Below are 139,111 nucleotides of genomic sequence, written 5' to 3'. Positions count from 1 at the left end.
CCCACTGGGAACACTGGGAGAGGGCTGCCATCAGAGCAGGATAGGACCCTGATGTGGAACGGGGATGGAGAACGGAGGTGGTGGTGGCAGAGCTCGTTGGGGACCTCAGTGCCACCATCCCAGCGGCTGGCACTTGGTGGCGATGTGCGGTGGGATCAGCGTTGTGCTGGGTGCCACAGCTGCTAACGCCCTGTCAGGATCCTGCCGTAGCACAGACGGTCCCATCCCACACGTGGGGTTTGTGCCTGAAGGGAGATTTCCTGAAGATTCTGAAGAAAAGCTGGTGAACGGGGATGAGGATGATGGCAGAGACAGCAGGGATGATGAAGTCAGCAGGGACAGTGGGGCCACCGAACATCCCGAGGCTCCCCGGTGTCAGGCCCAGCCTGTCTCACGCTCCCTGGGATGCTGCAGCAGCCACCAGCCCCTGGGCTGGTACCGGGAGGGGTTCCAGGGGGAACTGGGCACCTCGTGCATCCAGGACCGCCCTGCTCCGTGTGCTCCGGCCCCTTAGTGGCGGCCGAGCCCGCTGGCTCTGGTGGCAGCGCTGAGCTCGGGAGCAGCTCCCGGCCCACCTGCGCTGGATCCGGCCGCGCCCTCCCAGCCCGGCCAGCGCGGCCGTGGGCAGCCCGGGCAGGGCCGTCCCCGCAGCCTTTCCGGAGCAGATGGCAGCGGCGTGGGGAGGATGGAGGCGGCTCAGCGCGTCCTTCCTTTCATGCACACACAGCGTGATTCCCGGCGGCTCCGGCTCCGGCGGGAGGTGCCGCTGGGGCCAGCCCTGGCCGAACATTTTACGCGGGTTCAGCGAGCTTAGTCCTCGGGGACAGGCGACTCAGGAAGATTAGAGCTCGCTAAAATAGGCAGGTATTAGTGATCTCAGCAGCCCCCGGCCTTCCGGAGCGGCCGCATTTAAGCCAGCGCTGCTGCCGAGCGCCCAGGACAGAGTCCCCGGCGGGGCAAGAGGCAGCCGGGCAGCCTGGCCCAGCCAAAGGGATGTCCCTGCTGCCCGCACTGAAGATGCTCGAGCACGGGAGTAAATGCTCCACACCCGCCCTGGCGCTGTCCCCAAGGGGTAGCCAGGGGGATCACTGGGTCCCGGTGAGGGCTGCTGCAGAAGGGGGGCACGGACCCAGTGGCCGAGCATCCCCGGGCTGGTTGGTGGCTCAGGGGACACAGGGCAGCCCGGCTCCAGAGATGTCAGCGGGTCCCCTCACCCACCAGGACAGGGTGCGGGTGCGGCATGTGGCAGGACGACCAGAATGGTGCCGGCAAATGCTGTATTTATTGAGCCAAAAGGTGCACGGTGCCAGGGCTGGTGAGAGCGGTAACGGTGTCAGGGACCTGTCCAGTGTAGGGGCTCACACCAGGAGCACCACGAGAGGGACCTGACCATACCGGCTGGAGGGAATCCAGGCATTCTACACCCCTGCACACCCCGGGAAAGCAACTGCGAATGGTTTTGGGGAAGAAAACCCACACCTAACATGTACTGTGACACTCACGCCAAGTCAAGGCACCCAGAGCCTCGGCATCCCGTGGCTCCCGGGGACAGGGCCTGCCGATGGCACCTGCAGCACTGCTACATCAGGGCGCACTTCTCCCTGACCTGATCCACACCGCCCAGGGCGCGGTCCCGCAGCGCCGGCAGCTCCACCTGCCGCAGCTTCGCCAGGAAGGCGAAGGCCCCGGCGCTGCCATCTTCCTCCTCCTCCTCCTCGCTGTGCACCATGGCTGCCAGGTCCTGCGGCAGCTCCACCGCCCCTCCGGCCACGTGCACCTGGGCGTCGTCCCGCTCGTCCTAAACGCGGGGGGGAGAGAGGGTGTCGGGTGGGGACAGACGCGGTGCCTACCGCGGTGGAGAGGGGACGGGGGATAGAGAACGGCCAGTCCTGGGGTCCTGGCGACACGGCGGGATTCCAGGACTGTCCAGTGCCAGACTCGGACGCTGGATGGACAGTGGGCGGCAGATAGTAAGACGGAGACAGTGGCCGTCTGCTGCCCTCTTCAGGAATCCCTCCAGCCCAGGGGAGCACGGCAGCCGCGGGCTTGGGGCTGTTCCGGGCAATGTAGGGTCAAGGGGAAGCCCCCGGGTCTGCAGACAGGCTGGTGCTTACCTGGGCCAGGTGGTACTTGTCCCGCAGGTGCATCCGCACCGTGGCCCGTTCTGCCTTCCTCTGTGCAAACGCCTTGTCCCGCTCGATCCTGCAGGAGGTGCCACACCATCACCCCCTCCTCACCGAGCCCCCCAGGACCACCCGATCCCGATCACCTTGCTCCTCCTGCAGAGCAGCTCTAGGGCAGGAGGGAGAACATCTGAGACCCACAAGAGGGTTAAAGTGGGGATCTGGGAGCAGGATCCACATCCTGTCCACGCAGCTCAGCACCCAGATTCAGAGGCGGTTGGTGAAGGCGCCCATTGCAGGGACTCGCTCCTCCTGCAGCCTCTCATCTCCCTGGTGCTGAGCTGCTGGGTTCCCACAGCACACAGTCCTAGGGAGGCGGCACCTGAATCCAATCCTGTGCTGACCCCCATCCCTTGGCTCCCAGGGTGCTGGGCTGGAACCATCCTGGGGCTCTGACACCTGGGGGTTCCCCTTGTCACCTGTGGTGCACGAAGGTGCTGTCACAGCCCTGTGCCAGCACCTCCATGGACCTCCCATGCTGTGGGGGAGACACGCTGAAGGGCACCTGCTCTGCACTGTCTCTTGCCCCAGCTGCCTTCCTGTCCCTGTCCTGTGCCACCCTGGGGAAAGCCCACAGCAGGTGGGATCCTGATTCTGGAGTGTTGGGGACCCTCGTGACCTGCTCAGCCCCGGCAAAGCCTTACTTCTCCTCCAGCAGCTGCCTCTGGTACTCCTCAAATTCCTCGCGGGCCATGCTGCTGGGCAGTGCAGCTGCCTTGTCATCCTTGGGGGCCCCCTTGGGGGACTCGTCCTTGCCCCCCTGGAAGCTCTTCAGGGCGGCCGTGAAGAAGGAGGCCATGGTGGGTGGTGGTGGCAGCTCCTGCCCCAAGGTGCCCACCGGGTCCCAGTGCCCGCAAGGTCAGTGGGCCCAGCCCCAGGGGCACCGCGGATCAGGGGCGGATTAAGGCATTAGGAGGGGAAGGCACAGTCAGGGTGGAAGGACCTTCCCTTTGCTGCACCCAAGGGTGCTTGCAGGGGACAGTGGCAGTGTGGGGGCACAGCAGGTGCTGCCTCATCAGAGTGATAGGGAGGTGGAAGGAGCCATTGAACTGCAGCACACTCTGGGTCAGGCTGAAATACCCCCCATTACATGGGTCCAAAATTGGGTCAGCACCCATGGGGCTGGGGCAAGCCTTGGGGAGAGCCCCATGCTCTGGGCACCCAGAACCATGCACTCAGGGGGATTGGGGGTGTAGGAAGTCAGCACAGAGGAGACACAAGAGGATTAGCTGAAAAAACCCAGTCGAGGGTCAGAGGACTGGCAGCAGATGAGGCGGTGGCGGGGCACACCCACCCGCGGCAGCCCCGTGCCCCCGCTAATCCCTGCTCCACCGAGTCTGAGATTGCTCGGCAGCCTGCGAGGCTGGGGGCTCCCCACGGCTGGGGATGTGCCCCGTGCCTGTAATCTATGTGAAAGCAATTCCCATACAGGCTCTGATTAAAGCATAATCCCCTGCTGCACAGAGCCCCGATGGAAAAGGGCTGGAGAGCATCGGGGGTTCCAAGGGCCAGAGCTCCTGGCCCCCCCAAAGCCTTTCACTGGGCTTTGTCAGGCCCTAAGTGAGAGATAGGCCTAATTTCACTCCAGAGGCTTAAAGATGCTGTTGAACTAGATTCTTTGGTTTAATCAAAAAGCCCAACTCCATGTGGTTTAGCTGGCTGTGCCAGCATCCCCGTGTGGGGCTGGGCGCTGGGGCAGGGCTGAGCCAGGGTGGGGGTCTCATCCTCCAGTGAGTGGAGATGTCCAGTCCTGCCTCCCATCACTGGGAGTCGCAGCTTGAAGGGACCCCACACGCAGCATCTCCTCCTGGGGGTGAGCACAGGGGTGTGGGCTTGGCTGCCTTGGGGTCTGTGCTCCCCACTGTGATGGGCCAGAGGAGATCAACCCCATGGCAACCTTCTCTGGGCTGTGTGGTGGGTAGAAGGACCATGCCGGGATGGAGGGAGGCTGCTACCCCATCTCCACAGGGAGAGAGCAGCACCACAAGCCTCCCTGTCCCTGGCCCCTATTGCCCTGCCACTTCCAACCCTGGAGGGTCTAGGGGCTTCAGGTTCTGTGTCCTGGTAGCAGGATTAATGGGGGTTAAATGTCTCTCAGGTGCTTCAGCTCCTTCTGCAGCTTCTCTGTGAGTTTCTTGAAGGACGGGCGCTTGCCTGGCTCCAGCTCCCAGCAGCTCTTCATCAGGGCATAGATGGTGGGCGGGCAGCCCTCGGGGGGGTCCATGCGGTACCCCTGCTCCAGCAGCTCCGTCACCTCCTTCAGGGCCTGCCAGGATGGAGAAGCCAGCTGCCAACCCCCTTCCCTGCTCTGCTCAGGGCAGTGGGATGTCCCTGTCCCATCAGTGCCAGTGGGGTGTAACCTGTGGTGTTCCCTGGCACAGTGCTCACCAGCTTGGGGTACGGTGCCCGTCCAAAGGAAAAGGTTTCCCACAGGAGGATCCCATAGCTCCACACGTCTGACTTGGAGGAGAATTTCTGTGGCGGCAGGAGAGGGGAGGCTGAAGCCAGCTGAGGGCTGCGCTGGGTCCCCGCTGCTTCCCGAGAGCAAGACAGAGGACACTGACTGCCCCCTGCCCCCCCTCAGCTCCCCAGGGCGTGAACACCCCCCGGTCCCATCATCCTGCCCCAATTCCCACTGCACACCTGCTCGGGACAGGGGCAGAATTTTGGGAGATGCAGGGCTGACTGTGCCAGAGGCCACCATGGGGCAGGGATGGGTCAGTGGGAATGGGAACAAGCAGGGGCAGCCCAGGGGCATGAGATGCTTTGGAAGGACCCCCTGGCCAGCCCTGTCCCTCTCACTGTCCCTCACATTGTGTTTCAAGGCCTCTGGTGCCGTCCACTTCACAGGGAGCAACGTGGCGTCTGCACCCTTGGGGTTGACCCGGGCCAAGCCGAAGTCGCTCACTTTGGCCACGTTCTCCTCGGAGATGAGGATGTTGCGGGCAGCCAGGTCCCGGTGCACCAACTTCTTGGACTCAAGGTAGTCCATGCCTTGAGCCACATCCCTGCCACAACCAAGTGAGACAGTCCCTTGTCACCGGGCGTTCCCTGGGGCTGCACAGGGGCATGCAGGGCCCTGGATCCCAGCCCGGAGCAGGAGAGGAACTTACAGAGCGAACAGGAGGAGCTGCTGGGTCGGGACGAGCGCCCGGCCCCGCGTGCGCAGGAAGTTCACCAGGTTGCCCTGACAGAGGAGGATAAAATGAGTCAGGACCAACAGGATGGGGCTGCCAGGAGACCTAGCCTTCTGCAGGTGCTGCAGTGCCTGGCATCTGTGATGACTCAGCCAGCCCCTAGACAGAGATATTGCTCCCAAATCTAAGTGGTGATGGGTCCCACTGGCTGAGGAGCAGCCAGGTGCTCTCACCTTGCTCATGAACTCCATGACGATGTAGAGGCCATTGTGCAGGATCACTCCCAGCAAACACACCAGGTTTTTGTGCCGGACCTTCCTGGAATGGAGGGGATCTGAGTCAAGGAGGTGCCTGCTCATCCCGGGCCACAGGCAGGGTCGGGCCGTGCCTGCGTGAAGCACTCACGTCATGGCAGCTGTTTCAGCGAGGAAGGCCTGGGCAGTCACATCACACTTGATGTTCTTCACAGCCACCCTCTGCCCCAAGTACTCGCCCTGCAGGACATCTGGGAGAGCACAGGAGAGTCAGGCTGAGCCCCACACCTGGCCTCCTGCACTCCAGGCTGAGCCCCCCGTGCCATGAGATGGGGAGGGGATCAGGCAGTGCCATCTGGGGGTGCTGCACCTGGGGAACCTCCAGCCCCATCCTCTCACCTACCTCCAAACTCGCCTTGCCCAATGCGGTCTCCCAGTGTGAGGTGCTTCAGGTTCAGCAACCAGCCAGCTGGGCATGGGCACAAGGGCAGGTTAGCAGGGGACACCAGTGGGGCCTTGTCCCTAAAATGAAGACCACTGCCCCCTCCCACCATCCCCTACCTTTGGCCAACTCCTCCTCAGCTGACTTCATCCCAGATTTTGTTTTGGGCTTCACCAGCTTGGTGCAGATGGCTCCCTGCTCCTTCATGTAATGCTGCCAAGGGATGAACAGGTGGAGGTGATGCCAGCTCTTACCCTCACGGTTGGGGTGTCCAGGGAACAGCTTTGGGATGTCCCACGAGACCACACCATTGCCACCCTCGAGGGCAGCCCATGTCTCAGCCTGGCTCCCCTCCAGGCGCACCCAGAGGAACACCACAATGGACTACAGGGGCTGTGGGGTGCTACTGGTGTGGTTGAACCCCTGGCAGGTGCTGCAGCAGCTGAGGGCAGTTTGCAGAGGTGATGGGAGAGGAAGCAGCCAGAGAGGATGGGAGATGATGGGAAGGGATGGGAAGGGATGGGAAGGGATGGGGCAGGATGGGACAGGATGGGATGGGATAGGACAACCTTTGGAGTTTGAAAGTGGGGCCAGGGCAGCTGAGAAGGGAAAGGAGACACCCAAAACTTGTGTCTAAAAAGAAACCACAAGAGTGCAACTCCCTGGAGAGAAGACAGGGTGAGGGAAGGACCACCAGGAAAAACTCACTGGAGGGGTGAGAGCTCACACAACAGCCTGTGAGCCCTGTGGGGTCAGCAGGTGAGAGGGGGCTTTGAGTGGAAGGAGATGCAGCAAAATGCCTCAAAGTCCAGGGGAGGCAGAGGCCACCAGGGCCTTCCTGCTACGTGAAGCACTGAATAAGCAGGGATAGGGGTAAAATGTGGCCTTTGGCTGGGGACCGTGACTGCAGCTGGCACAGCTGGTTTGGAGAGACATCCTTGGGATATCCCAGCTCTGCCCACTGCCCCCCAAACTGAGTGGGAACCACGAGCCTTTGAATTACATCAGGTAAAACACCAGTGAAAACCACACAGAACAGGACAAGGACCTGCCTCTGTGTGAGCCCATGAGGTCCTTGCCCTGCTCCTGCACAGGTGGGACCCTCTGCCCAGGGGTCTCACCTCAATCATGTCAATGAGGTTGGAGAAGTACTGCTGGCTGTCGATGCTGAGCGTGTTCTCCTCATGCACCACGCGGTAGTGGATCACCTCCTTGCCAAAGCTCACGCACAGCACGTAGTCCCCGGGGTGCCGCACAGACTCACGCACCAGGAACAGCCCGTCCTCGGGGGGCTGCAGCTCCTGCACTGCCTCCAGCCCTGAGATCTTCCCGTGGAACCAGCTGAGGAGAGGGGCATTGGAGAGGGGGCTGAGCCAGGGGCAGCAGCGAGGTGGAGAAAGCAGAGCTCCTGCCAAAGCTAGACAGACTCCACTGCATGAAACCCCTCTCCACGGGGTCCAGCCAAGCTGGCTTGGCACAATCAGGGATCCTTAAAGCCAGGTACTGGCCCCAACAAATGGCCAGGGCATGGCTACAGGATGCTCTGTCCCCAGCTGTGCCCCCAAAACATGGATGGGGGAACACGCTGGACTCATCTGCTGTTGGAGCTCGCAGGGGCTCAGCAGGGTCCCCCGGGCCCCCCAGTCACCCCAGCTGTACTCACGGCATCAGGCTGAGTTTGGGGTCGGCGCGGATGGCCCCGCGCTCCCGCAGGGCGCTGGCTGCCAGCAGCCCCTCCTGTCCCGTCTCGTTGTGTCTGGCGCGGTACCAGCCTTTGCCCTGGGGATGAGAGGGTCTCAGAGCAGGGGAAGGAAGGGTGGATCCCTCTGGGAAGGGAGAGACTGGCTCTGACTGCTGAGCAGAGTGTCCCTGAGCACCCCCAGGTCTCACCTCCACGGCCTCGATGATGGTGACCATGTCCCCCTTGCGGAAGGCCAGCTCCCGGGGCTTGGGCTTGCTGTGGTCATGCTTGGTGACACACTGCGTCCCGGGGGGCCAGTGCTTCTGCAAGGAGAAATGGTGTCAGTAGGGACAGCGAGAGCTGGACCCCTCTGCTTCCCCCCAGCACCAGGGCCAGCCCCAAGGACCATCTGAAACCCTGGCTGGGGACCAGGGGCACTGGGCATGAGCCCTCCTCCACCCCAGTTCGGTCCTGGGGGCACAGCTGGCATTGCTGGTGTCCCTGTGCTGCCCCGCTCACCCCAGACATGGCCAACCGTCAGCGCATCAGGGACTCCCTGTCCTCTCCTGCTGCCACCTGCAGAAGAAACCAAAGGGGCTGTGGAGGGACAGGGCTGAGCTAGCTTGTCCCAGGTCACGGCTGCTGTCCCACAGACTTCCCTGGACAGTGCAGCTCCTGTCCCTCACACAGCCTCGCACCACAGGATGGAGGAAAAGGCTGCAAACTCTGCCTGTGCCAGCTGCGTCCTGGGGACACTCCTATCCCACACACAGATGGGAGCAGGACCAGCACTCTTGCTCTCTGCCACCAAGGAGGGGCCCCAGCTCTCAGCAGCTCTGCTGGCAGAGCAGGAGCCCAGCACCACAGCTGTGTGGGAGTAATGTGGTTTTACCAGGAACTTGCTTTTTCACCTCCTCTTTCAGGAGCTCTGAGTCACCAGAGGGAGCAGCCATGGCCCTGCTGATATGGAAAGCAGCAGGGCTGGTGCGGGGACTGCCTGGCACTGGGGACACAGGCCAGGCTGGGCTGAGGTGGGACTGTCACATGCAATGGGACCATTGCACAATGTCCCTGTGCTGCCCCTGACAACAGCTGGTCATGCTGGGATGCACATGACAGCTTAATTTAAAATTGTGGGTCTTTTCCTCCTTCATCCCCACTGTCACCTCCTTGGGAGGATCATAGAATCAGGGAATGGTATGGTTAGGGAGGGACCTTAAAATCCATCTAATTCAACTCCCTGCCATGGCAGGGACACCTTCCACTGTCCCAGGCTGCTCCCAGCCCTGCCCAGCCTGGCCTTGGGCACTGCCAGGGATCCAGGGGCAGCCACAGCTGCTCTGGGCACCCTGTGCCAGGGCCTGCCCACCCTGCCAGGGAACAATTCCTGCCCAAGATCCCATCCAGCCCTGCCCTCTGGCACTGGCAGCCATTCCCTGTGTCCCGTCCCTCCAGGCTTGTCCCTAGTCCCTCTCCAGCTCTCCTGGAGCCCCTCCAGGCCCTGCCAGGGGCTCTGAGGTGTCCCTGTGTCCTTCTCTTGTCCAGGTGAGCAGCCCCAGCTCTGCCAGCCTGGCTCCAGAGCAGAGGGGCTCCAGCCCTTGCAGCATCTCCGTGGCTCCTCTGGCCTGGCTCCAGCAGCTCCACGTCCTGATGCTGGGGGTCTCAGAGCTGGAGGCAGCTCTGCAGCTGGGGTCTAATGAGAGCAGAGCAGAGGGACAGAATCCCACTCTCCCCTGCTGCCCACACTGTGGGATGAGCTCCTCGGAGCAGAGATGACTTTGCTCTTTGGAAGGTGAGTCACAGTCACTGCTCTGCATCACTGCTGTAAACTCCTCTCTGTGGCACTGGGGATCTAAGGACTGTCTGTTCCTGCCAGCCCATATCCACGACAACAAAACAGGGACAATAGTAGCTGCTACAAGGTTAGTATTGGAAGACAGCAGTTTTGTCTCTAGCAGAAGCCATCCCCTCGCCTTGCAGCCCATCCATGGCACACGTGTTGTCTTGGTGAAGCTGGGGCTGCACAGGCAGCCACTGTGAGCTGCTCTTCACAGAGCTGCCAGAGGCTGCTGTGACGGGGTGCAGCAGCTCAGATCCCTTCCAGGATGGTGAGGACCTCGTGAACACAGAGCTTCAGAACAGGGTCTGCTCCATATCCCTGCCAAGGTACATCCTGTCCAAGGAGGGATGTGCTGGCTGAGCCAGGAGGGCTGATGGCAGCTCTGACAACTCTCCTTCATTTTCTGCAGCTCAAGGACAGAAATTTTGGGTGAGAAGCAGCAACTGTTTGGTCAGTCCTGCCCCTATGTGCAGACAGGAGTTGGTGCTGGGAAGGGACAGATCCTCCACTCGAGTACCAAAGGGAAGAGCTTCTCCTCTGTGCAGCTGGCCCTGGGGCTCAGGGTGATGGACACTCACCCCCAATGGACACCTGCTGCCAGCAGAGCGTGGACACCAGCCAGTGCTTTACCCAGGCACCAGCAGGGACAGCAGTGAATCACCTCCCTCCTGGTGACACTCACATGCCTTGTCCTAAAGCAGCTCTTTGTTCCTGGAGGTATTTGATCCGTGAGATTCCCATCACTGGAATGAATGTTCCCACAAGCAGAGTGTGCAGGCAGAAAGCCTAAGAAGGAGATATTTGCCCCCTTTGTTTTGGGGCTGTTCTGTACTTTTATGAATTGGTAAACGTCAGTAATTGCAATGAGGTTGAGAAGCACAGAAACATAGTGGGGGTTGGGAGAGCAGTCCTAAGCCTGGACTGGAGAGCTCAAGCTTATTCCCAGTGCACAGTTACCCCAGGCGAGGAGGTGCCAGAGCTGACGGCGCTGTGACAGGAGGGGCCCCGGCTGCCATGGAGCCGCGCTGGGCTCTGCCCTCCAGAGCGCACACCCGGCGGCCCTGGATGTGACTCGGACAGAGGGCAGCTACAGCTCCCCTGCTGGAAAACGGGGGACACCCGGGAACTGTCCCCCTGCCCACCACGCTCAGCACCGTGCCCATCCCTCCCTGTGCCCGAGGGGACAGCAGGACGGACACCTGTCCGCCCTCAGCGCCCCTCGGAGCTGGCTCTTACCTCAGGGTGCCCATGCAGGGCCGGGGACAGCGATGCCAGGGAAGCTCACAGCTGAGCCTGGACTTGGATCCCTGAACTCCTGGGGAGTCTCTGTCCTACACAGAGCCGAGCACTACGTCCGAGAGCGGCTCCCAGGCAGAGCCGGGGCCCGATTTCCTGATTTCTCCGCTGCTGAGGCTGTGATGCAGTGCCCGGGCGGTCCCTGCGCTGGCGCCGCCTGCGCCCTCAAACCTCCATCAGAAATGACTCATTATTTGACAACACTGAGAGCAACTTCTGCCCTTTGAGGGCACAGTTACACACCCTCCCTAGCAGGGAACTGGAGCTCACCAGATCCTGCGGCTCTGTGGGGAATCAGTGTGCCCCTGCAAACAGGGACAGCTGCTGTCACCACTGCCGGCCTGGCCAGAGCAGTGACAATGGAGTGGGTGCCTCTGGTGGCAACAGCTCTCCAGGGGGACTGAGTTCCAGGGCAGGAGGAGCTGTGACCAGGGATCCCAGGTGTAATCTTGTCTCAACATCGACTCTGTGAGCCTCAGAGCAGTTTGATCCAGGCCACTCTTTGCTGTTCCTCTAGGGGTGACAATCCAGAGGCACCACGGGCTGGGACAGGCAATGGCACAGAAAGCTTTAAATGAGTACTGCTGTCAAAGAGAAGCAGCTTATCTGCATCCTGCAGCATCCACACGAGTGGGGAGGGAATAACCACCTCGGCAGTTCGTCATCCCAGCCACAAAACCAGACACCAGTTCTGCACTAATGTTCAGCATTTCCAATATTATGAGCAAAATGGTGAAAAAGAAGAAAATGCAGTTGTAGGCAAACACTAGATTCATTCCGGGGTCTTGGGATCTTTTTGGGTGTAGTTTAAAAAAAAAAAAAAAAATGGTGTTTCAGCCTAAGGAAACATTGGCAATTCATGGGCAAAGGCAGTGTAGAAGAAAACTAATCCAAACTAGCAGGTACTTTCAGGTCCTGGTTATATTTTTCCATAAACAAACAACTTCCCCAAGCCATTCAAGCCCGACTGTTCATAGGATTCTTGGGGTGGGCTTCCCTAGGAGCACTCCTTGCATTATTCCCTGTATTTGTAGGGATGGATCCTTAGAAACCTGGTCTGTTCAGGCTGGAGAATGAGTTCATCCTTACAGCTCTGTGCTGCACTCCCCGGATCTGCACCAGGGTCCCTGTGACAAACAGAAATGTTTTGTGGTTTTGGGTTTTGCCACATCCGGCTGTTGTTACAGACACGACCACGGCCAAAGGACTTGGTGTCTCGCACAGGGAGCCACTCCCTCAGATGTACTAAATGGGCTTTTCTCATCCTGCTGCACAGCCAGCAGAGATTCCCACGTGCTTCTGCCTGAGCTGGTGTCCCCTTTCCATGGTGGGGCGTGCCACCCAGCCAGAGCCTGGGCAAAGGAACCTCATGGAACCTCAGCACTGCCTCCTTCCTTCTCCGGTGCAGCAAAGACATCGCCCGGCTCAGTGGGTGCAGCTGAACCCGGCTGCCTCCCAAAGCTGCAGAGCCAAAACATCAGGTCTGTACAGCCCTTCCCAAGTCACTGAGTAAATGGGAATAGGATGGGAACATTTGTCTCACATTCTAGGCTGAGGCTTTGCCTACTCGTCAGTTTTCCTCCTGACATCCTGCAGTTGGGCCAGGGAGAGCAAGGCTCAACATCCTACAGAGCAAATTACTGAGCAGAGCCATTCCTGGCAAAATCCAAGTTATCCAAAGGAGCAGAGTTTGGAGGTGGAGAGATAGGCAACAATATTCATCAGGAACAGCACACATTTTGTACAAAAAACCCATCTCCTGTCATCTCAGCAGGATCTGGGCATTAGCAATCCCTAATCCACAGGCGCTTTTTGCCAACTCAACGCCTTTCAGTCCTCTTGGACAATACCATTGGATTCAACAGATACGTACCTTCCAGCCTGAGGAGTCTGCCCTGCATTTTTTTTTCTGGTTCCCTTCAAAAAGGGAACCTGAAAATGGAAATAAGTCATAGAAGCAGACCTGTCTTTGACGTGCAATCTCCAGCATTTAAAGGGAACATCACTGAGTTAAAACATGCTTTATCACAGCAAAGATTTCTATTTCCACCCAGAAATATAGACTCACAGAACTGCAGAATGATTGGTGTTGGAAGAGACCTTGAATAGCATCCCTTTCTAAACCCCCTGACATGGCAGGGACACCTTCCACCATCCAACGTGGCCTTGGGCACTGCCAAGGATCCAGGGGCAGCCACAGCTGCTCTGGGCACCCTGTGCCAGGGCCTGCCCACCCTGCCAGGGAACAATTCCTGCCCAAGATCCCATCCAGCCCTGCCCTCTGGCACTGGCAGCCATTCCCTGTGTCCCGTCCCTCCAGGCTTGTCCCCAGTCCCTCTCCAGCTCTCCTGGAGCCCCTTCAGGCCCTGCCAGGGGCTCTGAGGTGTCCCTGGAGCCTTCTCTTGTGCAGGTGAGCAGCCCCAGCTCTGCCAGCCTGGCTCCAGAGCAGAGGGGCTCCAGCCCTTGCAGCATCTCCGTGGCTCCTCTGGCCTGGCTCCAGCAGCTCCACGTCCTCCTGCTGTTGGGGGCACAGTGTTGGAGGCAGCTCTGCAGGTAATTGTTGGTTCATTTGCAGAGAGGATCATTTGAAAGGCTCTTTCGCCCTGAATAAGTTTCAGGTGGTGCCTTAAGCTCACCCTTCTGCAAGGAGCTGTGTCCAGCACTGGTTCAGGCACTCTTGTACACTTCCTCTTCCTCTCTGCATCACCAGGAGCCACACTGCTGCCTCCAGGAGCGACTCCCCTCTGTCCCCAGCAGCCCCATGGAAGAGTGCTGACAGAATATTTTCCCTAATTTTCCCTAATATTTTGCTGTGCAGAGCAAATAACAATGCCCAAATCTCTGCCCCAGCAAGAAAGCAGAGCCTGGGCACGCTCAAGGGACAAGTGGAAGATGCTCAGCTGCAGCTGAACACGCGAGTTGGTGACTGCCAGCCCCCATGTCAGGGCAGCTGTTTATGGGGCACACCAGGCCTTGGCTGCAGTGTCCATGCTGGTGGGTTGTGTGCAGCACACAGAGGCTTGTCCCACATCTGGTTGGCTTTTTCAGCCATCTGTGCCACTTGCTCTGAGTGGGGACTGCTCCATCAGTTAAAATCTTCAGTATCTGGCATCATAACTTGGCTCCCATTACTAGCAGCACTTGTGGCAGTATCCAATGGTTTTACTTCCTAATTTCTAATAAGGAAATATTTTTGCAGCAGATTAACCCTTTCATCCTCTTTTGATCTGACTTAGATCAGGAGAGAAAGCATTCAGGATATTTTACCACTTCCTAATCTTTCTAGTTTACCACTAACAGAGGATGATAAATGGATAGCAAAACAAAATCACAATCAAGGCATGAGGTTATGGCAGCACTGAGTGTACAGGGGAGCAGCCCCAGCTCCAGCAGAGCTCAGGACATGCTGCACTGAGAAGTTCATACAGGGGTCATGTAGTGATGGGACAAGGGGTTATGGCTTTAAACTGAACAAGGGTGGGTTTTGATGGGATATTAGGAAGAAATATTTGTATATTTTTGGTCATGAGGGTGTTGAGGCCCTGGCACAGGGTGCCCAGAGCAGCTGTGGCTGCCCCTGGATCCCAAGGCTAGGTTGGATGGGGCTTGGAGCAGCTTGGGACAGTGGAGGGTGTCCCTGTCCAGGGGGTGGAACTGGATGAGTTTTAAGGTCCCTGCCAGCCCAGTCATTCCAGGATTCTGATTCTACAAAACAATGCATCTATGTAAACATCTATGGCAGCTTGGAAATACATTGTACTTAAGGAAAAACCAGCCTCATTTCACAATAAACAATGCAGAAACAATGTTTTTCAGTAAGCCATGAAAAATACTCCAAAAATGAGGAATGTGAAGGGTGATTTGAAAGAGAACTTTAAATGAAGAATCACAGAATTCCACAATGGTTGGGGCTGGGAGGGACCCTTAAAGATGATTCAGTCCCACCCCCTGTCATGGGCAGGGTCACCTCCCACTGTCCCAGGCTGCTCCAGACCCCAATGTCCAGCCTGGCCTTGGGCACTGCCAGGGATCCAGGGGCAGCCACAGCTGCTCTGGGCACCCTGTGCCAGGGCCTGCCCACCCTGCCAGGGAACAATTCCTGCCCAAGATCCCATCCAGCCCTGCCCTCTGCCACTGGCAGCCATTCCCTGTGTCCTGTCCCTCCAGGCCTTGTCCCCAGTCCCTCTCCAGCTCTCCTGGAGCCCCTTCAGGCCCTGCCAGGGGCTCTGAGGTGTCCCTGGAGCCTCCTCTTGTCCAGGTGAGCACCCCCAGCTCTCCCAGCCTTCAATAAATACATGAAGCTGAAGTCTGTGGCAATTCTCTTGCTGTCTGCTGGGGTCACACCCAAGAACCCAAGTGTCCAGCTCTGGTTCTCTCCATTGCACTCCTTTTCCAGGTACCACTATGACAGCACCACAGCTGTGTTACAGCTCAGCCAGCTTCGTTCCAAACCACTGAGAAGGAAGTGTCTCCGTGTCTGCACCTCGCTGTGCAAACAGCTCCCAAACAGCCCCTACAGCCCAGGATCCCTGCTCCAAAGGGTGGGGGGAAACCCCAAACCCACACAGCAAAACCTGGCAGCTTCAGGCACTTCAGGCCAGAGTGACAAATCTAAAGTGACAAAATGTTTAAAGGATACACATGATACCAGAGTGTGTATGGGATTTATTTCTTTTTTCTTTTCTTTATTATATCTCTCTATATGTTTTGCTGTAGGAAGAGTTTCTTCTAGAGCAAGGAGTGGGAGGGAAGGAAACATAACAGAAGGAAAGGAACTGTTGCTACAGGCAACTCAACTCTTACACAACGCTGCAATTTCTGTAATGGTTATGGAATCACAGAATCATTAAGGTGGGAAAAGACCTCCAGGATCATCAGGTCCAGCCATCAGCCCAGCACCACTCCCATGTTCACCACTAACCCATGTCCCCAAGTGCCCCAACCACACTTCCAGGCATGGTGACTCCACCACTGCCCAGGGCAGCCTGTGCCAGTGCCTGACCACATTTCCCTGAAGCTTTCCCCTACATCCAACCCAGACCTCCTCTCCTGCAATTTGAGGCTGTTTCCTCTTGTCCTGTCAATGTTGTAGAATTTTGGAGTACAAAAAACCTACTTGCAATGGACTATTTAAAATGCAAGATATCAGACTAACCCAGGACTTATTACAGATAAAAATTGCAATCATATGAGCATTACTTCATACATGCAATATGATTACTATGCAGCGTTTCTTGTTTGTAATTTTTTTCACCACCTTCACCCTCTGCTCTTCTACCTGTCTCTCTTCTTTTTACTGTGTGCATCAAATGTATTCTTTTAAGATTTCAGGTGCCCTGATTATATTTTGGTTTTTTTTCCCTCAAAACCATCAGGTTTAAACCATGCCAGGAGAGGAAGGAGATAAAATGGTAACAACCCAACTGAAATGAAGGCAGCTATATGGAGGAAATACACAGAAATCTGCAGTTCTTTCCACACACTATGGAAGATGGACTTCTAAGTTATTTAGAAGTTCATCACCACCACTACACCATGCACAGAAATTAAGCTTATATTGCAAAAACTCACCTAAAGCTACAGTAGTCAGTGCCTTTGAAAATACCAAACCAAGAATCTGGGGTCCAAGCTGAAGCCTTCTTCATCAGCCTTCTGCCCTGAATCACAGAGGTTTCAGGCAAGACTAGCTACTGCAGTTTTAATTTAATCTCAAACTTCTTTCTCTTTCATCATATTTAACATGAGCAACTGTAGGATTTTAATGTTTGCTTATTTGATATTGATCAAGAAAGCCAATGCTCTCATTGCACAGTCAAAAAAATTGCAACTGTTAATGAAAAAAAATAATTACATGCAAATGACCTTTCCTGCTGCATATCAAACCAAGAACAACTGAGCAAACAGGATGGCAGAGGGCTTGAGTCATGCACTGTACAATTTTATGTGCTACAATAAATTCTTTGGTTTTCCACATAGGCAATAAAAAATTGGACAAAGGAGTCAATGGCACATAAAATCACTGAGCACATGTAGCACTTCACTTATAGACAGGGGAATTCTCCTTTGGTGGGAGATCCCAACCTCTCACTGTCAGTGTGGAGAACCAAATGAACCAGAACCCTCCTGTCAGGGCTTGGCATGGAGCTCAGGGAAAGGTTCTTCCCCCCGAGGCTGCTGGGCACTGCCCAGGCTCCCCAGGGAATGGTGCCAAGGCTGCCAGAGCTGCAGGAGCTCTCAGGGCTGCTCAGGGTGGGGGTGTTGGGGTGCCTGTGCAGGGACAGACACTGATGATCCCTGTGAGATTCAGCTTGGGATTTTCTATGGTTCTATGCTCCTCTCACTTTGATGAATCCCTTCACCTAAATCTGAGCAACATCAACACAATTTATGGAGTTATTAATAATGAAAGTATAATAATGTAGTCCACATCTCTCAGTAGTTTAAAGGTGTTAAATGCTGTGAGAATCTTCAGTATCCCACTGTCAGGGACATTCAGCAAGCTGGTATTAACTGCACTTCTCTACCTGTGCATTTCATTACAGAGTCACTGAATCCCAGAATGGTTTGGGTTAGGGGGGATCTTAAAACCCATCTAATTCAACTCCCTACCATGGGCAGGGACACCTTCCACTGTCCCAGGCTGCTCCCAGCCCTGCCCAGCCTGGCCTGGGACACTCACAGGGATCCAGGGGCAGCCAGAGCTGCTCTGGGCACCCTGTGCCAGGGCCTCACCACCCTCACAGAGAAGAATTTCTTCTTCTACAGTAAAAAGTTCCTGGCAGCTTACAGTCTCTAAAGCATCCAACTTACCTTCCTAACAGGGATCTTGCAGTCCAGATTCATCTGTCAATGCAAGAGATGAGAAAGGAAACCCATCACAAAAATGAATATATTGCAGTCAGGTTTTTAACAGCAAACATCAGCAGGCAAAGAACTAAAAACATTTAAAACTATTTAAAAACTATTTAAATAATTCTGAAATTTTGCTTTACCTGAAGTAAGAAAATGTGAGAGGCTGATCAACTGAGCTTTAGATTCTCTGGAATGAGCCCACAGTTACAGCATCTGAGACTTCCCTTAAAAGCTTTTCTATAAATAACAACTGTGAGTGTTCCGAAAGCAACATGAGCTTTGTAGAAGTCAAGTGGGAGTGCCTGGGGCTGGAAATACAGTTCTGAAAAATCCATAGAATCCCAGAATCCCAGAAAGGTTTGGGTTGGAAGGGATCTTAAAGCTCATCTTATTCCACACCCCTGGGCAGGAATACCTTCCACTGTGCCAGGCTGCTCCCAGCCCTGTCCAGCCTGGCCTTGGGCACTGCCAGGGATCCAGGGGCAGCCACAGCTGCTCTGGGCACCCTGTGCCAGGGCCTGCCCACCCTGCCAGGGAACAATTCCTGCCCAAGATCCCATCCAGCCCTGCCCTCTGGCACTGGCAGCCATTCCCTGTGTCCTGTCCCTCCAGGCCCTTGTCTAAACTTCCTCTCCAGCTCTCCTGGAGCCCCTTTTGGCCCTGGAAGGGGCTCTGAGCTCTCCCTGAATCCTTCTTTCAAATCCTTGTTTACAAAAAGTCCCATTGTCTCTGGAGAGGATTAAAGTGACAGGTTAGAAGTAAAAAAAGAGACAAACATGCTTTGCCCATTAACCAAACCTTGCTACTTCTCTGGACATTTGCCCATTCTTGGGACTCTGCTTTGGGGTTTGCAGCATTTTGAAATTAATTACTAGACTGCTTTGTCACAGGTCACCAAACTACCAGGAATGTATCCACTTTTGTGGGAATTTTGATTACATAAATAGCCAAGTAAGAAATTATATTTGCTCTTTTATCACCAAAATGCATGCACACACCCCCAACAAATCAACTCTTCTACCTGACCTTGGTGGCAGAGCTTCCTTGGGATGAACGTCAGGAGAATGAAGAGCTGATTTCAGAGCTCTTTTCTGAAAATGTTAATGTTCTCAGACAACCAAGCACATGCAGGATTTTACAGCTGCCTGGTAATCTTCTTAACTGCAGTAATCATACAAGATTCTACCTCAAATGCACACCAAGAGCTGAATCTATCACCTCTGTCACTGAGATGGAGTTTTTGGGGGTCTCCATGGATATTTCTGTTCTTTCCTGGAATTTTCCCATCACTCACCTGCTGCAGTTTGATGGCTCAGTGCAAGAGAAGAAGTTTTTTCTCCACCTCCTGTCACATCTTTTATCTGAGTGTAGGATTCTGGCATTGCTGTCTGAATACTAAACACAAACCCATTGCAGCTGCACTCAGAGCTTACAGGGAAGCTGGATATTTTAACCTTCACCATTTCCAATCTGAGACACAAAGCACATCCCTCAGGATAACTAACCATGACAGTGACAGCAGGAATTTCTCACCAGGATGTATTTTCTCAAGGTGTACATACTTATTCCTTAACAAAACATTGCCACCCTATTGAGTAACAGTGACTTTAAAAGCTCCCAGCCACCTTACACAGCAATTCAAGACAGGAAGGAAATGCAACATCCATGGAATCTGCCAAGGGCTCCAGAAAGAGCCAACTGAAAATCCCACAGAGAAATTTAACTGGAGCACAATTCAGTCACAGACATTGACGGGGTTTGTCACCACGGTGGAAATGTCTTAATTTTAAAGCTTATGGGAAGTAGCAATCATTTAAGAAAGCATTTCTTATAGCAGATTTTTTTTTGAGTCCATTGTGCATTCAGGTATGTTCTCTTGAAGATTATCACCCCTTCCTGGTGCCAATCACCTGCCTGTGTTATCATTCCAGGCATAAATAATACTTACATTTGCGGGTTTTTTTCTTTTATCTGCCCCTGCTTATAGTAAGAATGGGAAGAATAAAACCTGCTCTCACTGGAAAGGAAGATTTAATTTAGATTTTGAATCTTAATGTATGATTTCATAAGTAAAAGCAAAGTAACATTTTTAAGAATTCACCAAATGCAAATAATCTAAATGTGTCATCATCTGTCCCAGCATTGAAAACAGTATTTGCACACAGAAAAAAAAAAAGCCTGACTAATACAAAACCCTACATGAAAGCCCATAAATGTGTATTTGAAAAATCAGAGTAAGGTGATTATGCACAAAATAAACCATCATGGCATAAGTTCAACAGCTTGATCAAGCATTGTTGAAAAATAATGTTGCAAAAAAGTTAAAAATCATGATGAATATATGTGAAATCAAAAGCCTCACGCAGGAATTTGTCCTGCAAGTAAAGTGTCAACCTCTCCTACTCAGTCATGTCAAACAGGATGTACACCCAGCAGGCCTCAAGGTACACTTTCAGAGACAGTTGTAGTCTGCTTCAGTTTTGTCACCTTCTTTTCACAAGTTTGCTGCTTCTTTCCTCTATTTTTAGCAGTTTGTGGATGAAGAAAACTGGCTCAGTATCTCAATTCTAGCTATTCAGGAAGACATCCCTAATAGCATTTAAGTTAAAAATCCTTCATACTATTGGCAGCTGTTTGTTCCTATGAAATCTTCCCCAATTTGTTCTATTCCTTCTCATTGGAGCAATTATTAGAGCAGGTGGCAGTGGTGGATTAAATTTATTACCGACGTTTACACTTCCAACCCAACACTGAAGCAATGCCTTTGTTAAAAGCTTTGCTTCGTTAAGCAAAATCTGCTTGAGCACCTGGCTGGCACTCAGCCTCCCCAGTGTGCAACAGCAAATGCTCAGAAGGCACACCTGGCAAAGTCAGAACCTCTGCACAGATGGGCTGGAGAAGTGTATCCGAGCCAATCTCATGAAGTTCACCCAAAGCCCAGCACAACTCCTCCTCCTGGGTCAGGGCAACCCCAAGCACAAACCCAGTCTGGGCTGGGAACAGATCAGGAGCAGCCCTGGGGGAAGGACCTGGGGTGTTGGTGGGTGAGAGGCTCAGCCTGCCCCGGCCATGGGCACTGACCCAGAAACCCCCCCTGTGCTGGGCTGAGCCCCCAGCCTGGGCAGCAGGGGAGGGGGGGATTCTGCCCCTCTGCCCCTGTGCTCAGGTGAGACCCCACCTGCAGAGCTGCCCCAGCCCTGGGCAACAGCAGCAGGAGGACGTGGAGCTGCTGGAGCCAGGCCAGAGGAGCCACGGAGATGCTGCAAGGGCTGGAGCCCCTCTGCTCTGGAGCCAGGCTGGCAGAGCTGGGGGTGCTCACCTGGACAAGAGAAGGACACAGGGACACCTCAGAGCACCTGGCAGGGCCTGAAGGGGCTCCAGGAGAGCTGGAGAGGGACTGGGGACAAGGCCTGGAGGGACAGGACACAGGGAATGGCTGCCAGTGCCAGAGGGCAGGGCTGGATGGGATCTTGGGCAGGAATTGTTCCCTGGCAGGGTGGGCAGGCCCTGGCACAGGGTGCCCAGAGCAGCTGTGGCTGCCCCTGGATCCCTGGCAGTGCCCAAGGCCAGGCTGGACAGGGCTGGGAGCAGCCTGGGATGGTGGAAGGTGTTCCTGCCCAGTGGTGTGGAATAAGATGAGCTTTAAGATCCCTTCCAACCCAAATCATTCCATGATTCCAAATTTTTCCAGTGGTAAGAAATCTTTCAAAACAAAAAGCAATTCAAGACTCTCCTGCAATCTTTGTGCGCTGCAAATACAAATTTCATTGTAATTATTTCTTTGATGGTGGTTTTATCAACTACAAAGGTGTAGTTAGGCCTGAGAGATTTTAAGCTTTTTATCACAAGTGGACGTGAATGTCTCCATGATGCTATACATTAGATGCTTTCAATATTGCAGAATATTTCTGAACGGGTTATAGCTCACACCACTTTCTCCACCCTTAGCATCCCTTCCTCTGTGCAATTCTCACGATCAGCTGCTGCTAAACTTTTATTCATGCCACTTTTCCAGCCTCAGCAAAGAACAGTAACTGCTGAATAACTTCAGATGCTCAGCTGGTCCCACAGACCTGTCACAGCCTCTCTAAGAGTGAGGAGCAAGTACTGGCACCGTGCTCTAAGTGCTCTGGGATAGAAGCAGACATTGGGAAAAACTCCAGTGAGACAACTCTGAATGACCACACTGTGATCATGTGCAGGATCTTCTTCCCAGGCCACATGAAAAATTTGACAATTCTTGTGATCAAACATTTTCAAAGCCATAACTCAGAGAAGACATGAAATACAATGTCCAAAGATGAATGAACACTTGGAGCAAAAGGTTTTTAGAGTCATCAGTTTGAACAGTCAAAACCAGTTGTGAAATAATTTTCAAGAATATTTTAAGAAATAACACTTGTGGTTTGATTGTGCTCTGCTTGAGTTGTGGGGTTTTTCTGAAGTGTTAACTTTATTTCCCTGTTAACTGTAACATCAGTCTAACTTTTGAGGAAAATGTGATAGAAAACCTTTGTGAAATGGTTTTGTTTTGTAGCATAGATGACAACTTTAAGCTAGGAACTTTTGGTAAAGCTAAACACAGATCACGCCAGGTTGTCCCAAGAGCTCGTCTACTGCTGTGAACTGACTTAAAGGATATACTTCTTTCACAGTTTTTATTTCAGAAATGTTTCTGAAAGAGCTTTTCCTTGATGTACACCCTTCTGAAACATGAAGAGGCTCTGTGGTGTTCACAGCCCCACAAACGTGTCCCACCTCCCGAGGCTCCCCGGATCCGCTCGCACCTGCTCCTGCAACACCGAGCGACACCACAGAGCCCACATTGACGTGGTTTGCATCCTCCAGGGCTCGTGTTTCCTCGGCTTCCTGCCTGCTGAACAACGCCTTTCTTGTTGCACTTTTGTCATTCTAAATGCCCCTGGTATGACAGGGCAACAGATTCATTTCCCTTTCAATGAAAGTACTGTTTTTCTATTAAACATTGTGTCCTCTGAATATAAATGGAAAATTTTCTTAAATGCTCAGATTAAAAACAAAAAAACACCCTTTGGAGTCACATTAAAACCTGCAAAGTATAAAAAAGCTCACAAGCACTGGAGGTTTGATGAGTTTCTCCTTCACCTCCTCACACTGCTGGCATCCCTAAATCTGGGTTCTGTCATCCCGTGTGCAAGAACTAACCCACATACTGAGACAGGATGCTGGGTTTTATCACCATCCTGCAGAACAAGGTGCCAGAACCCTCACAATGCTGGCACACTTGGGAAACAAGCACAGGCTTGTATGCAAGAAGGTAACACAAAAAAATGACACAGAAACAGGTGATTGTTCACTCACACTTCCATCATGTAATTCTTAATGTGCATCTGATGTCTTAATCCAGCTCATTACACCCTCATTCATGCAGACAAATTTCCCTTAGAGGCTGTTTTTTAGCATTATAATAATCTAAGGTAACTTTGGGCTGTATTTTTATCCTATCAGCTACCACCAAGTTAATATTTTAATATTTAACCTTAGACTTGATTACAGTTTCTGCATTAATCTGTTTGAACAATTGTCAATGAAATAGGGATTTCTGGTGTTCTGTTCCATTGCCTGCACTCTGCTCTCACGGTGTCAAGTTGCTGTGAGCTTTCTGTGAATTTTGTAAACTTCATCTGACATCACTACTGCAAGAATTCTCACAGAACCCATTCATTTTACAGAACCAGTCCAGTCTTGGCTGCAAGACATGCATGTGGCATGGACTGAGCGGGTTCTGTCCCACTCAGGATATCCCAGGAATTTGTGATTCCCCGTGTGGAAACCTGCCTGTGTCATCAGCTCTTTGCTGCCCTGCAGAGCACACCTGGGGCAGCTGGTTTAGATCCAGGTGACAACATTGTTGGCACATGTGCTTGGTTGGATGCACTGGCCTTACTAAGTATGAAGACCTAAAGACCATTCTGCCCCAGCCTGTGTGTCATTTAAGTTTTCAGTAAGGGACAGAGTGAGCGCTAAACAAGCTGAGAGCAAAGTTCAAAGAGGCCAAGCAGTTACTGGTACATCAGGTACTTGCTCTGAAAAATGTGCAGTTTTTAGATATGGCAACTCCTGGGTTAAACCCTTGTGAGATGTTGTAGCTCTTTGCAAACTGCCCTTTTGTCCCAGCAGCTGTCACTGAGGTGGCAAACGGGGACAGCCACCCAGCTCAGGGGGAAATCCCCTCTCAGGTTGGTGTCTCTCAGCTGGCTGAGATCCAGACACCCCTCCAACGGGGAGGCTGGCCCTGCTTCCAGGCATCAGTGGACACATCAATAACCAACTGCCAGACCAAAGGCATCCCAAAAGATGTATTCCCATACTTTCATACAAATTAAGTTAGCAAAGAGATGTTTAGTACATCAATATACATTGCTTCTTAAGACATAAGGAGGTTATTTAAGAAAAATCATAAGAATTCAGGTGAAAAAGGAAAAATCATCTAATTTTAAGTTCTAAACCAGCACATAATTATTCCACAAAACTACACTTATCATAGAAATATTTGCATTTTATCTGGAGAAGAAAGTTTTTCTCATTACAAAAAATAAACCTCAAAGGAAAAGAGAAATATGAGCCAGTTTTTAGCACTTCTTGCTTTCTCAACAGGACAAATACAGCAATTTTAGTTACAAATATACTGCTCACTATCTCCTATTTTTTCAATATATACATGTTGAGGAAGGTATTTTTAGAATCCCTCAAAGACTACCTGTTGAAACCTTCCCCTTCCTGCTCACCCCACATAAAAAAAAAAAAAAATCAGTGATGGAGTCAGATAAAATTCATCACACCTTAAAAAGGAGAAATGCTAATTCTGTAACAGTTTAATTTCTCAAATTCAGTGCTACAGGAATATCACCTGTTCTAGCATAATTTCAAGAAATTAAGGAAGAATACTTACAGTTCACAGTTCATCTCACCATATTCTCTCAATAAATAGAAATGCAAAGATTTTGCTTATGCACTCAATGTACTTCAAATCCTGCTTGGAGATATGATTATCGTAGAATCATGGGATGGTTTGGGTTGGAAGGGACCATAAAATCCATCCAGCTCTCCATGGGCAGGGTCACCTTCCACTAGACCAGGTGGCTACAAATCCATCCAGCAGATTTATTGCAGAACATGCATTAAACACAACATATTAATGAGAACTGAATTTGTGACAAGAAGGAGATGTCTGAGCAAGAAGGTTGTAATCTCACATGATTTTTCTCTTTACATAGAGAGAGGCTTCTCCAGACAGAGCCTCTGGGCAGACAGCTCAGCCCTTTCTGTGACTGAAGGAAATTGTTTGAAGTGTCTAAATTGAGAACCAGCTACCTGTACTGCAAGAACTTTTGGATAAAACAGACATACAGAAGCCATGGATGCTGGATTCCAGCAGCAGTGGTCCTGCTTGCTCTTCACTGTTGCTCACAGATGTTTGTTCATAACTAATTATCTTGTACACAGAATTCCAACAGAAAAACTGAAAAAAGAGGAATTAAGCCAACTGCAGTAAAAAATAGTTGTTTTTATTTGATTGCCATGGCAGAGAGCAGACAATTCATAAATTCAATGTCTTACTCTGCCTCAAATAGAGCATAATTGTTTCTACAAAAACACCAAAGAACATCTTTGTGGTGTTAGAAGGGAATGGGTGGGGAGCAGGAACGGCATAATTGTGCTCACTCCAGGGGAGCAGGGAAACAGCAGGAATTACTGACAGCAACTCTGAGCAAGAAGGCAGTTTTAATTCATTCTTATAAAAGGTCCATTCAATTTCCAAATGGTTTCCAGCTTGAATCAACCCAAAATAAGATTGTGTTGCAAACTTCTAAAGCAATATACACCACCTCATTAAAACTTACACAACCCAATGTTCTTGCCAGCATGACAGGTACCTATTCAAAAAAGGTAATTTTGCAATTGGGGGGGTGTGTGGAAGTAAGATTTGTTAATTTTGACTCTCTAGAAATAATGAGGTCTGGAACACTGATAAAAAAGAAACACATCATTTCACCATTCAAAGGAAGCAGGTGAGGTGCTGAAGTCTAGAAGAACTTCTGACATTTATTAGAGAGTCAAAGCTGACTCATTAACTCTGGCAAAGCCTAGAGATATTTATCGACTGAAACCCACTGTATTACTGAAAAACAGCTCATCCCTGAAAAACAGAGGTCTGGGATCAATTCCACACACAGTAACTCCTCCAGTCACTTCAGTCAAGGATGGGGATTGTCCCACTCTGCTCTGCCCTGGGGCAGCCTCACCTCCAGTGCTGGGGGCACTTTGGGCACCACAGGATCAGAAGGATCCAGAGCTGGTGGAGAGTGCCCAAAGGAGGGACACGGAGCTGGGGAAGGGGCTGAGGAGCAGCTGAGGGCACTTGGCTGGTTCAGCTGGAGCGCAGGAGACTGAGGGGAGGCTCCTCGGGGGCTGCAGCTCCTGCCCAGGGGAGGCACAGGGGCAGGGGCTGAGCTCTGCTCCGGGACAGGGACAGGGGGCCAGGAAGGGCTGGAGCTGTGCCAGGGCTTGGCATGGAGCTCAGGGAAAGGTTCTTCCCCCCGAGGCTGCTGGGCACTGCCCAGGCTCCCCAGGGAATGGTGCCAAGGCTGCCAGAGCTGCAGGAGCTCTCAGGGCTGCTCAGGGTGGGGGTGTTGGGGTGCCTGTGCAGGGACAGGGGCTGGGATCAATGATCCCTGAGGGTCCCTTCCAATCCAGTTTATGCTGTGGTTCTGTGGCTCAGGTACCCTAATCGCTGTCATGGAGCGAGAGGCTTCACACAGGCGGCAGTGCCAAGGCAAAGCAAACCCTGGCACCCTGACTGTCTGTTGGCCGTCAGCCCGAAAACACCAGCGTCACCAGCGAGATCGGTGTGTCCGCACAGGGCCGGCAGCCGCAGGGCCCTGAGGGCCCTCGCCGGGCCCGCTGCGTTCTGAGGCCTCCAGAGGGCGTCGAGGCTGGCCCGGGAGTCAGGGAACCGCAGCGGCGCCCACACGGAGGAGAAAATCATGCAGTGCTGATAAAGCGACTGTGTGAAGTCTGTCTTAGAGGTATTGCCTGGCAATAAGCACATTGTTGGAGGTTAGGAATTTTCCTTTTATTTTTCTTTCTGTCAGGGGATTTTCTCCCATTTGTTGCCTGATGGTTAGCGGCGATACTTCAGGGACAAAAAATGTGCTGGGAGGAGGAGGAGGGACAAGCGTGCAGTTTGCTACCCCCCCTTAGCTGGGGGGGTTCCCTCAGGAAGGGCAGAGACCCTGCCAGATTTTGGCTGGGCCTGAGGGTTGGGCTCAGCTCCTCGCTCGCTCTCGGGCCGCGGGCGAGCCGGTCAGGCTGTGGCTGCGGGGAGAATTCGCTGCCGCCGCGGAGTTCTGTCCCGCACGGCTTTCTCCTTGTGGGTGAGCGGCTGCTCTCAAGAGCAGCTGTTGAGCTGGGACCTTTCCAACAGCCGACCTCACTGGGAAGGGGATCCCGACCCCACCCCTCAGGAGGGAGAGTCTCTGGCTGCTTGCGGCAGCTGCTGGTGTGTGTCCTTGGCAGGCACCTGTCTCTCAAACCGAGACACGTTCAGGTCTGTCCAGCAGGATATCCTGTCTCCAGTGGTGCCTGCAAGCAAATGCTGAGGAAAGAGGCAGCGCAGAATCCTCCCTCGCAAGTCCTCCTGCTTCAACTGCCAGCCCCCAGAATAACACAAGCCTGTCATAATTTGTCCTTTGGTAAAACTCAGAACATCTCTGAGCACTTGCTCAGCCTGCTTTTTTTCCCATTTTACTTTCTGTAGGCGCAACATCCTCCAGCATCCCACAGATACAGTGCCTATTCCCAGGATCCTCGCCCCCTCCATCTGCGTGGAAGCTATCTCCTCACAGCCTCAGTGGCAACCCAAGCTTGTGCAGTACAGCAAAAGACAGCAACAATCAGTTCCTATTCAGTGGCTTTGTTCCACTTCAGATCCAGTATTTGGTTTAAATCATCTCTCCAGGCTGAAGAGTTCCAGCCTGTTCAGCCATTCTTGCAATGGCAGCTCTGCTCTGCTTTTAATTATGAAAAATGTTTTTTGTTATTGTCACCAGCCCCAGGCCCTCCCCACTTCCTACATATCTTCTCTAAGAATCACAGAATTATTAAGGCTGGAAAAGACATCTAAGACCATTAAGTCCAACCATCTACCCAGCACCACCACCATGCTCACCACTAACCCATGTCCTCAGGTGCCACATCCAAAAAGTTTTTGACCACTTCCAGGGATGGAGACTCTGCCCTGGACAGCCTGTGCCAAGGCCTGACAACACCTTTGTGAAGCAATGTCTTAAAGACAAGAGGAACAGAAATGCGTGCCATCTTGTATCCTGAGCACAGGTGAATGGCTATAATTACACAAAATAGTAGCACAATGTTCTCTGTCCTCTATTTTTGTTTTCAATGTCTGACATTTTATAAGCTAATGCTCTGCAACATCATAAACTCCAATATTTTGAGTGGTGATGGCCAGCATAGTTTCTCATCTTGTGGAAAAGCCAGGAGAGGTTCCCCCAGGCTATATTTCTGTATGTTAACTATTCAGTCATGCATGATGGCTTCCTGTACCTCCTCACATCTGCAGAACCATGGATTATGTCACCTGCCTGCTCATCTATTTTTCAGATGATGAATATACTGACCCAGCCCTCACTGTGAAGTTTAAAATACACTGTGTGACTCATGTGCCACCATGTCACCAGCATTGCTTCCTATAATCTGGCCAAAATAGCTCCTCACATGAGAGGGAGAATTCAACATAAAACACACTGGAAACAACCCAAATATCTTCATCTCCAACCAATTCCTTCCAAATTTCACAGTGGTTCTAACAGACATTAATGCACAGACGCAAATGTGTGCTGGATCCTGGCACCTCTTACAGCCAAGAAATTAAGATTCAATTAATATCATACCATTACAGAGCTGTAAGTGATACATGTATTGCAACAACAAAATATGTACAATTTTGTTTTCCTAGCGGTCCATGAAAACTATGGGAATTGAAGTCTTCAGTCCTAGAAGGGATTTCTCCCTGCATGAACCACAGTTTATTCCAAGAGGTAATCTGGTGACCCCATTGTTCTCACCCTTCTCTACACTACAGGCACAGACAGCATTTCAAACAACATTTCCTAGCTTAAAACCCTTACTGACAATCTTGATTTGGAGCAAGAATAACAAAAGGTGGCACATGAGGTTTAGGGACTTGCTATCGCTGACATTAAACATGGACCAGGGAAGGATTGCTGCGGTAGGCAAGGAGGAAAATGTTTGTTATGGGGGCTGGATAATGGTCCTGTTCCTCCCCTGTCCTCTGCAGAACTACTACTGTGACCATGGAGCATCCAGCAAAGGTTATGAGCATTTTCTGTTACAGCTCAAGTATCTCTGCCTTTGACTGGAGCTCCTTGACAGCTCACAGGACTCCCTCCTCCAAACATCCCATCCTACACTTGGCAGTAAGTTGGTACTTGCCATTAGAAGTAAATTCTTTGGCTTAAGACAAATATCTAACCTGTATTTTCCTTTTATTTTACTTCTTGTTAGAACTCCACTTTGTGATCTTCATGGCAAAAGATGAAGTAGGTCATTAGTAGATATGTCAAATTAGCCTGGAGAAATTAGCCTGGGAAAAAAGAGGCTCAGGGAGGACCTTGTGCCTCACCACAACTCCCTGACAGGAGGGTGCAGCCAGGTGGGGGTCAGGCTGTGCTCCCAGGGAACAAGGGACCGAAGGAGAGAAACAGCTTCAACTTGTTCCAGGGGAGGTTCATGTTGGATATTAGGGGAAAATTCTGCCTGGAAAGGGTTGTCAAGCCCTGACACACGCTATCCAATGCATTGGTGGAGTCACTATCCCTGGAAATGTCTGAAAAATATGTGAATATGGTACTTAGGGACACAGCCTTGATGATCTTAAAAGTCTTTTTCAACCTAAATAATTCTGTGATTCTAGGAAATGCTAATGACAGAGTGGGTTGGAGATGCTACAGCACCCGGTGTACTGATGGTCAGTCTAGGCAGTATTCTACTCTCCCAAAGCTTCACAAACTGACTTTTTTTCTTTAAGATGTCAAATCTTGAAGAAAAAAAATCTGCTCCTTTATCAGAGCTCCTAACCTGTACCCAGTGCTGGCAAGCCTCATGCTTTCAGAAAGAGAACAAAACATTGTTGTACCCTTATAGACTAAAAGCTGCTGATGAATTTATTTATCCTTGATGCCAAAGCAGAGATATTCCTATGAAACTGATCAAAAAAATTCTATGAGCTCCATTGTCTGCTGAAGTGCTCTCAGTACATAGATTAAAAGAGCAAATCAAAGCAACTCCCTAGTTAAGCAAACTCCCAACCAGCCCAGTAGTTCAAAGCCACAAGTCTGAACAAAAGGTCTGTTTCTTTTCTTGGAAAGCATTAGCAATGTATGTCTGTAATAAATCACATGAGATGTAAAGACAATGACTCACTTCATTATCTTCAAAGTATGAGAACAAAATATTTTGCTGAGACAAAAGTCCCTCAGAAATGCTGATACCCACTGCACTTTGCTCTCTGGTGGCAGCAAGGAACAATAAAACAATAAACCTCCGCATAAATAGAACTGCAGAGGCTACAGGATTTTAGTCTGGATTTCTGTGTTATACAGGCTCATTTTACAGCTCCAAAAAGGCTCCCTTTGAGGAACAGGCCTGCAAATCAAACCTAACATCGCAAAACTAAATATGTGCGGAGCTGAGGAGCAAACATGGCAGCAGTAAAAGTTCTGGTGGCCAGAGGGAAGGAACCCTGTGGGACATGGCAATTGTTTCTGAGGATAATCACAAGGGTTAGTTCAATACATTCCAAAACTGACACCTCTACTACAAGCAGTAAAGCCCGGCAAAATCTCCATAACTTGACACTGTGCCATACCAGGAAATTTCTAATTTAATTCACCCAGAGACCTTACTGCCCAGAAGCAACATCCCTTCCTTCTTGAAGCTGCCTGAGTACTTACATTGGACAGGTCTGTTTTATCTGCTCCATCAGGCAGCCACAGGTGACAGGAACCAATTTCTCCTAAAATGATCAAAAATCTTAACTCTTATCCAGGAAATAATGTAGTTGATGAAGGCTCAGAAACACAACCATGATGTCCATGGGCAGGGCCACAAAGCCTCTGCCCAAGGATGCAGTGCTGCTGGTGAGTCATTCCTGTCAGGAGTCCCAGGGAAGTATTTGGAATGATGTAGACCAAAAGCTGAGATTTGTTAATCCTGATGCACTATTACTTCCAGAGTTACACAAGGAGAAATATGCAGCAGTAAAATTCAAGCTGCATTGAACTGTGGTGTAGCAAAGGAAGTTCCAAAATGGGGTTTAATTTTTACTATCCCATCATCCAAAATCCACATTGGAATGCCAGGATTACAGTAACTGTAAAGGCATGGAGAACACTGAAGTTAGAGACAACAAAGTCTTTTCAATGAAACATTTGCTACACAAATCATAGAGGATCTTAATCTTTACTGCCTTGACTGCGTGATTGGCATACAAGAAACACTGAGGGGCTGGAGCGTGTCCAAACATGAGAATGGAGAGCTGGAGAAGGGTCTGGAGCACCAGGAGCAGCTGAGGGAGCTGGGGAGGCTCAGCCTGGAGAAAAGGAGGCTCAGGGGCTCATGGGGGACCTTCTGGCTCTGCACAACTCCTGACAGGAGGGGACAGCTGGTGGGGGGTCAGGACCTGCTCCCAGGAACAAATGACAGGACAAGAGCAAACAGCCTCAAACTGTGCCAGGGAAGGTTTAGGCTGGACATAAGGAAGAATTTCTTCCCTGAAAGAGTGGCGAAGGGTTAGAACAGGCTACCCAGGGCAGTGGTGGAGACACCAGCCTTGGAAGTGTTCCAAAAATGATTTGACATGGCCCTTGGGGATATGGTTTAGTGAGCATGGGGGGATTAGCTTAAAGGTTACACTTGATAGTTCTGAAGGTATTTCACAGGGCTAATGATTCTGTGATAAGCAAATACCATCAATACTTGTTGCCAACTAAAACTGCCCGAGGTTTTAATCCATGTTCCCTTTCTGAATGTTTGCTGTTAGGACAGGCTGGGGAATAAGTTCCTCTGTTGCCAGGCAGAACCACAGCCTGGCCCAGTGACCTGGACTGGACAGGGCCAGAAGGGACAGCTCACCTGGGCCAGTAGCCACAGATGCTTACATGAGAGTTTGCTCTCTGGTAGAGCTCACTCCACAGATGAGTTAGACTTAAACTGTACATGGCTGAGTGCTTAAAAAAAAAAAAAAAAACCAAAAAAGCTAACAAGTCAAAAACGTTGTATTTAACAGACCCAGCTTCCAGGCAGGGAATGTAGCAATATACCAGTTTAGCATCACCCTGCAGCCAGGCAGTTTGTAAAGACAGACTGACTAATGCAGGTCAATCCATGATATAACACTGAGACCACAACTGATTAGACATGGAACTGAGATAAAGTCACATAAATTGTGGGAGCCCAGGAAATTCTTCCAGCTGCCCTGGAGGGCCCAAGACCCCTGCCAGGGGTGTCAGAGACCCTGGCACAGAGCCCAAAAATGCCTGTGGTTTTGATTATGACCGGTGGAGCAAGTTACCAACCTTAGATGAAGATCTGCAAGCCATGACAAATTAAGTAGAATGATAGTGAATTTATCACAAGGTGAAAAAGTAGATTTTAGGGGTTTTAGAATGGGGATTCAGGGGGGCAAGACGGAGGGATCTGGGCGTGTCCTGCCTTTCTTCTTCTTCTTCTTGGCCTCCATCTTCTGCTGTGATGTTGGCACTTTTAGATTGGTTTAGAGTAGAAGCTCACTGTCTAACATAGGTGATAGGTATTGAGAAGTAATTGTAAACATTGTATAGGTAGTTTTTAGTATAAAGACATAACAGTACCCCGGGGGCAGGCAGAGTGCCTCTGACTGTCCTGCTGAGCGGACCTCGGCAGGACAGGAGACAGAATTTTATAGATAAGATACAATAAACAACCTTGAGACCGAGAAATGAAGAGCCCTGACTCTTTCTTCTAGTGCCAGACTGGGAAAAGAGACTTTTGAATTTTTCTTGGGGTCACTCTGACCAGCTAGAGACCCCGACAATAAATCAGACAGTAAATTCCAAGCAAATAAACAAATGGCTCTTGAATTCCTAGCAATTGAGTTTAAATTGCAAAAATACTTCTTGCCCGGCATGACCAGCCCAACTCCATAATCTTAGTATGCTACAAAATAAAAAGTAAACGCTGGATTTTTGTAGGTATTGTTTCAGTTACTGTCTCAGTTTGGAGACAAATTAAGGAGAAAACACTCTGAAATGTTTCCTCTAAAGAGAAGGGCGCCAGTAATCCTTTTTGCTAATGAGATATGAAAACCAGTGGGTGAAAGTGAAAAACCCCCAAACTGTTTATTAACGAAGAAAAAACCCAAGAAGGTGCCCGCAAGGCACAGAAAAGGATTGTACAAATGCCAGATGTGGAAGTTTGAAACCTTAACCCCATCCCCCAGCAGGGCGCTGGCCGGGAGGCGGCGATGGCGGCTGCCCCCCTTTGTCTCGGGGAATGGGAGGAACAGGAGCGAACGCAGAGACTCGGGAGGAATAGACGGCAACCTTTCTGGCACTGGACTCTTCCTCACAGCAAGAATAACTCGTGGTTTTTAGGGCCCTCTCTTGTGTTGGTTCAGCTTCTCCGAGATCGGTTCGGGGCGGCCCAGCTCCCTGGACGGGCCGAAAAAACTCCAAACTCGAGACAGTTCAAGGAAAACAAACAAACAAACAAACAAACAAAAGCTGCCAAGAGGATTCCCGGTGCAGCCTCCAGGCCAGGGGAACAGGGAAAAACCCCTTCTTGTTTCGAGCTGGCAAGCAGCTAATGCCAGAAAAGGAGCAATGCGGTGTCCCGGTCACGGCGCAGCCCGAGCGCCCGGGCAGAGAGGGTTTGAATGGCCCCGCGCAGCTCCGCGCCCCTCCCGGGCCCGTCTCACAGCCACAGCAGCCGCTTTGGGGCACAAAGCAGACGATTCGGGAATAAAGTATCATCATTAAATCACCTCACCACAACGGCAACCACAGCTATACTGAAAGAAAATATAACCCTGCTGTTCCTACCTTGGAAATTTTATGGCAGAGCTGTTTTAGAAAACAAATAAATGATCTTTTCATGTATCCCTAAGTCATTAACTTAGAACCCTACTTCTGCATTCAGCAGCTCTAGTTTGCTGCTATGTGAAAAACGCCAATCACTTGTTTTTAAAATTTTAAAAGTTTAATAGTAATAAAATGGTTATAAAAAGAGTAATATAACTAGAGTAATAATAATTTGGACAGTTTGGATTAGGACAATATGAGACAACAGAAACAAAGAGTTATGGACGTCTGGGTATCTTTTTCTAGGCAACATAAACGTGAAAAAGGACACACGTTAACAGAGGAGTAACCCTCAAAAACAACAGCCTGTTGCGCATTCATACACCTCATACACGATGCATAAATTCCATTCAAACGCAGGATTGTGTCTGGGCAGTGTCAGCTTCTTCCTCTGAATCCTAACGGCGTCTTCAGGGCTGAGCAAGGCGGGAAGAAGTTTATTTCTTCTAATAATGTGCAATAAATTATTTTTCTCTGAAAGATTGAGGTGTCCTGTGGCTGCCATCTCGGTGCGAGTCCTTTTTTTAAAAAGAACATCTTACACAGCACAGTTTCTATTTTAACATTATGTTATAACCTAAAACTATGTTTAATACACTACTTAAGAAAATTAATACAGCATAACTTTCTAACATATCACATATAATATTCATTTTAATATTTGCAAAAAGCCAATCATAAAATATGCATTTTTTACAAGCTAGATTTAAATTAAAGCTATATCATCCATATTAGCTGGGACATGGCAGTGGGGTAGCTCATGAAGAAACCCAAAACTGAAGGAAGGAAAAGCATTAGGGTCCATTCCTTGTAACAGCCAACAGAGCAAGGTCCCTAAAATGATGCTGTTAAATTGCATGAGGAAAACTGATTTAAGAACGTGCTCTAAAAGCCTTTATCACATTATATGTTCTCTCCTGACCAAGGAAGACAGAAAACTATCACAGCATTCCTCCTCTTGCCGTACCTCCATCTCTCATGTATATTCTATTCTGAGGCCATGGTTCACATCAACATTCAAATAATAGAGCTTTTATTTTTTAAAAGTTAACACTTGCAAAGATTTTACAAATATTTTATAGTGCCATTTGTTTCCATGCTTAGTTATTTAATTGCAAAGGTGAAGTTACGTTAAAAGTTATTTCTTCCAGCTTCAGAAACTATTGAAATTCAGTCACTAGTAAAAAGTTACATTTAAAACAAAACATTTTAAAATTTGATACTAGCATTACTGTAATAATTGCAAACATTAGTTTCCATTAATGAGAAGAACCTTGAAGACAGAAACAAGAATCATCATGCCTTGTAAAGAGACTTCAAAACAGAAGAATTTGTACACCCAAAAATCCATAAACTCAAAAAGCACTGGGCTGTAAGCCTTTAAACCCTGACAGCTTTCCATTCTCCCAAGATACAGGATTCTGTCATTTGAAAAGAAATCTGGGTCTACATCAGGGCCCTGGCTTCAGTTTATTATAAAATTTAGCTCTTCAAATAAACCAAACCTTGAGGTGCAGGTAACCTCTAATGAGCAGGGTAATTCCTTAAAAAATAAAGCAATGCAGAGGTGAAGATCTTGTCACATTTATAAAGAGAAATTATTTAGTCACATTGGCTTCCCCCCCATCCCCTTCCTTTTTACACAGCACTGTTATTAAAAGCTGGTTTAGAGCTTTGTCTAATAGCTAGGTAAGTAGCAAAGATGCAAACATCAAATGCATGAGCTTAACCGATAAAATAGGGAAAAATTATTCTTTATTGCCCTCAGGCAGATCTTGAGGCATTGTGATGTCACAACGAGAGAGTCTGACTTTCTTCAGCAGCCCAATGCTCATCTGGTTCAAACTCTGTTCCAGATTGCAAGGCAAGATGTATTCTATTGCCATCTGTATGGCAGTTGTCTGGTGTCAAGTGGGCAATGCTCCTTATCTCTCTTCCTGAATGATCATAATCAACAGGGGACATCTGCTGATAAGGGCCTATTGAATGTCACCACATGACTGATAAGAACTATAGCATGCCATTGTGAGATGCTCCGCCCAGAGGGAGGAGCCAAGCAGTGCCATGCAGATATAACCTGCAAGGTTCTGACACCAAGACAGCCTTTGCTCCACTGGACTCCCCAGAGGAACAGCAGCTGCTTCTACTTCCACGGGTCTTTGGAGGAAGAATACACCCCTTTCCTACAGGACTCACCTGCTCCAACAGAACCACACCTGACACTCCAGGAGGACTGCAGCTCCTTTTCCAACCGGACTGCTACCAACACCCTGACCCACAGGGTGTCAGGTTGTGTTCTGACTCTGACAGTGTTGTTCTGGTGTATTGCATTGTTGTATTTTATAATTTTATATTTTTTCCCTTTCCCTATTAAAGAACTGTTATTTCCTGCTCCCATGTTTTTGCCTGAGAGCCCCTTATTCATGCCAATTCAGAGGGGTGGGGAGGGTTTGCATTCCCCATTTCAGGGGAGGCTCCTGTCTCCTTTAACAGGCACCTGTCTTTCCAAACCAAGACAACTCCATTGCACCTTTTCCCACACCAATCCTCCAGGCAGCAGCAGCAACGCACACATCTACTGCTGAACTCTGACTGGAACAAGAGCTCGTGTTGGGACACAGCAGACCAACAGTACAGGACAATTAATTATCATATAATTGTCATATAAGACAGGTGACAGTTACCCACATCACAGCCAGCTCAGCAAGCTGCAGAGGAAGGATGGGAAGGGCCTGTCAGCACCATACTGGGATGTGGCACCATCTGAAGGCCATGCTGGAGGAGCCTGGGGCCATTTGGAATCAGTCTGGGCCACAGCTGAGTGCTCACACATGATCATGGTGGCTGATATGCCTCAGCTTCAGCTGGGGATGAATTTTCCCCAGGAGCTCCAGCGCTTTGCAGCATCTCCAAGCTGTTCTTGTGGGGGATTTTTGAGAGATTGTGCTTGGCTTCTGTCATGGAATCTTATAAAATTTTGCCAGAGGAGGTTTAGACTGGATATTAGAAAAAGGTTCTTCCCCCAGTGGGTAGTGGGGGGGTTCAATGCCCCGGGGGAAAGTGTTGAGGTGTCCTGTGCAGGGCCAGGAGTTGGACTTGATGATCCATTTGCTCCCTATGCAGGAGGTTCTATGAATCTACGATGCTATGAAATAATATATTCAAATGATATTTATTTTGTAAGCCATTTAAAGCAGATAAATCAATTAAGGCTTAGCCAGCCTTTGAATACAAATTCATGATGTCAGACAGAGCTGGTGCTACCCAACTGGAACTTTGAAGATTTTAGAACACTTAGCTCAGATACAGAATCCCTCACATACTGAGGCAAGGGCTCTCAGCCTCCAGGAGCTCCCTTGGGCATCCTACCTAACAGGAAGAGTCCTCAGCTGCAGACCTACTGCTCCAAGGAGGGCTGACCCCACTGACAGCCTGGCAGGGCTCTACCACAGCCTGGTCAGATCTGACCAATGGTCAGGAACGGTTACGCTCACCCTCCCTGGTGGGCTCTGACCTGCTGCCCACCACAGCCACTCTGAAACGTGGTGGGGTTCAGCCTGCACAGAGAGGTCAGTGATTCATCCCTGAAGCCATGCCACAGCTCAGGCCAATCCACGTCCCTGCAGGGGGAACACCTGCACAAGTGCTGAGGACATGGTCTCCTGACTGCTCTGACACCTAGCAAGCTCCTGACTGGATGACTGGAGTTTCTGAAGTTAACCCCTTTGAGAGCCACAGCTAATGTGGGTCATGTGAGCAGACATCCTTAAGACACCCTAGCTATTCAGAAAAGAGTTCAGCATGTAAACACAAACCATCTTGTTGGAAACAGGAGCAAAATATCCCAGCCATCAGCAGTGCCACTGGAGAGCCACACACATGTGACACAGCAGCCAGCACAGCCACACACTGACCAGCTCCACGTCCTCCTGCTGTTGTTGCCCAGGGCTGGGGCAGCTCTGCAGGTGGGGTCTCACCTGAGCACAGGGGCAGAGGGGCAGAATCCCCCCCTCCCCTGCTGCCCAGGCTGGGGGCTCAGCCCAGCACAGGGGGGGTTTCTGGGTCAGTGCCCATGGCCAGGGCAGGCTGAGCCTCTCACCCACCAACACCCCAGGTCCTTCCCCCAGGGCTGCTCCCGATCCGTTCTCTGGATTTGTGGTTGGAACGCTTGATCTCAAGACTAATAAACCACTCTCCAATAACATTTTTAAAGCACCCATCAGGCTCTTCAAAACTCCCCACTGCTAGTTCATACTACCACACATAGTGCCAAAGTAAGTGGTAGGTTTTGTCAAACATTCAAAAGTATCAAAAAAACAGGTGCTTTCCCTAAGCTGTTGGGGAAACAAAAAAAGTAAATTAATCAGTATGTTTGCTGTACATTTTACTACTGCTTAATATCTTCCTGGAAAATGGGAACTGGAAAATTATAATAAATGTAATTAATATTGTCTGACAGTCTGACAAAGTATTTTTTTCACCAACAGCTCACCAGACAGATACAACAAATTCATTCACAACCAGAATAAAACCACACACAACCACAAGCTTCATAAATTATGAGCTTGAAATAAAGATGACTCCTGGCAACCAGGAAAGCTTCTGGCTTGCTTCCTCACATTTTGTTGTTTTTCTGTTAAATCTTTTACCTGCTGATAAATTTTAAAGGAGATTATTTCAGAATCTAGGCTAATAGATGGTGCCTGCTGCACAACAAACATCTGGGGGGAATATTTACAGAGGTAATTAATACATGAAGGAAAAGAGAAACCAAAGAAAGAGTGAGGGATAAATCAGCTTTAATAACAACTTATAATAACTGCACATTTAAATTGAATTAAAACTTTTCCACATCTATCTGCAAATGATTAAGTGTGGCTCATTTAATTAGAGCAGCTCAGTACAGAGAAGCCTGAACCAACACATTCCTCAGCCATTGTGCTGCTGGTGGCAGTGCTGCTTCAGGGCTCACACAGCCATGCCCAGCATTTTCTTCACTGACCTCAGGAAATCCAGAAAGAGTTCTCATACAAGTAACTGGGAATGTAAATGAGGGTGATCTTTCTGCAGCACAACTAGAGACAAACATGCTCCAGGTGACATAATTCACCTCACAAGTGAAATGACAGCAGAGGCAGAACAAGAACAGCAGTTACAGGTAACCTCAGGGAAGGTGACTCCCATGGGAGTGAAGCAGCAAGGGTGAGTCCATCCTTCTCCAAATGGCCAGAAGGGAATTCCAAAGAGGGCAAACTGCTCCAGACAGTGGATATTATTCCTCCTCAGAGGAGGAAATGACATTTGGAACAAAGACAAAAGCATGAAGGAACAGGGCACCAGGAAGACCGAGGCGAGCACAAGGAAACACCACAGAAAGAAAATTTATCTAGAAGGATGCTGTCAGTGAAGCAATACAGGAGCCCTCAAGTCTGGGTGATGGAGCCACAAACCCAAAGATGAGGGATCAGAAAAGGTTGATAAGCAAAGCCTTGGAACAGAGCTGGGGCACATGTTAAGAGAGGCAGGGGTGAACCACAGAATAATGGAGAACAGGGGCTGAAAGCCTGTGGAGAGGAAGACACAGGAGAGTGAAGGTGAACTCATAGAGGTGAGGAATCAGAGAACAACATATGAAACCCCGAAGAAGGGAGAGAAATCCAGACACAGAGGAGCCAAGGAGGGATGGCTGGTAGATGCCAGAGCACCTTTTTAGGGGGAATAACAGAATCAGGGAATGGTTTGGGCCTGAAAGGGACCTTAGAGCCCATCCTATTTCACCCCTGCCATGGCAGGAACACTTCCCACTGTCCCAGGCTGTTCCCGGCCTCAATGTCCAGCCTGGCCTTGGGCACTGCCAGGGATCCAGGGGCAGCCACAGCTGCTCTGGGCACCCTGTGCCAGGGCCTGCCCACCCTGCCAGGGAACAATTCCTGCCCAAGATCCCATCCAGCCCTGCCCTCTGGCAGTGCTAAGCCATTCTCTCTTGTCCTGGCATACCGGGCACTTGTCCAAAACACTTCTGCAGCTCTCCTGGAGCCCCCTTAGGCACTGGAAGGGACTCTGAGGTCTCTCCTCTTCTCCATGCTGAACATCCCCAGCTGTCTCATGTTGAATAAGGGCAGGAGATCAGGGCATTGGCAGCTGCCCAGGACGCTCCAGCACCCGCAGTACCCCTGTGTCCTGAGGTCAGCAGCCCATTAGGGGCCAAACAAAAAGCACCCAAAAAATTCCACGGCCGGGCCAGCCGGTGCCGCCATTTCACTCATGAGGGCTCGGGGGAAGCGGGACTGGCATGGGCGGGGCCATGACAGACCCCGCCCCCTCCGCCGGCCGCCATTTCAGAGGCGCGCCGGGGTGGCGGGCCGTGTTGTCCTGCAGCGGCCGAACGGCGCCGCCGGAGGGGGTAACGACCCCACCGCGGGGTACCGGCGCTGCTCTCCGGAGCTTCGCAGCTTTCACAGCCACCGGAGCCTGGGGCCTCAGCTGCTACGGAGCCGGCACTGCCCCCTACGAGCGTGTGCGGGGGCTGCCGCTCACGGCTGTAACCGGGAGAGTGCAGCCGAGATAGGGCGACTTCTGGAGCCTCCCTGCTGTTCTGCGTGGCGTCTGCGCTGTTAGGAATCCATCCGTCCGTCCGTCCGTCCGCCCGTCCATCCTCGCCTTCTGTAACCCGGAGTGCCCAGATGAGGGCACTTGGCTAGTTCAGCTGGAGCACAGGAGACTGAAGGGAGGCTCCTGCCCAGGGCAGGCACAGGGGCAGGGGCTGAGCTCTGCTCTGGGACAGGGACAGGGGGCCAGGAAGGGCTGGAGCTGTGCCAGGGCTTGGCATGGAGCTCAGGGAAAGGTTCTTCCCCCCGAGGCTGCTGGGCACTGCCCAGGCTCCCCAGGGAATGGTGCCAAGGCTGCCAGAGCTGCAGGAGCTCTCAGGGCTGCTCAGGGTGGGGGTGTTGGGGTGCCTGTGCAGGGACAGGGGCTGGGATCAATGATCCCTGAGGGTCCCTTCCAATCCAGGAAATTGGGATTTTATGATTCTATGTTTATTCACAGGCAGGTACAACCATTTGTCCTTATGCTGCTGCTTCCATCCGTCAATTCCCACTGCACATTTTCCTCCTGTGTCAGAACCACGTTCACCAAGGGCTTCCTGGGTCACCCTGTTTTCACTGAGCTTTTTTCATGTTTCAAGATATCCCAAGAAATGACATGACCAAAAATACCTGTGACATTCATGTTGCATTATCTTGAGATGATTTCAGACATGATACTTGGCTTTACCTTGCTAGAGTTCCACATAACCATGAAACCTTCAGGCTGATGTTTTCATATTGAACTGAAACACTATAACAGACCATTAATATATAGCAGAATATAACATAATAGCAGAAAGAGATAAGTCCTTTAAAAACTGACACACTGTTTCAAAGGACACCTTTTAATTGCCAGCACATCTTAAATAAGAGTTTATGGTGATAGATGAAATTATGAGATTACGCTGTCAAAAGATAAAGGCATCAACACTCTGTGCAGTGTTGTGCTCATGGCCTCAATTTTTGAAGATTTGAGACCAACCTCATGTCCAAGAATGGGATTGTTAATTAAAACCTGGATGATGCAAGGAAAACATCGAATTTACAGTAAAAGAAAGCTCCCACTGATGTGAATGACAATATTGTGATTTTGGGGCTGGCAGGATGAGCAACTAACAGATGCACAAACGTCTTTAATGTTTTATGAGGCCTTGAAGGATATTTCCAAACCTGTCAGGCTTGGAATTTTCATGTGAGGATTCCCCATCTGGCACTGAGAGCTATTGTAGAGAGGAAAAGAAAATGGCAGTGTTTTTAACATCGGACTTAATCTAACATCCTCAGTAGGCTCTTCATGGAGCTGAACATTAGTATCTCTGTCACACTGTGCCCGTTGCATATGGCAGAGGCTGGGCTGTCCCTGGCTGTGGAAGATCAGGACATGGCCCAATGTAACAGGGCCACTTGGCAGGGTTTCTGGGCACTTAAACCAAAAAACATCAGTGCAACCATGTTGGGAATTTACCAGACAAGGTCTTGCTAGAAGCCACATCAGGATAGGCAGAGAAAGATAATTGTATTTTCACTGAGTAATGTGCCTCATATTCCAGTAGACAGAAATACCAAAGAACACAAACTCCCATCTTGCTGCAATTCCCATCCTTCGGGTGAGATTCTCACTTTTCTAGACTCAAGAAAGGAGCTAGAGAAGGAGAAATTTGATTTTCAGGTATGTCACTCAACTAAGTAAAACTCAAATGATGAGTTGTCTGTGAATGAAAAGGAACATCATTCATTGTAATGCAGAAGTATTCTGATTTTTCTTCCCCGAAGATGAGCACCTTAACACAGGATTTACAGACCTGAAACTTACATGTCACACACATGCTGCTTTGTACCGGGGTATTTTTGCAGAGAACTGTTGGCAATGACAAAAAGACTTCTTTTTCTGTAGAATGTGGAATTTTACTCTCACAGATGTCTCCTGTGCAGGGAAAATAGGTGCAGATACAAAGGGATGCCCTTGGCTACGAAAAGTGGAAACGGAAGAGGGAAAACTCTTGGGCAGCTGGTCCCTTCGGGGCACTGCAAATTTCTCAGAGCACAGCGAAGCGCTGGCCACCAGTTTCTCTGACATCTCATCATTTGCATCTCATTTACACAGAAAGCATTTAATCTCCTAACCAGTCACCAGCATTCCCGTGGGGTGTGCCCGTGGAGATTCCCTGTGCCCGGGCTCCGGCTGACCCTGGTCCTCAGCCGAGGAGAGGCTCGGCTACCGGGAGCGCTGCCCGCAGCCGCCGGGCCCAGGGCTGCCGTGCTCCATCTCCCACCCGAGCCTGGCTCCCTGGCACAGGGCACCGCTCGCGTTCCTCCTGCTCCAAGAGCCCGGCCGACCGCAGGAGGCACTTTCTCCTCCGAGCTCCTTTCCACAGAGCAGCCGGACCCGCGGCCGGAGCGCACCGGCCGTTCCCGCAGCCCCGGGCCGCCCTGAGGAGATCGCTCGGTTACGTTGTCGGGCCCTTCGGCCCCGGCCCCCGGCCCCGGCCCCCTCCCCCCGGCGCGCGGTAGGCTCCGCCTCCGGCCGGCACTTGACGGACGGGCGGAGGAGCCAATGGCGCCCGGGGCACGTGCGCGCGGCAGCCAATGGGTGTCGGCGGGCGGCGCGGGGGCGGGGCCGTGGCGCTGGAGCGGCTCGTTGTGCGCTGCGGACCGATCGCCTCCCGCTGCCCGGGTCCGGCCGCCGCCGCCGCAGGTGAGGCCGCGCGCGGGGCCGCGGCGCCGCGCCTGAACAGCTCCGGCGGCACCCGCGGGGCCGGCGCGGGAAGGAGCGGCCGACGGGGAGCGGGCGGCCGGGCCGAGGCCTGGGCCTGGCAGGGTAGCCCGGCCTGTGGGGGGAGGGGCCGCAGGGCAGCGCGGGCCCGGGGCGGCGGGCGGGCGGCGGGGTCGCGGCCTGCGGGGCCCGCGGGGGCCGGATGGGGACGGGCGGGGAGCGGGTCCCGAGGCCGCCGTGCTTGCGGCGGGAAGGCCGCGGGTCGCGGTGCCGCGATGCGCGGCGGGTCCGCGCCGCGTCTCAGGGCCTTTCTCCGTGCGGTTAATGGCCTCATGTTTCATGTTTATTTTTGCCGTGTCTGTGCGGACAGAGCTTTTGAATTTCCCACGTTGGGGAGGACTGGCGCGGCGTTGTTGACTGGCGGTACCCGAGGGTCCATGCCAGCGCGGTCAGTGCCGGGTGGCATCAGTGCTGGCAGCGGGTCCGCTGCTGGTGTGGCGAGTGCTTGGGGCCGCAGGAATCAGGGCTAAAGCAGCAGCCACTGCTGTTTGTGCCCGTGGGAGCGATTCAGTGCAGAGCGTTTGCTCAGTTTCAGCGGCTGGAGGAGGCAGGACTGTCCTGGGCGCACTTTCACGGCAGTACGTATGAGGGCTGGCGTGGGACAGCCGTGGGGAGCCGTGCTCCTGCCGGGTTCTGCACTGCTGGGAGTGCAGGAGCGTTTGTTGGGCACAGAGTTGTATCCGAGACTTGCTGGGAAATGAAGCGCGGTTTGTTTCATGAGGACATGCGCTGGGATCCTATGATCTCTTAATGAGGCATCTGTGGAAAACAAAAAAGGAAAGAGTTGGGAAGGGTAGGGATTAATTCCTTTTGTTTCCACCTGTTGTTGTTATGTTTGATCACTTTTTGAGGTCTTTCTAGTTTTGTTCATTTTACTCCCTGGTGGTGGGTATTGACTACTCATGTTGCTCGGTTCTCACCTCTTTACAAGTTGTTGCTTCCCTGTACTCCTGTTTTAACCACTTTTTTTTCTGGGGCTGTGTGAACTGTTCTGTGATTGTTACATTACAACTAGGATGATGCACATGTTCCATAGTCTTTATCAAACCAGTAGAGTTGATGGGATTTCTTAGATTCCTGTTGAGTCCTGGGTTATGTCTATATGTGTGATGAATAATAAAATCAAGAGTTCTGAGCCTGTAAGTCTGTGCTGCATGAGATGTTACTGTGAGTGTCCTGTGTTTTGTTCTGGAGCAGAGTAACTGTGTATATAATGATCCCAGTGCTCCTGTGGTTTCCATGATTCAAGGTGTTCAGCGGTCCGCAGTTACAGCTGTGGTTGCAGTAGCTCTTTCCAGGCCTGACTGGAATATGAACAGGAACATCTTAAGCTGGTATGATTGTTAAAAGTGTTGTGCAGTGAGTTTATAGCCCTGCTGTGGGTGGTTCTGCAGGACCAGATGAACTCCTTAGGGAGTTGTCTTGTGTGGTACCAACTTTGTGAAAGCAGCAGCAGCAGTAAGCACAGTCTGAATGGAAACGTGAATATGGTGTGTAGCAGCTTACTTATCTGTGTTTGGTGCTGACATGAACTTAATGGGAAATGTGCTCTGTGCTCTGAATTCAAGCACTATTTTCTTTCTGTTTCTTGCATGTTATATCACTTGTTTTTTTTCTTTTGGAAAAAGCCATCCTTGTCTTGACCTGAGACATGCCATTTTACTTTCAGAATCCATCTCTTTCAGCTGTTGTACCAGCCTACTTTCTCTCTTGAAGCTTTGGTCTCTGTCTTGTTTCTTGCTTATTTGTTGTGAGCTCTCTGAATTGATTCCCTCAGTTACTGGCTGTCACTCTGACCACATGTAGATAAGCTGCCTGTGAAGTTGGTAGACTTTTAGTCACCAAGTTTAGAAAGCTCAAACTTGCTATGTTTTTAGACTTCAAGAAGAAGTTCAGAGAAGCTGTTCTTTCTGCACTTCCAGGTACTTTAGAAGGAGCCTGGAAGGCATTTAGGGAGAATGACAGGAGAGGTGATAAATTTTGACTTGTGCTGAAAATGATCAGGGCATTTCTGTCTCTTGTGCAGTTCTGTATTCAGGCACCTGCAAGCTTCAAACTGCTGGCCTAAATGATCCATTTGAGTATACAACCTCATTATATGTAGGTGATGTATGCAAAAATAGATTCTAATATTTTTTTTTTCTGAGGAGATAGGGTGGAAATAAGCTGTACTGAGAAGGCAGAGATGTTTTTCATATGTGGGGGTTTACTGCCTTTGGGTTTTTTTGTTTGTTTTTAAAATTAATAGCAGCAGTATAGTACTATAAAGTTATAATTTTCCTATCTTCTACTGCTTCCATGGCCTCCATGTAGGAACACAGCAGCAAACAGACCCTCAGAGATGGATTTCTAGCTAGCTGTTTTGTGCTGGTGAACAAATTGGATGCTGTCTTCCTGCTATTCACTTGCCTTCCTGCCCCATCAAGGTGAAAGTATCTGAAGATGGGTCAGTGTTATCCAAGGTTGGATCAATGTGTGGAGCAGCTGTTGTCAGAAAGTGTCTGGAATCTATAGTTCTTATGTCCGCTGCTTCTCATGTCCTGCCCTCTCCCTCAGAAAGGAATCATTCCCTCGCAGCACAGTTGTCTCCAGATGTCTTTTGTGTAGGTGAAAAATAGCCAAAGACAATTTATGGACAAACTTATACTGTCTAGAAAAAGGAAGATAATAAATTATTTCCTTTTTTTAAAGCTCTGTTTATCATAAATCTGTTTTTTTTTAAATCCCAGTGCAGAAGGTGAGACAGTCCAGGCTGTGCAATGTTCTTCGCTTCTTCGCTGTCTCTTCCCTGCTTAGGAACTTGCTGGTGTTAACTGGCAGCATCTTTGACCCAGGAGCAACAGCTGTGGAATCACAGAATGCCAGAATGGCTGGAGTTGGGAGGGACCTTAGAGACCATTTCATTCCACTCCCTGCCATGGGCAGGGACACCTTCCACCATCCCAGACTGCTCCCAGCCCTGTCCAGCCTGGCCTTGGGCACTGCCAGGGATCCAGGGGCAGCCACAGCTGCTCTGGGCACCCTGTGCCAGGGCCTGCCCACCCTGCCAGGGAACAATTCCTGCCCAAGATCCCATCCAGCCCTGCCCTCTGGCACTGGGAGCCATTCCCTGTGTCCTGTCCCTCCAGGCCTTGTCCCCAGTCCCTCTCCAGCTCTCCTGGAGCCCCTTCAGGCCCTGCCAGGTGCTCTGAGGTGTCCCTGTGTCCTTCTCTTGTCCAGGTGAGCACCCCCAGCTCTGCCAGCCTGGCTCCAGAGCAGAGGGGCTCCAGCCCTTGCAGCATCTCCGTGGCTCCTCTGGCCTGGCTCCAGCAGGTCCATGTCTTTCCTGTGCTGAGAAGTGCATTGTGATGTGAAACTCTGAGCAGAGCCTGGTATCCTCTATCTGTCAGGGCTGGCTGTTAACCTGGGAAGATGGGGAAATGTGGATCTGGCAGCAGATGTTCAGTGTCTCAGCCACAGCTTTCTGATTGTCCTTGCTCCTATGGCTCAGGCTGAGAGGAGCCCCAGTGCCTGCCTGGTGTTGGACCAGCAGTGGATGGTAATTATGGCCAGTCTGTATCTGATTTCTACAAGCATCCCAATGATGATTAATTTTGTTCCTAGGAATTGAGTGCAGTTCATTGGACTGGTAAAGTAAGGTCATTGCTCTGAAGAATGCAGCTTATTTTTTGGCCTCAAATGCTTTTGTCTCTGAATGGCAATATAAGCATTGACAAAAACTCCTTGATGATATTATTATATGAACATGAGTAAAAAGGAGTAAGGGAGGCATTTAAAACCCTTCCAGAGAAATCTGATTGCTAAAACTACTTTGCTGAAATATTAAAATTATGACAATTGAGATTTGTTAGACCAAAAATGTGCTCAAAACTAAGTTTATGCCCAGTGTTTTTAAAACAACATTAAAAAAAAAAAGCTTGAAATATGTTGTACTGAAATGAGTGATTCAGCATTTGGAAATAGAATTTGTGGAGATGCAGCAGCAGATTTTAGTAATGGCCGCTTCTGGTGCTGAGCTATTTTTATTGGCAAAAGTGTTGGAATCTTAGGTGCAGTCAAGCTGAGGAGAACAAGGGTAGTGTCCTCATTTCAGGTGTGCAAAGGGGAAAAGAATCAAAGAGATGAGATCTGTTACCTCTGGAAAACCCCAAGGGTAGGCAAGTAGAAAGGGTTTGCTTTTTTCCCCTCATACACTGTATATATGCTGTTCTTGAATTTAAAAGGCAATCTGGATTTTGTGATTTCTCCCTCCTCCCAAATGGCTTTTGATGTTTGGTCAAGATTTGAGGGGAATTTGAAGGAATAGTGCATGAGTATGTGGTGAATCAAATACCAGCAGGGCTTGCACTGAACTGTCCTTGTCCCATGATCTGTGTGTTCATGGAGAAGTCTGTGCTTTTGGGGTGCAATATGCAGAGCTGTTGGTGTCATGAAAAGAGTCTGTGTAAAGAATAAAAGGTGTTTTCTTGTAGATTATGGGGAAAGGCTCTGTGATGTAGAGGTCTGGATTAAGTAATGGAGAGAGATGTGTTCTGACTGTGGAGCACTAGGAAAATTTTTTTTTTCCTTGGCAGGCAGGTAGGCTTAGGGGAGGGTTTTCTGCTGGTGTGGCTATTCAGGTGAAACCTATTCTGTTCCTTTCAGCAATTTCAGAGAAGACAGTATGTTGCTTTTTCGTCCCCCAGTGTTTGTCCTACTCTGTTGTGATTAAACTCTTGCTTCTCAATCTTGGTATGACAGCTGCCTGCAGAGCAAGTTTTTGCATGACAATACTGTGTTGGATAGTTCTTGAAAATAGAGGCTCTTCAGGCCCTTCTGCCTGTGTGGCATTGGTTTTGAGATGTGTTCCAGCCTGGACATCTCAGCACTTCTGCACCTGCCTTCTGGATTGGTTTGGCACTTGCCTGAATGTAGTAGTGTTCTTTTTGTTCTGTTTCAGGTGTGGTCTCCAAGAAACAGCTCAGCAGCTTAAGACAAGATTGCTGCCTTGTAGTCAGCCATGACTCTTGGGGGGAGGCCTGTCAACAAATATCCGTGTGCTGGAGAAGCAGAAGTGCTCTAGTACCTTGAGGTTCTGCTTGAAGCACCCAATTTAGATTCCTAAGTCCACAGGCAGAGCTCAAGAATAAGAGAGCAGCTGTGGCTGCCCCTGGATCCCTGGCAGTGCCCAAGGCCAGGCTGGACAGGGCTTGGAGCAGCCTGGGATGGTGGAAGGTGTCCCTGCCCATGGCAGGGGATGGAATTAAATGGTCGCTAAAGTTGCTTCCAGTCCAGCTATCCTGGGATTCTGTGAGCATCTGTTTAGGTGTCGACATATGAATTTGTGACCTCAGTAGTGGTCTGGTGCCTTTTTAGTCCTGTGAACAAGGTGAAGGTAGACAAAGCCTCTTGCCTGATGTTGAAGGTGGGCAGTTCTTGCCAGTGTTCTCAGTTCACATGATCTCCACAGTTCCATACAGTCTCCCTGCTTAGCAATCATCTTGCAGTGAAATAATTAATAGCAGTGATTCCTAGAATTCTGGATGGAGGTACAGAGTGTCATTGGGAAAAAACGTTTATTGGTCTGTTGCCAGAACCATTAAACCTGTGGAATTTGGTGTGCTTTTGTGAGAAGGTGATTGTCATGGTCAGTGCAACATTTCTGCAAATAATGCTCATGAGAGCTTTTTAATCCAGTCCTGGGAATGCTGGCCTAGCTGGGGATGTCTGAGCAGTCGTTGGCCACAGGTGGTGAAGTGTTAGGCTTTATAGATTCAAGCACCTCCAGAATTAGTGGAAGATTCAGGCATAGCACTTATGATTCCCTTTGTTGCTCTGTGCACCCTTGGCATTTTAATTTTGGGGCATCTTACCCAAGGAAGAAGGTGGCTGCTGCCTTTTCAAACAAGCTTCTGCAGCATTTGGTTATTTTAAAAAAAAAAAAAAGTAATTTTAGGAAGTGCAGTGCAGTAGAACCTACTATTCAAGTTTTAGTTTTTTGAGACATAAAAATGAAGGCCTCTTTTGGAAGGGTTGCAAACTACCTGTCTCTTTTCAGTCAGCCTTCCCACGTGGAGCTGTTGGGCCTTCTTGCCATCATTGACCTGTCCACTGGGAATATAAATGCATTCAGTCTTTGATTTATGTCATTGTGGATCGACAGGCATCAGTTAACAAAGTTCTCACTTGCAAATAAGTGTATAGGCCTGGTTCTCAAATCTGGAATATTTACTGATAGAAATGGATTGTTATCTCTTTGGTAGAGAAAGATCAGGACATCGCCTCAGCATATTTCAGTGAGAGCAGAATAAAAGCTTGTTTTTTAGTGTAGCATTGCTTGTTTCATCCATCCTATCTTATAGCACCTTTTCTTTTTGGAAATCTTTTCAGTATGCAGAGGTTACAGTTCTTCAGGGGCTCTTTTAAACTTTGGTAGCATGAGAACTGTTCACCTGTTGAGGAATACACATGGTGCAGGTTGGTAGCAGCAGTGTGAGCTGCAGGTTGTTCTGGGAGGGGGTTCTTCAACTCTGACACACTTGGGGCCATGACGATTTCCCTGTGGAGCCTCTTCCAGAACCTTTTCCTAATATCCAACCTAAACCTCCCCTGACACATTGAGAAGTCCCTGGACTAAACATCAGCATCAGGATAGGCACAGCCCGGGGGGAGCTGTTCTGTGTCAGTGCACCACAAACTGGGACTGTGCTGAGGGAAACCTGGGGCTGAGCTGGTGAGAGGAGCTGGTCTGACTGGGGGACTGTGGGGTGTACAGGGACTCACACGGGGCCTGTGGGGTCACTGGAGCCTCTGCTGCAAAGGGGCTGTGATCCCAGCAGTGCCAGTCTCGGGGGGTGCCAGTGGGACCCCCAGAGTGGCATCAGACGGATGAACTGTGGGGGTTTCCTTAACACCTCACCAGCAGAGGAAGTGGTGCCCACTAACTTCCAGGCTGCCTGGACAGCGTTAGTCCTGCAGCAGATGGTCTAAGTGCTCAGCAAGAGATTAGGAAGAAAGAAGCATCTCTCTCAGCTCCCTGCTCCTCTAACTCTTCACTGTGCCTTTATTGCTCCTGCATGCTTGGTTCCTGGTATCCCGTGGAAACCTTTGCCAGGCCTGAATGCAAGGGCTTCCTATGTTTGCTTTCTAAAAGCCTGAAGAAAAGCAGGTGGAAGCTTCCTTCCCACCTTCTAATGGCTCTGAATCAGCACTGCCCCAGGCACTGCTTGAGTATCCTGAGAGGTGCAGACTGTAAGTATTGCAGACAGGTTAGAGGATGAGGGACAATGATGGAAAGTCAGCAGCCACTTGCCCAACTCTTGGCAATTCTGCTTTATGACAGATATAAGTGTGGTAACTTGCCCTCCTGGTGTGCTGGGAAGTTTTCTCTGCTTTGTATCTGACTGTGGTGCCTCTTTTTCAGGCATCAGATACACCCTGGAGAGTTAAAAAAAAACCAAAACCCCAATCTTTTAAGTATCTGTTCTTGAAATCAGTAGAATTTATAGCACTTTCTTAATCTCAGGAGCAGGAAGGATTTATATAATAAATAAATGGCAATAAAGGGCAAAGTTGATTAAAACAAAGGAAATTTTAACTTTTTCCACTTACAGGTGTAAAAATGTCAACATTTCTTCCTTTGCTTACTAAATACTGTAGATGTGCCATGCAACTTGCACTCATCAACACATTGGTGTGTTTTGCTTGTAGGGCTTGAATTTTGTGGAGTGCAAAGGCAAGCAAAGTTACCTTCTATTCAAATAATTCTGAAAGTGTGTGTTACGTGGTTTTATAACTTAGACATGGTGACCACAGACAGTTCAGCTGTTTGAGTGTTGTTTACCAGAACAGGAAACTTCTTTGAGATTGTACTCAGCAAATTCTGACAGAGCCAGGAGGGAACACATATTTAATGGCAGAATTTGTGGTACAGCTGAGATTACCTGGCAGCATAAAAATAGTCTGCTGTGGGGAGTCTCTTCCCCTGCTTCCAGCTTTGCAGTGCCTCCCCCTGCTTGGCTATCCTGTGGCATTAACTGGTACTTATCTTGCTGCAAGGAAAGCAGATTAAAACTGCTGACACAACAAAAAGGTCTTCCCTCCTGTGTGGTTTTCCATTGCTTTCACAGTACAGATTGGTTATCCCATGGGCAGAGGGTGCTGGAATAGGATCATATTGACACTCAAAACACAAAAATGAGGGTAGAACCTGATCCGTGGGTGAAGGGGAGCAAATGCTTCAACACATACTGAAAAGATAAAGATTCAGTTCAATTCCATGCTGTGTTAAATCTCAAATTAGCATAAATCTTCTCATGGTATTCTATGGTCATGTGCTCAGATATTTCTTTAAAAATTTGACCTTCACTGTCAGACACGAATTAACAGCAGCTGCTGGTGAGGGGCCTAGAAGTCCCTTCATGCAGGGAGCATTCCCTTTCTAGACTGTGGATTTCTGGTTGCTGTTTCTGACTTCTATTATTCAACTTCTGGCTGTCAGTCATAATGCAGTCTCTGGAAAGGCTTATCCTTTAGCAGATCCAGATCTGTAGATCCTGTTGCAGAAACAAGATTTAGTTATCTTGGTTTTGACTATTTCAAAGTAGTTGAAGTGCTTTAAAAACTAGGATTCTGGCAAGCCATGGGCAGCTTAAGTCTGGTGTGAGTTTTAGTTGTAGGTCAACTAAAACATCAGGATTCAGTCCCTGATGGTGGACTGAGGCAGAGAGTATCTTCCTGTGATAGGAATTCTGTATGTTTTCTCAAGGCTTTCTTCAAAAAGCTGCAAAAATAGAAACTGAGTCAAATACTCAATATGCCCCCAAGCCAGTGTGCAGCACAGACTCCCCGGTTTCATACATGCAGTAAAGCAGCACCAAAGGCAGCACTGAACAGGAACAGGCCTTGAGGTGCAGGATGGACCTTTGCAGGGGAAAACGTTCAGAAAATTAATAGTCTCCAGTTGAAACACTGAACTGGATCAGATCTTGCTGCTTCTTGTCTCTCTGTCTGAAAAAGTTCTGAGCATAAGGTTTAAGGTTGGAATTCAGGTTGAGGTGGCAGTTTGGTTGTGGCTGTTCAAATAACTGGACACAGGGGACCTGATTTTTACCTTGGCTGTTGGGAATACTTTGGTGTTTACAGGAATGTCTTCAAAATCTGTCTTGATGCTTTTTATTAATGTAAAAAAATAGAAATCCTGAAGAATTCTTTAATGGTACATAGTTCTGTAAAATGTCGTCTTTGTGCTTTTGAAAGAATGAATTGTCCTGGAATTTTCAACAAATAGTGTTTTGTTTTCTGAGTTGAAAAAAATGCATTGCTGAAGCAGTGGCTTGTTCTTAGTTTTTAAAATAAACATTCAAACTTATTTCAGGTGGAGGAAGTTTGGTTTATGGAAATATGAAGATCTAAGCCTCACTGAGGTTTTTTTCACTTTGCAGATATATTGTAAAATGTCCAATGGTTATGAAGATCACATGGCTGAAGATTGCAGGGATGATATTGGTAGGACAAATTTAATTGTGAACTACCTTCCTCAGAACATGACGCAGGATGAATTACGGAGTCTGTTCAGCAGCATCGGCGAAGTGGAATCTGCAAAACTTATTCGGGACAAAGTTGCAGGTATGATTTAGTGTTTTAAAACTGTCACCTTGTGCTAGACTGCGCAAGCAAATACTTGATTGAATACAATTTAATCTAGAAATACTAAATATTTGTGTGTGTAATCAAACTATTGACATATTTGCCTGGAGCTCCAGTAGTGCCAGGATTGGGTATTGGGAGGATGGAATGCTCAAGGCTAAGTTAATGACTGTTGTGTGTATGGCTGAGAATTCTGAGTACAGTTCCCAAATTTGAACATTAATAGACAGGTCTTAAACTGGTTTAAATTTAGTCCCTGGCTGATTTATTCTTCCTACAGTCTGAGTGTTTTTGACTCCACCAGAGCTCTGAATATACAAACAAACCTTTTGTTCTGATTTTGATTAGTAAAATAAAGGTGTGCTGGAGTTCTGAAGTGGCTGTATGTCTTATCACTGTTGCAGAATTTAACTTTTAAGTTCCTTAAATAGGATTGGTAGTAGTAGCTTTAAAATATGAGAGGAATGAATTGTTCTGACTTGTGAAACCTAAAGTTTCCTTGAAGCAAAACAAATGCTGACAGAGCAACTGCTTCCATTTCTATTTAGTTGCAGGAGGTTTGAGGTTTTAGCTGCTCTCTGAAGAGATTTTAATCCTTGCACTGTTAAAATACTCCATTTGCAAGTTTTGGTTATTCTTGTTCAGAATTTGCAGAATCTTGGATTCAGTGAGGGCATTTGGTTGTTTCTGGAGGGGAAAAAAAAAGCGTTGTTAACTAGCTGTGCACTGGTGTTTGCTGTTAACTAGCTGTGCACTGGTGTTTGCTGTTAACTAGCTGTGCACTGGTGTTTGTTGCCAGCCTGCAGCTCAGTGCTTATGGAATTCTCTGCTGCGCATGCTCAGTGTTGTATTTCAGAACCCAGTGATACTGATTGTTATCTAATCCCTAACGGAGACTGCTCCCCAGTCTGGAAAAGCTGCATGGGGCTAGTGGAATGCATGAGAGCGCTTTGTGCGTCATCTTTAGTGCTTTATTTGCTTGAGAATACCCATGAGAACTGAATAATTAAAAACTTCAGCATTTCCCTTCTGAGTAGCCTCTCTGATTTCCATGCCTCTGGCTTTCCTGATATCTTACAGATGAAGTAGCTTCTGATGTCTCTGTCTGTGTCTCTACTTAAGGGATATAGTATGTTCAGTCATGGTAAAATAGTTACATAAATACTGATTTCTTTGAATGTTTTGGTCGGTGAGTGTTTGTCCCAGATGTTGTCATGTGCTTTGTGGCACTCAGAAGTTGAGGGTTACTCTGAAGGCTGGTTTTGCAAGGAATAAGACCCCTTGCTTAATGATAGCAGGTCATGGCTGACCCACACCTTAGACTGTAAAATAAGCACAGGATGACCTACGTAGGAGGGAAGATATTTTCAGTGGGAAGCAAGAGACTTAATCAGTCTCTGAAGATGAGACCCTGTTTCACAGGTACCTGTAGTATCAAACACTTGTAAAGTCTGGTTAACTTTCACTTGGAACTTGACAGTGCTGGGTAGTTTAAAGTCCAAAACATACACTAGTGTGCTGAAGATTGTTCTTAACCTCAAGAATGAAAAGTAAAATTGCTGTTATTGTTGCAGAGTGCCTGTGGACAGAACACTGTCTTTTCTCTAAAGTGGTTGCAGGTGCTGGATTCTGTGTGGCTGCTGTGGTCATGCCACTGAATTTTGTTGCTACCTAATTTTTCACTTGCTTGCAACACTATTAGGAGCAGTTACCCGTCATCTCCATGCTTACTGATAGCTCTGGAATATCAGTGCCAAAGAACTGGCTCCTTCGGAGCATTTTTTCTTCCTCTTGCTTTTGTTTCTGCCCCTTAATGTTCACATTATATTCTTTATTCTCGAACTGTCTGTTAAACACATGGGTGTACAGCAGTTCCTGAACAGAAAAATCCTGTGGCAGAGTTCTGCTTTTCGTGTGCCTCCACTTGCATTACTCTGACCCTGTGGCAGACAGCAGGAAACTGGAGCTGCAGAAAAACCTGTTCAGCTCCCTGACCTTGGTTTCTGGTCAGATAAGTCATAATATTGGCATGTGAGATAGAGCGGGTTGAGTGGCCTGGGCAGGAGGGAGAGAAACCTTTTGCTTTTGTTTGAGTTAGACTTTTTGGATCAGTTCAGTTCTTTTCAATGAAGTCACAGCTTTTGTGCCGCGATAAAGTTTTAATAATCAGAGTATTTTGTCTTTGAAGCTTCCTTTATTGTTTTTGTTTGCAGAGTTAAAATCAACGTTTAGTTGATAATGCTTGCTTTTTGTAAAACACTGAATGATTTCTTCTCAGTTTATTGTCTGTTAATGGAACATGGGGCAAAAAATACTTCTAGTTGGAATGCAGTTTTTCATGACTTATTGAACTTGCATAAGCTGTCTGGAGACTGATTTACTGGGATTTAAGAACTGATTTGAAAGCCAAAGTTTTTGTTTGTTTGAGCAAAATATTTTCTATGCTCATTACATATGTTGTTGCATTTTGCTTCAAATGCAGCAGAGTATTGAACAGTCTGTGTTCCATGTGTTAGGTTGTGGTTATAAAATGTAGAGAAGCTCCTTGAAGCCTCCAGACTGCTTACCCTTTATGTCACTACTGGTGAGCATTACAGGAAGGGGAAAGTAGCAGCAAACCATAGTGTCAGTTCACATTCCTTACCAGGAGCTTTTGGGTTTGTGTACATATGAGCTATAACCATTGATAAAGGTGTGACTGTGTGTTTGGTTTGTTGTTTGAGATGTCATAGCTTCTTTTTCTGTTTGTTTTTTTTTTTCCTTTTTTTCAGTACCTGTACAGAGAAACTTGTGCACAGTAGATGAGCATTAGAAGGATGCAGGGCTCCTCCTGATCATACTGGAGGGAAAGCTGGGCGTTACATTCCCCAGTTGGTGTAGTGCACTCCTCAGCACTTCCAGACGTGGCTTTGCTTGACCTGTGATGAGTGAATCAGTACTGGGGGTCAGCAGGCAAACACTGGATTGTTGCAGTGCTGCTCGCTGTACTTGTGTTTATGGCGAGTATGTCTGGGACAGCCAGGATTTTCATAAGAGAATTATAGCATTCACTGGACACTGTTCTTTCTGTCAGATCTTAATTGAGCACCAGCCATGCCTCGGGGCTTTGAACCCTAGGGAAATGTTAGAAGGCTGATTCCCACTTCCCAATATAGTATGGCACAGTGTCCAGCCTGCAGTGTAATTTTTCACTAGTGCATCTCCTGGCCTGTCATGATGATTGCTGAGGTCTGTGAGTAGCCATTGACCTGATTCCATCAATTAAATCCTCTCTTCCTGAAGCTCTGGCTCATGAGGCTGAGAGCAAGAAGTCTGGGGTTGGTCCAGTAGCCCTGCAGCATTGACTGCAGACACAGCAGGGCCAGACTTGTACTCTGCACTGATTCCCTCTCCAGGGATGTGTATGATGTTAAATGTCCACTTCCTTGGAGCAACTGCCTCATGCTGGAGATGATCCAACAGAAGAAATCTGTCTGGTGCTGTATTTTGCATGGTCAGTGTTTGACTTTGCTGCAGCATCCAGGTTCTGGGGTCTGGGTTTCCAGCCATTGTGCTGGGCTGGACTCCTCTAACAGGTGAGTTTTTAAAAAACATTTCTCCTTTAGTACCTGTTAATGTAGAAATACAGGCCTCTGGGGATGATCAGTTTCTTGCAGCACAGATGCTGATGGCTTATTGTGTCAGGATGTCTGACATTGTACAGCACAGATGCTTTGCTCAATAGCTCTAAATTTTCCAAGAGATTCTGGTCATCTTTAGCCTGCTGTCCATGCAGCTGTACATAGACTGTTAGTCCTTCTGGACCAAATGCTGAAGCTGAAATTCATGTGTGTTTTAGTTTCTCTGTTTTCCCCTTACTCTGCTGAAGTATTGGTACTTTTAAACCTGACTGTCCTAAAGCTCTGAAAAGGTAAACTGCTTTTTTGTGGAATTTTTAAAACCAAAAAGCTGCCAAACTCATGTGCTATGGCAGCACATGATAATATTAAAAATTATATTCCTTATTGGATAATTATGTGGGCTGTGGGGTGCTCCCACCAGTGATACTGTATGTAACTGTCTTCAGAGTGCAAGGGGAAAGAATTCATCAAAACTACCACAAAGCTGTGTTGGGAGAGTTTAAAATGGATATTAGGAAGAGATTCTTCCCCCTGAGGGTGGTGGGCACTGCCCAGGCTCCCCAGAGACTCCAGGAGCGTTGGGACGGTGCTCTCAGGGCTGCTCAGGGTGGGGGTGTTGGGGTGGCTGTGCAGGGACAGGGGCTGGAAGGGCCCCACAAGGACCATCAATCCAACTGAGAATATTCTAGGGTTCTATTCTAGGATTCTGTGAACCTTTTTCCCCATGTGTTTATGGTCTCAGACTTCTTTGGGGTCTATTTATTGCTCCTGACACCATATCCCCGCTCAGGGTCCCTGGTGACAGGTTGCTGTGCACACCTCATTCTGTGAGGGTTCCTTCTGACAGTGATTGATTTTGGGAAGGAGGCATCCAACTTCCTGAGGTTTCCTGTTCCTTCCAGTACATCTTCTGTATTGCTTGAGCAGGGATTGTTTTCCCTCTGGTACTCCCGACAGTCTGCTCTAGAAGTGTAGGATATGATCCTTCACACTGCTCCAAAGGCTCTGTCTGTACCTGCCAGCTCCCCAGACCTGGCCCCCTCTGTGCAGAGGCTGGGAGGGAGACGTGGGCTTCCTCTGCGCTCTCTGCATTTGCTGTGTCAGTGTGAGCTCTGATGGAGGTCGCTAAGGTGATCAGCAGCTGTCGAGGCAAAGGGATCTCTCCACTGCTGCTGGCAAGTGTGGAGCAGAAAGGACATTGTGAGGTGACTTGTTTTATGCAGGAATTTGGGGTCCATCTCAAACATTGCTGTAGTGATGACTCACTCTCTGCAGGTGTGCCTGGGACATGTTGCTTACAGGACCAAAATAAGTCACTTTCATATAGTTGCAATTCCTCAGGAATGGACATAAAGCTTTACCCTTTCCCTGCCTTTTTCTTTTCATGTCTTCTCTGGAAGACTCATTCTCAGAAATTGCAGAAATGAGTGCCCTTGTCCATGTGAGCTTTTCACGCAGAAAAGGGAGGAGGATTTTACTGCCCAGCTGTCAGGTCCTGCAGGGTGGTGAGTGGCTCAAGTTCATGTGACAGGGCAGCTACTCATTTCACCAGTGCAGTGAACTCAGTTTAGAAATGGAATTCTGAAGTGTTCTTGTTTGTGGAAAATACTTAAATATTCTCTTTGACTGAAATAGTTTCCTTTTGCATGCAAAACACCCATGAAATTTTTCATGCAGGTTTGCTGTTAACTGTGGAATTGGAATGCATCATTACCTCTGGATTTTTTTTTTTCTAGCTCTTTAATCACATTTGGTGGTATGTGATTTCTTTAAATGTGCATTCAAGAATGCCTTGTGGCAATGGTTAACTTAATGAGAAGTGCAAATGGTTTGCCGACAAATTGCCCAAATACTGAAAATGTGAACACCAGCTTTGCCAGCTCCACTTAATTCCCTTTGTCATAAAGGTGGCCACATAAACTGCCTCAGAGTTAGTAACTGAGTTCTCTCAAGGGTATAGGAATATAGTTAACCTAAATTAGAGAATTCTGGAATATCCTGAGCTAGAAGGCACCCACCCTGAGAGCTCCTGCAGCTCTGGCAGCCTTGGCACCATTCCCTGGGGAGCCTGGGCAGTGCCCAGCAGCCTCGGGGGGAAGAACCTTTCCCTGAGCTCCATGCCAAGCCCTGGCACAGCTCCAGCCCTTCCTGGCCCCCTGTCCCTGTCCCAGAGCAGAGCTCAGCCCCTGCCCCTGTGCCTGCCCTGGGCAGGAGCTGCAGCCCCCGAGGAGCCTCCCCTCAGTCTCCTGTGCTCCAGCTGAACCAGCCAAGTGCCCTCAGCTGCTCCTCAGCCCCTTCCCCTCCAGTCCCTTCCCCATCTTTCTAGCCCTAAAGCTTGCCTGGGCTCCTTTAGGGGGATCAGAGCACAGCCAGTAGATGCAACAGCTCTAGCAGCAGTTCTTGGGCTCTGCTTCTCAATATTTGGGTCATATCTCGGGTTTTCAGTGGATTTCTGGTGCCCCTCTTATGACCCAGAGTGCTGGCTGCTGTCAGGATGGGACAGAGCACCTGGACTTGGAGCAGGTTGCTCTGAGCTTTGTCAGGTGTACTTGACCAAAAGGAGGTTGACATTTTTGTTCTGGTTGACCCTTGCTTGGGGACAGTCAAGCACTTGTTTAGCTGTTGCTGAAGTCAGGTCTGTGCACCAGTCTGGCCTAGGGCACTCCAGAGCACTGTGAGCAGGCAGAGCAGGGCAGGGACTGGGCACTCTGCTGTGTTTAGCCCTTGCGCACTCAGGGCTGGTGACTCAGGTGTGCTGGGGTCTCCAGCAGTTGTGGCAGCACCTATTCCTGGAACAGCCTTGGCAAGAGGCCTTGGCAAAAGAAAACCTTCATTTACTGAAAAGGATGGTGGAGCTGTCCAGGGAGTGCCTGGGGCCTCTCGCTCAGGCTGAGCAGATGAGTTCTTTGTGAGGAGGACCTTTGTCACCAGATGAAGGGCCTGTGAGCGTGTTGAAAACCAGTCCTTGAGTTTGGGGTTCATCAGCAGCTGGAGGGAACCCCCAGTGAAGTACCCAAAGGTTTGACATCAGGGCCAAATCTGTTAGAAATGTTGGTCAGTTGGCTGAGGGTTCTGACTGTGTGCACACTGGGTGTGCACAGCGATGCCAGACTGGGAATGGGGCTGGTCACCAGGTAGTGGTGGTGCTCCCACTCAGAGGGACCCTGAGAGTGTTCTCTGAAAGCTTTGAGGCAGGGCTGGCACAACAGGCACTGACTCCCTGCTGGTTTGGGGTCGTGGGTGTCCTTCCAGTCTGTCTGGATACACTGAGAGGGTTAAATACAACCCTCGTTACCGTACAAGTCAAAAAGACCAAGAGAACTGTACAGGCCATTCCATGGCTCTGCTTCCTTTGCTTTTTTTTTTTTCCTGTAGGAAGCCATACAAATGAACTATGTAGCAACATCTTTGGTTGTGTTCTAATATTTTTCAGCATGTTTTTAGTGGGAGTTATTTTTCTACATCTTAGAATACTTTCATTCTCTTCCAAAGGAGCAGCTGCGTTTCTGCAGTGCAAAAGTTGGGTTCAGGTCAGCCTGTGACTGAGCACTTGCTGAGGATTTTGTACTGTAATGTTTGCAGCTAAAGAAGTGTTGTTATTTGAAAGTTGCAGTTTCTTCCTCAAGAGAAGGAGGAAGTGAATTTTTTGAGCCCTCAGCATCTTGAACAGTCAGATTTTTTGTTCCAACAACAGGTGAACAAATTTGGTCCTGTTTAAAGAAATGAGATCTTGCAGTAAGTGGGCAGGTATTTTCCTCCCAGACTCCCTCCAAAAAACAAGCCTGTGGTATTTCTGTACAGTTTTGGGCCTGGTGTTGGCCTGGTGTGTTCTGTGTTCACTTTACAAATCTTTTTCACTTCACAGAATCTTGGATGCTGGTGGTTCATCTGGAAAAGGAGCCCTGGAGCAACTGAAATTAAATCTCAGTAGAGAAATGTTCTGGAACTGAGAGAAAGGAAAAAAACCAAAAAAGAACATATAGAAATGATAATTATGCAGAGAGGCTTTGTGAAATAAAATTAATTACGAAAACGCCCCCACCCTTTTGTTTTCAGGATTTAAAGCTGTTACTCTTATGGTTGAATTTTTGTAGTATTGTGGAGATGGCGAGATCCCTGTGAGCTCTCTGAACCAGGGTTGACAACAGACTTTTGTCAAGTTAGCTTTGTAGCTGTTGACTTTTTCCCAAAGGAGGCATCTGAGTTGTTTGTATTCATCTTTGTTTCAAGGCAAATATCACTGATTTTACATAAGAAGGAGAGGCAGCTTTATTTGTAATTTGTAATGTTTTTCTGAGTCGTTTGAAGGTCAGGCTTTCCAAACCAGCTCAATGTGCTTTTGCCCTTAAACTTCTATGAATGAGACTCTTCATTGTTGAGCTGTGACCTGAAACAGAGATTGTGTCCTAAAGCCAGGGGAAGCAGTGGGGACACATTCTGGATTGGAAAGTCATTATCAATATAACTAGATATTTTCTTTGTTTCCTTTATAGTTCCTTTCTGTTGCCATCAAGTGTGTGTTCAGTAAGATGTGCTGGATTGAAGTTTTGAGCAGAAGTGGGAATTGGCTTAGTGTGCAGTCTGGGTCTCAGTCACAGGAACTGCCACAAAGCTGGGTTCAGGTCTTGTAGAAGGAAGATCCTGAACTGCTGCACAGACTAACAGGAAAGGGTGAAAAATCATGGAAATGCTGAAATAAAAGCCTAAACTTTAAGCTCTGTGCTCTGTGTAGGTGGGGCAGGCGCAGTAATTGCCTGCAAGGTGTTGGTGTGACTGGCCCAGCCCTACAGGAGCACGGTGCTGGGTCCGGCACAGCCCTGGGCTTTGCCCCCAGCCTGACACAGACAGGACTCTGGGGGGTTTCTGGTGCTGTCTTGGTGTTTCAGGGAATTGTAGAAACAGAAACTTCCACAGACACTGAAAGATTTGATCTGCGGCCTTGGGAGAAACTTGGATTGATGTAAAAGTACAATGCACAGACATAAAGCAGAAAAACCATAAACTTATGTTTCTATAGTTGTAAGTAAGAATATGCCTTGAGTGAGAAACTGTACTGGGTAAGGTAGTGAAGGATTTATAATGTAGGGGTGTGGTTGTCTAGAGTAAGCTGAGTTTAGGAGGTATAATAGAAGCGTATGTGTATATGTGTGATAATAGCCCACTGGCTAAAAGTATCCACAGTGCAGCAGAAGTAAGTAAAGGTGATAGGTTAGAAAAGCAAAATAAACCCTGTGACACCTGTCTATTGGTTTAAAAAGTTGTATATTGTCTTGTAACAAAGAACTTGTGACTACTTTGAGTTATGGCCAACTGCCTGCTCCTCTAAAATCTCAGCCTTTGAGACTGATGTTCATCTGAGCAATAAATCGCTCTTAGCCTGACAATGGTCCCATCCCTTCATTAAAAGTAGCCAAAGTTATACTAAATTATAGTTTTGGGCAGCATTTATGACTTAACTGGAGATGAGGCAGATGAAAGTATTTCAGAATGATTAATTGTTGCTTCAACAAATTCTTTGGGTAAACAAAATTATTTGCTTCCATTTGGCAGAATATTTTTGGTAGGCAAAGTAAAAGTGAAATTTACTTTTAACTGCTTAGTGCCTTCACTGAAGCTTCTGTACTCAGTTCTGTCTCTAGTAGTGTGTTTTCTGGAGCTCACTGTGGTCACCACAGCACAAATGGTTGTCTCAGAAACAGCAGCTGCTTAGTGGTGGGGCAGATGAGAGGACATCCCTGAACTATGGGCTAGGGGACTGGATAAGAGAAAATTTTTGGTTCAAGCTATGGGTTCTAGCTACAGCTTCATGTGTTTCCAGAGTAGCTGAGATGCATAATCTATACCATTAATGAAGGATTGAGTCCAAGGCTGGAGCATCTCTGCTCTGGAGCCAGGCTGGCAGAGCTGGGGGTGCTCACCTGGACAAGAGAAGGCTCCAGGGAGAGCTCAGAGCCCCTGGCAGGGCCTGAAGGAGCTCCAGGAGAGCTGGAGAGGGACTGTGGAGGACAAGACACAGGGAATGGTTTCCCTGCCGGAGGGCAGGGTTAGATGGGAAAGTGGGGAAAAAAATTCTTGGCTGTGAGGTGGGCAGGCCCTGGCACAGGGTGCCTAGAGCAGCTGTGGCTGCCCCTGGATCCCTGGCAGTGCCCAAGGCCAGGCTGGATGTGGCTTGGAGCACCCTGTGATAGTGGAAGGTGTTACTGCTCATGGCAGGAGTTGGAATGGAATTGTCTCTAATTGTCCCTCCCAGCCCAAACCATTCCATAATTTCATAATTCCCTGTATTTTAAAAACCATACTATGAATTATATGCTAGAAGTTATTCTATTTATTACTGTCTATGTTGTGATGATGGAATTTGATCAACATAGACATGGAATGGAAAATCATGCCCTTAATTGTTAGTTTTGAAAATATGTCATTAAATACTTCAGATGTCTGTGTACAAATGCAGAAATATGTTTTGACAGAAATCCTTCATAAGGCTCCTTTCTTTTTGAGGTAAGGACACCTTGCAGTATGAAAACAAAACCTGCTAAGGATGTACAAAATAGCAGGTCCTTGTCTCCAGAGCCAAGTGTTCTGTCTTGTGCCTGTACAGGATGCTCTTACCCCTCTCCCTTGGGGCACTGCTAGCTCCTGCTCTGTACCCTGATCCCAGCTCGTTTTCCCTAGAACAGTCTCCAGCCAGTAAGTGTCCAGTCTGTTGTTGCCGGGGTGTCTTTCTCCCCATGATCAGGGCTCTGCATCTGTCCTTGCTGCATTCCACGAGGTGCTCATGGCCTGTCCTCTTGGCAGCCTGACCCTTTAGTCTGTGACAGGTTCCTCCCAACCTGGTGGGATCTCTGGTATTGGTGAGAGCATGTTCCCATCACCTCCTGCACATCGTGGATCACAAGGTAAGCTGCAGGTCCCAGGAGAGACCCTGCAAACTCCACTAGCTCAAGGCATACAGTTTGGGGCAGGGTTTTTTTTTGTTTTCTTTTGAAGATAGATGTGTTGCTTACCTTCCTTCTTCCAATTTCCTGATCATTGAAAGATGAAGCAGTTTTGGCAGGGACATGACCCTGGTGCCTCATCACCCTTACATAGAGCCCATTTCATCCCCCCATGGGTTTGACTGTGACCCGTTCACTCAACCAGTCAGTCCCTGGCTCAGTGTTCATCCACTGGCCTTTCTCTGGGAGCTCTTTCCAAAGTGAAGAACCTGTTAGACTCTGTTAGACTCTGCTGGTGAGGCTCAGAAAGCATCCCGTGCCCCTCTGTTCAGCTCACATATTAAATCTGCTGTCATACTTCCAGCCTTGTGCTGCTGGGACAGCAACAGAATATTTTCTTTTTACCCTTGATATTATTCTTTTGTTTCTTTCCATTCTTCTCAAGTCTGAACTGCATTTGAGCTCTGCCATTCCTCAGACACAGTGGACAGTGTTTCCAGATTCCTCCTGTTGTAGCTGTTACTACTCCTATGTCCTGTGCTCTCTGTTTCCCTTGGAGCTCTGCCACAGCTCCCTGCTCAGCCAGGCTGCTCTGCTCCCACATCTGTGTGTCTTCCTGGCTGTTAGGAAACAGAGGATGCTGTATGTGTGCTGGGACTTGCTCAGCAGTGGGGGTGCAGGCTCTTTGTCACCTGCTCTGCCACTCCTGCCTTGCTGCACTTCTCCCCTGTCATAGCACTTGTCAGGAAGTTTGATGCAGGATGGTTGTGGGCTGATGTGATTGTGGAGCCCTGGTTGTACAACAGTGTCACTGTGCTAAAGAAGCCCACATAAGGCACATCTGAGCACTTTAATCTGTTCTTATCCTCAGAAGCTACAGCCACTGCTTTGAATTCCGCTGATGCCTGGTATTTTTGTGGTATTTCTCGATGCATTCACACCTGTTTAGGCTCTCTGGTTATCACTCATGGCAGGGTTTTTGAAGTCAAACAAAAAATTCAAACCCAGCTCACGTCCTTCAAAAACTGATTCCCATTTCAGAAAACAAGTTCTGAACTAAGTTGCCATCATGCTGAGGTGCACTGACAAAACGAGCTAGGTTTGATTTTGGGGTTTCTTGTGGAGGACAGGAGGGGGAGGATCAGAGTTAGCTGCTCTCAGTGAAGTGCTCTGGTGTGTGTCAGACTCCTCAGTGAAGCTGGAGTTGTCAGCACTGGGCTGGGAATAAGGAAGAAGCTGGTGACTGAAGCTGTGTGTCTCAGGAGCTGGGAAAGGAAGCAGAGACACGGACAGAAACCCAAGTGATGCACGGAAAGAAAAGCAGTGCCCTCTCTCCTGAAAGGGCCTTTTATCATGGAAACAAAACTTGATTCTTTCTGCTGAAGGAGTGTAATATTTTGCTTAAAACTAGGATTTGTAGTTACTTTGTTAATTATTTGTACAGATAAGGACCTACTTGTTGCTCTTTTTTAGTTTTGTCTCTTGAGTAAATTTATATTTATGTTTATGCAAACTTTAAAAAATATATTTAAATTCCTATCCACTAAAATATTTTGAAAACTGTTACAGCACCAATTTCTTTTGTGCTGCAGGTTTCTATAGCAGGTGGGGAACATCAGGAGAAAGCAAACAAACTTCTCTCCTTGCCTGGGGTGTAAACACTTGACAGCAGTCATAATATTGTGTAAATGCTAATTCCTTAAATATTTCCTGTCATCCTTAGCAGATAGGTAGATTTTACTGTTTTGGAGTTAAATGGTGAAGCAAAGAGCATTCCTGCACAGGCATCTGTGAGGTGGAAATGTCTCCTGCAGTAACAGGACTGTTGTGTCTTGGCCCAGCCTGTTAGAGATGAACACTGGGCACTGAGTGGGAGGAGATGGCTGAGGCTGATGCTATTGGGTATTTTAAAGCAAGATAAGTTAACATATGTTGCCAGTTTTGCATGGATTGGGTTTTTCTGTCATTTAAGGACTATAAGCTCGTGTTATACTACTGTAGTTTAAAGATGGTAGTTAAGTACAGATTAAAAGGGATGGTCTGCATTTTAGATTATTGTAGAGAAATGCAGCTGATTGATAGTTTCTTACTTATTGTCAGGTAAAAGCTAATAGGGCTGTAATATTGGGATTCAGTACAAACTTACTGTCAGATTCCTAGAGGGAATATGAGAATGAACCTTTGAGATTCTGCCACTTTGAGAGACTTCTTTTTTTAGTCAGTGTTTGTTTGGGTAAGCAGTGCTATGTTCCTGCTCCTGACTTCCCAGGACAATTAAATTGTTGGATAAGGAATATTCACTGAGGAACCTATATAAAACTGGAAGTGAAAAAGATGCAGAATTTTGGTCTGACAGAAACAGTAAAGAAGGCCAGACAAAAACAATAAAAAATTGTACAGTCACTGTGTGATGGTACTTTGGGGACAGACACTTGGGAAGATGTGTGTGAAGTCCAGGATAGGACTTGTACAGGAACAAGTGGACACAGAATATGTACACCTGAGTTTGTAAAAGGAAGGCTTTGGCTGCAGGCTGTAGAATGTGCTTTCAGAGTGCCTGGCAGACTGCTTTTAATGTGGGCTTGTGTGTGTGTGTTAGGGCACAGTTTCTGATTTCAGGGACTGGGCCCAGGTCACCTGGTGCCTTTTACTCCTGGGTGTACATGGGTGTTGCAACTCAGGCCTGGTTTTATCCTGTATATAAGTAACTTAAAATTCCTTGTCACTGATCTCAAACAGTACATAAACAAATAACTTGTGTGATGCTTTGGAAGGAAACAAAGGAGTGTGGGCAGTAGGGGAGAGGGGGGATTCTGTTCCTCTGCTCCACTCTGGTGAGACCCCATCTGCAGAGCTGTCTGCAGCTCTGGAGACCCCAGCACAAGAAAGACATGGACCTGTGGAGTGAGATCAGAGGAGGCCATGGAGATGCTGCAAGGGCTGGAGCCCCTCTGCTCTGGAGCCAGGCTGGGAGAGCTGGGGCTGCTCACCTGGACAAGAGAAGGCTCCAGGGATACCTCAGAGCCCCTGGCAGGGCCTGAAGGGGCTCCAGGAGAGCTGGAGAGGGACTGGGGACAAGGATGGAGGGACAGGACACAGGGAATGGCTGCCAGTGCCAGAGGGCAGGGCTGGATGGGATCTTGGGCAGGAATTGTTCCCTGGCAGGGTGGGCAGGCCCTGGCACAGGGTGCCCAGAGCAGCTGGGGCTGCCCCTGGATCCCTGGCAGTGCCCAAGGCCAGGCTGGGCAGGGCTGGGAGCACCCTGGGATAGTGGAAGGTGACCCTGCCCGTGGCAGGAGATGGAATGAAATTGTGTTTAAGGTCCTTTCAAACCCAGACCATGCCATGATTTCCAATTCTATGCCTGCTCTGTTCTCTGGGAACTTGTTGCAAGGGAAGGATACTCTGTGTACTGAGGACAGCATAATAAATTTATGAGTGGAATTCTGCTCTTCTTCACCTCTCAGGAGAATAGTTCCCCAGTCCTCCCCAGTGCAGCATCCATCCATGCAGTGAGAGGCCTCCAGGGCTCACTGTGGGTCACTTGGAGGAATTAGTCTTGTTTGGGGTATGTTTCCCTGGTCTTTAAGAGCCCATTTCCATAATTTTTATTAGGACCTGGTTCTGTTCGGTAGTTTGCTGGAATATTCATGTTTATGTGACTTTTGGGACAGACTGAAAATATCCATAAAGCAGCTGATGCTCTGAGCCTTCAGAGCAGGGCTGGACCTGTGAGAGATGTTGGATCCTTCCCAACCTTACAAAAGTCATTGCCAACTGTCCACCTGGTATTTTTCCCTCTTAAGCTTACTTTTGTTTTCTTAGTCTGGAGAAATAAGGTAGGGTCCAGGTGCTCAACATTTTTCTAATTGTTCAGTTAGTCATTTTCTCAATCAGAGGTAAATTATCTCAGGAGGTAAGTGAGTGGGAACCAACTGTGTTTGATCTCAATGACTGACCATCTTTGACTAATAAAACAGAAGGAATGGTATAAAGGAATCAGAACAACCATGCTGTGGGGTACATGTTAGAAACATCGATCAGAATTTTGCAGGTGTTGTCTGTAGGTCTCCAGAGGATGGAGTTAAATCCTACTTGGCTGGCACAGAGTGCTTTGCTGTTAGTTGTGTTCTGTGCCTGGTGTCACGAGAGGCTGATTTGGAGCTGCTTTAACACCAGGTCTCTAAGGGAACAGAATGTTGTTTCCGTGTGAGGCCTGAACACAGGGGAGGGATCTGGCTTCTCTAAGAGTTTTAGCAGAAGGCAGAAATTACCTGTGAGTGTTTATACAAAGGGTGTATTAGACAGCAGGCTCTGACATTGTGTGGGTTCAGCTGAGTTACTGCTGGATTAGGTTTCACAAGGAAGCAGCCAAGGGCAGAGGCCATGCCAGGAGCTGGTGCAGCTCTGCAGTCAGTCTGTTGGCATGAAAACACTGAGGGTTATTTGGGCCTTCCTTCCATTCCCTTGTGGATTTTACACTTGCAATCTTGACGTCTCAGCAGACTGGGCATCCTTTTTTCTGTATCTGGAGTTAATCTAGAGTTCTCTTGCAGCCCTTTTCTTCATTTCCTCTGACATTTGTGCCACAATATCCTCACTGGACGACTGTGTCTGTATTTGGTGTTCTGAAATGTCAGGAAAGCATAAGGAAACTTCCTTGTCAGCTAAGACCATTGCAGAGCCAAGCAGTGTGATTAAAAAGGGCTATTTCACCACAGAATCCTTTACCATAACAATTAGCTTTGTCTTCTAGTGTCCTTAAGCTTCAATGTAGTTCATTGTTAGAGGAAAATAGCACATTTTCCTATGCATGCTTACAATTTTCTTTAGAAAATCCCACAGATCTGACAGAGACAAGGAGAAGTTGGCTGAAAGAGGTGTGTCTTGGGTTGAATTGCAGCTTTTTTATTGCTCTGAGACAGTCTTGAAAGTATTTTAGTTATTTTTAGGCCTACACTGTTAAGAACCTGTAATTGTTGGGAAATTGCAACCCAAAATGATCTTAGTATGTAATGTTATAATTGATAGTAGCAATTGTGGAGATTGGAGGTGGAAGCAGAGCATGTAAGTATCCAAATAAATATGCTTTTCCTTAAATATTTTAAGGATTTTCATTATTAATATCAAATTATTCCTTTAAGAGTAAACTTAAATAAGGTAACAGTGCATGAATTGTCTGCCTTAAAGAGAATTTTTCACTCTTCACTATGATGCTGTGTTTGGGAAACTGGCTGCTTATTAGCTGTATTAATGAAGGATTGGAAACTTCTTTCTCCTTCTTGTCTCCAGGGGTAGAGGTTGGAGTAGCCAAAGCGGTCTTCATTTCATACCTGACAGTTCATCTGTTGACATTTTCTCACTTTCTGCTCTCTATCCACAAGACTTCGTACTGATGAACTCGGTTAAGTCACTGCCTTTGTTCCACACCCATGAAGTTTGCAAGACTGGTCAGAGTTGGTGTTTTAGCCCTAAATTTCTTCCTGTTAAAGGGTGCTCAGTCCAGTGCCTGCTGTCTGTGAAGGCAGAGGGGTGTCCACAATGGAAGTAAAAGACCTCCGAATTACTCATGATGTGTGCTAGCCTTGGGAAACCTCCTTGGCTTACTGAAATATTTGCTGTGTGCATTGTGTATGTTAAGTTCACTTCTTGTTTGCATTTCCTTTCAAATTAGTAGTGATAACAATTTTGTTAGGATTAATTTTTAAAAAATGTTCTTCCCTTTAGGACACAGCTTAGGCTACGGCTTCGTGAACTACGTAACTGCAAAAGATGCTGAAAGAGCAATAAACACACTGAATGGCCTCAGACTGCAGTCAAAAACTATCAAGGTAGGAGCTCTTCGGTTGTCTGTGAAAACAGCATTGTAATAAACTTTATTCTGATGGTAAAGTTTGTGTGCTCCCAGCTGCAGCAAACATGAATCTGGGAGGAGAGTAGTGAAGTGTTTTGAAACAGCTTAGTATTTGAAGGTTCCCTTTTTTTACATTCCCACCATTTTTACAGCAGGAGAGGGACCATTAGAGATGGTTGCCAGGCGTTTAACTCATGCACATCTTGGATGCTTCATAATATTTATTGTAAATCTTGTTAGTACATGTGCACTCCTTTCCTTATCCAAAACAACAGCCTGTGCTCTATGTGTGGGACTCTCTCCTGCTTAGGTGATTTATGCAGCTTTCTCCAGTAGTAGAAATTAGGACAGAAAACTGCATGCTACTCATGCCATATGAAGCTTTAGAAAATATACTGACAAAACAAGTTCCTGATGTGAGCTGTGGCAGGTCCAGTGGCTGAGTCAGATCTCAGGATTCTTCACGTGGCAAAAGTGTTTTCTGGGAGCATTGGTATTGTTCTGTTGCTGTCTCCTTACAGCAGTGCTAATATAGTTGTTATCTCTTGGGTTAGCCCAAAATGAATGGCATTATGTAGGGACATGCCCTTTCTCCTGTTGTTTGGTTGATTTTCCCCTACTCTCTTGGTTCCATTTTTTAGAATTCCAGTAAAAATGTGTGTGTTGGTAATGGGGGAATTAATTAAATTAGCTTATGACAATAAATTGATCTTCCCTGTTAATGCCCTGAACATCTGTTTTTATTTCTTTTACAGGTTTCCTATGCCCGCCCAAGTTCTGAAGTGATCAAGGATGCTAATTTATACATCAGTGGCCTGCCCCGCTCAATGACACAGAAGGATGTAGAAGATATGTTTTCCCGTTTTGGGCGCATCATCAACTCACGTGTGCTTGTGGATCAAACCACAGGTGAGTTCTGGGACCTTGGCTGTGGAAAACTGGAGTGTGCAGCATGTGTTTGGGGTTTTCTGAGACTGGCAGTACCTAAATTTCAAACTAGGCTTCCACAAGCTGATCTTGACATCTGCTGTCAATCGGTGGTAGAATTTTGACAGGATATCCATGTTCAGTGATTTTTTTTTTTAAACACAGAATGACTCACACTGCCTTTTCCAGCTTACAGCCCAAACCTCAGACTGTATTAAAACAGGATTATTGTCATTTTTATCTGCTACTGATTTGCCAGTCAGTGCTTTCTTGCTCTAATGCTTGCTGGCACTGCAGTGCACTATGTTTCTGGGCCTTGTGTGTAACCTGGAGTGCTGACCTTACCTTTGCTTTACACATGTGCAGCTCTTATCCACTGGTCAATTCCAGGCCATAGTTAGAGATTTAAAGCAAAACAAAACTGTGTTTCGTCCTTTGTACTAGCCTGGAACGCACTCGCTCAATTTTCTTATATTTTAAACCATGTGAGATGACTTACAGGCCTCTGTGGTTACTGCTAAGCAAAGGAATTAATTTCATACGCTTAGCCCTGAAAGTTCTAAATGTATTTTGTGTAGTAAAAAAGATAAAAAAAGAAAAAAAAAGGGGTGAAAAGGGAGAAGTCACTTAGGCATTTGGCTCAGGGGAGACCAAAGTTAAGGTTTTCTTTGTGATGGCAATTCTGTGTTTTTAGAGTTTTCTTACCCTGTTATTTCAGACAGTGTAACTGTCTGGCTTATCCTGTCACCCAGCTGTTCTGTGGTTTTACTAGTAGCCCATATGTCCTGTATTTATCTGGAGAGAGCTTTTACAAATAGACTTTTTCATTGATTATGCATCTGGTGTATTGGAATAGAAGACAATCTAATTCTAGCAATTCCACATTTAACATTTATAATTGGGATGTGCATTTATGCACTTCAGTTCAGAAGCAGCTTTCTGCTCTGTGAGGAATCTGCTGTAGTTCAGAGTGGGCCATCAGCAGCTCCTTGTGGGCTCAGTGTGAGTGCAGGCTGAGGTCTGCAGGGCTGTGTCCCCATCAGAGCCAGCTCCTGCTCCAGACAGCACTTGCAGGTGTTTGGTCAGGTGGTGCTGCAAATGTGACTGTGCAACAGAGAAACCTGAGGTGGCTTGGTGAGATCTGGGGACTGACATGGAGCACACTCCATGGCTGAGTGAGGAACATCCCATCCTGCCTGGAGAATATTAGTTGTTTTGCCCAACTCTGATACCTGCATGGCCCTGTCCCTAGAGCTGGTTATCTAGGATTTAGCTGTAATGAGAAGCAAGAAAAAGACTTGTGGAGCACAGCAAACTTAGTAATGCAAGTCTCAAAACTGGTCATCCCTCCCTGGGAATCCGTGGGGTCTGGAGAGCATCTGGATTTGACAGAGCTGTAAAATGAGATGACAGAAGTCATACAAATAAAATCTCCCCAAAAATAATATCGTTTTCCTGGGTGTGCTGAGGCCTGATGCTGTGTAATTCAGCTCAGAACACACCACCTGCTTTCCCACAGCCTTAATAATGCATTGACTGAAGAGTGGGTTCTGTTACATCTCACAGTTAATGCCTGCAGAGCCTGGGCTTGCCATCCCACCAGGAATGTAGCTATGCCTTGGCTTTAAGCCTCCCTTTCATATCTTGATCTGCTCCCACTTAAGACACGTTTTAATTTGTACTTAGCTGTACCTTCTCACAGAGATGGTACTCCAGCTCTTGAAAATTATTCTGTTTAAAAATACACTTTCTAAAATATTTATGTTTTAAATGAATGCTTTGAGAAGCGTTAGGGTGAGCAGCATGAAAGGGGAGGAGTCACAGTAAGCTGAGCTCTGGGATTGGCCTTGCTGGGTTCTGAGTGATGCTGCTGCCCTGGGCCTTGCCAGAGTGGGCCATACCCTTCCCCCTGGCACGGAGGCTGATCTCAGTGGGACCTGAGCATACAGGGCTGTCAGCTCTACTCTGCTGAGACCAGGTGTTGTTATTTATCAAAAGGCAATCACACCTTGTTTGCTTCAGGCCCAGGTCTTGACACGTTGCATTTCCTTCTGTGAAATAAATAGAGAAAATGATCCTCAACTGTTACCAACAACAGTTTATGATTTTGTGGTTTATGATAAACTAAGTTCTGTATCTGGCTTTGAAGATGGTCCTGGGTGAATATGAAGAAAACAAAGTATCTGATCTGTCCCTTTCTGAAACAGAGCTAATGAGGTCTTACATTTGGTCTGGTCACTGTACCTCCTTTGGAATGGCATTTAAACAAACTCTGCCCCTTTAGCTTCACTGTGATAAACTGTGTTTTCAGCTCATGGTCAAGTCACATATGAGAAGCAAGGGGAGGAGAGGAGAGCTCACAAGGCATAACTTGCACCTCAGTCAGAAGGAAACAGCATCCAGGGGCTGGAACTAGGAAAAAAATAAACATATTTTTAACAGCTACGATATTGGCTCAGTACAGCTACCAAGAGATAATTCTTCATTGATTTTAATTAATAAAAATAATCTATGTGCCAGCTGGAAATATCATATGTTGGGAAGGTGAAATTCTGATCTCTCCATTAAAAAAGGTGGAAGTCCTTTATTATAGTCAGACGTTTGTTCCCTCATCTCTGGACCTGAGTGTGTTTCTAGCATGGAAAAATGAAAACATTTGCAAAAATGTATAAATTCTGTGTTTGCAGATGCTCTTTAGTGATAAAATAATTGAAACTGAGGGTCTGGTTTTGTTTTTAACCATCTGGAGTTAATTCTTTTATTTTTTTCTTAATTTAAAATGTTTAGGAGTTTTTTGTGAATGAAAATGTCAGTTGGGTGATGAATATCATGGAATTCTACCACATATTTTTTTAAGTGTTTAGTCACTGTGGTTGTTATAGCTGAAATGAGTATGCTAATTTGTCTTTGGTTTCTTAATTTTGTATTTTATCCTCCAGCTGCTGAAGAAATATAAATGTAGAGAACTTGAAAGCTGTGACCATAGAAATACTGACCTTTTTTGGGTTTTGTTTTCAAAGTTATTTTGAGTTTATCCTGAACTTCAATTTTTTTTGTTTGTTTGTTTGTTTGTTTGTTTTTTTATTGGTTTGGTTACAAGGTTTGTCCAGAGGGGTCGCATTTATCCGGTTTGACAAAAGGTCAGAAGCAGAAGAGGCAATTACAAATTTCAATGGTCACAAACCCCCAGGTTCCTCCGAGCCCATTACAGTGAAGTTTGCAGCCAACCCTAACCAGAACAAAAATGTGGCACTGTTGTCGCAGCTGTGTCATTCACCAGCTAGACGGTTTGGAGGGCCAGTGCATCACCAGGCACAGAGATTCAGGTAGGTTAGGAGGAATAAATGCATTTAAGGCTGTGCTCCTGTTCTGTGGTTGTGTGGGGAGCTGTGCCCCCACAGCTGGGCAGTGATACCTTCACTGCAGCATGTGTGAATGAATCCATAGTGCACTATGTGTCCTCAGTGTTATGTAAAGAAACTGTTGCATTAAAATATGATTAAAGAAAAATCTTACTTGTAAAATTTATATTGAAGTTAGTATGTAAAAAACCTGCACTCTGGTGTCTGTTTCCACTACTGGATTACAGTGAGGGGACAACAGCAGGTTCCAGGTGGGTGTTGGTAGGTGCCTGTCTCAACAGATCCCCGTTCTGTGGTTTATATATCTGAACACAAATAGAATTTGGCAACTTAATTAAAGCTCTGAATGGTTGGTTCCAGCAGGGAGGTGTTACAATAAGAGAGGAAAACCTTATTTCTGATGAGGAGGTTCTGTGGGATTCCTGCCTGCATTGCAACCTGTGCAGGGTTCTGCCTTCCCTCGAGGCCTCAAGAGTTTACTGATGAGAATATTGAGCAGTTGCAGCTTCCTGTCTGCTTCCAGGGCTATAGAAGACACTGTGCTTTGCCATAGAAAATTGCTTTGGTTGCTTTGAATATCAATTGCTTGAATTGGAAGTGCCTTGGGTATTTTTAAAGGAAGCTGATGGTTGGAGGGTGCTCTGGAAGATGCAATGTATTGACTGTCTTGTAGAGAAGCAATAGGCTTTGAGATGCTACATGTTTCTGAGAGTAGTGGTTCCCTGTTGAGAATTTACTCCTTTTTTTTGTTTTATGTTCTACTGTAAGGGATCCAGTGAGCTCAGTAAAATTGGACTAAAATCTCAGCCACCTTTTAGCTGTGCTGCTGTTCCATTGTTGCTGTTTCCTGTTCACAGTGCTGTAGCTCAGCATTTTGAGCACAGCTCTGTGTAATGGGTCTCCAGAGAAAATTTGTACTTTGTAGTCAGTTGTGGTTTTATATTGAGAGTGGTTGAACAGTTTGCCCAAGAAGACAGTGAAGTTTCTGTCCTTAGAGATGCTGAAACCTGGCTAGAATTGATACTAAGAGGGTTCATCTAATTTCTACTGTGCCTGTGTAGCAGGAAACAGAGTATGTGGGATCTGCTTTCTCAGCAAGGACGGTTGGAAGATAAGGGAAAGACATCTGGCTTAGGGATGCAGGCACAGCCAAAACAAGGACTGAACCTGGGAATGGTGACTGTATATAAGCAACACACTTGTAGAAGATCACGTGCACACAAGGTGGAGTTATCCCCTGTGCTACCAGGCCTGTAATGAATAATGAATGCCCTTCTGAACACTACATTGGCGTTAAGGAGTTTTATTTGACCAGTTTTTGGTGAATTTTGGTGAGAGGATGAGCCCAAGCAACCTGCTCCAGGTGCCTTGCTTTGAGCAGGAGGTTTATTAGAGGATTTCCAAAGGTTCCTGCCAGCCTCAGTTGTTCCCCAGCTCTCGTCAGCTGTAGCCCAGGGAAGTCAGCTCAGGCTGCTCCTCGTTTCCCTGAACAGTCACCCAGATCTGCACACCAGACTTTCTGAGCCACGCCAAGGAATGAAATTCTGCATTGTTTGCATTTAGGTGAATTATTAAAAAATCAACATATCTGCCCTTTGTCTCAGCCAGGGCTTCAGTGTGTCCGGATCCTGCTCAAATCTTTTTCATTCCTAACATTCTTAATTTACTTGGACATTTTCATCATTGTTCTTCCCCCTAAAATTTATGCCAGGATCAAAATGCATCAGAATAAGGAGTGCAAATAATATTCACATCCATAATTAAGAGACCAAATACTTTTAATTCAATCCTGTAATAATCACTCAGGAACAATAAAAATTATTAATGTATTTATATGAAGAGTTGCTGGTGAAACGAAATTTTAATAACCATTTTGTTCATTATTCTCTTAATGTACCATTTAGAGCAGCATTAATGTCAATTGTGTGCATTTCATTGAATCACAAACTGGTTTGGGTTGGAAGGGACCTTAAAGCTCATCTTGTCCTACCCCTACCATGGGCAGGGACATCTTCCACTATCCCAGGGTGTTCCAAGCCCTGTGCAACGTGGCCTGCAACACTTTCAGGGATGGGGCAGACACACAGAGTGTTTCTCTAGGCTTGGGCTGGCACAGTGGGGGTTAAGAGGAAGAAAATGTTGTGTCTCTGTTCCATTCCTGCTGCCCTGGGAGCTGTGTCCTGCTGGCTGTCTGTGCCCAGTGCGTGTCTGTCAGCGCATGTTGGCCAGCTGCTGCTCCCTGTGGCAGACCTGCTGGTGGGGAAAGAGCTGAAGATTCTGGGGTCCCACAGCCTGGCAGAGGTGGGAGTAGAGCAGTTGAGGTAAGGCTGTGCTTTCAGGAAGACACTGTGGACACAAGAGCCCCCAGTTGACTTGCAGACACAAGCTCTGCACCTCTGTCTTGTCACAGACTTAAGAGAGCTCCAACACTTACTACAAAGCTTCCTTCCCTCAGTCACTCGTGCAGGCACATCTATACATGTATGCACAACACTTACACCACGGGGTCATGGAATTAAGGCTGGAAAAGACCTCCAGCATCATCAAGTCTCTCCCACAACCCTTTGTATTTTTTTTTAGTGTTAGCTGCAAGTTCTTCTAGTGGGTCTGTCTTCCTTGAAGGGTGCTGAACTGAAGGAGTTGTGATTACTCATGCTGTGGTTAAGCTCAGGAACCTGAGTTTGGTCTGAGTCTTGTTTGTTTTGGTAGTGAACAAGACATGATGAATGGATAAGCAGCTTCCACAGAGCCTGAAGTCTGTATAAATTAAAGTTGTGATCTCGGCTCCACAGAGGTTGAATACGTAGCCTGATATTTTGATTACATTTCATCTTGTTTCATCCTAATCCCTGTAAATCCAGGATTAAGCCTTTAGTGTCTAATTTGTAATTATTAATTTCCTACAGATATTTCTCCAACCCTTTGTTTAATGTTCTTTTAATCTTTTTGAGTTCCTATGGTGTTTATGGCTCACATCAGGAACTGATCTTAGTTCTGTGTCCCACTGGGTTCTGGACTAATTCAAAGACCCAGGCTCTCTGCTTCCATCCAGAGGGAATGATGCCACAGAATGAGGTTGTATCTGGAGGACAGATAAACATCTGGGGTGGGGGTTTCTTTAGAGTGTAAGATTTGTTTACTTAAAGAAAATAGCAGATCTCCAGGTGCTGAACTGTGATGAAATGGAGGGGTTTAGCTCCTGTAGCATGAGGAAGCTTCTCAGGGCCCCTGGAAGTCCTATGCTTTTGCAGCTCACCAGAGCTTTATATAGGACAACATTCTTTCAAACCTCAATTATTGCCAGTTCAGCTGATATTGCTTTCAGACTTGTTCAGGGTTGGAGCCAGTTTCTAGTTCCTGTAATGGGCATGGCGTTACCAGTATCAGCCCATGAGTTCTGCCCTGAATGCCTGAAGGAGAGCCATTTCTGATTGTTCTTTGATCCAAGGGGAAATGCAAGAAGACTGTTTAACCCTGTCAGTGATACGGTTGCTCAGACAGCTCCTGTACACCTGCTTGGTAGCACTCCAGTGAAATTGTTTAAATTTTCCGTTTTTAGACCAATTTATAATTTGGATGCAAGCTGTGTGTATTGAGTAGAAACCATTTCATCCAGAGTAGTATTTCATCAAAGTTCTGGAAGAATATGGGAGTGAAACCCCAGTTGCTTCTGTCATTCCTTATGTGTTTGACCCAACACCCTGATTTTTTTCAGGCTTAGAGCTTGTGTCACTGAGTTCTCAACAAGAATTTTGTTGGCCACAGCAGATCTTTTCTGACAGATCTTTCTGTCAAAGACAGCAGAAAAAGTTGATTGTCAGAAGGACGTTGCCAGTGTAGCTGAGCTCCTTCTCTTTGTGGAACTATTGAAAAATAAAAAGCTGCCAAGCTCAAGTGCAAAGGCAACAGAAGCTGGGATTAAAACTAATGTTCCTGCTTATTGGCATCCCACCTGTGGTGCTGTATGGAACTGTCCTCAGAATGCAGGCAAAAGAGTTCAGCAAAACCAGCACAAAGCTATGTTAGGGGAAGTTTAGGTTGGATTTTAGGGAAAGGTTCTTCCCCCCGAGGCTGCTGGGCACTGCCCAGGTCCCCAGGGAATGGTGCCAAGGCTGCCAGAGCTGCAGGAGCTCTCAGGGCTGCTCAGGGTGGGGGTGTTGGGGTGGCTGTGCAGGGACGGGGACTGGGATCAATGATCCCTGAGGGTGCCTTCCAGCTCAGGAGATCCTGTGGTTCTATGAAAAGAATTTATAGGACTTGCAGAGACTAAAAAGAAACTGCTTTCATTTAGGAGTGTCATTTCTGAGATTACATCCTCCAGTGAGTTAATCTAATCTCAGGATCTGTTAAATGAAGCAGGCTGTCTGTTTAATGGCAGAGGGAGCAAAAGGTCATTAATAGAAAGGAGAAGCTTATAAAATGAAAAAGAGTTATGATGGAAAATACACTGTTGTTTATACCTAATGCCCCAAGATGTTGGCATATTAGGTTAGCGTGGCTGGAAAGAACCATCCACAAATAACACCAGCTACAGGCTCTTCAGGAGAGTTGAAAAAGCAGCGTGGAGGAGACAGTATAAAAATAATTTCAACAGGAATGAGGACACCAGCTGTAAGAGTGCTGACTGAGATCATTCAAATTACAATATTAAAGGAATTTTAAAACCACTTTGTCTGAAACGTCCTGGATCTCTGCTGGCCTTTGTGTTTGCCATAGTAGGGTGTTCTTTTAAACATCCTTAGTAAGTGTAACTTCCTAAAGGTCATCTTAAATTGGCGTGGCCACAAAAATCTGTCCTGGTAGGACAGAGATCTGTGTGTCAGCTGCTCTGGCCCTGCTCATTGCAGGCTGTTACCCTGAGGTGTGTGAGAGCTGGGGTCCCTCTTGTGCCAAGTGAGAAGATACATTCATCAGAACAGCTGAATAGTATTTCCTACAGATTGGGCTTGGTTGTTTTTTTTTTAATTACTTTTCTAATCTTTTGGGGGGCTTCTTTGGTTTTACCCTGTTTTGTTTGTTTTGAGTATTTGAATAAACCTGTAACATTTCTGTGAGACAAAGCAGGAAGAGAGGACAATCTGTTTGAAGATAAGTGTATCCAAAGAGCAGAGGTACTTGCTTCTTTTTTAAATTATTTTGTCTGTAACAAGCATTTAGATTTGTTTTCTTGCATTTAACACCAGTTGCTCTTCTACAACTGATTGCATGGGATATGCAATATCATGATACGGTGTTACCTGGGCTCCTGGGCAGAGCCTGAGCCTTTGGAGCAGGCAGGGACAGAGCTATACTGACTGCTGGAACCAACGTCAGGCAATTCTGAGCTCAGTGGTTTGAGAAGGGATTCAGGACTGGTGATCTGTTGAGATAGAAACTTGACAGATATTAAGATAAATTCATCCTACCAGATTATTACTCACTTGGAAAGAAGCTACAGACCTGCCCAGAACAAGTAAGTGTATCAAGCATGCAAGCACAGGATCGTTTTTATACAAAGCCAAAAGAAATACCAGATGTGTCACCTCTTCATCAGATCATACGGGTTGGTATGTCTCATTCACCTTGTGGTACTTCTAACTGCTTTTTCAGTTTGGCTGTAGTACAAGGCTTCCCAAATTTATTTTTTCTTGGGGCTGGCTGGCTGTGAGCTACTGCAGCTCAGCAGTGTCCCACTGTGCTCTGGGAGCTCCCGGGGCTGCAGAGCAGCAGCGAGGGAGGGATGGAGTGACACTTGCTCTGGGGACAGGAGAGTCCAGGAGCTCAGGTGTCTCCAAGGCAGGGAGCTCTGGGCACCAGAGAGCCTGGGGGAGATGGGCACTGAGTGGTTCTCGTGTGTGAGTGCACAGTGTGTGTGTGTGAGTGTGAGTGTGCACTGCCATCCCTCTGCTGCCCTCCCTCCCCATACTCCTTGAGCCCTCCCTTCTCAAGAAAGGCAGCAGCAGCTCCTTGATGCATGGCAAGATAGAGTCAGAGGGGAAGCATTTGGCACTTTGCAGCATTCACTGCCCAGACATCCCTTCCCTGTTTCCTCCAGGTCAGCAGAGAATCAGGATCTGCCACCGCCCTGCTCTTGGCAGAGAGCAGCTCGTGTACCGCTTTTAAGGGGTTTGCAAATCACCAGTGGTACACCTCAATTTGGGAACCCCTGGTATAGTATCATTATATTTCTATGATCACATGACCTCATATTTTTAAATAATAAATAAGCACAAGGGTTCAAAGTGAGTTTTTGACCTTAACTTTCACATTTCCTGGCCTTTGAGTGCTTAGCTGTGCAACCCTAATATTGCACTAAAATATTCAGAAGCTTTGATTTTCTGGAGTGTAGGCCAGAAATAGAATAAAGGGGAACTAGAAATGTGGGTTTTAGGGGAAAGAAAATAATACAAAACAAGACATAAAAAGGAGAAGATTTTTACTTTTTGTTATGCATGAATCCTGCTGAGGTATTGTGAAGGAGGCAGGATTCAGGAAGAATGGGTAGGTGACTTTAAAAATCCAGTTCAATAAAGTCAGATCTGAGTTTTCCTGGAAAAATTATTAAAACCATCCATACACACTGGAATAATAAAACTGCACTGAGCCTGCTCATGTTGTGAGTGTTTGCCTGCACCTGCTGCCTTTGGGTGGAAAGGGAGTAGGTTTTGTTCTGCTTCACAGAAGAAGAAATTAATACATACAATCTCTGCTCCTAAGAACCCAGAACACTCGTCCCCTGCCCCAGCAAACCCAAAGAAACTCTTTGACTTAAAAGAGTTTCCCAACATGTTCTTTTAGAGGCAAGCAAAGGAGCATGGGGTGAAAGAAAATCTCCTTCTGTGAAATAAGTGGGAGATGCCTGGGAGTGTCTGGGGCCTCTGGGGAGGTGCTGCCTGTGCCCCCGAACTCAAGCAGTTCTGCAGCAATGCCCTGGACACTCGGAGCAGCCTGGCTGAGTTCAGGCATCCATCCAGGTCCCCTGGGAAGGTGATCATGTAATCTTGCCTTGCTTGTCCCTTGCCTATTTCTAAGGATAGTTCCCTGTTGGTAAAGCAGTTGGAATACTTAACTTTTTTTTTTTTCTGGCAGCTGTCAATTTGATTGTCAATTTGAATGGGGAAACATTTATGTGGCGGTTTTGATGTGCCATGTATAAAATATTCATTCTCAGTTGCTTCCCATTCAAGTTAATTTGCTTAATTGAACATGAAATATTGTGCTTTTTATTTGCTAGGTTCTCTCCTATGGGTGTAGATCACATGAGTGGGCTTTCTGGTGTAAATGTTCCAGGAAACGCATCTTCTGGCTGGTGTATCTTCATCTACAACCTTGGTCAAGATGCTGATGAGGGAATCCTCTGGCAGATGTTTGGCCCCTTTGGTGCGGTTACCAATGTGAAAGTTATTCGAGATTTCAACACCAACAAGTGCAAAGGTTTTGGTTTTGTGACCATGACAAACTATGAAGAAGCTGCAATGGCCATAGCAAGTCTTAATGGCTACCGCCTGGGGGACAAAATCTTACAGGTTTCCTTCAAAACCAACAAGTCCCACAAATAACTTGCTCGTGCTTTTTGTATGGAATAGATAATGGAGTGACAGAAGTTGAAACATTTTTGTTAGTGTAAAACTCATTTTGCGCCAATTTTCACAAGTGTTTGTCTTAGTCTAAATGAGAAGTGAAAAGGTTTTATATTCTGGGATGCAACTGACATGTTCAAATGTTTGAAATCCCACAATGTTAGACCAATTTTAAGTTCCTTTAAGTTATTTCATTTAAAACATGTTAAAAGTCCCCTGAAATCTTAAGTAGATTGCATTAACTAGACCCTCTGGATGGTGGTAAAATTGAAGCATGCTTTCACTTATGAGACTAACATTTGTTTCATTGAATGTTGTCTGCAAAAACTGGAATTTTCTGAAAAATATCAGGCTGAATTCATTGATTTTCTTTGGTTTTATGTTGTTCTTCCTACCCATCCCCCTGTCCTTTTGTTCCCCCTCAGTTTCAGTAGTATGGAAGAAAAGTTGAGAAATACTAATGTTTTAGTTGACAGTAAATTGTTTGATAAATTAATATTCATTACTCTGTGTCTAGTTGAGGATCAGGCTTTTTAAAGTCAAGGTCTTGTAAGTAGTAGCATGCCAGCCTAACTTTAACACCATTGAGGAGGTAAGTTGCACACTGAACAGTGGCCAAGCTGTCCAATTCACAGGTTTTAGAAACGTGACTTTTAAAACCCACTTTGAGAGGAATGGACCAAAGAGTTTCAAAGAAACTCCGGGAAGATTTCAGAGTCAAAATGAAACTCCAAAAAAGCGAGTGTGAATATATGTTGCTACTTTATCAGACTGAATCTCTTCTGTCCAAATATTTAATGCATGGTGCACTACTTACTGGTACATTATAATGCAGCAAGATACTTACTCATTTTCCAAGATCATTGTAGTTGGAATTCCTTTGGCAGTTCTATTTTGTAAAGAAAAACCAGTTATAAACATTTGAGCATTGTATTTCTCGCATCCCTTCTAATGAGTGCTAGTTTTTCTATTTTAATAGGATTTTGTTTTGACAACTAGCTTTACTTACTGAACACTCAGCAGAAAAGTACTTACAACTTGCAAGTTAGATATTAACCAAAAAACCCCTTTGATTTGTAGATTTAAAGATTAATCCCCCAGGTTTTCTGCAGACTGCCTTGAAACTTTGAGTTGTTCTGTTTCTGTTAATTTTCTTTTGCTTTTTTGTGTTTTTTGTTTGTTTTTACTTTTGCATTTAAGAACATTAAATTTGATTTTGTTTTGCTCAAATTTTGTTTTGTTTTTTATTTTCTGTTCTTTTTTTTGCTAAGTATTGCACAAAATGTCCAGCTTTCAGAGTGCTGTTTAAGGAACTGTAGCTCTGCTTTAAGAGAATTTTAATTTACTGCTTTGACAGATGAGTAGAAGAAAAGAGTTTTGAAACAAGCACCACAATAAACTGTCACATAGAAATGAGTGTCACAGACTGATGGAACCCTCAGGTGTGCTTGGGTAGGAAAACTGGGAAGGCTGACCATGCCTGTACAGGTGTGTGAGCTGCTGTGCACAACTAGAGACTTGGCTCTGGTGTTTGTGTAGGTAGGGCAGGTGTGGAAATGAGGTCTGTGGCAGTTTAATGCAGTGTCTCCTTGTTTTGCCTGAATCTCTACCAGCCCCAGAGTTCATTTCCAAACTCGAGAGGCCAGTCCATGCTGCCTGCTCGTCTCACTCCATCCCCAGCTGACCTTGCCTTGTGCTTGCCGCCGTTTGTCCTCTCCTTGTCCTTTCCCTGCCATGGGATCTGCACAGCCTGAGGGCTCCCTCAGCCTCCACATGTGGCTGAGCTGGTGCCCAGCTCCAGGGAGGACCTGTGGGAGCTGCTGATGTTCCTGGACCTGCCCAGGACATATCGAAACCCTACAGATAGGCCTTGGCCCAGCGAGCAGCCTTCTGCTGACTTTGAGCTTGTGTACAGTGAATGCAGGTGGGATTTTTCCTGTTAAAGCGTCCAACCTTGCCTCTCCTGCCCGTCTGTTCCCTGCCCATCTCTTGAGATGCTCAGTGCTCGGTGGAACAGGGACTGTGACCCAGCAACCAGGCCACTGCCACCCCCCAAAGCTGCTCTTGGCTGTCAGAGGTTTCCTTCCACCAGTTCATCACCACCCATTTATCACATCTGTGATTATTTCCTTTCTGCGTACGCGGAGAGCTTCGGAAGCGTTCTGGGCGTCCTCCCAAGCTAAAGCTGTGTAGTACAGAGCAGTTCTCTTACATGTCCCGTCATTGTTGAGCCCTGCACTGTCCTGTTCCACAGGAGTGGGCTGTAGTCATTCCCAGTTCCTGTCATTCTCTCTTCCTTTATTCCATTTAAGATAAATTTGCTGCTAAACTAAAATGGGAGTTGCTGGTTTATCACGATATTTAGCGAGGGCTCAGACTTCCAGCGAGTGACCCCTAAACATGACTTTTTCAGTACTGGTTCCAAGCACGCTGGCCGTGGCAGTAGCCCATTGCTGTTCTGCCACTTTTGAAAAACCCCTTCTCTTGAATGCTTTCTGGCATCACTGTTCCTTTCTTTTTCCGCTGCTTCCCTGTTTTTCCATCTCTCATTCTTTGCTAAGTAAGAAGGAAATGCAGGACATGGTTTTGTACCGCTACTACAACAATTTCTTTTAGGAAAGGTCTGATTCCAGCTTTCGTTGATAGTTGCTTGGATAATAATTTTCAGGCAATTGGTATGAGCAAAGCACTGCTGCTCAAGTCAGGAAAAGAGGAAAAACTCCTGCTAATATCCAGAGCTGATACCAGAAGTAGTGTATGATCTGTGCTATTCTAACAGTCAATAAAATCTTGGCATAAATAGCTGAAGTCCAGAAAAAATTGTGTATGTATCCTTCATGCTTTTGGTCCTAAACCAAAACGCTTGCGCATCCTACTAGTAAAGACCAAAAGGAAGCTTCTGGGGGTGGAAACTAAATTCTACCAAGACATCTACCAGGAGTTTTTCTGCCCAAAAGATAGGAGCAACTGGTTTCCGCTTCACACTGCTTTGAAGCTCTCACTTGAACAGACCTGTTTCAAGAGAGTTTTTGGCCTCTTAATTCTCCAAGAGTGCTCTGCTTTTTCATCCATCCATTTGATGGAAGCCAGGTGTTTCTGTCAAGTGGTGCTTCTATCAGTAAGCACTTACAGGATCTTTGTAGAACCTAAGGCTGTCTCAAAGCAGAGGTCTCACATTGCTCATGAGATTCAGTGGTCTCATTGAGGTAGAGAGTTCTGGAAAGTCTTCATTGCTGGACGAGAATGTGATAATCAGATTCTGGAGACCTGAATTTTTTGGTCCGTACTTTTTGGTGAGATGTGCTACAGGAACAGCTGAGATGGGAGTGTTTTGGGGTCCTTTAGAGTAGGTTAAGAGTCTCCTGGGACAGCTCCTGGTGTAGGTTCTGAAGGACCAGGTGTAATTTCTGCTGAAAACAGAGTTGTTCGTGCTGCTGTCTCAGGGTCTCACGTATAGATGCTGAGGAGAGTCACTGCATTTGCTTCCCAGATGTCCACATGAATGGAATTCACCCCATGCAGAACGCTGGCCATGAGCCTCATCACCTGTGAACCTCCTGTTAACCATTAGCAGATAGGGAAATCCCACATAAATATGGAAGAGGAATCTCTGTATGTGCTTGGTGTGAGCTGGCAAAGGCACATGCGGATCCTTCAGGTGAGGGGATGGCAACACCAGAAATCCAGGCGTGAACAGAATCGGAGCAGCTCGGTGTGTTCGGTTCTCAGTGATTCCCTGTTAGGTGGTGTCTGTGCACTGAAGTGTTGGATTTATTTTATTTTATTTTTCAAGCTGCATTATCATAAAATTTGGTTTACCTGAGCTGCTCCGCTCTCCTGTCAGAGACTGGCCAGTGGAGTTACTGTTGCCTCCTGAGCCTTCCTCTGCCAGTCCCTGCATCTGCTCTGGCTCTGGGACTGGGAAAGGCTTCAGGATCCAGCTCTTAGGGTGAGGGGAGAAGTCACATCACCACCGTGGTGTGTGTGGCCACACAGCTTTTCCTTCCATTTGCTTGGATATGTTTTTTGTACATCTGTATCATGTGAGTATGAAAACCATGGAAAATCCAGAGACAAGTCACTGGAGCAGGATAAATTGTCACTGCAGTGAACACTGCTTGGTCAGTGTGTGGTCACTTGCCCTTGTCCAGATGACCAAAGGGTGTTTGCATGGAGAGGACACCTATTTTTATAGGGGAATTGAGCATTGCAGTAATGTTATTTATACAAAGCAGTTAAAAATCTTTTTTAAAAAAGTTTAAAAAAAAACTTGGTATCATTTATAGAAAGAATATCCAGCAGTCAAAACCAAAATGGTGAACTAACTGTAAAGGTGATCCATTATTTTAAGGCTGAGTTTGGAAAATGAATAGTCCTTAAAGTCCTTCAGCATTTGTTAGAATTCTATGCTGCTTTAATGTTCTGGGTAAGGTCAAGAAAGTAGAAATTCTTCCAATATTTCAGGAAAGATTTTTTTTTTTCAGTGCATTTTAAATGGCAATAACACAATTTTCTTTTTGGATAGTTTATCATTACATATATGCTTTAAAAAAACAGACTTGGAGAATGTCCCCACATTTACTTATCTAAATCAATATACAGGTCATATGATAAACTGTTTATTCAAAGTAGCTCCTCTGATAGCTCTGCCTGCAGAAGGTTAGAGTTTGTGGGAGGTTTCTAACACACAGCTCTTGTGAGCTGCTGGTAGCCTGGTTCAATCAAATAGACATGGAGCAGTTTGTCTGGAGGCTGCCTTTACCAGAAGGTCACCATATTTTTTATTTCCATAATGAAGAAGTGTGTCCTTTATAACTCTGTCGATGAAGCACCTTATTGTTACATATTTACATTTAGGCATCTACAAATAGCTTTAGAGGGAAGGGACCAAATTCACCTTTAGCATAAAGAAACACCAACCCCTTGAGCTCTCTGAGAGGAGCTGCACTTGTGTTTTGGCTTTTTCTCATTTTGTTTTTATTTTCCAAGAGATGAATTTGTCACCTGAGGTATTTTATTCTCTATTTGGAAGCAGGAGAGTCTTTTTGTGCCTTCGGCAAGTTCCTCTAATGTAGCTCTGCACTTCTCAAGATTGGCTGCTCAGCACAGTAGAATGGATAAAACCAGAGCTCAAGAGGCCAGTGGTTATTTTCTCTGATTATTGTATTTATTATTACTGGGTTTCTCCTTACTAATATAAAAAATGAAAAAATGTGGAGTTCATAAGAAGGGTCTCAGTTCCCTCCCTCTCGCTCGGAAGAGGCGGTGCCTCCATGCCAACCAGTGGATTGAAAGTCACCGCTCCTTTCTGAGCAGCCGCTCGTAGGTTGATCAGGTACGGCATCATTTCAGTGCTTGCTGTTTGTAGTAGTCTCATGTAGTCAGACAAAACCAAACTCACTGTTGCTTTCTCATCCTGCATGATTTAAAACCAGTCCAAGTCTTTATGATCTCTAAAGCATAACTCATCACCCCATGGGTGGGTTTGACATTTAAATCTGGAGATTCCTTCTAGATCACACTTGATCCAACAGCAACAAAGGTTTAGAAATATTTTTCTGTTGAGTGGAGTTTTCAGCACTAAAATTCTCTTTTGTTGCTAATGATGGGAAAACAGTAATGGTAGAACTGCCACCTGAAACCTTGGAAAATTGCTTCTGTGTTCACATTTTAGAATCTCAATATTCTCCTACTGTTGTTCCTTATTTCTAAACATTTTTGAGCAAGTTTTTAGTAGTATGGATGAACTTTTTCACTTGGTCATTGAGAAGAAAATTACTTGAGACATTTGAAACATAAGTTGGGATAAGCCTTTATTTGATGAGTAATTTGAATAATACTGTACTTCTAGTCTTTTTATTGATTTCCTTTCCTTTAACTTATGTAATCTTTTGTTTATAAATTAATCTGTTTGTGAGACAGAAGGTTTTATCAATTGCTTTCCATACTGTACAGTATATGGTTACACATTTTGTATATTTAGTGTGTTTTTAAGTTATTGATTTGTTTTATATCAAATAATTTATTTTTCAGGTACCATTTTCATTTAAACTTTGTTTTTACATGGGTTTACTTTAAATAAAGTATGACACTGCTTTCCAAATGTCTAAAATGAAGTTGAATCCCATTGTGTTATTTTGAGATGATTTATGTAAATTAACTTATTTTAGAAATAACTGCAAAAATGTACCGAGTTCATACTTTGGTTGTGCTTCAATTCAAGTGCTTGGAAATTCTCTGCAATGATTTTTGAGCAGTTTGAAAAAAATTGAGTTTTCATATTGAAACAGTTCAAAGATTTGTTGATGAAGCAGCAGTTTTGTAGAATCCTGTGGATGGAGTTATGAACATTGTTTTCTATATGGATTTTCAAAATTAAATGAAACAACTCTTAGATATTTTACACCGGTGTTAAGACTTAAATGACATCATCTGTGTTAATAGTGCAAAGGAGTTTTTGTACTTTTGCCACATGTTCATGGCTGGTTTTGTTGAGCACTTGTTTGGAACATACTTGGGATAATCTTACTTGAGCCCTGTTGAAGGGTGGTGTACTTCAAAATAGAATTAGGCTTTTACTTAATTGTTCATATTTTGTCTTTTTTTCCCTGCAGGAATTGGATTATTATTGTGCAGTTTGGAATTTGACATGTTTTCAGAAGAATCTGAACTGTGTTCAGGAATAGGCCAATCAAGGTTTCTCCACTAAAGATTTTGTAACTTGTGGCCTTGTTAGAAAGATGGAATTAAAAGAAGGGGCTTTGTTTCGTTTTTATTTTTCAGGGGAAAAAAATGTTGTCTTTATCTTACATTTTTCTTCCTGATTAAACCAAACCCAAAGCCCAGCTATACTGTTATTTAGAGATGTGTGTGAAACTTCTTCAGGAGCTCCTGGGGATACGCCTCACGTTGGCCCCTTGGAGGTTCAGACTGGATGAAGATTTTCTGCAGGTTGTGCCAGGTTGTCGAGCCCTGGCACAGGCTGCCCAGGGAAGTGTCCCCATCCCTGGAAGTGTTCCAGAACCGCTTGGCTGTGGCGTGGGGTCACGGGCCAGTGGTGAACACGGTGGTGCTGCCAGCTCGGTGGTTAGGCTTGATTGCCTTTGAGGGTTTTTCCAACTTAACAGCTGTGATTCCATGGGGAGGAACCATCAGTGCAGGTCAGGCTCCCTGGTTCCTTGGGTTAGGCTGGGGCAGGACAGACAACCCAGGTCAAACCCTGGGGGAGCTTCTGTAAGGGGAGTTTTCCAGAAATGCTTCTGGGAGCACGTCCTTTTGGCTGAACGATCACATGTAATCCTGCTGGCTCTGCACACACTGGCTTCCAGTCTTAGTCCTTTCTTCACCAAAACAAACTTTTAGTTTTGGTGAGCTGAAATCTGTCCTGCTGGGTTTCAGCAGGTGCCTCCTGTCCTTTAGTCACAGAAATAGCTCTGAGAGCTAGGCTAATTGTTGTATCTTTGACACATTGCCTCTGATTTTTCTCTTAAAGACTTACTGAGAAAAGTGATGTAAAGTAACAGATATAGATAGTGTTTTATGTATGATGTCATGGAACATGTGGCAGTGCTGCCTCAGCTCAGGATCTCTTCCAACTCAGGAGTTTTTAGATTTGCAGTTACTTTTTCTGTGATGGGAATTTCTCAGTTCAGCACTGTTCACCATATGGAATTATTTGTTAAGCTAAATTGGTAAAGAGCAGAATTGAGAATTTCTGTTCCTGCCATTATATCAGTGGATTGTTGAATGTGCAGCCTCTGGTGTATTCAGGAATGCTTCATCAGGATTTAGACCTTTCCTGGGTTTTCCTTTGCATGGAGCTGGAACACCTTCTCCATTTTTGCTCCCACCAGAGTTCATCCTATGTGGTTCACTTTGCTCATGTTTATTTTGACCACTATGGTATTTTCCATGTTTTTCTTCTATGAAAAATCATGAGGGAAAAAATATATTAAATTCCAAAAAGCTTAATAACAGACATGGCCATGTGAAGTTCTAGCCTGTCAGAAATGGCACATTTTTTAAAATCAAACCAAAAAAGTTTGTGTAGACTCATTAACACCCAGACAGGGACTCTGGTTTTTGCAAAATTCCCAGCAGACTCCCTGGCTTTTGACTGTTCCCCTTCCTTGCTGTGCTCTTGTGGTATCCTGCTTCCAAACTTCACCTCCTTCGTTTCCAGAACAATGAAAGAAGGAGGCGGGGAGAAAAAAAGGTGTTAAACTGATATGTCAGAGAAGGATGACTGAACCCTTTTCTCTGTATTTACTATCCTTAAAAATAAAGGGAAGACTATGAGTGTGAGAAGTGTCCTGGGTCATGCTGACATGACAGTACGCGTGCTCCGGATTCTGTCCCGGCAGTGGCAGTGAGCAAGGAAAGCTATGTAAGGAAAGCCTGGCTGCCTTCCCCCCCTCCTTCATTCTCCTTCCCTTGTGCTTCCTCAGCTCAGTGTTAGGGGGGCCCTAAATACCTCCTCTTCTTTAGAATCCTGGTTTTTGAAACTGCCTTTCTTTTCCCTAAACTGTCTTGTGCTTCATCCTGTACTGAGGGCAGAAAGAGGAAGTGGAGCATTTGGGAGTGGTTTAACACATGGGTGTTATCTGAGCAGCTGAATGAAGGTGAATAAATCACAGTGTTTCGCTCTTTGCACTGTGACACATTTCCTTTTTTTGTCTTTTTTTTTTTTTTTAATGTTTATATGTAGAAACAGTGATGAGCAAAATGGGACTCTGAACCTAGTTTGTCAGAACATAACTTGTGCTAACATCTCATTAGCAAATAATGCGTCATTGCATCAAAATTAATTTAAACCAAATTTGGCAGAGTTAAAATACAGACTGACTTTATTTGACTTTTAAGTGTGGTTTATAACATTCTGAAGGTTGACCTTTCCAGAATGAATTGACTTCTCCCTGCAGGGCTGGAGCTCCATGCTTACAAAGGAGCATGTGCTCAAACTAGAGCTTACAAAGAACTGAGTTTAATAAAAATAAGTTTGAGGCTTCCTGTGTTCTCAGCGTAGGGATCAGAGGAGCTGTTAGACCTACTTTAACAAACCTGTTAAACCTACTGTTTGAATGTGTTGGAACAGATTCTGCCCCAAGAGAAGGCTCGTAGAGGAGAGCAGAGCAGGAGTGCTTTGGCTTGGGAGCAGAGTTGGGGCAGTGTGAGCAGTGCTGAGCTGCTTCCTGCCATGGGCTCCAGCTCTGCTCTCATGGGAGGAGGCACTGGCAGGACTCCAAGGCTGTCTTGCAGCCTGTGAACAGCTGTGGTAAGTAGCTTGTGCTTCTCAGTCCTTGCACAGAGGGGTTTGGTCTTGGTCTAACCAGACTTGCAGAATTTGTGATTAAACACTTTTGTGACCATGTATCCTGCTTTACCTTTCTGTCCCAGCTTGTTCCTTCTTCTTTTCATCTTTCAAGAGACATAGAGTGCATCTACATTTGTATGTGTGTGTACACACACATGTAATGCCTGTGTGTAATAAAACATGTGTAGACTGGAATTATACATTTAGAGTAGGTACACATAGCTGTCAGCTGTGTGTTACTGTCTCTGCTGTATAGGTGCTATTTATAGCACATGTGGAATGGCACATCTGCGCTGTCCCACATCTTGCTCAGTGCAGAGATGTACGGCTTTGAAAATACAAGATTATGTGAAGCTTTCTAAGGCATTGGTCACAACTCTACAGTGATGTGAGGAGCAAGCTATGGACGTTTAAGAAAATTAATGCCCCTCTTAGAATTTAATATCCACATTTTTCTAACTCTGGAAAACTGCCCTATCCGTATGTTGTGTCTCAGTGTTTCTCAGCAGTGGTCCTGTATTGTACCATATCGCTGCTGCTCAGGGAGCACCTCATTCCCTTCTCCCTGTGAGATACAGTGCTGTCACTCTGTGGGAGGCAGTGACTTCAGAAATCAGTGATTTTGTTTTAAGCTACCTTTACTCTGTATTTTCCCCCTTTCTGTTTTTACTATATTCCATGGGTCTTAATGTTTTAATCTTTTCTTACTGCAGGAATGATGGAAGGAAGACAGTTCAGCTGCAAGGAGGACTGTGGTTCTAGAGAGATGGCAGTGGCTGAACTGCGCATGCCACGGCACAGCACGACAGCCTGGGCTGCATGGCCAGGCCCCCTGCCCCCATCACTGGATTCCTGGAGGGACATCGGGGCTGCTCATGCTTTTTTAGATAAAACATGGCAAAGCTTTGTTCCAGTGTGTTCAGAGCTGCTTTTCTGAACAACACAAAGTTCAGGTTTGAGGTTTGACTCACTGTGATGTCTGTGCCTTGTTTAGTCACTCAGGTAGCTCATAAAGACTTGCACCAGGTGTTTTATTCCAGGGTAGTGGTGCCTCTAACACTGTAATAGTTGCTGGAACATTCTGGCTGCCCTGATTTGCCTTTTATCTTACTTCAGCATAGTGATGCTCAAAGGCAGAACAAGAGCTGTATGATGGAAACTGGTTGAGAAGCTTTGTGCTTCTGTTCCGATCTTGGTGCTCTGTGCTTGGCTGGACATATGAGAGCCTCATGTCCTGTTGGACTGCGAAGAATGAATGTTTGCAATGGAATATTTGCCCTTATTTTAGTCTTTCCATGTTCATATGACAAATCTTCATATTACACAAGAACATCTCTAATGTCCACTCCGTGGAATTGGATGTCCAGCTTCTTTGTCATTATCCACTCTGGGATTGAGTGAGGGAATAATGAGAGCTGCTTGTATCCAAGGAGGAATAAAACAGAAAAAGGACAGACTTGTTGAATTGGTGAGATCAAGGCAGCCTGGTGCAATTTGTGAAACGTGACAGGAAGGATCCCTGTTGGGAGCACTGGGGTCAGCACAGGGTAGGGAATTGATTGATAGGAACTGTGTCAGCCCTTTGCTCAGTGAGGATGGTGAACAGCATCAAGTCCTAACAGAAGGTTTGCTTAACTTGCTGCGCAAACAAAAGGAGGGAAAGAGGTGTGATGTCTTAACATGGACAAGGATGAAGTGATTTTGCTCAGAAATACTTTGGCATTTGGTCCTACACCTGGGAGGCAGTGGGGCCTGTGGGGCAGTGCTGCTGACTGAGGTGTCAGCTGGGTGCTGTCCATCTGCTGTTCCTTGCTGGAGATGGAGGAGGAATTCCTTGCAATGGGTGCATTTCCCTCCTGTGTGAAAGCTTAATACGTTATTAAAATAATGTTACATGGTACAGCTTCATAAATGTTTTTGTATTAGAAGATTTCAGATATTGAGGTCCTAAAAAAACCCCATAATCAGAATAATAATTATCAAATGTCTTTGAAGGTGTAAATAGGGCTCCAGAGGTGAGCTCTGGATATGTTTTAGGTGCTGGTGTTGCTCCAGTGTCCAGCATCTTACACCAACCTTCCACCGTCATCTTACTCGTGCTGATAAAACTTGGTAGGCATTTCTTTAGTTAAAAGAAACATAAGTCTTGCCAGTGGTTCCTTTAAACCTGGATCAGTTCTTGGATCTGGTTCCCCTGTAGTCCCCGTTTCAGCCATGCTAAAGGGGCAATTAAAGGGTTGGGATCAGGCTGTGTAATGTGGCACTTTAATCAAAAAGTGCACTGGATTGTGCTTGGGGTCAGCTGGGGGCTCAAGAAAGCGGTAAGAATTAATTATTCTGAAAAGCCAGCTAGACTAGAGTGTGGACTGTGGATGTGAAGGACAGTCCTTGGAGTCACTTCTTAGTTAAAACTGCTGGTGCAATCATCAGTCTGACTACCTGGCAAAAGGCAAAAAACCTGCACTGGCAAAAATCCAATCCAAATCACAGTAAATGGAGTAGTGGAGGACTGGTGGGAAACCAAAGGTACTTGTCAAAGGTCAGGAAGGAGATGAGCTATTTGTAAGCTGTGAAGTGGGGAAGGAAGCAGCTCCATGTTCAGCCAAAGGGAGGTTGTGGTGTGTTGGTTGGTTACAGAAGGTTGGGCAGTGGAGGTACAAGGACCTGCAAGGTATTGGCCATGCTAAAGCCAGGAGAGATGTGATCTTGAGCAGGCAGCAAGTACATTAACTTGTCCCTCCTGACAGTGTCTCATGTGTAGAAAATCACACATCACAGACGAATGTGTACTAGGAGTGTATGGCATGGGCCGGTACACCCCTGTTAAACTGATCCCTGTGCTGCACCATGTGTTTCCATAGACAGGACACCCCTGCTAAGTGCTGAAGTAGGGAATGAAGGCTGTGGCAGCCTCTTCCAAGGGGCTCTGAACTGAGGAGGCTCCATCCCACCAAGGCATTGTCAAAAAACTCCTTTAAAGCCATATGCTTCAAATTCTGAATAACAGAATTTAAAGATACAGAGCTAAATTAAAATGTTCAAATACATTTTGTCACAGAAGAATTAATTTGCTAAGTTACTTTGAGAATAGTAAGTAAATAGATTTTTAAAATTCAGTAACTCCCATTTACGTGGACTTTTGTAAAGCATTTCACATGGTATTGCATACCACTAAATAAATTTTGGTAGTTACAAATACAGGAAATTTAGGGTGAGAGTTGGTTTAAAGAAGAAAGGCAGCAAGGAAGGGTTAGCAGGAGGTTTTCAGCTGGTGGGATAGTGCTAATTTCCCAGATCTTTGGGATGCATTTTCAGCATTTACCTGTGTTGAAGTATCATGTATGTGCTATGGCATCCTCTGCTAGAAATTGTGGAGGGATGCTGTAGCTCTTTCCTGACTTCCACATTCTCACGCTCCTGTATGAGGAGAGGTTTTGGAGAGGCAGAAGGAGTGTAAATGCTCTGGCCCAGAGCATGGGTTGGGTGTGATGCAGAGTGCACAGACAAGTTCAGGAGCCAGGAGCTACGACAGGGGTAACAGGGATGTGGGACACAGCTGTGGGAGGGAGCACTGGTTGTAAATTGTTCATGGCCTGTGGGAGTAGGAGAGTCCATGTGAGTGCTGTAGGCTCAGTCATGTGCTTTGTAGCAACTTGTGACACAGCACTGGAGCTCTCCAGAAGAGCTTCTTGCTGGGGTAGTTCATTTACATCTGTGTGTGCTACCAGTCTGTATCCTTTGGCTGGGAGATGCTAGGAGTGGGGAAATCCTTCCAGGACAGGATCTGGCAGTCTACTGGCAATATTGTCACTTGTTTGTTTATGAAAATGCAGTGGAAGGCTGTTGATGGGAAGTTCAAAATCTCGATGCATCTCTTGTTCAGGAGTTGGTGGCACAGGTGACGTAGGATGCTCAGAAAGAGCAGAGAGTGAATTCTTTCTCCCAAAGAAACTGAAGTAGAGAAGCTTTTTGGATGTTCCATTCCCAGGTACAGCATGTGGCGCTGCTGTTGTGCTCTTTTTGCTTATGAGGAAATAGATGGAGAGGCCCAAACCTTGTGATATGTGTTTGTGCTGAACTGAGCCATCTTGCCTTGCTTATTGTGACAGGGAACCAGCTGAGCAATTTGGTGGTTTTCCTCATGAGGGTGGGAGATGAGGGAAGTGAGTGTGTTATGTAGGGTGGCGATGCAGTGATGAGGATGAATTGTGCACACCAGAACCTGCTGTTGACAACTTTGACCAGCTCAACACGTTTCTCAGGTGAAGTCAGTGCTGGCTCTGCGGTGATGATGGACACGGCTGTTTGCTGTCCAGAGCCAGCCAAGGACTTTTGGAGCTTGTCACTGAATCAAATCCTCCTCAGAGCAATCTTTGCAATCCTGGGTTAAAGCAGTGTGTTCCTGATGGTCTCAGGGGAAATCGAGCTGAGGGGTGGTTTGGTGAGGAGGGCAGAGCTTACCTGCTGTGTGTGGCTGCCAGGAGCATCAGTACAGCCAGGGTGGCCCCATGAGCTGTGCACACAGGAGGGGATTGGCTCTACCCTGGCTCTCCTGGTACAGACACCCAGCCCTGGGTTCTTCCTTGTGAAACAGGGTGTTGTTACCTGGCCGTTCTTTGGGCACCAGGATGTGGTGGTCCCTGTCCCCAGCCCGACTCAGAGCAGGTGAAATCATGTGGCTGTTGGCGCTGGCAGCAGTGGATGTTCCTGGTGGGTGCTTTTTCTTTTCAGCTGTGTTTGAGTGCTTGAGGGTGTGATGGAAAACAGAAGAGGAGTCCTGATTGTTCATATCTGCCCATTTGCAGGGTTCTTGTGTCTCTGGTTGTTCTATATCTGCCAATATTGGGGGGTTTAATGCCCCAGTAGAGCTGTTGGGGGGACGCGTGGTGTTCACCCTGAGCAGTGGGACTCACCAGGTGGTTCCTGTTCTCTGCTGCTTGGCTGTGTCACTGCTGAGACCTGCCTTGGCTCCTGCCTTTGCTGGATCACGAGGGGAAAGGCAGGTTTTATGATTGTGTCTTCAAAAGGTGAAATAATTCAGGTCCATAGGTGAACCCAGAGCCTGAGCACTTCCCTGTGTGTTTGGTTTGCACCTGGTTGGAAAGGTGAGAGGGTGAATTAGAACAGAGTTCTGCTTTGATAACTAGTTGTGAGCAAGTGGGTAATTGCTGCTCTGGAAGGATAGATATGAATGTTTTATTTCCTACTTAAGGCTTCGTGTCTAGGAAATGCAGGTTGGTGCTCAGGTTAGAGGGAAGCATGGTTGGGAAAAGCAGCTCATAACTCTGAATAGCAACTGGGTGGATGCTGCATCCTGTGGGGAAGAATCACTTGATACATGAGCAGTAAAACCCAGCAATTAAAGGTCAGGATTCGCATTTTGTTGGCATTAGGAGGAGAATTGTGAGGAAATTAGCCTGGCTTGAGCTGAGACACCACCTGCAGATCTCTGCCAGGCTGTAAGTGCAAAGAGCATGTGCTTTGTCTGTCTCTAGTGACGCAGCCTGTCAAAGTAACTGCTGGGGGTACAGAAAGCAAGGCAGAGAAATGGAGTGAGATGGGTAGAAGACAACGCAGTGTTCTGAAGTTGGAGTTATGATGCTGCTCTTCTCAATGTTTTAGCACCAGAATCTGGTTGAAAATCCTGCTTTGCAGGTGGTTGAAGACTCCAGGAATATTGAAAGGGAAAGAAGGAGGAGAATGGCCAAATACCCATTTTGTCGTGTTTCCAGGAAGGACAGTGCGTAGAAGATCTCTGAGGTGAAATGGCCAAGTAAGTGGAGCAGCAAGTTTTGGGTTGGGTGCAATGTTTCAGCCTTACTGTTCTTTCCTGTCTGTGTTGAGCTGTGATTTGCCTAAGTCCATGGCTCAGAGGGAAAACTACAGTATGGCCTTTTAGAGTTTGAAGGCTCAGGATTCTAAAAATAGGTCTCTTGCTCAGACATGTAATTTAGGGTGGGATTCACCTACTGACTCAAACTATTAAAGTCTTAGCGCCCAGTCCAAACCCGTCAGTAAGAGCCTTCTGAAGACATCTACTCCTAAAGCCTGAGATGTACTGCTCAGAAAGGTGCCTGGCTCTCACTGTTGGCTACAGGACACTTCCTCTGTGTAGTTTAAATGAGACACAAAGCTTCCAGAAAACAAAGGTAAGTGTACATTGCACACCTGGGTGCCAGGACCTCTGCACCTGCTACTCCTGACCTGGATTTTGGAGCATCTTACAGAAGGATGTTACAGCTTCCTCCCCACACTGAATCCTGTGAAGTTTGGATCTGGAGAACATCCAGCACGGTGAGGTGGGACGCGCTGCAGAATTGCCCAGGCTGGTGGAGGAGGCCCAAGGTAAAGAGTCCATGGGGCACCTCAGCACCCTGTGCTGTGCATGGCTGGGGGCTGATGGGGTCTGCAGGGCACTGGGGGGCTGGGGGGGGTGTCTAAACACAAGCCCTAAGGGCCCAGCAAAGGTGCAGATGCAACTTATGGAGAACCTGCAAGAGACCCAGAGAGGGACTGGAGACAAGGGCCTGGAGTGCCAGGAGAAGGGACAATGGCTTACCACTGCCAGAGGGCTGGGTTAGATGGGATTGTGGAAAGAAATTCTTGGCTGTTAGGTGGGCAGGCCCTGGCACAGGGTGCCCAGAGCAGCTGTGGCTACCCCTGGATCCCTGGAAGTGTCCGAGGCCAGGCTGGAGGGGGCTTGGAGCAGTCTGGGGTAGTGGAAGGTGTCCCTGCCATGGCAGGGGGTGGGATGAGATTTTTTGCATGTGAGCATTGAATGGCAGTTTATGAGCTAGATCTGAACTGTTAACTCTTGTACAGTTTGCAAATGGTCCCATGAACACAGGCCCTGATGTGCCTCACTGTGCTCTCAGAGCGCCGCGTTCTGCGCTGCCCTGGGCTGTGGTGTGTGGAACCCTGGGTGATGGACTGAGCTGCACCTGCCTGCAGAGGGACTGAGTTAATTCATTCAGATCCTCTAGAAAGTTTTATTATCACATCAGACAAAATTAGGAGTTCCTCAAGGAAATAAATGCATACAGTGAATTGGAAAAGGAGAGGCAGATAACACATCCCCAGGGAGGCACTCAATCCTTAGGGGAACATTTAATAGAGGTTATATGGTGTGATTGTCAAAAAAAAAAACCTACTTGAGCCATATCTGTCCTTCAGAGATGCTTTGGAAATCTTTGCTTTAGTTTACGGGGGAACATGGGGTTTTAATAGATTTAAATAATTGCCTTCAAAAAATTTTGTGGAAGAGACTTTTCAAAACTGTTCTAGAAAACTTGCAGACTAATTTTGAAGTGGGTAATATTTGAAATTAAAAGAGAGCTTTGGGCTGGTTTTCACATCTGTTGTTTGGATTCTGTTTTGCCACATGCTACAGCATTGAGTTATTTTGTTATTTTTTTTCACTTTTAGTAAAACACAAACCAAAGCACATTGAGATCCAAAGGAAGGATGTCAGCAGTGCTCTGCTGACAGGGCCCTTCCAACTCCATTTATACATCCTAAAAAGGTGTGAAAATAATATAAAAGCGAAAGTCTCTGATCAAAACTCATCATTTTATAAATTCAGATATGTAAAAATAATTTGTTCTCTGGAAAACAGCTGATGCACAGAAAAGAACCAGTGTGTAGGACTGAGGTAACTTATCCATGGGCTTGTAGGAGCCAATGTCTTTTGAATAAAGTGTACACTCGACTCATTCTGTTCCATGAAAATTCACTTAAGCTTAATGTTTATGGCCTGTCACATCCTCAAATTCCCAAATACCATTGCAGAAATGTCATTCCCTAGTCAAGGCTCATGTGGCCAACAGGTGGATTTTCTGTCCCTCTGTCTGGGATGTGCCCCAAAGCCAAGGGCTGCTTCAACTTTTCCTTTTGCTTAATAACCACAGACCCCATAAATATCATCCACATGGATTTTAGTTCACCAAAGTAGCTTTCCTTCAATGTTTTTTTTCTTCAGTTTTTTTTCCAGTAAAATAACACTTGTATAACAGCCAAATTCCTTCACCCAATTGCTCTCCAACTTTATTACAATATTATACACAGCAGCCATAACCCAGGGATCCCCTATATTACCATAGCAGCTGAGATTTTTGTTTGTAAGGAAAACAAGGATTTCCAAGGAAGAAATACAGGTTTGAGCTTGTGTGCTTTCTGTACGCTAGATTTCTGTGCTGTAGGGTGTTTGCCTCACACTGCCTGTACTTCTCTAATTGCATGGAAATAACACAGAGTTAGATTTTCAGTGCTAGAACAGAGAGAGGCACCTCTTCTTCTTACAGGTGCCAGGAAAATAGTTTACAAGACTTTGAAGGTGCAGTGGGGATGTGGGCGCTCTCTTGTGCCAGTGACTGACCAGACAGGTCTCATAAATCTTGCCTGTTCTAATTGCTGTGTTGGAGCACTGGAGGTGTCTGTCCAGCTGTGTCTGTGGGGTGTGGGTATCTTGCAGATGGACAGGACGCTCGGGAGCCTCCCCAGTGTTCACCAGTGTGTCAGTCAGTAGAATTTAATTATGGAGCCACAGAATATCCTGAGCTGGAAGGGACCCTCAGGGGTCACCAGTGCAGTCCCTGTCCCTGCACAGCCACCCCACCACCCCTACCCTGAGCAGCCCTGAGAGCTCCTGCAGCTCTGGCAGCCTTGGCACCATTCCCTGGGGAGCCTGGGCAGTTCCCCAACTCCCTTGTTTTTACTTTTTTTGAGGCTGTACAGATGGGTTTCAGTTTGCCAAGCAAGACACCTCAGGTTTCCTGATGTGGGACATGTGGAACTTCACCTCCCTCCCGTCCTGGTCTCCTGAATACGGTTGGTACAGAATAAAACTCCTCCAGGTGGTGCCCAGTGACTTTGTCCAGACTCTGCTACTTTCTCCTCTTCTAGAAATCTCTTGTTCCTTGCCCCTGATGAGTTTGTGTTGCTCTCTACAAAAGCCCTGCTGGCATTCTGGGGTTCCATGAGTGCCACCAGCTCTCAGGGCTGGCACAGGTAGGCTGCTGTTCCCCCCTGAGCACCAGATAAACACTGGTGTCAGTGTTTCCCCAGCACCAGATTATTGAAAGCACGGGTGGGGTTGGGATGGTGCCATGCCAAAGGCATAGTCTGGGACAGTGGGCCCCTCACTAGCTGGGCCATCCCATAAATCTGCATCATTTACTCTTCTGCAATTTCCACCCTCTTAAGGGTGTTCAGGTGCCTCTCCTGTGCCTGTGTGCAGTGCTGAAGTTGCTGCCTTTGGGTTTTCCCCATCCATAACGATGCCTTCCCTCTATACGAGACCACCAAGAGATTTTCAGAAGCACACAAATTATTTTTTCCCCTCATTTTATCTTGTTAGAGGGGCACAGTGATGACAGCCCAGTTTTGAGGCTGCTGGACCGAAAGGTCTCCCTTGCTGTATTTGTCACAAGGACAAGGCTATGTGGACTCCAGCATGACACTTTACCTTACTAGTACCAAAATACTTCCTGCTGATTTCCAAAATCAAAACATCTCTGCTAATGTCAGTCTCACCAGATAGTAAGAGATGTTACCAACACTTTCAGGGCCAGGTTGAACAGGGCTTGGAGCTGCTTGGAGCAGCCTGGTCTAGTGGATGGTGTCCCTGCCCGTGGGAGATGAGCTTTAAGTTCCTTTCCAATCCAGGCATTGTGGGATTGATAAAGCACAGGACTTGCAGCTCCTGGGGTGAGTTGTACAGGGTGGGATTGGCTTCACTTTGGATTCAGTTTTTTTCAGTAATAATTTTTTCTTTGTTGCAGTGAGCTCAAGGATGTGCTGTTTCAGTTGTTTTAGTATGTTTTAGTTTCTGGGGCAGGGGATAAGGTGGTCTGGTCTGCAGCAGCCAGAGCCCAGTGATGGGAGTGACTGCCAGAGACTCATCCTACAGCCCCAGCACTCGCTCAAGGACCTTTGCTGTGGATGTTGCATCTTGTCTTTTGTTGTAGGGTTAATTGTGTGCTGTAATATCCAGGGCTCAGTAATGAGAGGAGAATGGATGTGAAAGTGGGGCTCATCTCTGCTGCCAGTGCTGATGTCTGTGCTGGCTGGCCTGGACTCATCCCGTGAGGGATGTGGGCGCTCCCTTGTGCCAGTGACTGACCAGACAGGTCTCATAAATCTTGCCTGTTCTAATTGCTGTGTTGGAGCACTGGAGGTGTCTGTCCAGCTGTGTCTGTGGGGTGTGGGTATCTTGCAGATGGACAGGACGCTCGGGAGCCTCCCCAGTGTTCACCAGCATCTCCCAGGGGGGTTTGGGTGGGTGAGCTCACTCCTGCTATAGAGGAACAACCACAAAGCCCTTCAGAGCCAGTGATGCTGAGCCAGCGTGTGATGTATCGAGGTAATTATAAATGATATGGGAAGGAGGGAGGGATGTCTGGGGAAGCTGCAGATTCATTTGAAATGTGATTAGTTTGGGTTTGCAAATGATGTGACTGCTCCTTGAAGAGCAGTTGGGCTGTAATGTTTAAGAAGGTATTATTAACCTCACCAAGGAGAAAGTGTGAAAAAGGCCAAAGTTAGCAGCAGTGTCTCAAGATTGTGTTTCCCAGGATTCTAATTATGTGAAGGCTTTCATAAGTTAAAAGAAGACAATTTTTGTGCAAAAGCTGTTTTATGATATTTAATAGTTTCTCCTTTTCATTTGGCAAAACTGGAATGAATATTTCTTCTAAATTAGAAATTTTTTTACAACCTCTGAATTCAGCTGGAAAGAATTCTGCACAGAAAATGTTTTCTTTATGTACAGTTGGAGAAGAGTTCAATGATGTGAGTGGGGGTATCAGCTGTGTTAGGATTCCCAATTCTATGTCAGGAAAGATCAAGAAGGAGAAAAGGGATAGTTGACATTTTGAGAGACAAATTAATTCACTGACATGAATTGTTGGTATAAAAGGCTTTTGTGTAGAAGGCTGCCCTGGGAAGCCTGGAATTTAAGGCTGTAATTGGAATTTGAACTTGGGGACAGATCCTTAGCTGGGAAAATCAACACAGTTGCAATTGGGCCTGGTTAATTAGTTCTCTGTAATAAAACAGCTGTAGAAACAGGTGTACAGCTGGGCCTTCCTGCCTTCCTTCCTGCCTTCCTTCTTGCCTTCTTTCCTTCCTTCCTTCCTGCCTGCCTGCCTGCCAGTGGATCCCACTGTCCCTGAGTGCAACAGCTCAGCCATCCTGTCTGTAACCTGACAGCTGGGAAATCCAGTTATGTCTAACGTGGATTTTGAGCTCTAGAGAAAAATTCACTTAATCTTAGTTTTTATGTCAGAACCCAGGAGTAAAATCAAAAGCATTGATTAAAAAAAATAATCTCTATAATAAGGAAAACAAAAGCTTCAGGAGCACAGCCTGGCCTCCAGGGAAGAGCTGCTGGCCAGAGGGTTCAGTGTTATGTCCCATCCCTATTTCGCTATTGCATTCTCACCAAATCCAGTCTACTGATACCTGCTCACCTCCCTAGCTTTCAAAAATAGGTGAGCTTGAAAAATGTGAGTTACAAATCCTTCAAACCCAGCCATTTAAGACAGGGCAGCAAGCTCCCAGCTGTGTCCTCAGTAGCAGGGAGGAGCTGGCTCCCTGCCCCAGTGGCAGAGCCATGCTCTTTTGGGTGCCTGCTGGGGATTCCACGGCCTTCAAAGGGTAAGAGAGGATTTTCCCACTTTTTGTGCCAAGTAAGGCCTTTATCTTGCAGAGCATCCACAATGTCAGTGTTTAGCACCAAGATGCCATTTCTGGGTGCAGGAATGCTGTTATCTACACCTGGCAGATGTTATAGTGAACTCCTGTCTGATCCAACAGGGTTTCTTCTGTCATTCCAATCCCCTTGTCTTTGGGATGCAGCTGTGAGGTCTCTGCAGAAGGAAACTTGTCTGTGTTGCTCACTGGGTTTTGCTGCAAAAAGCAAAGAGCAGAGTTTTAATTTCTGGAGTGAGCAGGTGCCTTGTGCCTGTCCTGCCATGTGCCATGAGCCCCTGCCCTCCCACCGTGCTGCACGTACCGGGGGGGGCTTTGGGGCAAAGTCCTTCTCGCAGACGTGAGCTATGATGCCGGCAGCCAGGGCGTCCCCCAGCACGTTGGTCATTGTTCGCAGGCGGTCCCTGCGGGGAGACAGCACCAAGATGCAGGGGGTGGCCACAGCCAGTGTGCCCGGGCTGTTGATGGCTTTTGGACATGTCAGCCCCCATCCTGAATGTCCCTCCCTCTGGTGTTGCCAAGTGCTGTGTTGGTTTTGGAGATGCAGAGAGAAGATTGTCCCTATGTGAGCCCCGTGCTCGAGCAGCATCTGTCTGACCCAGCCTGTGTGAGCAGTGCAGGGACCTGCCAGTGCCACCTCCCAAACTGGGACAGGCACTGTTGTGCTAAGTGCAGGGAGAGCTGCCTCAGCAAGTCATAAAACTCCTTGAGATGCCTCTCGAGGAGAAATCCTGTAGATGCAGCTACTGGTCCTCTCTTGTCTACCCAGGCACCTCTCATTAGTAGAAGGTGCCAGCGGTGCTGGGTACCTTGTGATGCTGAAAGGTTGAACTGGTGGTGTGTTAACCTTCCTTTGTTGGGGGAAAGAGAAAAGGGGGAGCGAAAGAGAAAAGCAGCCTTGATACTTGGCACTGTTCCCTCTTTTCCCTGGGAGACTGGAAAGTACAAACCAGCCACCCCTGTTTCACTTCCCTAACTCAGCATCTGCTCTGTGGTTCCTCACCTAGTGACTCACTTTGTTTTTATCTGAGTACTTTAGAATGGCACATTTCACAAGCTGTGAGTTTGTCTGTGACAACTGCAATCCAGCATCAGTTTCTGTCTTGAGAGGAGTCTGGTTTCATCCAGCAAGATGAAGATACAGCACCATGAACTGACACGGGGCACTGCCCACAGCAGTGGCCTGGAGAGCACTTACAGAGCCCAGTCGACGGCGATGATGAGGGTGATGTCCTCGGTGGGCAGCCCCACGGAGGTGAGCACGATGACCATGGTGACGAGCCCGGACTGTGGGATCCCAGCGGCCCCAATGCTGGCTGCTGAGGCCGTGATGCTGCAAAGAGAAGGTGGCTGTGCAACTCAAACTAGCGTGTTTGCGTAGCAGAGTAAGTTATTGCTGTGTGGAAGGACTGGATTGGATCTGACTTCCTCCACCTTCCTGCTCCCGGGTGCTATCACTAATTCCCCTGCACATAACAGGGGCTGGCAGCGGGTGCCCTGGCTCTGTGCTCCTCCTGGCCTTCAGGGTAGGGATGTCCTCATTAAAATTACTAAATATATTCAAATGTACTCAATTATTATTTAGTTACATGCTTTATTTCCCTGCTTATAAAATGAGAATATCCCATTCCTGAAAGGCGGTTTATGACACCTGCACAAATCCTTCTGTGCTCAGCCCTGCAGTGCTGACCTGCTCCAGCCACATGTCTGGGCAGCTAGGCTTTTCCCTACGGGCAAAGTCCTTGACTTGGAGCAGATCTGGGGGCACAGAGCCAACCCAGCTTTCCCTGGCACACAGCATAGGGACTGGGACATGCTGCTCCCCCTCCTGCCGCTGCTCAGCTTCCCAGCAAAGGTCACTGTGCATTAACAAGAGCTCTGCAAACAGGAAAAATGTAAGAGGTTGTCCTGATATCCAGAAATAAGAAGAGAGAGAAACAATCTGGCTGCTGCAGAGAATCTTGTACCTGATAGTTATAATTTGTCCCAGATCCAGTTCATACTCATTGACCTGGGCGATGAAGATGGCAGCGACGGCCTCGTAGAGCGCGGTGCCGTCCATGTTGATGGTGGCCCCCACGGGGAGCACGAAGCGTGCCACGCGTCTGTCAATGCCATTGTTCTCCAGGAGACACTTGAGGGTGATGGGCAGGGTGGCTGAGCTGCAGGACAAGAAATGAGCAGTAATTGCTGTTTGTATTGAGCTTTATAAGTTGGAGTCAGGGTGCTGGGACAGAAATACCAGCCCTCCTGGGGGGTGGATGCCGCAGTGTCGCACAAATTGCTGTAGCAATGAAAGTCTCTTCAGCTCTCACCACCTGGGGAATAGACATTATCAGCAAAGTGAGCTGCAGGCTGAGAGAAAATGTCAGAATGTCATTTCAGTGGCTGAAGGCACCACTTTAACCACCTCTGTGCCATGACTGCCGCTCTCCTGACCATCCCTGGTGCCCATGTTAATCCTGCAGCACCTCCTGGAGCGTGAGACACTGTGTGCTAGCACTGGCTGGGTTGGGGTCCAGCCAGACCCCCGTCGTCCTCACCTGTCTCCTCCATGAGGGATGCCTGCCTCAGCTTCTGCAACCCTGACCTCTCTCTCTTGTTTCTGTCTAGCGTGAAGATGACAACTGTCCCACAGGAACTGGGATGAGGAATGGAAGAAGAAGAACACGTTGAAGAAAGGGAACCACAGAAAAGAAGTCCATGGGATTGCAACAGACTCTGGGAGGCAGGGACTGCATTTGGGAAGGGCTCTGGATGCAGAGCAATGGCCCCAACGCACAGACCATGGGGCTGGGACATGGAGCAGGGTGTTCTCTCTGTGACAGTTCTCCCTCCCTTAGCTGGCTGCAGAGCAGAGGGAGGAAAAGCCTGATGGAGACAGAGATGGAGATCCAGGTTCAGGATGAGACCAGGTTATTAAGAGTTGCAGAAGCAACAGTTGCAGCAGTGGGCATTGGGGAAAGGAGGCACAGTCCAGGTGGTTTTACTGGGATTGTGTGGAGAAGCAACAGAGAGGCCAGAAAAACCCTTTGCCTGGTCAAATGTGCTCCAGGAAAATGTTTGAATTTGTGTCTCCTGGAAAGGATGCTAAGTGTGAAGTTTTTTTCATTGTTGTAAGGAATGTATTCCAGTGAAAATAGAATAGGTAAATATAATCTAAAATGACTAAAATCTTCTGAAAGTAGGCAAGATTTTTCTGTGGATGAACTTGAACACTGTAGTTGATTTTAGATTGTCAGTAAAGTGTTCAGAAGAGCTTTTGGTGTTTTCAATTAAACTCCAGGATCATAGCCCCATGCAGTTTATAAAGCACCTACAACAGTCCTGGTTTAAATTAATGGAAAGAAAGCTGCAGCAATCGAATGAAGCGTGCACACACACACAAAAACATTGCTGGTTTGCCCTGGGGAAACCGTGGGAAAGGGTGAGTGGAAGAGCACCAGGAGCTGCCCAGGTTGGCCGACCAGGGCAGGGCCAAGCATCTGCTTCCCCTAAAAGCAGGAACATTCCAATTTCAAACAGTGCTGGAGCATAATTTTCTTTTGAGTTACCCCTGTCCCTCCAGAGCTCACCTGGCCAGACACAGCCATATCTCCCTGGCTAAAGCACATCCCTGCTCTGCAGTATCCACAGGTTTCAGCCACGTTTTCCTACCTGGAGGATGTAGCTAAGGCGATCAGCAAGGCTTGCAGTATCCCCTGAATGAAAGCAAAGGGGTTTTTCTTGGTGATGAGCAGAAAAAGCAGAGGTAAGAGAATGATTCCATGCAAGGCAAGCCCTGACACTACTGTAATGACATACAGTCCCAGCTTCTGTCCAATAACCGATGGATCTTCCATCTCCAAGATCTTTCCAGCTATGAGAAATACAATGCCAAAGGGGAAGTACCTGCAAAAAAGAAGCATAAAAAATTATGAGGATGCAGCAATCACTGTAGCACTGCAGACAGACATGGCAGTGTTTGGTAGTGTGCAGTACCGTTGTAGCAAAACAAATTCAGTGCTCACAACAGACACTTGCAGACGTGTGACTGGCACTGCCATCAGATAGAAGGAAAGAAAAGAAATCAATCAATGAATCAAAAGCAGATTTACCAAACAGCCATTGAGACAATTTTCATAACTGCTTCATTCAGACACTGGCACACGTTAACCAGCGGGGCTCCTCGCTCGCCCATTTTCCCCAGAAGAAGTCCTGCAAGCAAGCACAGCAGGTTACTTTACTTGGGAGCACCATGGAGCAGCACCTGACAGGCCAAGTGTCTTGAGGGACTGGTGGCCACAGAATGGGGGTCACCAGGCAAAACCTGAATTAGTACTGGTTGCTGTGTGCTCTTAGGAGTCAGAGCCATTCTCTGTTCCAAGCAAACACAAGCATCTGGCCTTTTCTCACAAAGCCCCACCAGACCCAAATCCAGGATTTGGACTCTTCCTTGCACAGAAAACAGATAAACTTCACTGCTGCTCAATGCTGGAAGAGTAATTTCCTAGGGTGGATAAACTGTGGATTAGCTGGATTAGGTGGATATCTGGATTGCTATTTAGTAATACAAGAATAATGACCTTTGGAAATAAAAATGGAATTCTTTTAAGGATAAGGTATGGTAGGGCTCTCTGTAGCTGAGGATGTGATGCTGTGCTGCATCCCTGCCCTGCTGTGGAGTGAAAGGGGCCCCAGCTGCCACAGGGACTGAGCAGTGCTCAGGCCCTGTGCCTGGTTCTCTCATGGGCTGGTGGCTCACAGGCTGTGCCATGGTGGTGAAACACATGTGGCTGTAGAGTGTGATGTCAGGAAGGATCTGAGTGAGTTGCTTAGATACAGGCATTAAGCCTTCTCTCCTAAATCTGTTTTTTTTCCTTTGATGTTGTTTCATTAACCTAATCCAGCCTAATTTTCTGTTGAAGGAATACTAGGGCAGAAATACAGGCTATGGTTTGAGTGGTTGGAAGGGATATGGTGCTGTCCTGTCTGCCAGTGCTAAACCCCATTGCTTTCACTGCCTGGGAGGCTTTCCAGGAACCCATCGAGCAAAGGGAAAAGAAACCTTTGAGCATTTGCCCATCTTGTTTCCAGCTTGGTGCAAGTCCTTCTTCCTGTGTTGGCTAAAATTAATTTTGAAGCACTGTGCAGGTGTCTGTTTTATCTTGGAAAAGAAGAATATAGACAGGATCTTGTCCTGCTTATCCCTCTTCAGTCTTCAGGGTTGAGGACTCTAAGAGGCCCTTGGTTGGTGGTTGGATCTCTTGCCTTGCTCAAAAGAAAGATGAGGTGGGGTCACATTTGCCAGAAATGAGACAAGGCTTGGCGTGTTTAAATCTCAGCTTTGTGGACATTCATCCAGTATTTGGTAGCCACAACAGCTGCTTTGGAAGAAAGTAATTTCTCTTCAGGTCCTACAGAGCTGATTTGGAAAACATGGTCCAAGTAAACAGACAGATAAGGATCTTGAAAGCTCTGCCCTCTCAGGAGTTTCAAAAGCAATAGAGAGGCCCTCAGTGACAGTGAAGAACTGTCAGAGCTGGGGTAGCTGTGTGGGGTCACCCCTCAGAGCAAAGGCACTCTGGGTACCTAGTGGGTGCTGCATGGATGCCTTGGTCTCAGCCCCACAAGCTGCTTAGTTTTGTGTTGGACACAAATACACTTTGCTGAGAGCTCAACCAGCTTCCACCTGCCCCCACCGTGCTGCATGGAGGTGATCCCTGTTTCCCGAGGCATGGGGCTGTGGTGCCCTGCCTGTCCCTCTCCTGTTTTCTGCCAGGCAAACTCAGTTCAGCCTCTCCTCATAAGGAAAGCCCGCTGTGGGTGTATGAATGCCCTTTATCAGGCTGCCTGTGTCTGGTGCAGGTGATGCTGTGCCAGTCTGTGGCTTTGTGGAGCTCTAATCCTGGGCAAAACATGGACAGTGCAGGTGGTGGCTGGGGCTGGCTCAGGTGATCTCCCACTGCCTCCTAACTCTGGCTGATCCCACTCCCACGCTGGAGGGGTTGTGGAGTGTCATCTTAGAAGAGAAAAGCAGCTTCTCCTTGCAGGTTTGGCAGGGCTGGAGGGGGCACGTGTCCTGTGGGCAGGAGCTCACAGCAGCTTTCCTGCGTGTCCAGGGTGTGCAGAGGCTGTTGGTTGCTGGGACAGGAGATTGCCAGAGGCACCTTCTGGCTGTAGGGATCTGTCAGTGGCTCTGGCTCTTGCCAGTTTCACTGTGGCCACGTCCTCTGAGGTCTCACAGTTGGAGCTGGCTGCTCCCCGAGGCTCTGACTGCAGTCCAGCGCACTCCGACGCTGTGCTGGCTCTGCTGCCTCCACACCTCAAATCCTCTAATTGGCTTTTTGGTTCCTTATACACAAAGGTCAGGCTCCTTGCCCTCACCTCTTAATCTACATATAATCCTGCCACCATGCTCATCTCACTGCCTCCTACTCTTTTTCCTTTCTGATCTCTCCTTCCTCCCTTTCTCCCTCAGCCTTGTACCTGTGTCCTCTTACGCTTTGAGGCAGCTTCAAGTTCCTCCTTTCAATGACTTTCTCCCCTTTAAATCTCCTGTCTTGCACGTGTCTCTCCACAATCCCTGCTCCTTCTTCCTTCCCAGAATTGCTGCCAAGCACTTTTTCCACACAGAACTGCAAGCTGTTCAATGCAGGATGCTGCCCTACCTCCTTCAGAAAATCCTGCTGGGAATCCTCATAACAGCACCACATCTGACCCCGCTGTGACATCCTGCATGCTCAGGGTCTGAACACTCAGCATGAAGGGTTTGGGACTTTGTGGTGAGTTGTGTCCCAGGCAGCCTTTGCAAAATGACACCTCACTTCAGACTTCATTAAAAGGAATCCCTAGCTTATATAATGGTTTGAAAACCCTCAGGACCTGCACGTGGGCTGTGAGGGAAGTATGGGGTAAAACCCTCCTTCCCCATGCCTACAGCTTTAGTGAGCTCCAGCACAGGTGCTGCTGGCAGGGGCCTTGGGATGAGCTCTGTGCTGGGCCCGGTTCCCAGGGACTGGGGCAGTTGAAGCTAAAAGAACCTTGTCCCACCACATCTTTTGCTCTGTAAAGTGTGGTGATGCAGCAGGGGCACCCTGGGCTGCCCTGGCCCGTGGAGGAGCAGGTACCTATGGTTGCTGAGAAGATGACAATGCCCAGGACATTCATCTCATTGCTGGTCCCAGCCAGGGTCCTGTAGGTCATCTCAGGTGATGGTGTCAGCTCAAGGAACACAGGCCGATGGATTTCAGGGTTTTTGTCATCAGGTGCAAAGTAAATAAAATTGACAGGTTTTCCTGGGATCTTTGGAAAACCAGGCGACTTCACCACCGGGACAAGAACAGTTCGGTACTGGAAGAGAAGCAAAGGAGGGAGGTTAGTGTGCTGCTGGCATGAGCCCCTGCTCTCAACCCCTCTCAGAAGGCCAAGCCAGCCCTAGGCTGGGTGCTCCTGGAGGGTAAAGGTTTGCTTTCCAGGCAGTGAAAGGCTGGTGGAAACAAGGAGTGAGAGTCAGGCAGGGGGAGCTGTGGCTGTTGGCTTCAGACCGTCCTCAGCTGAGGCTGCAGGGCAGACTGGTGCTGTTGGTGAGCCGGGTCCCTGTGGGATGCCAGCACAGCGCTGGGGTCCCTCTGTCCCTCCATCCCTCCTCCTGGGACCTTTACCCGTGCTTTCCCAATGCCAGGAGTTTGTTTGTTTTCCCTGTCCCTCCAGCCTACCTGGCCACTCTGGCTGTCCCCTTTGACCACCCTACCTTCCCTCAGGCATCCCTTCTTTGTGTCCCTTCTTTGTGTCCCCTTCCCTGCCTGCTGCCCGCTCCACGGCCGCCCCTGCACAGGAGCAGGGTGTGAGGGGTGTGTTCTGCTTCCTTGGAGAGCCTCACAGGCAGAGGGCAGGCACGGGGTCCCTGTGATCCTGTGCCCCCCCGGCACCCTCCTACCTTCAGGTGTCCTGGGTGAGTGTGGGGGGCGCAGAGGAAAGGAAGGGAAGTTCAGGGAAGGGAAGGGGCTCCTGTCCAGGCTGTGGGTGGGCAAAGAGGCAGCCCCGTGTGGAGCTGAGCGTGCAGAGGGGTCGGGGGAACTCACCTGCTGGAATGAAGCTTCAACCAGGTTAGAAGGAAACATGTTTCTGTAAGAGACCAATGACACAGGGCTAAAGTGTGTTATGAGAGCACAGGGAGCATCCTGGGAAGCACTTCTGGTGGGCACGATGTCCAGATGGGGACACGAAAGCCAACAACAGCTTATGACAGCTGTGCAAGCTGAGAGCAAAGAAAGGCTGGAAGGTGAATGCAAAGCAGGACTGAGAACTGTGAGTAAATGGGTTTGGTGGAGAGCCTGAGCCTGGGATGGACATGTGCCATCTGCAGCCCCCTGCTCAGAGCTTGGTCCAGTCCATCCAATACCCCCAGAAATGGAGATTCTCCCCCAGCCCCTGGGTATTTGCTGCAACCCCTCCCCAGGTAACCCCATCCACTGCCTTAACCCAGCTCTGGGCTTGGCATGTCCCAGATGGGCTGCAGAGGAGAATCCAAACCTTGCTGGGAACACGAGTCTGTCTGATCTCTGCTGCAGGGCATCTCCTTGCTGATGGCTTTGGGAGAGCAGTGCCAATGAAAGAGTGGCCAGAGGGGCATGGGTGGGGAAAATGAACCCCCTGTTGCTGGGCTTGGAGGTACCAGAACCTTCCCCTTGAGATCTCAGCATCTTCTAGGAACTCAGAACCTTCTGGGAAGATTTTGTTATCACAACCTTGGCTCTGCTGAATTCCTGTGACACACCTGATTAAATCCAGTAACGCGTCGGCGGAGCTGAGCACCACTTTCCCCACAGAGTAGTTGTCCTTCTGGGCAGCTGCACCAGGATGGATGCTGACCACGAGGATGATCCCCACGGTCACTGCCATGAAGGTTGTCCAAAGGTAGTAGGTGATGGTGATCACCCCCATCTTCCCGCAGGCCTTGGAGTCCATGGTGGCCAGCCCAGACATGAGGCTGCAGCACAGAACAGAGTGGTCACTGTCTGCTCCCCAAACTGCACAAGATGCACCTGATGGGCAAAATCTTCAAGGTGAGAGGGGTTTCTGTAGGTTTTTTTAAACCAAAGCCTAAAGGCATCACTGTGCTCTTGCACATTCCTGTGCCAGCACCCACAGGATCTCACACTCAGGATGAGCTTGTGACAACCCAAGCTGAGCTGTGAAGGGCAGGAGACACCTCCAGGCCCCTACTCAGGGTCCGGCTGTGTTTTCTGTAAGGGTTAAGAAGTTTATGTTCTTAGTTGTTCTTATTTTTATGTTGAATTACTGATGTTTCTCTTGCTCCTTTTTCATGAGATACTGTTATCTTATATCTCCATTGCCTTGTGCCACTGCTGTGTGTCATTGTGAAGAGCAAAGGAAGGTAGCAGCAAAATTCATAAAATCCTGCTGGAGATGGACCCCATGCCCCTAGGAGAGACCTGCAGGTTCAGATTTCATGCACACATATGCTTTCCTAAGAAGTAACCCATAAGCTACTTCTCAGCAAAACTGGGCTAAAAATAGAGAGGACATTACAGGCTGCCCCAGCAGGGAGAGCGGTGCTGGTGGTGGGGACAAGTTGGCTGCAGGACTGGGTTTGCTGAGGCCACTCACTTGGGAGGAACTGCTGACATTCTTAAGGGCAGAGAGGCCACACAGAGAGACCCTGACAAATGTGAGGACTGGGAAATCCCCAGCTGAGTGATGTTTAACAGGGCAAGTGTTGGATCCCGCCCAGGGATGGAGCAGCCCTGGATGCAGGGACAGACTGGGAATGAGAGGCTGGAGAGCAGCACCATGGGAAGGGCCATGGGGGTCCTGGTCAGTGGCAAGTTGGACCTGAGTCACTGCTGTGTCCTGGCAGCCCAAAGGGCCACCCTGTCCTGGGGTCACCAGGCCCAGGGAGGGATTGTCCCACTCTGCTCTGCCCTGGGGCAGCCTCACCTCCAGTGCTGGGGGCACTTTGGGCACCACAGGATCAGAAGGATCCAGAGCTGGTGGAGAGTGCCCAAAGGAGGGACACGGAGCTGGGGAAGGGGCTGAGGAGCAGCTGAGGGCACTTGGCTGGTTCAGCTGGAGCACAGGAGACTGAGGGGAGGCTCCTCGGGGGCTGCAGCTCCTGCCCAGGGCAGGCACAGGGGCAGGGGCTGAGCTCTGCTCTGGGACAGGGACAGGGGGCCAGGAAGGGCTGGAGCTGTGCCAGGGCTTGGCATGGAGCTCAGGGAAAGGTTCTTCCCCCCGAGGCTGCTGGGCACTGCCCAGGCTCCCCAGGGAATGGTGCCAAGGCTGCCAGAGCTGCAGGAGCTCTCAGGGCTGCTCAGGGTGGGGGTGTTGGGGTGGCTGTGCAGGGACAGGGGTGATCCCTGAGGGTCCCTTCCAGCTCAGGATATTCCAGGATTCTATGAAATGTGAGTGTTTGGGGGCTGCAGTGTGCCCCCCATGCACAGACCCACACTGAGCCCCTGCAGAACCCAGCCAAGCCCTGACCCTGAGGCAGGACATAATCAAAGGCTGCAAGGGTCAGTGCCAACCCTGGGGGCACACAGTCCATGGATCCCATTCAGCAGCCACACATCCAGGAGGAGAAGGGCCTTGGAAACTCAAGAGAGTCCAGGAAAGCAACCCTGGCATAGGTTGTGCTTTCCATCCTGGGGCTTGGGGATCTCCAGAGCTCCATCCCCAGAGCACATTCAGTCCCCTCTGGGATGATGTGTGGATGGAGGGAAGACACCACCATCATTCAGTAATCATAGAAAAATCCCTGGTTCAATCCAACATGAAAGAAAACTCCCAGGAGGCCTCTGCAGACCTTGCAACCCCAGACAAGAGAGTGATCAGAGGAGACCACTCAGCAACTGAGCTGCAGGGAGGGCTGAGAGCAAAGGAAAACCCTCAGGCACCTCAGGGAGGGATGTGAGGTACAGACCTCTCTACAAGGGCTGGTACTGAACAGGTGAAATGTGGCCAGGACAGAGAGCACTCTGTTCACAGAAATGAACCAGAGGCAAATGGGACAACAAGCAAACTCTGACAAACAATAGAGAAAAGACACATCCTCAAGGAAACAAGGACTTGATCATTTGTGTGTGTCTGATGAGCACATGCCAACATATTGTTTGCAATATGTTAATCCATACAAGATTTTCAAGACCTTGCTTAGACCCCAGTAGGAGTGCTGCCTCTGTTCCTTATTTCTAGGTCTGTCTGGGCCAATAAAATGGGAATTTGCAAAGAAAGACACAGCACTGAGGAATACTTATGATTTTTTACCTGAACTTTCTCAAATCCCTCTAAGAGAATCTGCTTTGAGGTTAAACAGCCCATCATAACTGCCCACGGATGCTCCTGGCATCACCAGCTGCCCAAAAGAAGGGAAACACCCCAGCCAGTGCAGGTATCTGAGATGGATGCAAGTGCCTACCAAATCCAGGTGAGGATTTGTCCCAGACTGCTGCTGGGAAATCATGGGGTTTGATGGACACCAAGCCATCTGCTTGACTGCCAGCTGCTTGGAGCCAGGATTATTCTCACCCCATGCAGTTTTTGGGTAATCTCCTCACTGGGGGGTGGCAGGGTGATCTTTTCAACAGGATGGAAAGATGGTGCTTAGAGCAGAAGATGATGTCTTACCTGGAGGTGATCAAGGGCAGGATCAGCATCTTCAGCATCCTCATGAGGAGCTCTCCAGGAAAGGAAAAATACTGCTTCTCCTGCACATAGAGCAGAGTATGTGTCAGGTAAATTATTATGGGCTCAAACTTGATCAATTTGCCTTTTTCCCAACCAGACCCAGCTCTGAGCTTGGTTCTGAACTGGCAGCCCCTCCTTGAGGCACTCCATAAGGCCATTTCTCTGCTGTCCCTTACTGGGAGTTGGCTCAGGGACGGGGAATACTGGCCACATGGCAAACCGGGCTATAAACAAGGGAGGAGCATGTGGAGGGTGGTCCCCTCCCAAAAACATTCTTGATTCTGTAGCCTTCTAGGGAATGGTCCACATGGCCCCACCACTGGCTCCTCCCAAAAGTCATTGCACTCATCAAGGAGCAGAGGCTTGGCTGCATCTGATTTGGGGCAAAAGTGCCCCAAAGCTGTTGGCAGCAACAAAAGGTGGGATGGCTCCTCATGGAGCAGGTGGAAAAGACGAGCTCAGGGAGAGCCCAGGTGTCTGGCCCATCCATGGGCCAACTTTGGTGCCATGGCATCTCTCCACCCCCTACACCCCTCACATGGACATGGGGAAGGGCTGCAGAGACATCCCCCAAAGTCTGGATCCCACAGCCATGACCAAGGGGAGAGTGAGGGGTCTGTGGGACCAGCAGCCTGGCCAGCATCCTTCCTTCCCTCTATCCCTATCTCTACCCACCATCCATCCCTCCATCCATGCATACCTCCATCCCTTCATTCATCCATCCCCTATCCATCCATCCATCCATCCATCCATCAATCCATCCATCCATCCATCCATCCATCCATCCATCCATCCATCCATCCATCCATCATCCATCCATCATCCAACCATCCCTGATCCCCCTATTTCGCTGTGCCACTGTAGAGGTGTCAGGGAGGGATCTGAGTTGGCCTCAGGTACTTTTGGTTACCACAAAGTAGCTACCACCTCATGCTGGGACTTTGAGGGGTGCCAAGACAGCTGTTCAATTGCTCCCCTGTGCTGTCCCTGCACTGTCCCAGTGTGTGACCAGGATGTGGCTGATGTCCCCAGGGAGCTCAGGCAGAGCAGAGCTGTGATGGGCCCAGCTGAATGCAAGGGGTAATGCCAGAAATGAACAGCATCTCTTTGCCAGGGCATCTCTCAGCTTTGTGACACTTTCCCATCGCAGGGAGGAAAGCCACCTCTCCAGCTCTCCTCCAGACTTTGTGACAAAAGTCTTTACTGGTGACAGTCCCTAGTGGCTGCCAGGCCAACAGCAGAGCTGTGCCAACAGGGCAGGATGGGCTGGAGCAGAGGATGGATAAACTTGATGGATAAACATGGCAGGACGAGGGGCTGGAGCCCCAAGACTCTGCCAGCCTCATGCCCAGCACGGGTGGCTGCTGGGCTCTCACGGGTGTGTGCACTGGGAAGCAGGGAGATTACACCCAGCTTCAATTAAGTAACGAGATCATCCCTGCTGCGCTGATGCTGAAGGGCCTAATTGAAATGACAAGACTTTGCTAAATCCTAGTGGGCAACACAGGGACGTTCCAGCATCAGCCGAGCTCTCCCGGAGCAGCATTCCCCCTCCTGGGCTCAGCAGCCTGGCCCAGGATCAGGGCTGAGCCGTGGCCCAGCTGCCCCAGAACACAGCTCTCAGCTCAGAGCTGTTTCACAGCGCGATGCTCCTGGAAGGGGCTGAACCAATGGTGCCTTTCTCGTGTGTTTTCTCCAAGGCATTTGTCTCCAAGGCTCCTCAAAGGAAGGTGACTCCTCAAAGCCCTACAGGCTCCCCACCAGACCTCTATTTATTTGCTGGGTCCTCTCCAGAGCATGGAAATGTGCTTTGATTTCACACAACTGGGGAGAGTAATGGGAGGACCCCATCCCTCAAACCCCATCCCTCAGACCCCATCCCTCAGATCCCAGCGCTGCTGGTGGTGTTGGGGGGAGCCTGTTTACCGAGCATCTGAGTAAACATTCCCCCCTTTCCCATCCTCATCCCACCTCGAGCTCGTGCAGCCCCATGAGGTCCAACCCAGAGCTCCCCACTCATCAGAGGGAGGCAGGATTTATCCTATAGCTTGGGCATTTGTTGGCACCTTCTTGGAAAAAAGAAAAGAGAAAAAAGCCATGGGCAGAAATCTGCCTTGAGGTGGTTTTCTTGGGCAGGTGCCCTTGCTTTTGGGGCTGTGTCCATCTGGGACCCCTACTGGAACCAGGGCTTGCCCCTGCCCCACTCCATCCCCCTCAGTCCCATCACCACCCCAGCCAGGCTCACCAGGTCTGTCAGCTCCAGCGCCCGCAGCAGAAACCCCAGGAGGCATCCGGTGACAACCGACAGCATGGAGAGAGTCAAGAGGCCATTTTTGTACCAGAAAGCCCGAAGCCACTTGCAGAGGCGCAGGAGGGCCGTGGACAGCGAGTGCAGCACAGCTCTTCTGACCCACTCCCACATGGTGGCCCTCAGCCGCCCAGATGCTGCCCCTGTGAGCAGCTCCCAGCCCCGCTCATGGCCACGGGTCCCACAGCACCAACGGACCCCTGCTCTGTGCTGGGAGCTGAGTGTGCTGCTGGTTAATCCCCAGAACCAAAAGCTGCAGGGATATTTGGGAGCCTTTCCCATAATGGAAAGTGACGTATTCAACTGGTTAATCTGGGCTTGGCATCCCGCCGTGAGGTGCTGAACCCTCCCAGTTTAACCCTCCAGCCCCTGGCATGGGGGGCCAGTGGGCAGACTGAGAGCAGGGATCCAGCCCCAGAACTTCTCACTGTTCCTGATCCAAAAGGATCCACCTTATCTGGGTCCTGCACTAGATTTGTGCTCCCTACTGGCTGTGAGTGCACCCCCATCCTTCCCCCATCTGTGAGGGCTTCATGAGGGCAGGGTCTGCAAAGGGAAACTTCCTCAGTGAATGAGAAAACTTCCCGTGGCATCTGCAGACACAGCCCAAGACACCAACAGCTGCTGCTGAACATTCCCACACAAATATCTGTCCCAACAGATCCAACCTCCTGCCAGCTCTCCAGGGAAGCTGCTCCATGGCCATGAGATGCTGCTGGAGCACCAGTTCCATAATTCATAATATTTTAGAGTATTTCTCTGTCCAGTTTGCTTCTGGTTCAGGCCATGAGTGCCACTGGGGCCAGAGTGTGGTGCAGAACAAAAGGGCAGGTGGGGCCCAGGCTGAAGATGCTCTGGGAATGGGAGAATATTAAAACCTTTATGGGCCTGATTTTACCCCCCCCCCCCCGCCCCCCATCCTCCCCAAAAACAAGGGCCATAAAACCCCCTTGAACCATTGCTATATTTTACACAGACAAAAAGAGAGCTGCAGTGAAGAGAGCTGCAGTGATGGTGTGACTTGAGGATCTGGGGCCCCCTTCCCCATGGGACAGGATCTGTGCAGCCCCACAGGCCTAGCAGCCATGCTCCTGTTCCGTCCTGGCAGGGACACGGTGGTTTTGCAGTCTGTCTCAGAGGAAGCAGAGCTCCTTCACAAAAGGAGCCTGGTGTCTGGTGCTGTTCGTGTTTCAGCCCTTGGGGGGTCTCTGTGGTGCTGTCTTGTGCCTTTGGCCTCAGCGTGGTTGGCTCAGCCTGCCAGAATTAGGTAAAGTGTGTGCTTGTGAGCAGAGCTGAAATACAGTTGTCTCTATTCAGCTCCATCTTCAGAGCCAACTGCCAGCCAGGGATGGAGTTTGCATGTCAGGAGAGAGTAACTGCTTGGGAAAGGGAAGTCTGAATTGTCTGGGGGATCAGGGACACCTGAAAGGACATTGAAGGGGCCCTGGGGCTGGCAGCAAGTGGAGGGAGCAAGCTGAGAACAGGGTGCAGAGAAGTCCAAATAATTTGGAACAGAAGAACATGAAGACTTTTAGGGAACTGAGTAAGTAAAGGATACCTCAGGAAGAGGAAGAGGAATTTCACAGAGGGAAGAGAGAGAGGGAAGGCAGCAAAACAGCAAAGGGTCAGGAGGAGGGGAATCCTAGTGCTTGGTGTGGTGGTAACTGTGGCCAGTGAAGGGGTATGGCAGCAGTTCTGTACACGTACCATAAATCTCAACGTCATCATAGATGTCAGTGTCCCTGCAAGGACAAAGATGGGGTGCTGTGGGCAGTGTGGTTTCCCATGTTCCACCACCTCCCAACCCCGAAGCAAGGGCCAGCTCCTGCTGCCCTGTCTGTCCCAGCTCCTCCTGACCTGTCTGTGGACTCTGGTGTCCACCTGCAGCCCTGTTTCCCCCTCCCAGTGCTGTGCTCTCCCTGCATGGCTGCGACCATCTGGAGTGGGGTTAAGATGACTCTGGCCCCTCTCAGGATGGTGGCCTCATCCCAGGCTGCCAGGAAACACAGACCTGGCTCTGCAGAGGGGCTGCACCCTCATCCTGTCCCAGCAGCAGCCTCTGAGCAGTGTCTGGGCAGGTCCCACACAAGGGACCACAGCCTGGGGAGCGCTTCCAGTGTCCCAGTGACAGAATCTCTCCTGACACCAGAAATGGCAGATTCCACCCCAGGGGAACCTGCTGGTGTTAGGCTTATGGTCACAGTCTGAGCTGGATAGTTTTGAGTTGTCAGCCAGAATTAGTTTGGTACTGACCACTCATGAAGCAGTTGTTGTAGCTTATGGAGTGGAGATGAAGGGGCTGGGAAAGGGTACTCACAGAGGAAGCATCACAGCCCGAGGCACATAGCCATCTGCAACAGAGTGAAGAAAAACATGTCAGGTTGTGCTGGGAGCCAGGGCATGAATGGGAATCACCCCAGCAGCTGCCCCTGCCCAGGGTTTAACAACACCTCACGTTCCCAGAAAGGGCTGGGACAAGGAGGAATCCAGCTCTGGGCAGCCCAGCTGGACCCTTAGGAGGAACCTGCTCTGGGCAGTGTCAGGAAGGAGCCTGCCAGGCTGAATGGCAGCCTGAACCCTTCCCTCTGCCTGAGCGATCTCCAGCCCATTCCACCTGGAGGCTTCAAGGACTGCAAAAGCTTTTAGCAGAGGGAAAGGACAAGCCCGGCTCACAGCAGAAATCCTGCTGCTGAGTGGAAGGAAGAGCAGGACGTTTGTACAGAGAAAAGCAGGAACCTTCTCAGGGTAGCAGGGTACCTGTCAGATCTGTCTAACAGGTGGAAGAGATCTGTCAGGAGGTGTGTCAGGGATGTTTGCACAAAGAAGCTTCTTCCCAAAACTGTGCTGTGCTCCCTGCTGTGGGCGAGCCCCATCCCCCTCCAGACTTACATCTCCTCTGGCTGTTCCGGCAGAGGATTTGCTCCTGATTTGTAAACTGAATGACATCAAGGATTTCTCCCGGTCTCAGTGGCAGGTTCTTCGCTCCGCCCCTCTTCTCTGTCGCTGCAGGGTCGACCATCATCTGAGTCAGGACCTTGATGCTGCCTTCGAACTGAAACACAAACAGCAGTGCCCGTGGGAAGGTGAGTCAGGCAGGTCTGACCACTCTCCCTCCTTTCAAAAGAACAGATTCCTCTCTGGCCAAATGGTCTGATCGTGGGGAGTGGGGCAGGTGTGACCTGGGGAACAAGGCAGGCTGTGATCTGGGTGTCACTGGTCCCTGAGGAGCACAGCTCCTTTCTGCCATTGCACTGCACCCTTCCCAGAAGGGGAGAAGAAGCTCAAAGGGAAAAGTGATCCACTCGTTGCTGCTCACCTTGAATTTCTTCTGAAACTCCCTGTCCATCTTCTCTTCCTTCTTGCATGCCTTGAGTGTCATGGTCTTCATCTTCTGGGAGACCTGGGATTCTCTGCAGCCATTGAAAGCCATGGGAAGGTTCAGATAACCCCACCCCCCCATGCTCTGCTCCCTCCCATCCCCTTCTCCCTGCTGGCTGCTCCCCACAGCATTTCCCTGCACCAGCCCTGGGGCTGTGGAGGCTCTCGGGACAAGGTGTACAGCCTGCAGCTTGTGCTCTTCACCACAGACGTTCCTATTGCAAGCCCAGCAGACCATTAAAGCAGCAGCTTTGTCAGAGCAGCAAGGAGTCCTGGCCATTTTAGGAACCTTAGAAAGAATAAAAAAGCCCCATTACCTCTGTGTAGCAGCCAGCAAGGTAACCCTGTTAGACGCCCGGCCAGCATTTCCACCTGTAAAACCAAACCCCGTGAGAGGTGCTGCCATGAGGCTGCTGTGAGGTGTAAACACTTGCCAAAACAGGATACAAAGAGCAGCAAGAGCTCTCTCCTCCTGAGACCAAATCCTGAGTTTGCCCCCAAGTGTGGGGGGATCAGGGCTTCCTGTGCCCATTTACAAGAGGAACCCACTCCCCTCCTGGGAGGCTTAGCACAGGCCCTGCTGCTGCCCACGGCTCACTGGGGCCTCGTGGCTCTCGGAGCTGCAGGTCTCACCCCAAACAGCATCCAAGCCCCTCCTGTACTCACCTCCTCTGGGGCAGGGACACACTGGCAGCTGGGACACAGAAGGCAGCAGAAGGCCTGGGCTTCTCCTGGCCAGCTCAACAGGCTCAACATCATCGTATATCTCATCTCCATCCCTGTGGCGAGGCAGAGCACGGTTAGGAGGTGCTGCTGCAGTGGGGGCTGAGGGCAGAATCAGGGCTGCCAGGAGGAGGGTGGGCTGGCCATGGACCAGCCCTGGCTCTGGGCCAGAGGTGGACAGCAGCACTGTGCCCTGTGCCTGCAGCTCCTCACACAGCTGGATGTGGATGGGCAGCCGGGGTGCAATGGCCACAATGAGGTAACACAGCCCCAAGGGATGGCCATACTTCACACGGTGAGAACTGCTCCCACACCCTGGGCTCCAGCAGCAGGCAGGAAAACCCAAACATCCTCTTGCTGTCACATCTTGTGCCCTTCCCAGTGGGTTGGCACAGCCTGGAACAGCAGTGCTGCCTCAGTCCTTACCCCGTGCCACTTGGAGCATCCTGCAGTGGGAACCGTGCAGGCACTGATGCAGCACAGCCTGGTTGCAGGTGACCTGTGACAAACAACACAACAGGGGGGAGCAGGGAGGGATTATTTCATATTTTGTCCTCAGCTCCACCCTGAGGTCGCAGCCACTCTGGGCTGGATTTAGTGCAGGAGGAGGTGGGGAGATAAAACTGACTAGACATCTTGATAGAGCAAGGAGGTTTTTACTCCACAGCCCATCCAGGGATTTTCTTCCAGCACACCAGTGCACAGCTCATCAGGTTCCTCACTGAGGACCCTGAATATGTATTTTCCCATTTGTATATTTCTAATGTTACTTTCTTCCTGGACAAATGATGGAAGGAGAGGGGAAGAGGCCAAAACAGGTATAATGAATGTGGAAAACCCCTAAATTTCAGATATGTACCAGAGTCAGGGCAAGTCCTGGATATGTCCACATGCTCAGGAGCATCATCAGTCAGAACATACTGTTGCCCCTTTTAGGATTGCCAGCATGACTACACACCTGCTAACAAGCCCTTATTTGTATCACAAGCCCTGTCTCCAGCCTGGTCAACCAGACCAACCAAAAATGGGCAGAAAGACCTGAATAGAACATCAAATCTCTGCTGGTTTACAGTACCAAGTAATACACAATCAGATACTTGGCCCTAAAAATCATAAGATTGCCCTAAAAATTAACAAAAATGATCAAATCAAGGTGTGATTCTAGATGTTGCAGCTTGCCTCAGGACCCATGAGACAAATAAATACTTGTAGCCAGTCATGTGAGACTCTCCCAGCACAACAGCATGGCCAACCCTGATACCACCTTTTAATTATAATATAGACCAGCTTGATTTTTCAGTTCTCTTAAGGAAAGGAAGGGAAGTCTACTCTCATGGCTAGAGAAACTGAGCAAGAAATGGTATTTGAAACAGCTTTCATCACCTGTAGTGCAGATTAGCAGAACAGCAACTGTGGGAAACCAGCACAGCAGCCTGGCTCTGGAAGGCCACTGTGGAGCATGGTGGGGCAGTGTCTGACTGGCACCTCCCCTACTGCTCATGTCCATCACCCCAGGCCTGCCCCTGGGCATCTCTGGGAAGAGTCTGGCCCCACTTTCTCCCTGTTAGGTAGCTGTGGGCAGTGAGATCTCCCCCTCTTCCCTCTACTCCCAGCTGAACAAGCCTGGGTCTCAGCCCTTCTTTCTCCATGTGCTCCAGTCCCCAGCCATCTTGGGCTCACTCCAATTTGACAATATCTCTCATGTTACTTCAGCTTTACTTCCTACAAAGACTCCAGAGATGGAACTTGTGCCCAGCCAGGGACAGGACACTTTGTTTCTTCACCTGCCCTTCCTCTCTTTCATTCTCATCCTCGTGCTATTGCCTATAAAAGCTCCTTGGGTAATAAAAACCCCCACGTCTCCATAAGCCCTCCCAGTATTTCCCTCTCCCAAGAGCTGCAGCTCTAACTGGGGAGATTTTCCTTCCTGAATGAGCAGTCCCATTCCTGAGGGACTTTCCTGTGCCTGGCCATACCCAGCTGATGACTCCTTGGTGGTTCTGTGGCAGGACAGATGGATGTCCCAGGATGTGCAGCTGCTCTGAACTTTGCCAAATCCACATCAGGAGGGCGCCGGGGCTTGCCTGGCTTCACTCCCAGTGCCCTGACATGTGGCAAAGGCTTCCTCCGGGGCAGAGCTGGCTGCTCCATCCTTTGGGGGCTTCCCACAGCGAGCAGGGGGGCTGCAGCAGCTGCGCCTTTGGCAAGAGCCCCCTTGTCTTTGGCAGGTGGCCGGGTCTGCTGGGCTGCCTTCCTGTGGGGAGGATCAGAGCTGGCTTCCATCTTCTTGTTCAACACATCTCCTCCCAGCTTCGCAGGCACCAACTTTGGGTGGAAGTTGGCACCTGGAGCCATGCCCTTCTTCTGACACACCATTCGTGCTGGGGTCCCGCAGGCAGAATGAGGTGAACGCTGTCCCAAGCTCTGACCTGTACTGTGAGGTGGAGAGGCCCTGCTGCAGTCCCTCCTGCTCCAGGGGGCCTCCTGAGGAGGATCACCCTTGTAGGCCATGGCAGAGGTCTGTCCTGGCTCTGGTCCTTGAGAGGCTGCAGGGTGACTCTCTGGCCAGCCACCCACTTTGGGAGGTTCTTTCCTGTTCTGTTGGAACTTTGCCCGAAGGTGCCTCACCACGGCGTCTCTCCCCTCCAGAGGCATCTGCAACCATTAAGAAAAACAGTTCCAGTTGAAACACCATGGAGGAAAATGAGTCAAAATTCCCCCTGGGGAATGTGGTATTCCTTCAACATGGTCTCACACTAAGTCTTCTTCACAAAATGAGGTCTCTGCTCAAAAATGTCCTGAATATATCTGAGTAAACAACATGGGGCTGCACCAAACTGGGACCACGTTACCCAACCATGAGGGCATCCAGGACACCTTTCTTTTGGTCTGATCCACCTCTGTCCACTTCCAAGGACCATCAAATCAGAGGGACTGTGTGGCACTCACATTCTCTGAACAGAGAGAGAGATAATTCTCTCTCTTAGGTTTTTTTTCCTGGAGAAGCACAGAGAGAAGAAGAGAAAACAATTCTTGTCTCAACTTTTTGCTCCTGTTGTTTTTACACATGTGGAATGTGTTAGGAAGATTGTTCACCTGAAGGGATTTGTCAATTGATCTCTGTACTGTTAACCCTTCCCCTCCCTATGGTAACAATACCACAGGACTGGGTGGTAGTAGCAAAGCTCCTGAGGGCAGAATCTGAGATCCAGAGATTCCCAGGGATCAGATGGGAGCAACCTGCCTTACCCTGGTCCTGTTTCCCATGATGAGTGGGTGGGAGAGACTGCACAGGGCCACTAGATCCCTCCCTGGAGGAAAAGTGGGGATGGCACTGCTGAGACTCATCCCACCAAAGCCTTAATGCAGAATAAAAATGGCCAAGAGGCAGCACACTGCCCTACTTTTCTGACATGTGTCTTTCCTGTGTGGTTCACACTGTGCACACACAAACCAGGACACATCTGCTCTAGCACAGAGCTGCCTTTAGCTTCCTCAGTGACCAAAAGCCACCTTACTCTCGAGCCTCTAGAGAAATACTGCCCAGAGGAGGCTGTGAACAGCTCTTGCAAAAAGACTGCTAGGTTGGAGGTATGGCACAAAGCAACAGGATGGGGCTACAATTTTCCTAATCTTCTCAGATGGACCTTGTGAGAGGGGAGGCATGACCTTACCCTCCCCATCTTTCTCCCATGCGCCTGTCCCCAGACCACAGTGTCCCTTTGCACCGGAGCTGGCTGCTTCACTGGAGCTGTACACTTTGATTTTGGAGTTTTTATCCTTCTGGGATTTCAGTCTGGGTTTGTGATTGCATAATTTTTATTTTCACAAAAGGGAAAGACTGATATGGAGAGAAGCTGATGCAATATTTTTAGACATAACTGATCAAATGTATATGTACAGATTTACAAAAGTGCAAGTTCCCCAGGCAAACACTCCAGTTTTCCTGGCAAACCCTCAAATGCAGCACTTGGTATAGCAGTGCTGAAGCAGCATGAATGTGCCATTTCCTGTATACAAGCACTGGGGCTTTCACTCAAATTAGTGAAAAAAGCAATGTTTTCCAGATTCCCAAACATGCAGTTGGATTTTTGACACCTGAATGATTTGGTTGGTTGTTTGTAATGATAATTTTTGGGCCTGTTCCATGAGCTGGGACTTGCTTGGAGCCCTTGGATGTACAGCACTGCCATCACTGTGATCAGTTCCAGGTTTTCCAATCCATTTTGTGCTGGTGGAGGCTCTCCTGGACTCGGTGGGAGTGTGGCCTCCTCCTTTCACAGATGATTATATTCAGCAAAGTTCACCCAGCAAACCTTCCTCCGAGCCCAGAAACTGGTCAGAGACCTTTGAAGCTCCATCCAGCTCAGATGTACAGAAGGACTTTGCCTTTCAGGAGGAGTGAGGTTGTTGGCCAGATCCAGCCCCTCACAAGGACATCCCCAACAAGGACACCCTTCCAACCAGGATGTATGGCTTCCAGAGTCCCATCCCCATGTCCACTGTAGGTCTGGTTGTTACTCACCATCTTCCATCAGTGGATGCTTTCCTGTGCGCTCACCTTCTTGCTGAAGACCACCTGAAGCATTCTGATCCAGCCTCTCTGAGGCGCCCTCCCTTGAAAACAGCAGCTCTTTTCTAACAGCTGCTGAGGAGCTGTGTGCAATGCCAGGAAGTTGCTTTTGCCTGATGAGACCTGGTGAGACCGCACAAGGAGGAGGAGAAAGAGGAGGAGGAGCAGCTCCTGGTACAATGCTAGTTTGGCTCTGCTGCTGTTTGACACTAGCAGCCCAGCAAGTCCGCTGGCCATAAGAGGAGAGCCCCAGTTTTGGGATCTGACTGCGGGATGCGAGGGGATGGGAGCAGGAGGGTGGGCAGTGTCCTTGTCCGATGGAGGCCAGGACTCCTCTGCAGGTCAGGGAGGTGCAGAGGGTGCACAGCTGAGCTCTGCGGGAGCACAGAAAAGCTGGGTGAGGGCCTGTGGCTTCCTGGAATTAGGCTCTTCATGCAGGACATGAGCTCTGCTGAAAAGCCTAATTCCTCTGGGAAGCGGGGGGAAGCTGTGCGCTGCAGGGTGCCGTGTTGGGCCATCACAGTGTCTAACTGTCCTGGTGTCACTGTTTAATGCCTCTGAGGCAGGAATGGTCTGACACCCTGGCAGCGGTGCTCTGGACTGCTGGTTGGTGCTGGTGTCCCTGCTCCAGGATCTGTGTGTCCCTGCACTGTCCCCTTTGGGACAGTGTCCCACCAGCAGCGCCCGAGGTGGCTCCTGCCTGCAGATGGTTTGAGGATAAGACAGAGATTGAGGACGGGGGAAGGCTGGGCAGGCACCTATTGGCCAAGGGAGGTGGTCCTGGGGGTCCTGTGGAGGGTGGTGGGTGCCCTGGGGGGCATTGGAGGGCTTGATCCCAGCAGCTGGAGATGGGATGGAGAGAGGGTGCTGGGAGGTCCCACAGGGCACCACGGGGAACTGACTGGGGTACAGGACGGACAGACAGCAGTGACGGCCACCCGCCACCTGCCCCGCTGCTCCTGCCGCTGCAACGGGGAGGGCACGTCCCGGTCTGTGCGGAGGGAGGCCCGAGAGCCGCGCGGAGCACTGAGGGGCATCTGTGGGAAGGACCGGGATGGGGCTGCGGGGGCTGTGTTAGGGGACACGGCGAAGGGGAGGACGAGGGGCCGTGTTTGGGGATGGGATGGAGGGGAAGATGAGCTGCCGTGTGTGGCGCTGGCCTGAAGGGGAGGAGGAAGAGCCGTGCTCGGGGCCGTGAGCGCCGCGGGGCCCGGCCGAGGATGCAGCGCGGCCCCGCCGGGCCCGGCCCGGCCCCGCGGCCCCGCGCAGGCGCAGCGCTCGGGCGGGATGGCAGCGGCGGCGGCCGTGCCGGGCCCGGGGCCCGCGGAGGCGGCGGCGCCCGGGGAGGAGGCGGCGGGGCCGCAGGGCCCGGGTCCGGCCCGCCTGGCCCGGCTGCCGCTGGCGCGGGTGAAGGCGCTGGTGAAGGCGGACCCGGACGTCACCCTGGCCAGCCAGGAGGCCGTGTTCGTGCTGGCGCGGGCCACGGTGAGCGGCGGCCCCGCGGGTCCTGGGCCCGCATCGCTGGGGGATGCTGCTCGATCTTGCCCGGGAGGTTTTTCCTTCTCTCACGGACCCGCGGGGCGGTTGCGGCCGGCCCGAGCTGGGGAAGGGTCTGGAGCACCAGGAGAGGCTGAGGGAGCTGGGAAGGGGCTCAGCCTGCAGAAGAGGAGGCTCAGGGGGGCCCTTGTGGCTCTGCACAGCTCCGGACAGGAGGGGACGGCCGGGGCGGTCGGTCGCTTCCCCCAGGCAGGAAGGCACAGGACAAGAGGAAATGGCGCCAGGCTGTGCCGGGGGAGGTTTAAGATATTGGGAAAATTCCTCCAAGGAGAGAGTTGTCAAGCTCTGGCACAGGCTTCCCGGGGCAATCACCATTTCTGGAACTGTTCAAAAAATGTAGCACTGGGGACATGGGAAGGGCGTGAACGTGGAGGTGGTGCTGGGCTGATGGTTGGACACAATGATCATAGAGGTATTTCTCCATCTGAAGGATTTCATGATTCATCTCCTGAGCACAGGACATCTTTCCCCCTTCAGAAGGTGCCCTGGGCGCCCCTGGTCTGGAGTGGATCTCCCAGAGAATGTGGGTTTCGAGGAACCTGCATTCCCAGCTTTCTCCCTCACTGCTTGTCCTGTGCATCACTGTCCAGCCACTTCCTTTGGTATTTTCAGACCTGTTTACTAGGAACAGGTAATGTTAGGATGAAGATTCTGATCTAATCCTGAAGCCTTGTAGGACCTTTCTTTTTCCTCAGGATATTCTCTCCTCTGCTGTGTGAACCTGTCCTGTTTTGCTTTGCAGGAGCTGTTTGTTGAAACCATAGCCAAAGATGCTTACGTGTATGCCCAGCAAGGAAAAAGGAAAACCCTGCAAAGAAAAGACCTGGGTATGGGAGCATGTTCTGTGCAGTTCTTAGCAAAGGGTTGCTCTGATGGGGGATTTTTCCACCTGTCTGGAGGTGCTGAAGTAATTATGGATTTATTCTTTCTTTCCCTGAAGATGGGAGAGAAAAACGTCTACCAAAGACTACACTAATAATTTCACACACCATCTCCAAAACAAATAAATCACTTTGAAAGTGGTGACTGTGCTCTGATGTAGTTTCAAATGCTGCAGTTTGAAACAGATGCAAATATGGAGTTGGTTTATCTATTTTAATTGTTCTCAATTTGTTTTTCAGATAATGCCATTGAAGCTATTGATGAATTTGCTTTTTTAGAAGGTGAGTTTCTACTTGATTTCAGTATTTTGTGTAATAACCTACTTAGAAGAGAAAGAACTGAATCATTTGCAAAGCTCTCTCTTTCCACATCCTCAGTAATTCCTAGTGTGGCTTTCAGTACCTCTCTGAGCACTGGAATGGCTCAGCTGGACCCTGAGGCACGTGTAGTAGTTGTGGGTTTTTTTGCTAGATTTGGTTTTACTCATGTGTGATTTGCTTAAACTTTAAAGTTACTGCATTTTCTTTTGCCAGTTTGTAAATGAGATTTATTGGTTCACAGAACTGAACTTCTGATTTGTGAGGCTATAATGTGTTTTTTCATTTTCAGGTACTTTGGACTGAGCTGGACAGAGACAGAGCTCTCTGGAGGGACTGCAGAGGTGGTGTGAGATGGGAAACAGGATGCTGAGAGTTCAAAAATAATTCCTAAAATTGAGATGCTGAAATTGAGACATGGCAACCACGATATTTTGTATAAAGTTGAAGTTGTTGTAAGTTCTTTATTTAAAATACATATTTTTTCATAACTATTTTGTATGTCCCTTCCCGTGTGGCTGCCATGCAGCTCTCTGCTCTGGCCAGGTTACACAGCAGTTATTCCCAGTAGCAGTCCCAGCCTCTCTGGATACTCTGCAGCTCTACAGAGCTGTGAACAGAGAGTGGCTTGGCTCAGGTGCCCAGGCACAAGGAATTTTTTTTATGGAAATGTGGATTTTGTTAATATGTTTGTCTCTTAACACAATTAAATTGTTGTTGTTGCTGTTGAGCAATTGTGCTGATTCCTGCTCTGGGCTGGGGTTCCTGTAGCATGGTGGGAAATAGTGTAGTTTTGATAGATGCCTTCTCTAGCATTTTGGTTTTGCTAACTGTTTTCTCAAGGCATCTATTCCAGAGAAACCCAGCTGTCCTCCAGGAACTGGGGATGAGCTCCAGGGGAGCTCGGCTTGGCCTGAGGGCGGTGCAGCTTCTCTCAGTGTCTGTGACTGTTGCACTTGTAAGTAATTGTAGGGAAAAAAACCCAACCCCCCAAAGCTCATTTTGAATGCCAGGGGAGTGCCCATGCTGCCATCACTGTTCTCTTGTGTGCTCTCACTCCTGAATCTGGCAAAACGTTTTCCCTGGGACCTGGATCTGTTCCCTGCCCTGTGCCCCGGAGGAGTTGGAGCAGAGAGCCTGAGTTCTTGGTGAGGAGCTGGGTCCGTCCTTGTTCAGGAGCTGCTGCCACCAGCCCTGTCTGAGAGGCCCTGGCAGCACACGGGCACCAGCACTGCCTCTGCTGCTGCCAGGACTCTGGTTACTGGAGCTTTTCCACTTTAACTAGAGCTCTTCCTAGCTGGAGTTAACAGCAGAACTGTGTGGCTGTGGGGAGCATGCTGCCATCACTGCTGTGACATGTCCTGCCGTGTTCCCAACGTTATCCAAGTGCCAGCTCTGACTCCACTTGGTGTGGGTTGTCCTCAGATAAAACCATTGAATGGGATGAAGAAGGATGAAGGATCCATGTTCTTTCAAATGAGGGTATTTGAGAGTGGCTCCCAGTCACCACAAACTTAAATTAGTTTGGAAGTGGTGATAAGAACAAGGACCCCTCAAGGGAGCTTCCCCAGGCTGTCAGCAAGTCCAGTGGCTCTCAGGAAACACTTAGAAGTTTGCTAAGAGCCTGATCCAAGCCTGATCATGCTGGGAGCGTAATCCTGATCATGTGGGAGAGATGCTCATTTCCCAGGGCTGAGGTGTTTGTTCAGATCACAGCTGGCACATTTGCCAGGATATGTGAGCCTGTGTGGCTCGGAGCTGTTCACCTTCTCACCTGCCAGGGAGGGCAGGTATAAGTGTCAGAGGGACTGGAGACTTTCCTGTGCTTCCCAGGGTGAGCACTGCAGGACCCACGAGCTGTGGTCTTCCTCCAGGGCTCTGGCAGGCTCCCATCTTTGCCTGTAAGTTCCTTGTCCCTTCTTGGCCGTGGCTTTGCTTTGGCCTCTGGCTGCGAGGGCAGGGGTGTGGTGTGGGGCTGTGCTGGGCTCTGCTCTCATAGGATGCTGCTGTGGTTGGTGTGTGCTTTCCACAGTGAACAGCACGGAGCAGTGTCTGCACTTGGCAGGCAGAGTGGGGTTTGTGTCAGAAGAAGTTGCTGTGCAGGAGTTTGGGGCTTTTAGGGCCCATGAGCTCCTTTGTGCTGTGGGAGGGGACTCCTTTCACCCAGGTCTGCAGTAAGGTAGAAATAAAGAGAGCAGATAAATAGTGAGAGAAACAGTGCCAGAGTGTTTTCCTGGAGTACCTAAACAGGGTGTTCAGCCCACCTGGCCAGGGTCAGATGTGTCATGTCCATCTGTAACAAAATCTCTTCTTTATGCTGGAGCCATTTAGCTCAGGATAGGGAGCAGCTGGAGCTGTGCTGGGCACTCAGTGCCTCATCCCAGCTCAGGCAGAAAAGGTGGGGGGGAATTGTACCTGGGGTAGTGCTGGGCTCGGTGGTTTGTGACTGCATTTGCAGGAGCTGTCAGCAGAGTGGGGGAGCGTGGGAATCTGCAGAGATGGGCTGCTGCAGGAGGCAGAGCCATTTCCTCCACGTTGGGCACAGTGAGTTCACAGAATCATGGAATTGTTTGGATTGATAGGGACCTTAAAGCTCATCTTGTTCCACCCCTGTTAAAGGCAGGGATACCTTCTGCTATCCCAGGTTGTTCCAAGCCCTGTCCAACCTGGCCTTGAACACTGCCAGGGATGGGACAGCCACAGCTCCTCTGAGTTGCATTTCACCCTCCTGAAACCAAGATTCTTGGTGCTTCCACACTCACACCCTGCCATCCCTTGGCTGGTTTTTTTTATGTTGAAGTTTTCCAAGTGACTTTTCCCTTGAGGGATTAAAGACAGAAATGTGCTGGGGACCTGTTGCCCAGATAATCCACTACTTAAACATCTTTTGTAGCACAGGAATTGATGAGTAGCCTGACCCCTGGGTCTGTTCCTTTGCACAAAGGAGCTCAGTTCCCTGGACCTGAGCTGCACCATGGTTGATCCTGTGTTTGAATTCCCTGTTTATTGCTGCATAAGTTCAGGGCAACTGCAGGCTTTTGCTTCCCAGGATTGATCTTGTAAGTGCTATCAGTAGGTAAACAACAAGCTGCCCTGTGAAAATAGAGAAAGCAGATGAAGTAGGAAGTAGCTCCATTTGTTCATCAGAAAAAAAGTCTGTAGCCTTCAGGAACAGTCTGTGGGCCCTGTTCCCCTTTGCAGTGGTTGTAAGGACACAACTGCTTTACTGTCTGAGGTTTCTTAGGATTTTTCAGTGCACGAGAGCAGCACTTGTACACATTTAACCTTTAGTGTTTGCCAAATACCAGCTTCTTGTGTACAGTAGGAATGATAAAATTATCCAAATTAAGAGCTGTTACAAGCAGTGACAGCTGTTACAAGCTTCTCAGCTCCAGAGACACCAACTTTAGAAGAATAAATAATGATGAAAATATAATCACAGGATCACAGAATATGCTGAGTTGGAAGGGACCCACAAAGATCATCAAGTCCAACTCCCTGCCCAGCACAGAGGCACATCCCCAAGAGTCACATCATGTGCCCAGAACATTGTCCAAGTGCTCCTGGGGCTCTGTCAGGTTTGGTGCTGTGACCATTCCCTGTTGCAGTGCCTGACCACCATCTGGAGGAGGAACCTTTTTATAATACCCAGCCCCAACCTCCCCAACGTGACTTCAGCCCATTCCATTGGGTCCTGTCACTGTCACCACACAGGAGAGATCAGTGGCTGCCCCTCCTCTTCCCCTCACAAGGAAGGTGTAGCTACAATGAGGTCTCCAGTCTCCTGCAGGCTGAACAGACCAAGTGCCCTCAGCTGCTCCTCAAATGGCTCCTCCTCAAGCCCTTCACCATCTTTGTTGCTCTCCTTTGGACATTCTCCACCAGCTCTGGATCCTTCTGATCCTGTGGTACCCAAAGTGCCCCCAGCACTGGAGGTGAGGCTGCCCCAGGGCAGAGCAGAGTGGGACAATCCCTCCCTGGGCCTGGTGCCCCCAGGACAGGGTGGCCCTTTGGGCTGCCAGGACCCAGCAGTGACTCAGATCCAACTTGCCACTGACCAGGACCCCCATGGCCCTTCCCATGGTGCTGCTCTCCAGCCTCTCATTCCCAGTCTGTCCCTGCATCCAGGGCTGCCCCATCCCAGTTGCAGGCTGTGGCATTTTTCCTTGTTGAACTGCATATGGCTGGTGATGATCCAGCCCTCTGTTTTCCTGAGGTCTCTCTGCAGTGTCTCCCTGCCTTTGAGGGAGTCAGCAGCTCCTCCCAGTTTTGCATCATCTGTCAACATGCTCAGTGTCCCTTCCAGTCCTGCATCCAAGACATTTATGAAGCTGTTGAAGAGCACAGGGCCGAGGATGGAGCCCTGCAGAACCTCACTGGTGACTTGTGCCAGCCTGATGTCACCCCAGTCACTGTCACCCTTCGTGCCTGACCCATGAGCCCACTGCTCACCCATCCCATGATGTGTTTATCCGGCTCTGGGATGGACAGTTTGTCCAGAAGGATCCTGGGAGAGACAGTATCAAAAACTTTCCTGAAATTCAAAAAGATTACATCAACTGGCTTTTCTGGGTCAACCACGTGGGTCAACTTGTCATAGAAGGTGTGCAAGCAGTGTTTTGAGGTGGGTGTATCCCCTGGCCCTGCCCTGCCTTCCTCCCCGGGGGTGCTGTGAGCCGGCCCAGCTGCGCCTGGGGTGGCTCCTGCTCCTCGGAGGCCTGAGGGAGGTAGGGGTGGTAGAGGTCTGCCCCTGCAGCACCTGCCCTGAGGGATGGCTTTGGCTCCTGGCCCTGAAAACCTTTCCAGACTCTCCTTGGGAGGTCACAATTAATATGGGGAAATGCTCTGACCCAACTCACAGTGCAGGGAGAGCATCTCTCCCTCCCTCTGGGAATATGGGAGCAAGCCCTCTTGTGTGACCAGCACAAATGTCCAAGCTCAGGGCACCCAGTCTGCTGAGCAGAGCCTCTGTCTTTGGGAGTATTGGGATTGTGTTTTGGGGTTGAGTTTCCTTTTGCTGGGCCTTTACCACACAGGTCTGCAAGCACAGGGATAATCTCTGCTGTGTGCATGGGTGAGTATGGAGATACAGGCACCTCATACACAGGGAAATGTCCTCTAGCCAGAGAGCATGGAATCAGAGTAACCCAGGCTGGGGGGGACCTCGGGGGTCTCTGCTCCAACCCTCCCAATCAAAGCAAGGAAACCAACCTGATGATAAAAGCTCTGCTGGAAATAGAGCACTGGAAAATTCAATTTCCATACTGACACTCTAAAATGCCCTTTTAGTACCAGTGAACTACACTGCTGGTTCAAAAATCACTTGGAAATGGAAACTACAAACGAAATCATTTCAGATGGGTCAAAACCTCCCACTGGGACAAAGCTGAACTCATTCATTGTGAACTGGTGAGCTGTCTCGTGAGTTCACTCGTAAAATAACTCAAGACGTCAGTGGAGATGAACTGATTTTATCAGAATTGAAGTGGTGTTGAAATGATTTACCGCAACTGTTTGACAAATTCCATTGTCCTGGAATTTGCTGATGTAATTTTTTTGGCATTTCTAAAAGCCAATCCGTTCAAAGCTCCCGGCAGCTGCTGCGGCACCGCCGCTAGAGAGGGACAGAGACCGCGGCAGCGCAGAGCTGAGCCCGGAGGGCAGCGCAGGGACCGGGAATTCTCCACGGTTCCGGCAGCCGGAGGGGCCGGGGGCGGGCGGCGGAGGCCCGAGGGCTCTGCCCGCGGCCGGGGGCGGCACAGCTGCAGCAGCAGCTCGTTATCCAGCTGCAAGGGAAAAGGCAATTAGGCAGCGTGAAGTGCTTTCTTCCAGAGCTGGGAGAATCAGCATTTACTTCCCAGACGTGTTAGTGGAAGGTGCTGGACAATTCTGTTGCCCCGGGGAGGGAAATTAATGGAGTGGGGAGGGAGAATCTCAGTCACAGTAATAGCCCAGGGCTGGCAAATGTGGACTCGCCGCCAGCTTTGCCTCTGCCCTAGGGCAGGTCTCTGCACTTTCCTTCTGCATCTTCCCGCATTAAGTCGGGCTGATACTTTCAGTGTCATGGTAAAAATTTGGAATCATCAGAGGAACGGGGCAGGGAGGTGAGGGGGAACGGGCGGGGGAGGGGGGGTCGGCGGACGGGGCTGAGGCTGGAGGAGGATGTTAAAATCTCACCCAGAATCACTGACGTCCAGAAATCCGTAGTCATTTTGTGTCCCACCCTTAAGGCATCCCAGAGATACTTGCTTTCAGAAATCACTTTTCCTTCCCCTGGAAACAGCTCCATCCTGGAACAAAGAAATCTCCTCCAGCAGCTGCTGAAGTAGTTGTGAGGGGGCAGGAAACTCTCAAAACCCGTTCAAACCCAGAGGCCAAACAAACCCCGAAGGATGTACACCCAAGGGCTGGGGCAGGGCAGGAGCAGGTCCTAGATAGAGCCCAAACCCACTTGGCCGTCAGCTCAGCCATCCTTCTTCCCCTCCTCTAGCTCATGGAATGCAGATTTTTAACCCTAATTTACTTTGTGAAGGGAGAAAACTCAGGAGATTTAGCACAGAAATAATGTTTCTGCACAGAACATCAGCTCAGGCTGAGCCACGCAGGACAGTCTGTGCCTCTGCCCTTCCAAGGAGATGTCGTACAGCTGGAGGACCCTTGTCCCTTCTCTTCAGTTGCTGAGCCCCTGCCTGAGCCACACTGCCACGGTGGCATGTCCTGGTGTGGTGGTGACACAGCAGCAGGGATGTGGCTGTTGGTGCGTCCACCCAGAGCCCCCTCCCCCCCTCCTCCCCCAGCTGTCTGCAACTAAACCGGGAATGTCAAATCCAGACAGAACTGCTTTGTGCCCTGGGAGTTTTTCATTGAGTTAAAGCTGGAATAGGGAAAGAAAAGGCAAAGCAGGATTTTGTTCTGCACCCCCAGAGCTGGGGTCATTGTCCACCTCCCCCTTCCAAGCCTCTGATACCAGCCTTCCTTTATCCCACACCCCAGAACTTGAGCATTCTCTTCTCTTCTCTTCTCTTCTCTTCTCTTCTCTTCTCTTCTCTTCTCTTCTCTTCTCTTCTCTTCTCTTCTCTTCTCTTCTCTTCTCTTCTCTTCTCTTCTCTTCTCTTCTCTTCTCTTCTCTTCTCTTCTCTTCTCTTCTCTTCTCTTCTCTTCTCTTCTCTTCCCTTCCCTTCCCTTCCCTTCCCTTCCCTTCCCTTCCCTTCCCTTCCCTTCCCTTCCCTTCCCCTTTCCCCACCCCACAGTGGCAGATGCCACACCTGGTGCTCCTGTGGGGAGCCCATTCAGAGCACACCTGTGGAGGTGCCTGGGGAATGTATCTCCAGGAGAGCCCCTAACACTGGCTCCAGCATCTGAGAAGCCCATTTAGGGCGCAGTCCCTGGCAAATCCAGAGGGAAATGCTGAATGAGTTAATGCTAAATCACATTCCTCCCTCCCTGGTGTGAGAGTGTGGCTCTGAGAAAAGTGTTGCCGTCAATATTTTGTGTTCAAATACAGTTTTTCTCAGAGATAACATGTGCTGACTTCCCACAGCTGGGGCTTTCACAGGGTCATGGACAGCAGTGACAACTTGCACCCACAACAGCCTCCCTTTCCTCATGGTCTGAAACTGGCATGGAGGAACAAAACCTACCACTAAGGCCCTGAGCTGGTGAAAGAATGAGCCCCAAACTCCCAGCTGGGACCCTGACACACAGAATGGCCTTTTGGCACCCAGTGGCCGCTGCATGCCTAAAGCCAGGGGTGCTCTGTGCTGCTGCTGCTGCAGGAAACTCGGATGCAGCTCCAGGTTCATTTTCCATCTTGTTTCCTTGCAGATGGATTTTTCTGTGTGCCCAGAAAATTCAGCACTGCTGTGGTCAAAAACCCACGTGGTGGGGAGATGGTTCAGACCCTGGAGAACTGTGAAATGAAGGAAAAATGCTATTGTGTCTCTCAGGGGGAGTACTGTGAAATTGTCTGGAGCTCTGCAGGACACAGGGAGGAGCGGCTCAAGGTGGATTTGGTTCCTCTCTGGTGGGTTCAGCTGGGCCCTCATGTGAGGTTTGAGCTGCTAGGTGGATGCTCTAACATCGGCAGCTTCCTGCTAGCGTCAAACTAGAGTGGTAAAAACCTCACATTTGTATTTGCTTGTGCTATAGAATGTATTTTGCTGCCACTAATTTGTGCATGTATCAGGGCCATAAAGGAACAAATGGCTCTTTCCTTGGAGTGAGGATTTATTAAAAAAAATAATTAAGGAATAATGATATTTATTTTTAAAAATCTTTAGTTGTTAGGTATGCCTTCAGTTTAACAGAGACTCGACTGTCTAGTTCAGTACACCTTTGAGCACAGGGGTTTCTGACTCAAAAACCACTGCTATGCCCCCAAAATACTTCTTGCCAGCTGTGCCTTGCTGCTGCCCTTCCTTGGGGATGAATGCAGAGCCTGAGGCTGGAGGGAGGGTGGAGGGTCCTGAGGTGTCCCTGCTGAGGTGCTCCAGGGGATTTTTGTGCCTTTGTTTTGCAAATCTTTGCAGGAAATCGATGTGGGACGGTGCTTGGGCAGCTGCTCCTCGGGGGATCCCTGCTTGCTTAGGTAAGCACAGCTGCCCGGCTCCATCCGCTCTCCTCCCGCACATCCGCACCCCGGTCCAGGTGGGAGCTGCCCCCGCTCCTCTCACCCAACGCATCTGCGGTTCCCAGGTGGGGGAACACGGAGCAGGGTTTGGGGAGCACCCCCAGCTCACCCAGCACGCTGTGCTGTGCTGTGCTGTGCCGGCGGGAGAGCTGGATCTGCCTCGAGGGGCTGAATTGGGCAGGTGGCTGCAGAGCCTGTGGTGTCCCGGGACAGCAGACACAGATCCTGACAGTAGCTGCTGCAGCCTGGAATGTGCCACTCGTGTCCCTCACCTGCTGGCAAAGCTGTGGGGCAGGAAGAGCAGGGGGTTGCTGGGGCAGGGTGGGTCCAGGCAGGTGTTTCAGGCTGAAGGGGCAGGACTATGTGTTGATTGTAGACATAAAAATATGTGTCCCCAGCACAGGAAGGACATGGACAAGTTGGAGGCCACGGAGATGTTTTGAAGGCTGGAGCCCCTCTGCTCTGGAGCCAGGCTGGCAGAGCTGGGGCTGCTCACCTGGACAAGAGAAGGCTCCAGGAACACCTCAGAACCCCTGGCAGGGCCTGAAGGGGCTCCAGGAGAGCTGGAGAGGGACTGGGGACAAGGCCTGGAGGGACAGGACACAGGGAATGGCTGCCAGTGCCAGAGGGCAGGGCTGGATGGGATCTTGGGCAGGAATTGTTCCCTGGCAGGGTGGGCAGGCCCTGGCACAGGGTGCCCAGAGCAGCTGTGGCTGCCCCTGGATCCCTGGCAGTGCCCAAGGCCAGGCTGGACAGGGCTGGGAGCAGCCTGGGGTGATGGAAGGTGTCCCTGCCATGGCAGGAGCTGGGATGAGATGGGCTTTAAGGGCTTTGAGGTCCCTTCCAACCCAAACCATTCTGGGATTCTTTGCATGCAAAAGGAAGCAAATCAAACCATGCAGGAAGAAAGAGCTGCTCTGCTCAGCCAGGGGAAGGTGACAGTGGAGTTACTCCAGGAGTAAGGAAGAGATGCTGCAGGAAAAAAGCTGCCTCCCTTCTCCCTCATCCTACTCCAGAGCATCTGCCCTTCCTCTGAGTATGAACAGAAAGCCCAGGACATGGGGGGCTGCTGGTGTCCTGGGGCTGTACTGGGGCTGTACTGGGGATATACTGGGGCTGTACTGGGGTTATACTGGGGCTGTACTGGGGATATACTGGGGATATACTGGGGCTGTACTGGGGTTATACTGGGGCTGTACTGGGGCTGTACTGGGGTTATACTGGGGCTGTACTGGGGCTGTACTGGGGTTATACTGGGGCTGCACTGGGGCTGCACTGGGGCTGTACTGGGGATATACTGGGGCTGTACTGGGGTTATACTGGAGCAGTACTGGGGCTGTACTGGGGTTATGCTGGGGCTGTACTGGGGATATACTGGGGCTGTACTGGGGCTGTACTGGGGTTATACTGGGGCAGTACTGGAGCTGTACTGGGGCTGTACTGGGGCTGTACTGGGGTTATGCTGGGGCTGTACTGGGGATGCACTGGGGCTGTACTGGGGATGCACTGGGGCTGTACTGGGGCTGTACTGGGGATGCACTGGGGATGCACTGGGGATGCACTGGCGCTGTACTGGGGCTGTACTGGGGCTGTACTGGGGATGCACTGGGGATGCACTGGGGCTGTACTGGGGATGCACTGGGGCTGTACTGGGGCTGTACTGGGGCTGTACTGGGGATGCACTGGGGCTGTACTGGGGCTGTACTGGGGCTGTACTGGGGCTGTACTGGGGATGCACTGGGGATGCACTGGCGCTGTACTGGGGCTGTACTGGGAATGCACTGGGGATGCACTGGGGATGCACTGGGGCTGTACTGAGGATGCACTGGGGTTGTACTGTTTTTCTCTAACTGCAGGGAGTTACAAAACAGAGAGGAATGCCTGGTTTGGGCACAAGCAGCCCCGAGACGCTGTGCCCCTCGCGGCTCTGACAGGCTCAGGTTCTGCAGCCGCCGGGACCAAGTCCTCACCGTCGCTGCCATCCGGGAGTGCCGGGGAGCGGGGCTGGAAGCTGCGGGTGGGGCTCCTGGAGACCCCGCCAGACTGTCTGTAGGATATGTAAATGAGATAAGGTTATTTTTTTGAATAAAAGCTACTTTAACCAGCGGGTATAAATGAACCCTCTACAAAAGGTTTTGCAGCTTGTAAAATAAACATCGTGGGCAATTTGCAGGTCCTTGGGGCTCTGCTGTGCAACTCCACGGCCCCTCCGCATCCAGCATCCCAGGAGGATGCGGCTGTCTGGCACGGGCTGGGGGTACACGAGTTGGCTGCTCCCCGTTGCAAATTGTGGAGCAGGAGACAGAAGAGGGAACCAGGAGCTGAGCATGTCGGGGCAGAGCTGTCTCCTCTGCAGGCACCCCCATATATCCTGTGGGACATGCTGCTGGTGAGCTGGGGAGGGAAAGGATCTCAGGGGTACAAATAGTTTCCTCTCACCATTAACTCCAGCCAGTCGGTGCCGCCGTACCTATTTTGCATAATTAACAGCCCTCTGGGTTGGAATAAACTGTGGGCATCGCTGGACATTATCCTTCACCTTGTCTCCCATCAGGTGGTCCTAGCAGGGCTTCAGTCGGTTGATGAATTAGTTAATTAATGCTAATTTTTTCCGTTCATTCCCATGGCAGCTGTACAGCGTGTCATGTCCACCTGCACCAGCTTAGTTTCTCTGTGTGATTGGGGAATAAGACCTAAAGAATTCACTTTTATCCCACTACCCAGATATTTCGTAAAGTTCAAATATTTAGGAATTAGCAGGAAATGCTTTTTAATTCCCCGGAAGCCAATAGCCTTAAAAAAAAAAAAAAAAGAAAAGAAAAAGAAAAAGAAAAAGAAAAAGAAAAAGAAAAAGAAAAAGAAAAAGAAAAAGAAAAAGAAAAAGAAAAAGAAAAAGAAAGGAA

General features: G+C 48.8%; 5 protein-coding genes across 6 annotated transcripts; 2 read left to right on the top strand and 3 right to left on the bottom strand.

Annotated features, from left to right (window-relative positions):
* Window positions 1-1,579: 1,579 nt before the first annotated feature.
* Window positions 1,580-2,982, bottom strand: LOC311162604 (complexin-3-like; the record flags this gene model as incomplete). Its single annotated transcript, XM_084221020.1, has 3 exons — window positions 1,580-1,798; window positions 2,115-2,202; window positions 2,828-2,982. 3 exons carry the CDS (start codon window positions 2,980-2,982, stop codon window positions 1,580-1,582), a joined length of 462 nt encoding a protein of 153 aa, XP_084077146.1.
* An 828-nt stretch (window positions 2,983-3,810) lies between these two features.
* Window positions 3,811-10,902, bottom strand: MATK (megakaryocyte-associated tyrosine kinase). Its single transcript, XM_084221019.1, has 13 exons — window positions 10,774-10,902; window positions 8,217-8,273; window positions 7,907-8,020; window positions 7,680-7,795; window positions 7,138-7,357; window positions 6,136-6,229; window positions 5,978-6,043; window positions 5,726-5,825; window positions 5,554-5,638; window positions 5,297-5,370; window positions 4,996-5,191; window positions 4,572-4,658; window positions 3,811-4,449 (listed from the first exon to the last, which is right to left on the bottom strand). Exons 2-13 carry the CDS (start codon window positions 8,223-8,225, stop codon window positions 4,267-4,269), a joined length of 1,344 nt encoding a protein of 447 aa, XP_084077145.1. The 5' UTR covers window positions 8,226-8,273; window positions 10,774-10,902; the 3' UTR covers window positions 3,811-4,266.
* A 32,175-nt stretch (window positions 10,903-43,077) lies between these two features.
* Window positions 43,078-82,893, top strand: ELAVL1 (ELAV like RNA binding protein 1). Of its 2 annotated transcripts, XM_084221133.1 has the most exons (7): window positions 43,078-43,166; window positions 52,667-52,850; window positions 69,157-69,260; window positions 70,039-70,192; window positions 73,311-73,536; window positions 79,607-79,720; window positions 80,786-82,893. In XM_084221133.1, exons 2-7 carry the CDS (start codon window positions 52,679-52,681, stop codon window positions 81,108-81,110), a joined length of 1,095 nt encoding a protein of 364 aa, XP_084077259.1. In that variant the 5' UTR covers window positions 43,078-43,166; window positions 52,667-52,678; the 3' UTR covers window positions 81,111-82,893. The 2 variants fall into 2 exon arrangements, with proteins under 2 accessions (XP_084077259.1, XP_084077260.1); XM_084221134.1 differs by lacking the exon at window positions 79,607-79,720 and having other exon boundaries at window positions 80,786-82,891.
* Window positions 82,894-99,191: 16,298 nt separating this feature from the next.
* Window positions 99,192-116,263, bottom strand: LOC311162575 (excitatory amino acid transporter 5-like; the record flags this gene model as incomplete). Its single annotated transcript, XM_084220978.1, has 11 exons — window positions 99,192-102,351; window positions 102,458-102,557; window positions 103,352-103,486; window positions 104,121-104,315; window positions 105,811-106,044; window positions 106,251-106,350; window positions 109,263-109,485; window positions 110,217-110,259; window positions 110,912-111,124; window positions 113,782-113,861; window positions 116,087-116,263. 11 exons carry the CDS (start codon window positions 116,261-116,263, stop codon window positions 102,214-102,216), a joined length of 1,638 nt encoding a protein of 545 aa, XP_084077104.1. The 3' UTR covers window positions 99,192-102,213.
* Window positions 116,264-126,109: 9,846 nt separating this feature from the next.
* On the top strand, window positions 126,110-128,309 carry POLE4 (DNA polymerase epsilon 4, accessory subunit). Its single transcript, XM_084221129.1, has 4 exons — window positions 126,110-126,308; window positions 127,123-127,207; window positions 127,502-127,543; window positions 127,872-128,309. The coding sequence occupies exons 1-4, from the start codon at window positions 126,111-126,113 to the stop codon at window positions 127,883-127,885; spliced, it is 339 nt and encodes a 112-aa protein (XP_084077255.1). The 5' UTR covers window position 126,110; the 3' UTR covers window positions 127,886-128,309.
* The last annotated feature ends 10,802 nt before the right edge of the window (window positions 128,310-139,111 follow it).

Source organism: Fringilla coelebs, assembly GCF_963513975.1.
Source record: "Fringilla coelebs genome assembly, chromosome: 24".
NCBI lineage: Eukaryota > Metazoa > Chordata > Aves > Passeriformes > Fringillidae > Fringilla > Fringilla coelebs.
This window is presented reverse-complemented; position numbering and strand designations above follow the sequence as displayed.

Excerpts from the sequence above, each read along its gene's own strand:
- MATK (XM_084221019.1), bottom strand. Across the intron at positions 6,044-6,135 it reads TGAGGAGGAGTTGGCCAAAG|CTGGCTGGTTGCTGAACCTG; the intron begins GTAGGGGATGGT and ends GCCCATGCCCAG. Across the intron at positions 5,639-5,725 it reads GCTGAAACAGCTGCCATGAC|GAAGGTCCGGCACAAAAACC; the intron begins GTGAGTGCTTCA and ends CCTCCATTCCAG.
- ELAVL1 (XM_084221133.1), top strand. The coding sequence starts at position 52,679 with ATGTCCAATGGTTATGAAGATCACATGGCTGAAGATTGCAGGGATGAT. Across the intron at positions 70,193-73,310 it reads GCTTGTGGATCAAACCACAG|GTTTGTCCAGAGGGGTCGCA; the intron begins GTGAGTTCTGGG and ends TTTGGTTACAAG. Across the intron at positions 73,537-79,606 it reads CACCAGGCACAGAGATTCAG|GTCAGCAGAGAATCAGGATC; the intron begins GTAGGTTAGGAG and ends TGTTTCCTCCAG.
- POLE4 (XM_084221129.1), top strand. The coding sequence starts at position 126,111 with ATGGCAGCGGCGGCGGCCGTGCCGGGCCCGGGGCCCGCGGAGGCGGCG. Across the intron at positions 126,309-127,122 it reads TCGTGCTGGCGCGGGCCACG|GAGCTGTTTGTTGAAACCAT; the intron begins GTGAGCGGCGGC and ends TTTGCTTTGCAG. Across the intron at positions 127,208-127,501 it reads CCTGCAAAGAAAAGACCTGG|ATAATGCCATTGAAGCTATT; the intron begins GTATGGGAGCAT and ends TTTGTTTTTCAG.